The sequence below is a fragment of the Rhinopithecus roxellana genome, chromosome 17 (assembly GCF_007565055.1).
Source record: "Rhinopithecus roxellana isolate Shanxi Qingling chromosome 17, ASM756505v1, whole genome shotgun sequence".
Classification (NCBI taxonomy): Eukaryota; Metazoa; Chordata; class Mammalia; order Primates; family Cercopithecidae; genus Rhinopithecus; species Rhinopithecus roxellana.
Window position 1 is genome coordinate 89586396 of NC_044565.1, and position 143490 is coordinate 89729885.

The 143490-nt window shown below is 47.4% G+C and overlaps 2 protein-coding genes and 2 pseudogenes across 2 annotated transcripts in view; 2 read left to right on the forward strand and 2 right to left on the reverse strand.

The window, feature by feature from the left end:
• The first annotated feature begins 31870 nt into the window (after positions 1–31870).
• Positions 31871–116859, forward strand: GREB1 (growth regulating estrogen receptor binding 1). Its single transcript, XM_030921299.1, is given in 34 exon segments — positions 31871–32027; positions 37716–37835; positions 41793–41969; positions 51353–51535; positions 53277–53411; positions 55632–55760; positions 59912–60025; positions 60514–60657; positions 63489–63674; positions 67474–67824; positions 69711–69839; positions 70887–71015; positions 72590–72787; positions 73496–73676; positions 75431–75626; positions 77026–77162; positions 86166–86505; positions 87993–88108; positions 90280–90479; positions 91812–91901; positions 93440–93939; positions 93941–94024; positions 94026–94073; positions 96033–96135; positions 101700–101858; positions 103509–103651; positions 106478–106639; positions 108429–108633; positions 109422–109596; positions 110630–110848; positions 111776–111911; positions 113904–114104; positions 114830–114968; positions 116696–116859. Coding segments are annotated over 34 exon segments (5850 nt in total).
• On the forward strand, positions 36463–36606 carry LOC115894482 (annotated as a pseudogene).
• LOC115894478 lies at positions 36929–37035 on the reverse strand (annotated as a pseudogene).
• A 16518-nt stretch (positions 116860–133377) lies between the features above and the next one.
• NTSR2 (neurotensin receptor 2) overlaps positions 133378–143490 on the reverse strand; it is an 11976-nt gene continuing 1863 nt past the window's right edge. Inside the window, 4 exon segments of the mRNA XM_010379652.2 lie at positions 133378–133747; positions 133749–133923; positions 135248–135338; positions 137243–137516. Coding sequence (XP_010377954.2) covers positions 133673–133747; positions 133749–133923; positions 135248–135338; positions 137243–137516 — 615 coding nt within the window. The 3' untranslated portion in view covers positions 133378–133672.

A 143490-nucleotide genomic window follows, 5' to 3' on the forward strand; every position in this document is an offset into this window, starting at 1 on the left:
AAAGGCAGAAGGAGCTTTGATCTTGAAGTCATTGCAGACTTGCTGTTCCATGGGAAGAACAGACCTCTACTGGGTTAAGCCATTGTGGTTGGCTGTGTTAGGTACAGCCACATATGATTATTGATATGTAAGGTGCTTCCCTGAACTCATACTGACTTGAGCCAATCAATTTAAACATGTTTCATGGAGCCTTTAAAATGGCATCCGGGCTGGGCACGGTGGCTCACGCCTATAATCTCAGCACTTCGGGAGGCCAAGGGAGGTGGATCACTTGAGGTCAGGAGTTCAAGACCAGCCTGGCCAACATAGTGAAACCCCATCTCTACTAAAAATATAAAAATTAGCCGGGTGTGTGCCTGTAGTCCCAGCTACTTGGGAGGCTGAGGCAGGAGGATCGCTTGAACCTAGGAAGTGGAGGTTGCTGTGACCTGAAATTGTACCACTGCACTCCAGCCTGGGTGACAGAGGAAGACTCCGTCTCAAAATAAATAAATAAATAAATAAATAAATAAATAAATAAATAAATAAATAAAAGGCATTCAGGTCATATTCTCTTTCCTCTTTCCTTTTGTCTGTTTCCTTTTGGAATGACCTACTCTGTGGATTGACTTGAGCCTCAGTTGGCCAAGACATGGGAGGCTATTCTCACACAGAAACTCTGCCACTCTTGGTGATAGGGAAGCACCAACCCAACTGCAGGGTGGAAGACACCACTCTCTAGGCCAGGACTGCCCTACCAGAGACAGACCAGCCTGGCAGGATGGAGCATGAGGTGGGGGCTCCAGCAGTCAGAACTTCATATGCCTAGTTCTGAACGACACACCTAGATTCTCCTGGCCCTGGCTCCATCCTGCTGCGAACTCACCTCCTGCCTGGACTCTCAGCATCATTGCTTTCCCCATGCCCTGCGGTGCCCTGATGGATCGATCCTTTGTTGTAAAGCTTCGGGCTGCGCGGAGTCAAGTGCCTTCTGAGTTTAACTTTGCCCAGAGACTAGCTCTGCTGTCATCTGTGGGTGGTGCTTCAAAGGCATATTTCAGCTTGGCATAGAAGCATCAGACATTTGGGAGGGTTGTACTGAAGGCTTTCTTTTCTCAATGCCAACTTAGCTTGTTCTAGGGCAAGAAAAATCCATAGAGGGCTTAAGTTCACACAGGTTAATTATGGATAGAGCCCTAGTTCTATGAATGGTCTTAAACATTGTCCTTCACGCTTCTGCACTCATCTTTGCCACATTTCTTTCTTTTTTACATGATACGGCACTTCATGAGACTCTGTGGCTCTAAGCTTTCTTCCTTTATATCACTAGTCCTCTTAGAGGAGAATAAGAGAGGAGCAGAATGTAGTAGAAAGATTATGAGCTTTGGATTTCAGTAAAGCTGTGTTAAAATCTCAGCTTAACTACTTACTAGCTATGTGATCTTGGTTACTTAATATCTATAAGCCTCAGTTTTCTCATTAGTAAAACAAGAATTTTAGTGAAGATTAAATAACATGTATTCAGTATTAATTGAGGTCTTATTCTCTATAGCTACTCATGCCTTCTTCCCTTGTCTTGTCTTGTTCTCTGGGAGCAAAAACTTTAAATCCTTTTTTTTTTTTTGGAGACAGAGTCTCACCCTGTCGCCCAGGCTGGAATGCAGTGGTGCCATCTCAGCTCACTGCAACCTCTGCCTCCCAAGTTCAAGTGATTCTCCTGCCTCAGCCTCTCAAGTAGCTGGGATTATAGGTGCTGGCCACCACGAATGGCCAATTTTTGTATTTTTTTAGTAGAGATGAAGTTTCCCCATGTTGGCCAGGCTGGTTTCAACCTCCTGACCTCAAATGATCCACCCACCTCAGCCTCCCAAAGTGCTGGGATTGCAGGCATGAACCAACGCTCCTGGCTTCAATCCTTTTAACTGAATCTTTTGGTAATTATCTTGATATTTCTAAATAATGTATTTTTCTACTTCTTGATTTTTGAATTTTAGGTAATATTCTTAAACTTCCTAATATGGAAGATAAGGATGTTACTCTTTTTCACACATGCCTCATCCTCCCCACGCAGACATCCACATCCTGCCCTCCACCCCTCCACTACAGTTATTTATGATTTTGATAGCCCAATTCAATGTATACATCACTATAGTCATGTAAACACTTTGACAGCAGAGCCATGTAGTGTACTGCTATTAGTTTTTTATCCTGAATAGTTTTTTGCTTTCCCTGAAATTAGTCATAGCTTATTTTTTGAATGTACCTGTTGCTATAATGTGCTCAAAAAAATGGGGAAGTGATAAGTGCTACTAGTCATATTATTAGAAAGAAAGGGGCATGTCACTTCTTCAAGGGAAAGGACATTTTCTCACGGCATTAAATTCTCAAAGTAACTTTGATTGTGGGACCTCATATAAATGATACAGTAGACTTAATTTGTTAGAAAATGCCAAAGCCAATTCCATATGGCTGTTTTCTGTAAAGGTTTCAAAAAATAACCAAGGTAATAACATTTCAGTGCAACTTTGGAAAGATAACTTCACGAGGGACCAAGCTGCTCAGCCTAAAAATGCTTTGCAGAAAAGCCTGGTCCCAGAGTGGGACCTGGGCATCTGGTGGATCAGCTGGACAACTTGTCCCCTGGACAGTCTTTCCTGAAGGCCAGCCTCTCCAAATAGCAAGCCTGCACTCATTCATTCAGCCAGGAGCTATTCAGTGAGGCAGCCAGGCACTGCCTAGGCTCCAGAGTTTCTATAGTAAAACAGATGTGGTCTTAGCTCTCGTGTAGTTCAGGGTCCTATGGGAAGACAGACACTGAAGCATGAAGAGCTGGTATGATGGGTGCTCCAAAGGAAAAGTGCAGGAGGCCTGGGAGGGCGCCACACTTGACCCTAATCCCAAAAGCATTCTGACAAAGTTGGCCACATTTGTTGTTTTGCTGATGCAGATCCTCAAACTGCTTTAAGACCTATCAATACCCCTAAGTCCCTTAATTTCCTTTCCCTTTAAATATTTTGAAGGCTTATCTTCTTTCTGCACTGACAGTCAAATAACTGCAGAATAAACACACAGGATCTCAGAATCAGCCTTTCTCAGGTTGTAAAATCAAATTCCACCAAACCCAAAACATCCTGAGGAAAACAGTACACCAGGGATTATGTCAGACCTTCCTGGTCCCAGCTGTTCACGCCAGGAAAGGGCCCTGAATTCATAGACTTGTGACTGTGTCTGAGGGACAGATCACAAAAATCTCGGGGTCACTGGGGAAACAGAAGGATGATGACTTTTCTATCACTTTACTCCAAATCCACATTTATGTGAAAGCTCATCTGTGGCAGAAAGATCTTTCGAATCTCTCCATACAAGGCAAGAATTTATACAGTGCAGATACCCTACTTGAAAGTCGCAGAATTATTTACTCTGATCAAATGTTCTTCTATTCTTTGTCTTTAAAATGATATAACAGTTTCTTATTATAAGTCAGAGGGTTAGACTAGGTGAGAGTTTTGAGTCCCCTTTGAGTTATAAAATCTATGGTTATAGAATTTTTTCTTTTTTTTTTTTGAGATTGATCTTGCTATGTTGCCCAGGCTGGAGTGCAGTAGCTATTCACAATCACAATTATAGTTATCTGCAGCCTTGAACTCCCAGGCTTAAGCAATCCTCCTGTCTCAGCCTCCCAAGTAGAATATTTTATAAAGTCCTTTACCTAGTTATGCTTTGTCTGTAAGCATTGCCTGGTACCAAGTCTGAATTTCCTGGGCAAACTCCTTAATACCAATACTCTTGTGAAATAATGTATGTTTGTCAAATGTTACCTTTTTTTTTTTTTTTTTTTTTTGCTACCTATAGCTATTTATTCTAAAAGAATAATGAGACAGTATTTTTTAGAAGTCATTCATTAATTAAGTTGAATAAAGAATGAGCCCTTGGCAATTTTTTCAACTGGCTTTGGGAGTTCTCTATATTACTAAAATGTGACTTTGCTTACTTGAAGTGCAGATTTGCATTGTAGCAGTTACTATCTTCAAAAAATAGAAGAGTTTATTTTCTCCTGGTTTATATATATTTTTTGCCCACACTGACTTTGAAAGTTCCTATTCACCAGGATTCAGAGAATCTGCCTCATTTGAAAATAATGGGAAGAATAATCTAGAGAATAGTTAAGGTAGTGAAATTGACAAATCTGTATTAAACCTGTAAAGATGGAAGAGTACCCCCACCCCCATGAGAGAAAAGAACCTGTAAAACAGTGAAAAGACACACTGGAACATACTGTAGGGCAGGGACAAAAACTAATTAAGAGCAAGATATGACTATCCACAGAAGTTTCTTTTGGTTTGGTAAGATAAACTGAGGTGCTGGCTTAGGAACTGGAAAGAAACGAGAAACAGATAGTTAATACCCATATGATGAGATGCTCAACTTCACTAGTAACAAGGGAAGTGCAAATTAAAACCACAATGAGATACCCTTTTACACCCACCAGACTGCCAAAAATTCCCAAGTGTGACAGTGACAAGCATGGATGAGGCTGTGGAACAGCCAGAACACTTACTTACCTGATAATGGGGGTGTCAGTGGGTACCACCCCCTTGCTCTAGGGGAGCGATTTATGTAGCCCACAATGTGAGCCCCCTGGAGTTCCCTGGCAGTTTTGTGACTGTGTGTGTAACAGGAGACAAATGGTAATGTTGATTGATACAAGTTATATGTGTACCCTCCTGACACACAAACGCTAGAAATAACTCAAATAGACATAACGTGTAGATTGGAAAGAGAAAGTGGTATATTTATATCATAAAATACTATACAGCTTTGAATGTGAATGACTCACAGGCAACACTGTAGACGAACTTCAGGAATGTACGAGGCAGAAAAGCAAGTCTGAGAAAATTCATACAGCATGAGCCCATTCATACACAGTTGAGAAATGTAAAAACTAAACAAAACAAAACTACATGTAAAATGAAACAATGTGTTTCTTAGTTTAAAAGTTAAATGAAAATTAAGTTAAATTGGCTTGTCAGAAATGCTAAATTTCTGGGCTATAGCCTAGATGTATTGAAATAGAATCTGCATTTTAGTAAGACCCCTAGGTGATTTTTTTTTTTTCTGAGACAGAGTCTCACTGTGTTGTCTAGGCTGGATGGAGGGCAGGGGCACCATCTTGGCTCACCACAGTCTCGACCTACAGGGCTCAAACTATCCTCCCACCTCAGCCTCCCTAGTAGCTGGGACCACAGGTACGAGCCATCACACCCGGCTAAGTTTTGTACTTTTTGTAGAGATGGGGTTTCACCATGTTACCCAGGCTGGTCTCCAACTCCTGGCCTCAAGTGATCCACCTGCTTTGGCCTCCCAAAGTGTTGGGATTACAGGTGTGAGCCACTGCCCTCGGCCCTAGGTGATTCTTATGCACACTAGAGTTGATCTTTGCCAAACAGGAAAAAGAAAAAAAAAGTAAAATCTGTGTTCAAATTTAGGTTAAAAGTTAAGTTACTGGGAGGCTGAGGCAAGGGAATCGCTGGAACCCGGGAGGCAGAGGTTGCAGTGAGCCAAGATTGCGCCACTGCTCTCCAGCCTGAGGGCAGAGCAAGACTCTGTCTCAAAAAAAAAAAAAAAAAAAATTCAGTTACAATTAAATCAATCATGTTGTTAAACTCATGAAGAGCAAGGGAAATAAACATAAAATTCAGGATGTGAGTTATGGGGGGCAGGGATGGAGGACGAGAAGGGGGCCTCCAAGACGATGGTGAGGTGCTTGTTCAGAACCTGCCCGTGGTGCATGGTTTTCATTATACCGTGAGTCTGTGCAACATACATACCAATATTCTTTTGTATCTACTTAAGTTTAATACACACAGTTTTTAAAAAGGGGTTAGAGTGAGGGTTGGGCCAATGTGGGAAGGCTGCCTGGGGGAAATAGGATCTGAGGCTGGCCAGGAAAGGTGGGGAAGTTTGGTGTTTATGGAGCGGAAGCCACCCTGGCTCCCTCTGGCCAGAGAAGCCCTTTGTACAAGGCCGCCCATCCCAGTCCATAACCCCATTAGCCCCCCCACAAAACTAGCCTAGCGCCAGGGAGAAAGAGTTCCCTAGGTAGGCGGGCCTGTTCGGAGGGTGTGGGCAGGTGCCCTGACTGCTTCCTGAGTGGCCTCAGGCCCTGTACTGGAGGTCAGCTCAGTCAGTGTCACCCAGGCCTGGGGATATTTGGTTCTATTTAGCTCCTAGGAGGTTCCCAGTTTACTGTGGGAGTGTAGCTGCCTGAAGCATACAAGCAGATGTTGAGCTAGAGCCTAGGCTGGCAAAGAGCTGGTTTAGTTCAGACCACTATTGGTATAGAGGTTAAGTGACTTGCCTGCTGGAGATTGGCAGAGCCAGGTTGGTGAGACTCCAGCATTCGGTTCCTTTCATCTGCTCCACGGTGTGCAGCCTACAGAGACACTCAAGCTTGTAGTCTTGGAATTTTATGATTATACTTTATCCCCGAAAAGCTGTTTATAAAACATGCATGTGATCATTTGTAAAAAATTTGGAAAATACAGATGATTAGAAACAAGAAAAATATTTGCCTATAATTCTTGTTTTTATTTTATTTTTAAATTTTTAATTTAATTAATTAACTTTTTTTTTTTTTTTGAGATACAGTTTTGCTGTGTCGTCCAGGCTGGATTGCAGTGGCACCATCTTGGCTCACTGCAACCTTGGCCTCTCGGGTTCAAGCGATTCTCCTGCCTCAACCTCCCAAGTAGCTGAGATTATAGGCACCTGCTACGATGACCAGCTAATTTTTGTATTTTTAGTAGAGACAGGGTTTCACCCTGTTGGTCAGGCTGGTCTTGATCTCCTGACCTGAAGTGATCCACCCGCCTCAGCCTCTCAAAGTGCTGGGATTACTGTGCGAACCACCACACCTGTCCTAATTCTTGTTTTAAAATACCCACGGTTAACATTTTAGTGTATTTCCTCCCAGTCTTTTTTCTATGCATTTAAGAAAATTATAATTAGATTAGGTGTTAAGGATGTGAATGATACCACTTTCTCTCTTTATGTATACTTTTCTCTGCTTTCTACTATTATTTCATACTGTCTGTCATTTGAATATGCCATGTTAAATACGTTGAAATTATCTTTGCTAAGCAGTCAACATTAGCAAGAATAAAGTGGGAAATGTTCATTTATTCCCGAAGAGTTTAGCAAAGATCATATATTCGGGTCATTAATTCTCTCTTTTTACTGCTCGAAAATCAACCTGCGTATAGGAGCACTTCATCTGTAAACACTCTCATGGTGCTTATTTCTGGTGGGTGCCGGGAAACAGATGGGAGAGACAACTTCCTAGGAGCTCTGGTCTTGGAGCGAGGGAGGTTCATGAAAATTATACCTGTGTTCAATTGTGGCCAATAAAATAAAGAAAATCAAGTGTGAATGGTTTCCTTGATCAGGGCTTGCTTCTGAAGGGCAGAGCTGATAACGTCCTCACTTTGAGCAAAAGCCACAAAGTAGTTATCTCTCCTTACGCCTTTAGTTTTTGTTTAAAGGTTCATTACGAACTTTAGCAGTGAAAAAAAAGTGTGGCAACTGGGTCATTCTGACCTAGAAGCAACCAAAATACTTCTGATTGCCGCAACAGACAATGATGAATCATACCTAAACAAGCTTGGTGCCTTTTCAGTTGTGAGTCGTAATCAGACTCATTGTTTTGTAGCCAGTGAAACATTTGCAGCAGCATGTTTGGGTCTGTGGGAGGAGGGAGGCTTGCAGATCTTCCCAGCGATGTGTGTGCTTGTCCACACTAGCGCAGTGGAAAGAGTGTTCATGTTCTCCAGGTTTAAGCCCCATTAGGGATATGGCTTGTTCATTGTCATCGTGATGATACCGGTCAAAGGTATCCTTTGTTGAGCACCTGCCATATGTTAGACGGTGTCAAAGGTGCTTTACGGTCCTGGTGTCATGGAAAGCCTTCCAGCAACCTTATGATAGAGGTGTTATTATCTTCATTTTGCCAAGAAAACTGAGGTTATGGGAAGTTAAGTCATTCACGTAGCCAGTAGATACCAGGCACCCGTAAATGTTTGTTGAGTGAATGGATAAATGGAAGGAATGAATGGCAACTCCAAACTAATGGGAGAGAAACGCAAGATGATCAACATGAGACAAAAAACTTGGTGCCACAAGTTAAGGGGTTTTGCAGATCCCAATGATTCATTTCTGCAATTTTTCAGCTTCACATTCAAATAGAGACGGGGATTGGGATGGGATTTCAATGTAGGCAAACGACACAAGACAGATGGAGGAATATATTTATGATCAGCAAAGAGATCACTCATCTTGAAAAAAAAAAGATAAATGGGAAAACACTGAAGTGCCAGCCACTGTACTAAATACTCTACTACATTATCTCATTTAATCTCACAAAGCCAGCTTTGAAGTCAGCACTGTTATCTCTGTTTATGGCTGAGGAAACTGGAGCTCAGGGAGTGAGGGAGGCTGCCCAAGGTCACACAGCTCCGGAGGGTGAGGGGGCGGGGACTGGACCCAGGCACACCCAGCTCCACAGTGTCCCTGAGACGCTGTCAACAGAAGCCGGGAACAACAATTTCATTATTTATGCTTGAATTTAATTTTGTATTTGATGGAGGAAAAAAATGGATGATACACAGATGTCTTTTCTACCAACAAAACCAACAACTGGTCCTATCCCAGGAAGAGATTCTAGCTTAGTGCAGGGAGAAAACCAAGCAAGTGATGAACGTTTTGGGGCAGCCAGAAATAATGAACTAGGGGTGACTGGTGTGAAATTCAGTTGTGTGGACCATATTTTCTAAACCAGAATCTGCACACCATGCTCTCCCGCCATGTTCTCCCCTAGGAGAACTCCTGAAAATTTGTAGCTTGCAGGCAGAAATGTAAACACATAATCAATTCTATTATAACATGATACATGTGTTCCTAAAAATTATTGCACCATGCAAGATTGGGCAATAAAAACCACAGGATTTGTGACGAATACAGGCTTAGGGGAACAGCTTTCAAAAACTTCATCAATGACACATTTTTTAAAAAGATAAAAACCTAATAAAAAGGGCAGCACCGTTTTACACATGCTAAATGGTTAAGAGATACATAAATACTGCAGTAGAGATGGGATTTTACCTCGAAGTCCAAAGGTAAATGAAATGAAGTTTTTTCAGTGGAAGGGTTGAAGCTCCTGAGGGCCTGCCAAATGGAGGAAGGACAGAGACCTGGAGTCCTATGGAAAGTTCTGACACCGTGTGCGGAAGGACATGGCTTTTAACGTGTGTGGTGACTGGAGGTAGCTGGTAGGTGCTTGAGGCTGGTGTGTGTGTGCTTTTTGTATATTCTCAAGCAGCTCGGTTCAGTTGGGCACCATTTTTCTGAACTTATTTTTGTTGTTTCTTGCAGAGGAAGTCACCAGGCACACACAAAACTCGTAAGGTATCCACATTGTTCTGTAATGTATCAATCTGTCTGTACAAATTTGCGGTTTCAAAGCAAGCGTTACAGCTGAACTGACTGTATATGGGAGCATCACTGCAACTCTTGCTGACCCTGTGTGCTGAAGTGGGGAGCATGCAGCTTTCATACCCCCAGCCTTTCTGCAAAGCTCTTCAGTTTACCCAGGGGTCCCTCAACAGTAAAGCCAGATCAGGAGGCTCACCCGTGAGGGTTCCTCTTGTGTGATTTTTGAGTCGCTCCGCGATTGGGTTGGTTGGGAAATAGAGTGTGGCCTTCAATCTTCCTGAGGATAGTAATTAGCCGGGGGTGTGTGTTTCTTCTTCACACATCCCTGGGTTTTCTCTGATCGCTTTGGTGTCTTCTGTTTCTTCTCCTGGATGTTTCCTTCCTTAAGTGCCATGTGACCCTTGGATTTTCATGTGTGTTTAAGAATAAGGCGGAGAAGGTTGACTGCGAATGTTGTGTCCACAGGTGGCGCTGGTGCCTGGCAGGTGTTGCTTTTGGGGTGCTCAGGACAGAATCAGCTGGCATTCTGGAGGCCTCTGAATGCCAGACGGTGTGTTAGTGGCTCTAGTTCTTTTTTTTTTTTTTTTTTTTGAGACGGAGTCTCGCTCTGTCGCCCAGGCTGGAGTGCAGTGGCCGCATCTCAGCTCACTGCAAGCCCCGCCTCCCGGGTTTACACCATTCTCCTGCCTCAGCCTCCTGAGTAGCTGGGACTACAGGCGCCCGCCACCTCGCCCGGCTAGTTTTTTGTATTTTTTAGTGGAGACGGCATTTCACCATGTTAGCCAGGATGGTCTCGATCTCCTGACCTCGTGATCCGCCCGTCTCGGCCTCCCAAAGTGCTGGGATTACAGGCTTGAGCCATCGCGCCCTTGTTGGCTGATTCAATTTCTATCAGAAGAGCTTTCGGTACTTTTTGCCTGGGGTGAACACCTGGCTCCTGGGAGATCTGCATCTGGCCCTGGGGTGGGAGGTGGAGGGGCTACCTGCTCTGTAGACAGGATTTCACAGAAGACTGCTGGTCCCAGTGCTGCTGCACACTCCTCCCAGCAGTTGTCTGGCGTATCTGAGTCTATGGATTTCCTCAGGGCCAGTTGGTTCCCCTGACCCTTCTCCTGTGTCAGCTCCACGTTCCCTCTCTAGTCTGACTTTTGGAAGTTTATGAAACCTGAACCTCTCGTTAGCTAACGGCCTCCTTTCAATTTTTTTTTTTTTTTTTTTTTTTGTCACTGTGGCTTAAAATACCTCACCCCACTTATTTATTTATTTATTTATTTATTTTTAATTCAGTATCTTTTAAAGGTCATCTCAGGAAGGGTCAGGTACCATGTTGAATTAGAAGTTAATTCTCATAATCTAAATTTCTGTTTCCATTAAACAGTATTTTTACAAGGAAAGGACTTTTCCTCTATTCTTAGAGTTTCCAGTGCCTAGCACACAGGATGACACTTAAACAATAATAATCAATAATAGAGAAATAAGGTATTTGTTGATTGAAATACGTTGAGTTCTTTGGTTACTTCTAGGTCTGATAGTCTAGGATTCGGTGATTCAATGGGAGAGGCTGAGGAAAGTCTCTAACCAGATGGGAAGGCTTGGGGTCCTTGCGCTTTCACGAGTATAGGAAAAGGTTGCATTCGCCCCACGTACATGATTTGTTTTATCTTCCCCACTTCCTGACTGTGCCCACTAAATCTCTGGTCTGTCTACATTTTGCCTGGCTACGGATGTCAGGAAGTGTTCATCTTCTTTCTTCTTGCTGCCCTGAATTCTTTTTTTCTTTTTTCCCTGTAAAATGCAAACACTACGTTGTAAACAGACTCTTATCAGATACCTTCTGTTTCCTGGGCACTGTGATTGGCCAAGGGCATACATCTCCGTGTTCTCTGCTCTCCTGGGGATCCCAGGCAGCAGGGGCGAGAGGGAAGCACACAGATACCCATGGTCCTGGGAGACTACCAAAGCCTGGAGCCTACACAGGAGTGGTGGGGACACAAAGAGAATGCCCAGCTCAGTTTCGGGAGGCCAGGACCACCACACAATAGAAGAGATGCTTGAACTGGGTCTTGAGGGATGAGTAGGAGTTCATGGCATGAATGAGGAGTAAGGACTTTCCAGGCAGGAGGAACACAGCATGTGCAAAGAGTCGGAGGGGTGACAGGATATGGCAGGATGCAGAGGTGCTGCTGGTGCCCCAGGCAGTCAGCAGACGGGCAGTGCCAGCAGCACCAACCCCGCATGATTTGTCCCAGTAAAGCTTTGTGTTCTCTAGTGATCTGGAAACCTCTCAGGGAAACAGTTAGTAATTGCCAAGCCATGTTTATTTATTAATGGTGGTTATATGGTTTCTAGAGCATTTTGTTGGATAGATGGAGATTTTTTCTGCTTTTTGAAAGTAATCACTTCTAACCTTTGTGGCCAAAAAGAGAAAAATGCCAAAAAAAAAAAAAAAAAAAAAAAAAAAAGCCTAACTGTGGCTATGATTGTCATGTTTAATGTGGAGAGGATTTGGCCGGGGTGGAAGAGCATTCTGTATAGAATAGAACAAAGAGATTTATGGCAAGAAGATATATTGGCATTAAGCAAAGAATTGGAGATTTAAACTGAGAAGAGAGCCGCACAGCAGATGGAGTTAACACTGGAGGTGAGCTCTGTCCTCTTTAGATACCTCATTGCCGTGTTCACATCAAAGGCCTATTTTTGACAGTAATGGGAAAGCGTAGTTGGTTCAAAGTCATTGCAGTTCAGACCTAATGAAAGCAAACTTTGCTAATTTTCTCCTCATAATAGTAAGTTACATCAAGTTTAAAAGTTAGCAGTTTACAGCACAGTTGAAAGAAACATGTTTTAAAAAACCTTGAATTCTTTCACTTAGAGGCAAGCACCATAGATATTTTCTTTTCTTTGATTTTTCTTTGAGAAGGAGTTTCACTCTTGTCGCCCAGGCTGGAGTGCAATGGTGGGATTGTGGCTCACTGCAATCTCCTCCTCCTGGGTTCAAGAGATTCTCCTGTCTCAGCTTCCCAAGTAACTGAGATTACAGCACCTGCCACCACGCCTGGCTAAGTTTTGCATTTTTTAGTAGACATGGGGTTTCACCATGTTGGCCAGGCTGGGACTGAACTCCCGACCACAGGTGATTTGCCTGCCTTGGCTTCCCAAAGTCCTGGGATAAAAGTCGTGAGCCACCGCGCCCGGCCGACATTTTCTTTCAGTCCCTTTTACACATTTAATTTATTTATTCACAGGTTGCAAGCTTAGTATTGGTAAGAATTGTTACCATTATCCTGGCATGTTTAATATTATATATGTGCCAGGTACCATTCTAAGCACCCTATACATAGTAATTAATAAATCCACACAACTCTAAGAAGCAAGTACTTTTCTCCCATTTTTCTGGTTAGGGAAACTGAGGCACATAAAGGTTAAGTAACTTGCTTAAGGTCTAATGTCCAATAAGTGAAGATTCAAACCCAAACGTGGGTCCAGAGCCCATCATCTTAAAAGCTCTACTGCTTAAACTCTTTCTCCCCTTCTCTAAAAAGATAATAAATAATATACACTATTTTAACATATTGTGTGTATTTTAATATATATGATATCATATATAAGAATTTAAGGCCGGGCGCGGTGGCTCAAGCCTGTAATCCCAGCACTTTGGGAGGCCGAGACGGGCGGATCACGAGGTCAGGAGATCGAGACCATCCTGGCTAACACGGTGAAACCCCGTCTCTACTAAAAAATACAAAAAAATTAGCCGGGCATGGTGGCGGGCGCCTGTAGTCCCAGCTGCTCGGGAGGCTGAGGCAGGAGAATGGCGTGAACCCGGGAGGTGGAGCTTGCAGTGAGCCGAGATCCGGCCACTGCACTCCAGCCTGGGCGACAGAGCAAGACTCTGTCTCAAAAAAAAAAAAAAAAAAGAATTTAAAATTATCCATAGGATCTACCTATCTTTCTATACAGTAAATGTATCTTGCTGAATGTTATATCCTAAGTACGTCTGCATCATTGACAAACTCTTCATGCACATAGCTTTTATGCATTATTGCAGGCTGTGTTAAGCATGCATTTCTTGTTGGGTATTTTGTTAGTTTCCAGTTTCCCACTGTCACACATGGTGCCCCGAGCAGCAGAAGGCATGGGGCACTGTACGTACAGACCATGTACAGTGTGCCTCTCCGACGAGTAAAGCCCTGGCACTGGGGATACTTCAGAGCTGCAGATACTCGCTCAGGCAGAACCTCCAGTGGGTGCTGCCCCTGCCTGGTGATGAAGGTGCGGGGATGGGTGGGGTCTCCACCGCCCTTTTCCGGGAGGCATTGCCCAGCCTGGGAACGAACAAGCCCACCACAGAAGTTCTACCCGTTAGTGCCTGGTGCTTTTGGGGAGTGAGCCCAGGAACAGCTGGGAAATCTCCTCGCTGACTGGGGCCCTAAGAGGAGTAATCTGCCTCTTTAGCCTTTGTTACAAAAGATAAATGATCTTGAACCCCCTGGGTCACATTCAAGTCACTTTTGCAGGAAGTTAGTGATCCTAGCAAGAAGAGAAAAAGCAAAGTTAAAGGTATTTGCATAATTGGAGTGGGCTCTCATGATTTATTTTCTTTCCTTTTTGAATTAGAATTTGATCAGGAGTCCTGGATTCCTAAGAGTCAATTGCCACAGGGATGTTAAAGAGAGCTCTGGACAGGAGCTGGTATTTCCTTCCTTCCTTCCTTCCTTCCTTCCTTCCTTCCTTCCTTCCTTCCTTCCTTCCTTCCTTCCTTCCTTCCTCCCTCCCTCCCTCCTCCCTCCTTCCCTTTCTCTCTCCCTCTCTCTCACTTTTCCTTCCTTCCTTCCTTCTTCCCTCCCTCCCTTTCTCCCTCCCTCTCTCTCTCACCTTTCCTTCCTTCCTTCCTCCCTCCCTCCCTCCTCCCTCCTTCCCTTTCTCCCTCCCTCTCTCTCACTTTTCCTTCCTTCCTTCCTTCCTTCCTTCCTTCCTTCCTTCCTTCCTTCCTTCCTTCCTTCCTTCCTTCCTTCCTTCCTCCCTCCTCCCTCCCTCCTCCCTCCCTACCTCCCTCCATCCCTCCTTTTCCCCCTTCCTCTCTTTTTTTTTCTTTCCTTCCTCCCTTCCTCCCCTCCCTTCCCCTTCCCTCCCCTCCCCTCCCCTCCCCTTCCCTCCTCTCCTCTCCTCTTCTCAGAGGGTCTCACTTTGTCATCCATGCTGGAGTGCAGTGGTGTGATCACAGCTCACTGCAGCCTCTGCCTTCTGGGCTGAAACGATCCTCCTACCTCAACCTCCTAAGTAGCCAGTACTTCAGGTGTGCACCACCACACCCAGTTAATTTTTATTTTTTGTAGAGATGTGGTCTCATTATGTTGCCCAGGCTGGTTTCCCACTCCTGGGCTCAAGCAGTCCTCCCACCTCGGCCTACCACAGTGCTGGGATTACAGGTATGAACCATTGTGCCCAGCCAATAGCTACTGTTTTCTTGAAGATTTCTATAGTGGTAGAAATGGTTTAAATGAGAGAAGTGTAAGAATGTGCATCCTGGGACTCTCCAGGGAGTTTTTGTTGTTGGGGTATTCCATGGTATTCACAGCAGAGTTATTTGAAGGGACATGTGCTTGCTTATGTGCCTTAGGTCCGTGCTACCTGTAATCCTTCGGAGGCAAGCCAGGCTGCCAGCTGATTGTCTTCCACGGCAAAGCCTGTGTTCTTCTCCTGACCCTTTGTTCTCTGCACAGCGTACTGTGGCTTCACTCCAAGTACACAAACTTCCATGTAGTTTAAAAAGAATCAGTTTAACTGCTGGTGGTTAGACAGATTGGTATGTACCTGTGTGGAGAGCACTGTGACCCAGCAAAAACTTCAGGGCTAAGAAGACACGAAAACGGTGGCATTTGCCATCTGACCCGGCAGGCACTGGGCAGATGAAGCTCCAGTTGGAAGGGCTACTGCTGATTTTTTTTTTTTTTTTTTTGGTTGTTGTTGTAGCTCTGGGAGCAGATACCAGCTCTGAAACCTTTTCCCTGGCTGGCTTGGCTGCCTCTCCCTGCCGAGCAGGGTCCAGGGAGCCGTGGTGTCAGGCAGACCCGAGCCTGGCTCTGCACAGTAGGGCATTACACGCCCCACGCATCCTCCTCCATCCCCAGGCGCAGATCAAAGGCACAGGCCGGGAGGCAGGAGGCCCTGCACACTTTCCACCTCTGCTGGGCTTAGCCTGCTCTTGGCTGGTTGGTCTGTGGAGTGCCTGAAATGACCAGCTTTTTGTAAGGTATGGTTTATTTGACTTTGCAAGCGAGCACCTGCTTTTGGGGGTTGGAGAGGTTTGTGTTGACTTGTTACGAAGACAGCTCTGGCCTGTGTTCAGCAGAATAATGGCAAAGCATGGGCCTCTAATAAGGTGCAGGGGAGCAGTAAACTGAGGCAAGTCCACTGAGTGAATGGGTGTCCTTATTTTTATTGTTTGAAATGATATCCAAAGGGGTTGCAGATAATTAGTTTGTGTTCTTATGAATGAGATTTGAAACACTTCTTGGGCCCTGCCTGGTTGGTTCTAGAGAGAAGGTTTTCAGTGGTTTCTCCTTCCCTGGCTTTATTCTGAAAGTCCTTCTCTTCCATTCAGTTCTTACTGCAGTTGGAGGGGACATAGCTGATAGCTTTGTAGTTCCATTTGAGAGCACTTAAAGATGTTCTTCAAAGAAACACTCTCTGACATTCTGTGCACAGATGTCAGAGCAGCTCGGGGCTGAGCTGTGGCTGTGGGTCAGGCAGTCTGAGTTGGAGAGACAAGCAGATTAGACACCAGTCGCCTCTCAGCCCAGCTTTTCTCCCTTCAATAACACCTGTGGAGTTTACGAGTTCCTCTAGGGAAAATCGGAGAAATCTACATGACAATGATGCCTTGTTTCCTGCTAGGAGGGCCGGCAAAGACTTTATAGGAGACCATCCTGCCGTCTCAATGCGTTTATTGCCGTGTCATATATTGGGGGCTGACTATGACCACATTACTGGAGCACCCCATTCACCCCATTCCCATCCTTCCTTGGCTGTTGAAAATGAGACAGGTTGAGGGCGCAGTCCTGAGAGTGTTGCTTTTTTCTAGTCTTGTTTTCTCAAACTTTGGACACACCAGAAGTAAGTCACCATGCTTGTGCGTTGGCTGGGGAATTCTTCCAGTTAGAATGTGGTTGTAGGGAAGTTGGAAAAGGAGGGAGCATGGGTCAGTGGTTTCTGGAATTTGGGGTGTTCTGGTGAGATTTGGGTGGGGTCATGTCCCTGTGGCTGGCCAGGGTAGTGGCCCTGAAGGGCCAGGTTGGCAGGGCTTCTCGGAGAGGGCCATCTCCCAGAAGGAGATGGAACCCCAGGTTGGAGGGTACGTGGTGTATTTTGGATGTGATTCAGAATGGAGGCAGCGAGGCAGAAAGGGAAGGGAAAGGGAGGCCGGGCAGGAAGCCAGGGTTGGGGTTTCGCTCTTGTAGACTTGACTCTAGACCATGACCCTTCCTTCTCTGCCATGGATCCTTCTGGAGGAGAGGGTATCACACCGCTTGAGGCTTTGTGCACAGGCGGGCTCTGTGGGCATCTGTGAATGAGTGGATGGCAAGCGAGGGGAGGCCATGGGGATCGGAACACTTGGCATCCTGACCTTGCAGCTCTCTCTTCAGACCCCCATGCCTACTCTTCTCCATGACAGTGACACCACCACTGCCTCCGACTCTTTCCAAAGCCTGAGGTCAGCTAGACTCCTCGTGCTGCTCATCCTGCACAGATGCAGTCTTTAGTTCTCTTTGAGTCTTGGTCTATTGCAGTATCCTCCTAGATGCCTTCCTCAGGAAGCTGTAGGAATCTCTCAAACACAGCCTCATCAGCCCTGCTTAACTCCTTTGGTGACTTGACATGGTTAATTTCAAACACCTTAGCAGGGCTTAGGCTGAACGGGCCCCTCGTTGCCCTCCTACCCCCTGTCCCTGCATACTCCTCATGCTGGAAGGACCTGTGTTGCCCAGGCACACAATAGGTGTCTCACCCTTGGGTCGAGCCGATGCCTTGTATACCTTCGCCCCTTCTTTTCAGACAGCAAACCTGTACTCAACTTTGACGACTGAGCCTTCCATGAGGCCCGCCAAGACTGACCTTATAGAATTTTCCATTCCCTTCTCTGTTTCCCTCCAGGCCTTCTTGCTGCATCTCTTCTATTTTGCATTACACTGCTGACCTGCAGTTCCTGTGTTTCTGTGAGGTTCTTCGGGGCAGGAACTGTGTCTAGTTCAGTTTCACCCTTCGCTCTAAGTGGTAATGAAATATTTCTGCTAAGGATCCAATTTAGATTATGTAAGCATTTACCTTTGTTTAAGGCAAAATCATGATTCTGGAAGAGGAAAGTTCTTTGCTTCTCACAGGGCAGGCATAGAACAGGCCAAAAGCTGTCCATGTGTGGCTTGGGACAGACCTGGCTATCTGTACTTGAGCCCTGAGACCCTGAAGGCCTGCAGCTGCAGCTGCTCTTGGAGCCTGGGGTGGCCTGGGTGGTGGTGGAGCAGGATCTGCAGCGTGGGATCATCGGCAGAGTCAATGCCATTCAGATCCACTCTCCTGTAAGAAACTGTTCTGGGCTCTGAGGGGAACAAGGGGAAGAGGGGTATTGGGTGAGCTTCCTTGCTGCATTTAGCAACTCAGTCCCTGGGGGAGGTGTAGACACTGATACACTCCCTGTGGCCTCAGGGAGAACAAACCCAGAGCCCAGTGAAGGTGCAGTATGAGCAAAGTGCTGGGGGAGGGCAGAAGAGAGAGCAGTTGATTTTGGCTTAAGTGTAAACTGAAGAGAGAACAGACACGGGGCGGCCAGGGGCGGCCGAGCAGCAGTGTGTTCATGAAGAAGGAATCAAAGCGCACATCTTGTACTTTGATGCCCATAGGAAGGGCTCTCCTCTGGCCCCTCCGGCTTTGTTTGGAGCAGAAAACAACAAAGTAAGTTCAGGTAACACCTGGGGCAGTGGGAATTAGTTAATTAGTTTTCTGGAATTCTAACAGCGGTGGCATCCCGGGGGCCTAAATTAAAGCCTCAGGTGTGTTTATTTGGTACACCTGGGGCTTTAAATGCTAATCCAAATGCTTTCAGACAGGACCTCAGTCTGTTTCTTTCTCTCTGTAACCTTAAGCATGTGGTCTTCCTTTTCCTCTTCTACTCTCCTTTTTAGGGGGTGTTTTCTGGGGACCTGCAGTGTCCCGGGCACCATGGGAAGTAAAGAGGTGACTGGAATAGTCTCTGCTGCCAAAGCCCTTCAAGTTTAGTTGGGAAGCTAGCAGAAGGGGGGATAAGCGACTAAATGATATAATACCTACTCAGAGAGGCACGTTTCAATAGGTGTACTCCTAAGGAAGCCAGAAGTTTAATTCCATTGGAGAAACTGTTCTGTGAGAGTGAATAAAATTAAGATTAAGACTTAAAATTAAGTCTCTGGTTAACATCTAGAAATTAGAATTATGGGCAGTTAATTCCAATTTTAGAGAGGAAACTGGAACTTATTAACATCTAGTTTATGCCAACTCCCCTACATGTTAATTTAGTCCTCACTACAGCCGTGTAAGGTGGTTCTTAGTATCTCCATTTTATAAAAGAGGAAATGGAGGTTCAGAGAGGTTAGGTAACTTGCCCACGGTCACACAGCTTGAAAGCAGCATAACCATGAATCAGGCCCCTGGGGGTCTTATTGAAAAGTGCATGCTTTTACCACTATAGCAGACAGATTATGAACACTTTGCAAAGCCCAAGTTTGAGAATAATTTTTGATGTTGGTGAAGTCCAATGATAATGAGAAGTTGATTATCTCCTAACTTGAAGGGACCTGTAAGGCCCTCTCTGTGATTCCTGCTGGTTTTGATCTAACTGGATGTTGCGACTGGGAACCCAAGAGCACTGTGTTCTCAGCACCTCGTGGGCCTCGGTGGCCATATATGTGCGCACGGGGGTTGAACCCCGATGTGTGCTGCTGGGTGGTGTGAAGAAATGGGTACTGATGCCTGTCTGTGAATGGACTGGGCAGTGGGGAGGAGTTGGGTCTGAGGAGTGGGCAGTACAGGGAAGCTGTGGCTTTATTTTTCTTAGCAAAATGACAAGTGTGCAGCACCCAGGAGCACCTAGAGCCAAGTGTTACCTAAGGAAGTGAGTCCCAGCCCATTTTGGGACTCAGCGCTGTTGTTGACAGATGGAGGCTTCATTTAGACAGAGGTGCCTCATTGCATGATTGGTAAAAGGTGGAGTGAAGGGACCTCAGAGAGGAGTAGGGAAATCATTCGGACCCTGATTTTGGTTGGATGCTTAACCCTTCTAGTCTGAGAGCTATGTATGTATGTATTTATTTATTTTCATTTATTTATTTTGAGACGGAGTCTTGCTCAAGTTGCCCAGGCTGGAGTGCGGTGGCGTGGTCTCCGCTCACTGCAAGCTCTGCCTCCCGGGTTCACGCCATTCTCCTGCCTCAGTCTCCCGAGTAGCTGGGACTACAGGTGCCCACCACCATGCCCGGCTAATGTTTGGTATTTTTAGTAGAGTCGGGGTTTCACCGTGTTAGCCAGGATGGTCTTGATCTCTTGACCTCGTGATCTTCCCGTCTCGGCCTCCCAAAGTGCTGGGATTACAGGCGTGAGCCACTGCGCCCCGCGAAGCCTTTTAAAAGAAATCCATTTTTTGCCTGTGGGCAAACCTTTGGATGTTCTATTCTAAGGAGGGAAGAGGAGGGGAGGGGTCACTCTAAGGAGGGGCCAGGGCAAGAATGTTTTCCTCGGAATGGGCTGGAGTCAGAAGGCTCCTGCTCTCATCCCCAGGGAAGGGCCCACAGTGCTGAGGGTGCAGGTGGAGGAGCTAACACTGGCCGCCCATCTGTCCCGCGCCTGTCTGCCTGCTCACCTCCACGCAGGGGACGGGTCTGCAGGCCACATTCTTAGAATGCTCTCGGTTTTCTGTTTGTTTGTTTGTTCGTTTTTTAATTCAGACAAAGTCTCACTCTGTCGCCCAGGCTGGAGTGCAGTGGCGCATTCTCAGCTCTCTGCAACCTCCACCTCCCGGGGTCAAGCGACTCTTGCGCCTCAGCCTCCCGAGTAGTGAGGATTACAGGCGCCTGCTACCACGCCCGGCTAACTTGTATTTTTAGTAGAGACAGGGTTTCACCATGTTGGCTGGGCTGGTTTCGAACTTCTGACCTCAGGTAATCCACTCGCCTCCTCCTCCCAAAGTGCTGGGATTATAGGTGGGAGCCACCGCACCCGGCCCGCTCTCGGGTTTCTTTGTCTGGCTAGAAATGTTTCTTTTTAGATGAGGCTACAAAATGTGTCCCAGGCTGGAGGGCAATGGCACGATCTCGGCTCACTGCAAACTTCGCCTCCCAGGTTCAAGCGATTCTCCTGCCTCAGCCTCAGAGTAGCTGGGATTACAGGCTCCCACCACCTCGCCTGGCTAATTTTTGTACTTTTAGCAGAGATGGGGTTGCATCATGTTGGCCAGGCTGGTCTCGAATCTCCTGACTAAGGTGATCCACCTGCCTCAGCCTCCCAAAGTGCTGGGATTACAGGCATGAGCCACCACACCTGGCCAATCAGCAACTTTCTATGGCAGCTCCCCTTTTGGCAAAGCACCATGATGAGAGGACCCAAGGCAATCCTTTTCCTAACCCAAAGTTTTGAGCATGGCTGGACAAGTGAACACCATTTTTAAAAAGCAACTTTAAAAAATGCATCCTTTTCTCAAAGAAAAGGGATTAATCTTTCCAATGAATCTTTGCTTTCAGTAAAGCACACTAAGGGCCATCATTGGACATTCTAAAATTGTTCCAAATGTGTGACCTTGGACAAGTCACCTGGCCTCAATTTCCTAATGTGTAAAATGAGAACCACGTTACCTGAGTTTTAGGACTGTGATGAAGTAAAGTTACAAATGGAAAGCAAGAAAAATCTCTGCACAAAGTAGTCCTGACAGCAGCTATTGATTATTACTTAAAATGTTTGGGGTTTGTGTTGCTAAAGAAAATAACAAAGATGGCCAGGCGCAGTGGTTCACACCTATAATCCCAGCACTTTTGGAGGCTGAGGCGGGCGGATCACCTGAGGTCGGGAGTTCAAGACCAGTCTGACCAACATGGAGAAACCCCGTCTCTACTGAAAATACAAAATTAGCCGGGCATGGTGGCGCATGCCTGTAATCCCAGCTACTCGGGAGGCTGAGGCAGGAGAATCGCTTGAACCCGGGAGGTGGAGGTTGCGGTGAGCCAATATCGCGCCACTGCACTCCAGCCTGGGTGACAGAGCGAGATCCCATCTCAAAAAAAAAAAAAAAAAGGAACAAAAATGTGAAGACAAAGAATGCTTTTACATCCCATGCCCCCTCCCTTCATCTGCAAAACCAAGGCAATAATACTTTTGTCATTGAGCTGTTGGAAGAAAATTTCCTGGCACATAGTATATAGGAAAGAAATACTGGTTTTCTTATTCTTCCATTCATACTCTCTCTTTCAGTAAATAAATACACACATATATATGTATACAACATATGTCCTTACTGATTTATAAGAACATGGACATGTTTTTATATGCTTATATGTGGTTTATGTATGCATGAACCACAGTATATATTATTTGCATTATAAAATATATACACACATAGTTGAAGTGAATAAATTAGCTATAAACTGAAGTTTTGATATTTTTTATGTGCTCACTTGGGATACATGTTGTAACATACAAGCTCTGTAATAGGGACCTTACAAGCTTTCTCATGTGGTTCTGGGAGAATAGGTAGAACCCGCTCTCGAAATAATTGCAGGACTTTCTTGGCTCCCAGCATGATGAAAACCCTGCCGTGCTCAGGAGCGCGTCTCACTTTTTGTGTGAATGCAGGCTTAGTCTCTTTAGGCCGAGTCTCTAGTGCTGTCCTTTAGAACTTTAGAGGAATGCCTTAGCTTTCTGTAAAATCAGGAAATGTCTTGTCACTACTAGAAAGGCACCAGAAAGTAATGATAATACAGATTTATAACTCTGAAAATGAGGATGTCTGAGAATTTTACATTCTGCTAGTTTAAACTTTTTTTTTTTTTTTTTTTTTTTTTTTTTTTTTTTTTGAGATGGCGTCTTACCCTGTTGCCCAGACTGGAATGCAATTTTGCAATCTCAGCTCACTGCAATCTCCGCCTCCTGGGCTCAAGTGGTTCTCCTGCCTCACTCTCCCGAGTAGCTGGGATTACAGGTGTGCCACTACGCTCAGCTATGTTTTGTATTTTTAGTACAGATGGGGTTTCACCATGTTGGCCAGGGCGATGTCGAACTCCTGACCTCAAGTGATCTGCCTGCCCCGGCCTCCCAAAGGGCTGGGATTACAGGTGTGAGCCACTGTGCTCAGCTGTGCCAGTTTAAATTTCTTAACACTACTTCTCCTGGAAGAGATTCTTTGGAGATGGGCTTTTAATTCCAGACCAGGCACTAGCTGTGTGTCTTCAGACAGGTCCAACCTTTCCAAACCTTACTTTCTTAGTTTCTTCATATGGGATAAAAGTAGGGAGAGAAGTATCTAGAAGACAGGGTTGTTGGCAGGATGAAATTAGACAATTCTTTACAGGTGTCCTTCCTTTGCTATCGGGCTGCAGTCTACCATGAGCTTCAGCTGCTCTTCTACTGAGCTTCCATAATAATATCTGTCATTCTATTCTTGCCGGCCTTTCATTTATTTTTAAAATGTAACCATCCTTTTTTCAAAAAATATAAATATGCACACAGTCTAAAAAGTTAAATTATAAACTTTCAAATGAAAATGAAAAACCTATTTCTACCCCAATTCCTTCTTCCTAGAGACAACCATTTTTAAATTGACAAAATTTAAAACCATTTTTAAGTTCTTCCCTTTTTTTCTTCTCTGGAATTACCTCTTTATTCCCAAGTAACAGCTGGTGTTGCCATTTATTGTTTGTGTCTAGGCCATCTTTTCATTCTTACTGTGGAATATGAGAATTTAGCTTTCTTATACCTCTTTCCTTCTACTCCAAGAACACACTGTTAGCCGGTGCAGTGGCTCACTCCTGTAATCCAAGTGCTTTGGGAGGCCGAGGCAGTAGAATTGCTTGAGCCCAGAAGTTTGACACCAGCCTGGGCAACCTAGCAAGACCTCCGTCCTTACCAAAATAAGTTATCTGGGCATGGTGGCATGTTCCTATAGTCCTAGCTACTCAGGAGGCTGAAGCGGGAGGATTGCTTGAGCCCAGGAGTTGAGGCTACAGTGAGCTCTGACTGCACCACTGCACTACAGCTGGGCAACAGAGCAAGACCCTGTCTCAAAAAAACCCCCAAAAAAACCCACCACACATTCTCACATGCACATAGCCAGATGTGTGCACACATGTGCATATACCCAAACATATGTGCACACACATGCACAGCTAGACACGTGCACACATGTGCATATACCCAAACATATGTGCACACACATGCACAGCCAGACACATGTACACATACCCAAACACATATGCACACACATGCACACACCCACATACATACACATACACATGCCTTTCCCTTTTCTCATTCTTCCAAAATAGTTACATCAAAATTTTGTTTGAATCAGCACTCACCATAGACTTACAGTGTGCGTAACTAAAATTTCAGTCATTGTACATCTTATTCTTCCTGTACCTGTCAATAATATATCCGCATATTCTGATAGAACTTGTAAACTCCTTTCAATATCATTGAACACATCAGATAATTAAATCTGTTACCCTGTTTTCTTCTTGGAAACCTCCTTCCTGGAGCCTTCTGTCCCTGCTCCAGTGTGGATCGTCTAGCTGTTCTCATCACCACCTTGTGAGTTCCCTCTCCTTCTCCCCTCTGTTGGATCCCCCATCCTGGCCCCCTGGCTTCACAATTGTTAATTTACACCACTCCCCAGTAGTTTCTTGAGAAAGGGAACTTGGGAGATAAATTGTTTTGAGATTTTGCATTTCAGAAAATGGTTCACTCTACTCTCACTTTGATTGTTATTTTGGTTGAGTATTCTAGGTAGGAAATAATTCTCCCTCAAAATTTTCCGGGCATTATTTCATTATTTCCTAGTGTCCAGTATTGCTTTGGAGAAATCCAAAGTCTTCCTGATTATTTTAAGCCCTTGAATGTGACCTGTTGTTTCTTTACCTCTTTATCTCCAGGGTTCTAAAATTTCATGGATGTGCCTCCATGTGTATCCTTTTCATTTGTTGTGCTGGGCTCTTGATGGGTCCTTTAAATCTGGAAATCTATGGTTTTCAGCTCTGAAAAATATTCTTCGGGAATATCATTTTCTCCTTTTTCTTTTTTTATTCTTCTAGAACTCCTTCTGGGCTTCATGGATTGATCTTCCAGTTGTCTTTTTTCCCCCCACGAACCCCTGAAGAGTTTATTTTCTAATAGAATAAAGATATTAAAAGGAAACATTGAAATGTTTTCTCTTTGTGGGTATTCGCTGTCTGATTAGTCCTTTCCTAGGTAACATCTCAGTTGTCCTACTTTAAGACGAAAAAAAGAGAATTGTTAAATGTATAAATAGGAGCCACACTAATGAAATGTTTCAGAGTAGCCTTCAGCGTGGCCAAGAGTAGCTATTTTTCTCTCATTTTGGAAAGAATATGGTAGGAAAATGACATTGAAAACTACTGAAAAAACTTCGGCTTCGTACCACAGTTGTCCTGTTATGTAATAAAATCATTTCCATTTTCTTCTCTTTTCCATTCTTTGTATCTTGATCTTCAACTTTGCCTTGTAGCCCTTCTACTAAAGTTTAAATTTCTGTTATTGTTTAAACAGTTTTTAAGAATTCCTTCTCGTTTTCTCCACGTTTACGGTTCTTGTTTTGTGGATACATTATCCCTCTGAAGATATTAACTGTGGCAGATGTGTTTCCTTTATGGTTTTTGTTTGCTCTCTTTTGTCTCTTTGTTTCTTTTAGTGTCTACATTTTATGTGTAAGGATTTTCTCAAAAGCCTTGTGATGCTGATGATCTTTGGATGTCTGCTTATTTTTAAGTCAGCATAGAAAGTTGCTGATTGGCTAGGTGTGGTGGCTCACGCCTATAATCCCAGCACTTTGGGAGGCTGAGGCAGGTGGATCACCTTAGTCAGGAGATTGGAGACCAGCCTGGCCAACATGATGCAACCCCGTCTCTGCTAAAAGTACAAAAATTAGCCGGGTGAAATATTAGGCGGGCGCCCGTAATCCCAGCTACTCTGAGGCTGAGGCAGGAGAATCGCTTGAACCTGGGAGGCAAAGTTTGCAGTGAGCCGAGATTGTGCTATTGCCCTCCAGCCTGGGAAACAAGAGCGAAACTGTCTCAAAAATAAATAAATAAATAAATAAATAAATAAATAAATAAATAAATAAAATAATAAAAGAAAACTGCTGGTTGACTGCTGGACCTCACAGAAGGTGATTAGATATGGATCTATTATACTGAGTACCCCCAATTTTCAATATCTGTCCGTCCTTAAGCATGATGTACTTCAGGGGAGCCAATGGGAGAAAAGAAATGAGAGAAGGGATATTGCATCATTTGAGTCAATTTCCCTGTTTTCACCCCTGCGTCTCATACCTGTGGCCAGCTATGTCCAAGAGTCCAGATTCTCTTTGGTTTAATTTGTCCTGAGTAAACTCCCAGACTTCTGCAGAGAAGGGGAAGGGGCAGCTCGGGAAGGGAGAGAGAGTCCTCCCATTCTTCAGCCCTACTTTTCACCTTGTTGCCTGGAATTCCTAAGCCTTCTCTGGGTTCTGTACGTTTGAATTGGTTTGCTTCTCAGGATGCCTCACCAAATTCATGACTGGGCTTTAGTTCTGACTCTTTCTAAGTCTAGCCCTACTTCTCCTCTGCTTTGAATATGCTAAGTTTTGTTGGCATATCTTGTCTGCTGTGATTTTCTCTCCTGTCTCTTTGTCTTTGGGGGCTTATACCTGCACATTCCTTCATTGTCTTTTTAGTGAGGTTTTGAAGGGACTAGAGACAATGCATGTTCTCCATCTGTCCCATTTCACCAGAAGCCTCCTCTCCTTTCTTTGTCCCCGCCTTTAATAGTTGCTTATCTTCCTTGAAGCTTCTGCCCTGCACTTATTCTAGTTGAACTTCCACTCAACCTAAAAATTCTCATTCTACCCGAGTCCTCTAAAGGACACAGATTTACCAGTACCATGGGAGAAGAATAGCTCAGGTCAATGTCCCAGCCATCTAGAGCATGTTGAGATAGCTCACCGTTGCCACTTCAAACTGACCTGGGTCAGTTGGCTTCATCTGGTCAAGCCCGTGGGTGCTTCTGGGGTCAGAAGGGCCAGTGGAAGTTAGGTACTGGTGCTGGGATTCGAACTGACATGGAGCTGTGTTTGAGGTTGATTTGGTGAAACACACCCACATCTCATCGCCTCCCATGAAGCCCACCAGGCAACCAGTTGCATCTCCATGTACAGAATTTCCAAGCAACTTTTTGTGCCTCACTCTTAAAGATAAGCAGATATCAAAGGTCCTATTGAAAGAGTGTCCGCCCGGCCTCCTGCCTGCATGTCCTCCCTCCAGTTTTATCCCAATCATTTCTATCTGATTGACAGGCATTATCTTTACTATCATCAGTTTCTAGCTCTGCGGCTCCAGGGAGTGACTGTCACCTATACAATGTCTGATTTTCACCCTTGGGTTTCTTTTTGTTATTCTATCACTATGTCATCTTGTAAACCATTTACTCTTAGGCAAATGAACTTCTTTCTTTTTCTAGAGTATGTCTGTTCCCTTGGAGTTTTCATGCCTTTGCACTCTCCTGTCCTTTCCTCAAATGCTGGTCTTAGTTTTTTTCCAGAAGTATCCTACTCAACCCTCCTGGCCTGCTTCCAGTACCAGCCCCACTGACAACACAAGTTCTCACTGATTTCTCCCCACTTTTAAGTTGTAGTACTTATGGACAATAGTGCTTTTTTTTTGTCACTTGTCATTTATAATCTGAAGTTCTTTTCCTGTGAATGCCCAGATTTAACTAGAAATTAATGATCATGCACTGAATATACTGTGTCTCTCTTACTCTCTGTAACGAACAATCAATTTTTCTAAGTGCCCATTTTACAGATGAGAACACCAAGGCCCGGTGATTAAATCACTTTGTGCGGGGTTGTGCCTGCTCTTTACAGACTAGTACAGCCAGGCTTTTCTGCATTCAGGTGAAGGCTGTGGTTTGGCCCTCATCACTGCCCTGATGGGCACTGCTTCAGATTCTGTAGTTGAAGAGCATCACACACCAGCCTTAAGAGAAACTGGTCCAGGCCTTGGAATGCAGGCGGTGGATGTGATGTGTTAGGGCATGGAAGAAATCCCACAGGCAGTTTGCAGACTTGAATAACTGCAGCAGGGGTCTAGCAAAGAGACCATGGACAGAGAGCGAGCGGTCAGGGCCAGGCCAGGGAAAGAAGGACCATCCCAAGGAAGCCTTTTTTTTTTTTTTTTTTTTTTTTTTTTTTTTTTTTTTTTAAAGCCGGTGAATCCAAGGAACCCCCACAACTGTTTTAATGCCAAGGAAGCCTTTTGTAGGTGTTGTCTCCATGTGGCGTTTGGGAGGATTGAAGCTTTAGTGTTTGACCCTGAACTAGGCTCTTCTCTTTCTGGGTCTTTAGTTCTCCACTGGTCAAATGCAGGATTCCAGTGGGTCAAAGAGCTCCGGATGTGCCTCCACGACAGGCCTGGTCTGGCCCGAATCTTCCTCACCCGGCAGGTGTGGATTTGCAGTCAGGGCCTGTCTGTAAGGTAGGGCCCTGCCATGGTATCTAGAGAGTCCCCACACTGTTTGGTTGTGGCCACAATGGAATAACAAAAAGAACCACAAATTTTAATACTGTTGCAATGCCTCCTCATTCTTCTTTAGTGGTATGTACTTACTGTTCTGATGTCAAATGCATCATTAGATAGGGAGTGGTATTTATTTTTTCTTTCACTATTTATTTACAGATATTAAAACTTTGATGTTTGTTTAGGGCTATAAAATAAAGTTTTAATTTTGTGAGTGTGGAAACTTTACTGGGCGGGCATGGTGTCTCCTGCCTGTGGTCCCAGCACTTTGGGAGCTCTCTTGAGCCCAGGAGTTCGAGACCAGCCTGGGCAACATGGCGAAACCCCGTCTCTACAAAGAATGTGAAAATTAGCTGGGTGTGGTGGCATATTCCTGTAGTGCCAGCCACTTGGGGAGGCTGAGGTGGGAGGATAAGAGGTTGCAGAACCGAGATCATGCCACTGCACTCACTCCAGCCTGCGCAACAGAGTGAGATCCTGTCTCAAAAAACAAACAAAAACTCCACTTTTCTATGCCATGTTGTTTTTGCTTCTCTCTTTCTCCATCTATCTCTTCCCCATTCTATTTCTTTTTTTTTTTTTTTTCAGCAAGTGTTTCTGCAGGCTATGTATCTCTAGATTCAAATGTGTCATTTATAAAATGGGCTTCATCATACCTCTTCCGTGGGCTACCGTGTGTGAAGTAGGGAGCGTGCCCAGTGTCTCGCACGCAGTGGCTGGACAATGGATATTACTTTTCCTTCTTTGTTTTTATTGCCCCATCTACATCAGGCCGACATGTCCCTTCACTGCTGGGGTCTCCTGGGTGCCAGTCAGCTGTGAGGTCAGCTGAACAGGACCTTGGGCAGGGAGGGTCTGGATGCCCCGACGTGTTCTTTCCGTCAGGGGACACGATTCTGCAGGGGCTGCATGTAAAATGAGTCCGACTTAAAACTTCTTCCTGTGTGCCTTAAGCTCTGTAGACAAAGATGCTATGGAAATAGAGGGCATTTGGGATGTTATTAGTTGGCGGCAGCTTTAAACATACCACCCTGAGTTGAGAATAATGCACGTGTCCCCAAATGTGGCTGGCAACCCCTCAGTCACATATTAAAGTCTGCAGCAGATCAAGAAACAAGGCAGACGACAGGACCCTGCAGGCTCTTCCGCTCTCTTGTTAGGTGACTCCGGCTGCTGACCTCTTTCTTTCAGGAGCACTTTCTTTTTGTTGGGGCTAATTCCTGAAGCAATCCTCCCACAGCTCATTTCCCCAGGCTATAAGCAGAGGCTGACCAAGGGGCCCTGTGGTCAGAAGTTATTGCCACAAGCAGGAAGTGGTTAATGCCTTCCATTTACTTTTAGTTGGAAGAGGAAAGGCTGAATCTTCCTTACAATAGGGGCAGGAAATCAACCTGACTATACCAGTTATGATACCTTCCGCAGGGAAAGCAGAGCTCTTTCAGGGCACCAAGGATGACATCTTGAAGCTACTCTGCCACCAACAGAACAAGGACCAGGGGAATTTATTCTACATGGCTTGAGTGAGAGTGAATGGGAGATCTCTGCTGGCTGGTGAAGCCAGTCGCAACACGCGCGTGTGTGCAGTCATTGTAGACGAAGGCAGGAAACTGCCATTCTGTGGTCATTTCAGTGCAGGCATCTGGTGCCATTTTGTACGTCAAATGCTACTTTAAAGATGAACAGGACAGTAGACAAGAGACATACAAGGATATAGAACAGTTGAATAATCTGATTGATTTCCTTTCATCCCTTGCAGAGTTGACGAATGTCTTTTCTCATATCTGAAAAACTCCAGCAGGTATATGGCAACAAGAAACCCTTAACAAGTTTCAAAAGTAGAGTTTCTAAAGACCACAGTCTTGATTATAATCTATTAAAAACTGGAATAAATAATATGAAGCTGAACTCACCCCCCATCACTGTCTTGACTGTTTAAAAATTAAACACACACTCCTGTATAATTAACGGATCAAAGAGGGAATCAGAGGGAAATGATAAACTGTCTAGAAAGAGAAGAAAAGGAGAACACTTCACACTAAACCTTGTACCATAGCAAAGGAGGTGCCCAGAGGATAACATGTAGCCTTAAATGTCTTCGTTGTTAATGAAGATGAAAAATAAAGATGACAATAAAGTAACTGTTTTGAAAAGTTTGAAAAAAGTACAAGTTAAACCAAAAGGAATTAGAACAGAAATATAACAAATAGCTAAATGTAATAAAATAGAAAATAAATGGAAAACATTAAGGACATATACACATTTAAATGCCTGTTCTTGGGAAGGACTGAAAATAGAAATTTAACCATATGTATAATCAGGGAGAAATGTCGGAACAAATATCAGCATTTTCACTCAAGGGAAGCGGCCATTAAAATTATTCTAAAAACATTTGCAAGAGGGTTGAGCAAAATGCTTATGTCAAGGAAAAAAAACCAATAAAAATGTGTATTATAGTATGATTATAATTATGTGAATACAATCTCCCGTCCCTTCCCACCTGCAAGTTCTGCAAAGAATTAAGTCTATAGCAGTACATCAAAATACATGAGTGGGAATGAAGTATTGATTCATGCTAAACAGATGAATCTTGGAGACATTGTGCTAACGTTAGATAGAAGCCAGTCACAAAAGACCTCGTACTGAATGATTCCATTTATACAAAGTGTCCAGAATGAGCAATAGAGACAGAAAATAAATTAATCATTGCCTCCAGCTGCAGAGGTTGGAGGGTTTCAGAGTGATGGGTCTGAGGTTTCCTTTTGGGGTGATGAAAGCGTTCTAAAATTGATCGTATGATAGTTGCAAAACACTGTGAATATATGAAAAACCATTGAGTTGTCTACTTTAAGTGGTAAGGTATGTGAATTATATCTCAAGCTGCTGCAGAAAAAAATCACAGTGATTCTCTGTGATTTTTGGGGGGATAGAAAATAAATCTCTTGGGGGATAGAAATGTCAGTGATTTTCCTCGTTTTCCCACTCCTCTGTGATTTCCACGTTTTCCAGATTTAATTCTGTATTACTTGAATCATGGAAACATTTAGTAGATTAAAAACCATTTTAAAGGAAGAATGAGAATAATCAGCCTTTTACCAGCAAAGACAATGATGGGAGACCTGCTAGCCTATCTTTCGGGAAGGTGGGGGGAGGCCGGCTCCTCTAATCCTCAAATCTGGGAATGGTTGTGGTGGATTGCTCAGTTGCCATCACTTACAAGAGTGTCAGAGGGCCCATTCGTCTCCAGGTCATGGAAAATGAAACGTCATTCGTCTAGGAACTCTCAGGGGCAGGACCACATCTCTGGGAAAAGTGAGAGTCCTGTGAAATCTGGGGATGGCAAAGAGGCACCTCTAGTGAAATATTCTAAGAGGTGTCAGGCTCTGCTGAGTGCTAAAGTAGATAAAGCTGTTACTTATATAACTTCCTGTAATTGCCCAGCAGTAGCTGCAGCTGAGGACAGCCACCCTTTCTTGGTCTCTGCTGAGCGGAGGCTACATGACCCTTCCTCCTTGCAGTTGTTTCACCTTCTGCCTTGCGTGGAGTCAGACTTTTGCACCGAATCTGAGATGCCATTTTAAACAGAAGACTCCATTCTCTTGAAGATGGGAAATTCTTATGCTGGACAGCTGAAGACGACACGCTTTGAAGAGGTCTTGCACAATTCCATCGAGGCATCCCTGCGGTCCAACAACCTGGTGCCCAGGCCCATCTTTTCCCAGCTGTACCTGGAAGCTGAGCAGCAGCTTGCTGCTCTAGAAGGTAGGAGATGCGCATTGCTTTTATTTGTGTATTTCTTTTATTGTGCACAGTTAGTGTTAGCACCAGAACTGGAAACTGTTTTCTTTATGTAGAAGATGTTGAATCTAGCAGAAAATAATTATTAGAAAAAGAAAACTGTGTACAAGTTCTTAGTTTGGCTAAAATGTAAATAAGTGTCAGCCGTAAAGTTGCAAGAAATAAAATTATTCATTGAATCAGTAGGAGAGAGGAAGAGGACAACTTGTTCTCAATCGGTTGTTACTTATGCTCTTATTAGAAGGTTTGACATTTTCACTTGGAAAAGCAAGAAATTTTGACCCTCAGCAATATATTCCTTCTCTTTGTCCTGGGATTCATGGCTATTATCTTTGCAAAGTAATAGTAGGTACGAGAACTCTTAGAAACTTTTAAAAACCAAAAGCAAACCCTTATAAATTTAATATGTGCCAGGAATAAAGAACTAAATTCTCTTCAGGCATGGGGATGACTTTTTAGAGTTTATTTAATTATGCAGAGAACGAAATGATTGTTTTTTTATAGCCATGTGTTTTCGTGTCAGAAGTAACCCCTCAGCGATCCATAGTATGAGATCGCTCTGTTATGGAAGTTCTTTTTGTAAGTTGATGTCTTTGAAATTACCCGCAGACTTCTCTTAGCTATTGAAGCGAAAAGGGGGCTATGCTTTAAAACAAAAATTAATTAACTAGAATTAAAGAAGAAAGCACTCAGTGAGCCAGGTCTTGTGCTGGGGTGGTCTTGCTGTGCGTGAGTGTGTATGTGGAAGGGGATGGTTGGGTTGGAGAGAATTGCACCTAGAGAAAAACGAGGTGTGGAGGTCTTTTCTTCAAGGGGCCCCACACTGAGCTTGTGTGAGATCTGATAGTTCCTTATTCTAGCAGGGAGGCATTTTTGTGTCATTGTTTAAAACATTGTTACTAAATTCACCTTGCAAATGGCCCTTCTAAACCCCTGGAAGAACTGGATCTGGGTCTGAGAGAAACTAGACTGTGGTCAAAACCATGCATTAGGAAAACCAAGAATTCTCTGGCATTCACATCAAAAGCACCGATGTTTTCTGGCATGGGAGACGTGACTGATTTTATGGGGAGCTGAGGAATGGCTGGAGAGTATTTTATGGACTGTTTTTGGCCAGTTGAAAGACTTTGGTGGAATATGAATTACCCAGTCATCCTCTACCTCTATAGTATTGAAGAGCTTTGTGGCTAATGATGTGTTAGTAATAGTGATACTGATGGTAATGTTTATTTGAATGATACCTTAAAATCCACAAGGTGCTTTCACTTCACAAGCCGAAGTAATTGAATTCTGTGATTTGGGAGGATGGAAGGGTGGCTTGCTGGAAGCTTGAGTGACTGAGCAGCACTTGCACACTCAGCTTTGGCCAATCTCTGAGATAAAAAGGGGACAGACAAGGGACTGAGTAGACTCAGGGTTGCCCAGAGTGGGAGAGAGGAGTAGAAAGCCCTTTGAGGATTCCAAATCAGCTTTCCCTCCTGTTGAAAGATCTTGATAGCTGCTTTCTGCCCACCTTTAACTGGGAGGCTGTGTCTGACATTCCGACAGCTCAGGGTGCCCTTATCTGCTGTTGGACATGTGTCACTGTGCAGGGACAGCACTGAGGCTTAAGCCTTCATTCCTCCGGTGCTGTGGTTGAAGGTTCCCTGCCAGCTGTCAGTCGGCTTGTCCAGCTCCACGTTGCTGTGAAAACTGGAACAAGCCCTGCGATTTCCCCATTTGTCCAACAAACAGAAGAGAGAAGTCCTCTGAGAGTTTGGTTTTCTAGTGCGGGAAAACAAGGGGGCTGAGGGGGCTGGTGGGAAGAGACAGATTCCTTTTGGTTTGCTAAATGTTACTCTAAACCAAGCACTCAGCTAGAGCCCCTGCTTCCTGCATAGCCAAACCTGGCGCAGACAGGCTTATCCAGGCCACATCTCGTTGTGTCTGTTTGTCGGGGTTTCTTATCTCATTGCTGGCCTTCCTCAGACAATGACATTAAAGATGGTTTTTATGACCGGGGTGCTGGTATGCTGAACACCCCTTGATCTGTTAACATTTTATGTATTTGTGAGGGGGATTTAGCAGGAGTCTTATTACTTTGCTCTTTGAATTTGGGCTCTTAATCTATCACCTCCTATAGGGGAAAAACCCTTTATACATTCTTGATTTTTTTTTTTAAAGAAGAGAGATCAACAAAACAGACACTGTCCAGCATTTTGGGATAGGTATTTATTCATTAAACAGGACATAGGTAAAATCCTGTAGTCCCACCCACTTAGAATGCCATAGAGTTTGTGCTCATGGAAAGAAAACACAATTGTATGTCAACATTAAAAGCAGTCGCCTTGTACGGAACGGAGGGAAGTGGTGCTCCAGGGCCCCTGAGTTCCTGTGTTTTGTTATTAGGATTCTGAGCTCCCAATCCAGTTGGTTTTGTCTAATGCCATTTTAGAGCTCTCATCCTGCCAGGAAACCTGGGTAAACACGTCTGGTTTAGTCTGCTCCTGGGCAGGAATGTCCCCTCAAGCTTGTTGCTAGTGGATCTTCCCATCACAGCCCCTGGAATATCTGACGTAGACCTTTGACCTTTAATCCTGCTTTCTTACTGACTGGATTTTGAGCTCTTTCTTTGACCTTTTGAGGCTTACGACCCTCTTCTTTCATGCCTTCTGAGAGTCTGAATTCCTGTTCTTAGCAGCTTAGCAGAATCACATGCAGGCATTCCCGGGTGTGCCCTTTACTGCGATGGTGCGGGCCTTGGGGGCTGCTGGTTTTAGTTTTCCTGGGATTGTGTCTCCCTTATTTCACTGATAGCTGGTGTCTGTGCCATCCCCTCTGAGCCTCTGTAGTACTGGCTTAGAGACCAGAGTCGATTTTGCAGACAGAGTCTTCTGTGTCCCCGACATGGAGACCTGTACTGCATTGCTGGAGCCTGGGGTCTGGGCATGACTCTTTATACCTTCTGCTAAAACCATGCCTGCTATTTTTAATGCCAGGAAGAAAGCATCCGAAGCAGGCTCCAGAGTGTACCTCCTTCCCCACCCCACTTCTGGGTAATCCCTTCACAGCCTTCCTACCTCCTCTGTGTCCTCTAAGCCCAGGAAGACTGAGAGATCAGGAGTTAGTGAGTCACTTCCTGCTGTGACCTTCCCAAAGTCATGGTTCCCACCTGCTGGAAACGTTCAACTTCTTCTGCCTCTTGTCCCACAAGCCCATTTGAAATGGTAGCTATTGTGAGGCTATGTTTCCAGTATGCTCTACTGTTTAAATCACATCTGGAGCATCCCGTGCAGCTCTGAGGGCCATGTTTTTCCACATAGACCGTCACAACTCCTGGTGACCTTAAGGTTTGTCTGGATTAACCACCTCATTTTAAAGATGCAGGATCAGAGGCACAGAGAGGTTAAGTAACTTTCCTGCGTCCACATAGGCAGTGGCCCAGGCTAGTACAGAAACCTGAGTTCCCTGATTTCCAGTCCAGTCTCTTTCTACTACACATGATTTCATCATTAACCCAGGTCGCTTAGCCCTCTGGATGGATCGATGGTGTTACAGCCAAGTTAAGTGAGGATTTGAGACATGACAGCAAATAAACCAATACTGGAGGAGAAGACAAAGAAATAAGAAGTGGGCCAGGTGCGGTGGCTCGTGCCTATAATCCCAGCACTTTGAGAGGCCGAGGCGGGTGGATCACCTGAAGTCAGGAGTTCAAGCCCAGCCTGACCAACATGGTGAAACACATCTCTACTAAAAATACAAAAATTCGTTGGGCGTAGTGGTAGGTGCCTGTAATTCCAGCTACTTGGGAGGCTGAGGCAGGAGAATTACTTGAACCCGGGAGGCAGAGATTACAGTGAGCTGAGATTATACCATTCCACTCCAGCATGGGCGACAAGAACAGAACTCCGTCTCAAAAAAAAAAAAAAAAAAGAAAGAAAGAAATAAGAAGCGAAGAGTGCCTGTATCCTAGCCCAGTGTGTTAAGGATGTTCATAATGACCCTGTTCCCTGAAGAACTCTGTATGCTATTTATTAAATGACATTTAAAGATAGAGAAGTTGAGAAAGATGTTTACCCCAAATGTCTAACTTACAAGAAGTTGGTAGGACTAAACTTCAACAGCCTGAGATCCTGCCTTCTCCAGCAGTACTTAGTGAATAAGGTACGATTCTGTGTACCCAGAGCCACTGGGCTGCCCAACACAGTCATACTTAGCTTCCTTGTGGGGTGCCTAGAATACAGGGATGAGTGAGGGCAGAGACCCTGCCTGCTGGAGCTGAGAAGTTCATTTCCCTGTAGTGACAGAGCGCAGGCTTGGGGAGTGGTGGGATTTCCATGGCCACCTCTAGGCTGTCCTGACCTGTTCAATAGTGACCATTCCTTCTGAAATATTATTTCCCTTAAAAAAAGCTTCCTACATCACTTCTCAGCCTTTTGGTTAAGATCAAGTGTAGTATCTGTTCTTATCAGTTTAAAAAAAGCTTCCTACATCCTTACCATACCTGACCCTGTTCTAGAATGGCTATTTGTATGTGTGTGTGTTTGTGTGTCTAGTAATGTTTACCTGTGTTCTTCCCTTGGGGATAATTTTTTTTTTTTTTTTTTGAGATGGAGTTTTTGGTCTTGTTGCCCAGGCTGGAGTGCAGTGGCGTGATCTTGGCTCACTGCAACCTCCGCCTCCCAGGTACAAGTGATTCTCCTGCCTCAGCCTCCTGAGTCTGGGATTACAGGCACGCATCACCACGCCCAACTAATTTTTTGTATTTTCAGTAGAGACAAGGTTTCATCATGTTGGCCAGGCTGGTTTCGAACTCCTGACCTGAGGTGATCCATCTGCCTCGGCCTCCCAAAGTGCCGGGATTACAGGCTTGAGCCAGCGCGCCTGGCCTACAGCATCCAGTATTTCCATGCAAGTACTAACTAGGTCCAACCCTGCTTAGCTTCTGAGATCAGACAAGATCAGGTGCGTTCAGGGTGGTATGGCCATAGACAATGTGCAGTTTGGCAGCTCTCTTTTATTGTGTGAAGCTGTTCATACTACCTATATTTTGTCTCCCAAATGAAGCAGTGCAGGTTAGGGGCGAGAGCATCAGCGTTGGCATCACACATGGCTGGAAATATGCAGGCCAGGCTGCTTAGCACATAGTGGAGTAGCCGTGGGCCAGTTGCTGGATCTCTCTGAGCCTCCGTTTCCTTTTTTGTAAAATGGTCTTCATATGACACTGTAGTACCCTCTACACAAATATCTTTGGAATGCTACATGTCCAGGCATTGTGCTCAGTCCTTGTCAGCCAGTTATTCACATATTAAACGTCTAGTGTATGTGCAGCTGTGGCAGATGGGAGAGAAGTGAACCTGAATTTGGAGTCATGAGGTCCAGGTCTGTGTGCAGTGTGACCTTGGGCGAGTCACCCAACCTGAGCAAGCCTCAGCTTTTCCCTCTAGTAAAGAAGGTTGATAAAACCCGACTGACAGAGTGTTTGTAAGGACAAGTTAATTCCGAGCTAGCCAGGCTTGCTGAGTGCTTAAGGATGGGTGGAACCCATTCTGGATTAGTCCTGTAGGTCCTGGGCTTGTTAAGCCTGAGAATCCAGGCAGAGGAAAGGCCCCGGGGGAAGCTCTGAGGCCAGACAGCAGCTGCCTTGCTCATCACTCTTCTTCCCCCATCTAGGTGGTAGCCGAGTGGACAATGAGGAAGAGGAAGAAGAGGGAGAAGGAGGGCTGGAAACAAACAGCCCCCCAAACCCTTTCCAGCTGCACCCGCCGCCTGAAGGATGCTGCACCACAGATGGTGAGCCTCTGCCAGCCCCTGGCCAGGCAGTGCCTGCTATGCTGCCTGCAGGCAGTGGCCAGGCCGGTAACCGAGCCTGTGACTGTGCTGCAGGGGTCCTCTTTGGTCTTCCTCTTTGCTTTCCCTGAGGTGTGAGCCATGCCTGTGGGCCCCCAGCAGGTGCTGGCCCGGCCTGCCCTCCTGAAGCAGGAGCTCCAGAGACACCATGCTGGGATGCTAAGGCAGGCCTCTGTGCTGCTCTTTGACAGCCTCAACTTTACCAGTGGCTTGGGAGCCAGATATTCATTTTTCTGTGTTGGTTGCTTGGAACCTAGAGTACATTTTCCCTGCTCAGGCCTGTTTGCACAGCATATTGAACTCAGAAGTGATTAGGAGGTATAATCAATCTCTCTCTCTCTCTCTTTCTGTCTGTCTCTCTTTTCTTTTTCTTTTCTTTTCTTTTCTTTTCTTTTCTTTTCTTTTCTTTTCTTTTCTTTCGTCTTTGACAGAATCTTACTCTGTTGCCCAGGCTGGAATGCAGTGGTGCAATCTCAGATCACTGCAACCTCCGCCTCCTGGCTTCAAGCAATTCTCCTGCCTCAGCCTCCCGAGTAGCTGGGATTATAGGCACACGCCACCATGCCTGGCTAATTTTTGTATTTTTAGTAGAGATGGGGTTTCACCATGTTGACCAGGCTGGTCTCAAACTCCTGACCTCAGGTGATCCAACTGCCTCAGCCTCTCAAAGTGCTGGGATTACAGGCGTAAGCCACCGTGCTTGGCTGGAATAATCTTTCATACCCATCAGTATGTCAGTGTTGAACAGGCAGATACACATAATCTCAGGAACCCTGTTCAGTCAGTAATGGTACAATTTCACTGTTGAGGAACAGAGGCCTGGAGATGCTGGGCGGGTGGCAGCCTAGCCCTGTGCTGAGAGCTTGTACTGTGCACTCAGAGAGGCGTGGGGCAGACCCCTGACTCTGACACCCATGCGCCACACAACCTCTTTGCTAGTGGGTTCATCTGTCCTGACACCATGCCAGTCAAGCGTGGAGGCCAGTTAGCGGCGAGAACATCACTTTGAGCATCAGACACAACTGGAACATGCAGGCCAGGCTGCTTAGCAGATAGTTGAATAGCTGTGTTCCAATCACTGCATCTCTCTGAGCCTCCACTTCCTTATTTGTAAAAGGGTTTACATATGACACTGTGGTACCCCATACAAATATTTTTGGAATGCCTACAATGTCCAGGCATTGTGCTCAGTCCTTAGTTATTTAAGATAACTAACTGATTATTATTAAATTAAGCAGTAATTGAAGTAATTATTGAACTCTTTGCTCTGGATATATGGAGATAAATGGGATGAGAGATCCCTGTTTGATGGGAGCTATACAGGGAAGTGGACACACTTTGCACGCAGTTGGGAGCAAGCAGGGGTGCATGGAGCAGAGGAGGGGCTCTAACGCAGGTAGAGAGTTTTGGGAAGGCTTCCTGGAGGAGGTGGCCCTTTGGGTTTTGGAGGATTAGTACGAGTCAGCCAGGAGACTGTGGAGGGCTTGGAGGAAGCTGGGAAGTTCCAGACAGAGGGAACAGCATATGCAAAGGCTTAGTCGGGTGAAATTACAGCTCATTTGGGGGAACTGCTAACAGATTATTTACGTAGGGGCCTGAGGTGTGGCAGAGCCAGGCTTGGAAGAGTGATGAGACTTGGTGTGAAGGCCCCATGTGTTCTGCCTTGGGGTCTGAACTTGACCCTGAGCATGATGACTGGGAGGGGAGGGACTCAGCCCTTGCTGGGCTGCTCTTCCAGGCAAGGGGAAGGCAATATGGTGGCTCCTAGTGAGGTAGGACTTCTAGTGTCTAAGTATTTAAAAGGCCACTGAATTAAATGGTAAGAGGTGAACTCTTCAGCCAGGCATGATGGTGCAAGTAGTCAAGTCCCAGCTACAGGGAAGCTGAGGCAGGAGGATTGCTTGAGCCCAGACTTCGAGGCCAGCCTGGGCAACATAGCAAGATCCTATCTCTTAAAAAAAATTAAGAGGTAAACTCTCCAATGGTCATTATATTTTCACATAATTTCCAAATAAATACAGTAAACACTGTGACTACTCATGGCCTACATCCCTCCAGCTCTTCAGAAGGCATGGACCACACCAGGCTGGGAGGGACCTAGGTCAGAGAGTTAGGGGACTTCTGGGAATTGACGTTGACCTCGGGGAATTGACCTCCCTTCCCCAAGCCAATGCAAGGAACTGCCCTGTATTAGTCCATTTTCACACTGCTGATAAAGACATACCCAAGATTGGGCAATTTTCAAAAGAAAGTGGTTTCTTAGACCTACAGTTCCACGTGGCTGGGGAGGCCTCACAATCATGGTGGAAGGTGAAAGGCACATCACATGGCAGCAGACAAGACAAGAGAGCTTGTGTGGGGAAACTCTTCACTATCACAAGAATAGCATGGGAAAGGCCCACCCCCATGATTCGATTACCTCCCACCAGATCCCTCCCACAGTATGTGGGAATTGTGGGAGTTACAGTTTAAGATGAGATGGGGGTGGGGGCACAGCCAGACTATATCGTGCCCCAGACCTAGGAGTCACCTTGGCCTCCCTTTCTGGTCCACCTCTCTGTAGCTTGCAGCAAATCACCCAAACTCTCTGAGCCTCAGTTTCCCTATCTTCAAAATGGGAACAGCCACACTTTGCTGCAGGTGATGAGATGAGAGCTTTGCAGAGCCTGCCTCACCAGTGCCTGGCATGTGGTGGTCCTGGCCCCACGCCTGCCAGCGTCTCCCCTACAGGTGTTGCTTTCTCCTGCCCCCGCCCAGCGGCACATGGGAAACCATGGAGCAAATGCTCGGTGAGGAAGCCCTGCACGCAGGAGGAAAGTCTTCATGACGTCCTATAGCGCTCTGCTGGGAAGGCCTTGGCTCATTGGGGCTCCCAGAGAGGTCTCAGTCGGGAGCTAAAGCTACAGGGAACACAGGAGATGGAGCTGGGTGTGCCCTTACCTGGGACAAGACCCTGGAAAAGGCTTATCCAAATTAATCTCAGCTGGCTCTCTCTTTTACCTTTTCCCCCAAATATTTGTAGAGATGTATTATTTGAATAGGAAATTTACAAACTCTGAAATGCAAAAGGTTCCGAAGGGCATGGAATGAGAATCTCCATGCTCTCGGCCTGCTCTGTGCCTGTGTCCTGGCCACGAGTCCTCCCCACCGACCCTAGAGGAAACCGACGCTATCAGATTCTCAGCCTTCATTTTGCATGATGGCCTCTTTCTCAGCCCCAAAAATGCAGCATGTAAGAAACATCAGAGGACCCTCAGTTTCTTATGGATTTATCTTGTATGTTTCCATTTGCTGTCATGTGTTTAAAATTTCTTCCTGTTGAGCTTCATTTGCACATTAATGTGCATTACATGGTGGCACCAATAGACAAATAATGTGTGATCCACGTGTCGTGGATACCTATGATTTTATATATATATATGTATATATATATATATATATTTTTTTTTTTTTTTTTGAGATGGAGTCTCACTTTGTCACTTAGGCTGGAGTGCAGGGGCACAATCTTGGCTCACTGCAACCTCCGCCTCCCGGGTTCAAATGATTCTCCTGCCTCAGCCTCACGAGTAGCTGGGATTGCAGGTGCGTGCCATCACGCCTGGCTAATTTTTGTATTTTTAGTAGATGGGGTTTCACCACATTGGCCAGGCTGGTCTTGAACTCCTGACCTCAAGTGATCCTCCTGCCTTGGCTTCCCAAAGTGCTGGGATTACAGGCGTGAGCTACCATGTCCAGCCAACTAAGATTATAGTTTTATCTCTCAGGATTAATTTTGAGGTCAAGCACCCCCAGAGATAAGAGTTTCTCCTGAGCAGACCCAGAGCGTTTCCTCCCTTTGCCCCTGTGACCCCGCTTCCGGGAAGCCCTGGGCAGCGTGTGAGCCCTGTCCACCCCTCCTAGGGTTCTGCCAGGCCGGGAAGGACCTGCGCCTCGTCTCCATTTCCAACGAGCCCATTGACATCCCTGCGGGCTTTCTCCTCGTGGGGGCCAAGTCCCCCAGCCTACCGGACCATCTCCTGGTGTGCGCCGTTGACAAGAGGTTCTTGCCGGATGACAATGGCCACAATGCTCTTCTTGGTAAGTTCTGCTTTGTCCTCCTCTGTGGCTCTTTCTGCACTGGGTAGAGCAAGGTCAAGGGAGATCACAGCGGGGGGTGGTAGCAACAGAGGGACCACCTTTGGGACCCCAGGTGCAGCATGCAGCCCTGTTTGTTTTTTGGTAGAAGAGTTCTTTGTGGAATGGAATGCAAATGAGATGCATTTACAGTATGACTGCATCCCTGCAGAAAGCTCACCATTTAGCATTCATTTTCCATACGTTTATTCTTCAGACCTCCCTAAGTGCCCGCTTGTGTCAGGAATGGGTGACAAACCCTGTCCTAGGCAGTCTCAGAAACAGCCTACAGAGGCAGAGGAGAATGAGGCTGAGTGTATTGCTGCCTCCAGAATGTTTTGTCCTAAAGGACTGCCAGGCATCCTGTATCTGTTTTCCCCTTTGGTTTATCACTCATCTCTCGAGACATGGTCTGTTTGCTTGTTTGCTTATTTGTTTATTTATTTATTTTGAGATGGAATCTCTCTCTGTCGCCCAGGCTGGAGTGCACTGGCACTATCTCAGTTCACTGCGACCCCCACCTCCTGGATTCCAGCGATTCTCATGCCTCAGCCACCCAAATAGCTGGGATTACAGGGGTGCGCCACCACACCTGGCTAATTTTTGTATTTTTAGTAGAGATGTGGTTTCATCATGTTGTCCAGGCTGGTCTCGAATTCCTGGCCTCAAGTGATCTGCCCACCTTGGCCTCCCAAAGTGCTGGGATTACAAGCATGAGCCACCATGCCCAGCCAAGAGATGGTCTTTATTATCCCAGTTTTATAGGTGGGCTTGTATCTGTTAACTTGCCCAAGGTCGCATGAGTAAAGGAGACAGAGCCAGGATTCAAACTCAAGTCTTCCTGGCTCCAGATTCTACCTGGTACCATCCCACAGTCAAGGTCAAGATGGGGTCAAGATGGGGGAGCTGCCACTTTCCCTTCCAGCCCTGGGCACCACTAGCCTTTGATCTTTCCAACAACCGCTGGCCCACTAAGGCTCTGAGTGCAGAGCTGGGGCCAGGCCTTGCCAAGCCTGGCTGCCTTTGCTCATATGATGTAATTGAGTTCTTACTGTGTGCCAGGCCATCACTCAGCAGGCTCCCCCATTGTGGAGTAAAATCTAAGGACACCAAGGTGTGGACCGAGAGCCCAGGGATCTGGGTTCCTGTCCTGCATCTGCCCACAGGTCCCTGTGTGGCCCCCTGGGCTTCTGTGTCCTCATCCATGAAGCGGGGAAGTGACTTCCACATGTGCCCTGGCCCTTTGGCTGTTCTCATCCTGTGACTGTGGCTCCGGCCCCCTCCATCTGGCCTGGCATCTTCTTTGGAGGAAATCTGGGCGGGAGGCAGGATTGGTAATGATCCACTTCAGATGTAGCCTCAGGAACGGTCTTCATGCAGAGCAAGTTTGATTATAAGAATTTATGGGAAAAACTTCTAGATTGAAAACCCCTACAATTTCTTACATATTTCCCATGGGTATAGACATTGAAGCCTCCAGTTTTGCACTTGATACGGCCCCAAAAGCTGGGAGGATAAACTCACTCCATGGGTAATTATTGAGCACACTTCATGTCTGAGGAGCTGTGCAAAGGATGAAGATGGAGAAGGGAGAAGAAATGAGGTGGCTCCTGCCACAAAGGCGCTGGGGACACACACGTGTGTGAACTCCGACACAAGGCAGGTGAATGCTCGCTGGAGGGACGCCACCACTAGACAGTGATGAAGGAGAGAAGACATTTTGGCCAACTCTCTTGAGGCAGGCTCATGGACTCACTGTAACTAGTTCTCTAAAACAGAATCATCCCAGAAAACCCACTCTAGCAAAGAAGCTGATGGAATAATTCAATGACAGACTGAACGCTTACGATAGTCGCTCAGGATGAAAGTGAGTCCGGGAGGCCGTGCCTGGTGACCGCCTTAGCGTTTGATCTGGCAGCGGCCGGGGATTCGTCTGGATTCCACCACTTTGTGAATGTAAAGGAATTGCCAGGGTAGTAAATCAAGGAGGCTCTGCCTCTTGGCCTGCAGAGACGAGGATCTTTCAGTTCCTTCACCACCAGCCCAGTAACAGAGCCAGCTCATCGAGGAGAGGAAGTAGGAGCTTTGTTAATTGCTTGCCAAAAGCCATCTGAAATGGGTGACAAGGCCTGGTTGGTAATAACCATTGCTTTCTTCTTTTAATAAAATAACTTTATGCTCTCAGCTTGCATACTTAACACTGTTTAGGTTTCCTGCAATTAAGTCTGATGGCTACACAGGACAAGGTGGCGCCCTCCAGCCCTGCAGCGGCAGGGCTCAGTGTTTTTAGTGATCTATAAAATACAGGCTGGGGAATACCTTGGAGGAAGCAGCAGTATTAGGAGACTTGTTTTAGTGACTTTTAATCAACTCAGGTATTTTATCTGAAAAAGCTGAAAGATTAAAATCTAGGTGTGTGCTTCAGTTTATTGCCCGGTAATTTATCTAAATGAGTTGACAGCTCAGACATAAAAAAGGAAAACACATCCCGCTAGATTGTTTTTTCTTAGATGGGAGTAAACGAGTCCTTTGTTCATTCAGCAGGCAAAGAATTCAGCATGCATTTACTGAGTATATAACCTGAAACGAAAGCCTGGACCTTCAGTTATGTCTGGGGGTGGGGTGGGGGGATGCAGGCACACCAAGAATCAGCCTAGAAATCCACAACAAATGACTCTGTCAATAAATCTTACAATACATCCTTGTGCGACATGGTCTAGCAGAGAGGGTAAGGTGCTCCGGGAATCGGAGGTGTCCAGTGAGGATGGGAATGGGAGGATGTGGTATCTGAGTTGGGCCCTGAAAAATGAGTAGAATTTTGCCAATTGGAGAATAACAGCAACAGAAACCAAACACTAATAGCAGTTGGCACTTTTTGAGCATTGATCATGTGCCAGAAACTGCATGAAATAAGTTAAAATAGCCAATGTGGTGGGTCTGTTATTATCTAGAGTTATATATAGACATGAAAGCACAGAGAGGCTAACTGACTTGCTCAGGGCCACCCCGCTGTTTGAACCCCAACGGTCTGGCCCTGATGCCCAGGTCCTGGAGGATGAAGGGCATCTCAGCAGAGGGAACTCCCTGTGCATGACAGCATGGCACACTGGAGAAGTGGCTGGAGTGCTCTGTGGCTGGAGCGGAGGCTGGTAGAGAGCGTGGCAGGGTGGGGTGCCCAGCTGGGTTCTGCTTGGAAAAGGAGCTATTTTCAAACTACAGAAGTACAGAGTCTCGTGGTATGAGGTGATCTAGCCTTCTTTAACGGTTACCAGCACATGGCCAATCTTGTTTCATTGATAATGTCCCCCTGTTCTCCCTTTCTGGGATTATTTTGAAACAAATCCCACACATTGTATCATTTCATCTGTAAATATTTCCACATGGCATTATCTCTAAAAGATATTGGGGCCAGGTGGGGTGGCTCACGCCTGTAATCCCAGGACTTTGGGAGGCCGAGGGGGGTGGATCATCTGAGGCCAGGAGTTCGAGACCAGCCTGGCCAACATGGTGAAACCCCGTCTCTACTAAAAATACACAAATTAGTCGGGCGTGATGGCAGGCACCTGTAAACCCAGCTACTCGAGAGGCTGAGACAGGAAAATCACTTGAACCTGGGAGGCAGAGGTTGCACAGATCAAGCCATTGCACTCCAGTCTAGGCAACAAGAGTGAAACTCCATTTAAAAACAAAACAAAACAAAACAAAAAAACAGCTTTTCATTAGAACTCCAATACCATTATCATATCTAAAAGATTTAGCAGTTATTTAATATTAACAAATATTCAGTGTGTTCAAATTGTATCTTACAGTTTTTTTTAAAGCAATTGGTGCATTTATATCAAGATCCAGACAGGGGTCTTCTAAAGCATTTGGTTGCTGTGTCTCAAATTTTTCTTAATGTGTAGGTCCTTCCTCCCTAGTTTTACCCTTATAATTGATATTTTTAAGGATATTTAGAGTGTTAGATGTTAAATTTAGATGACTGTGTTTTAATTTGTGTTTTAAGAAAATCCCTTAGAAGTCAGACACACAACTGATTTTTATGCAAAGGGAGAAACTGAGGCAGAAGAACTAGTTATGAACTTACTGCAGTATTCTAGAGGAGTACGATGGCCTGAGAGTTTTATGTTTCAAACCTCACAACATCATACTGTTTACCACCCCTGAGTGCTTCATCTTCCCCAGGAACACCTGGGACCCCTGCCCCACTTCCTGTCTCACCTGGAATCCTGGTACGGCTCCTTAGGCTTCCTCAACACAAGGAGGCCATTTCTACACTTGAGCTGGGATTTGGCCAAAATACCAAGGCAGGGGCTCTGGGCATGCATATACACACACACACACATACACACACACATACACACACACACACACACACACACACATACACACACACACACACACACACATATATATATATATAACCTTGTTTTACTTTGCCCATGGTCTTTTCCTTTCTCCATCCAGGTGGGGATTTAAAATAATGTTTCCCAGATTCTGTTTTTTCTTTTTTCAATTAATATGGCACAATGAGCCAAAGATGATCTTATTTTTGTCCCAAGTAACTGTTTATTTTCAGGCACGGGGAGGGTAGTCATTAGTTTCTAGGTGTAGTGTGTGCTTGTCTGAGCTCGTGGGCTTTCAAGGCTCATTATTTGGAAGGAACAGAGAGTTGCTGTTCAGGCCCAATTGAAATCCCACTTGCCAGGATGTCTTCCTGGAATTGCCTTCCTAAATTACTCCTGCTGTTTCCTCATTCTTCCCCATAGCACACTGTGCTGGAACAGCCAGTCCCATCTTGGCAGAGAAGTGCTTCCTGCCTTGGGGTTTGCCATCTATAAAGGGGATAAAGATGTACGTGGTACCTGACTGCGGTTTTGAGGATAACTCAGCTCTTTATATGATGATCTTTATAAACTCGAAAATGCTGCCCGAATTTGAGGAACTGCTCTCGTTGCTACCGGTACTTCTGCCTCAATCGTGGGATTATTTAATTGTGTCTGTTCCTTCTTCCTAACAGGGACCATTTCTTTTTTTAACCAAAAACATTACCCAATTATGAACCATGCATTTTTAATGTATGTCTTGCCCAGAGCACCTGGTTTGTTTCCTATCAGATTTTCTTTCTAAACATATTTGTGCGTAAAAGTATCTGTCAGATTTGCATTTTTTCATGGAGGGTTGATGACTAGGGCCTAGGGGCCCTCTGCACAGGGACAGTGGTCTAGAGGAAGGCCTTTCTGAGCATCCACTGTCCTGGGAAGGCACTAGATGGAGGCATCAGGCGTGGGGGACATGTGTGTGACTCCCAGCTCTGGTGCAGTGGCTATCAGCGAGATCTCCTTGGACTGTGGTTCTAGAAGAAAGGTCAGGTACAGGTGAACTTCTAGAGGCATCCCTGAGGTTTTGTGGGAGGACCCCTCTGCAGAGGGAGTGGCCCCAGCAGTAAATCTGGGCCATCTCCAGCCTGCTATGAGCCAAGTGCTCAGAGACCACTGGGTCTGAAGGAAGCCACCTATGGATGCTTCCCAGAAGAATCATGTCACTTTAGTCCTAGAAGGAGGCATAGGGCCCATTTAGTCATAGCCTTCCCTTTGATGGTTGGAACATGGAAATGCAGAGAAATGGAGCTGCTTCTTCCACATCTCACACTGTTGGAGGGGTGGGGGCTGTCTATTTGCCCCACCTAGGGCCGCATGTCAGTGTCATGACCCCTACTGTGCTCGCCTTCCTAATACAGCTTAGTCCAGGGTAGAGAAAGGAGGGCTGCTTGCAGAGTGCCCCTGACATGTTAGACATCTCGTAGGTACTTCACCCCCATAGTGCTCCTACAAGGTGGGTTTTTGGGAGGAGATGCGTTCAGATCCTAACTCCAGCACTTTCTACCCTGTAACCGTGGCTGGGTCACCCTGTACCATGGATGGGTTTCTGTCTCTCCCTCTGCCTTGATGCTTTCATCTGTGAACTGGGACACTGCTGCTGATTGCTTTGTCAGACTTCATGAGGTTTAAATGAGAACATTTATAACGTGCTCGACACAGTGCCTGGCCCATGACAGGTGCACTACGAAGTCGCTATTGTCACCTTGTTGACAGATGAGGAAAGCAAAGCTTGGAGGTGTTAGTTACCTGCCTCACATCACCTAACTGTAGTTAGGATTTGAACGCAGGCCCCTCAGACATCCAGGCTTATACACACTTCCTTGCAGGGGTTGGGGGAGTGGATGTAACTGTCCTCTCAGCAGAAGGGGAGAGGCTTACTCAGCGGCCAGCACACATATCCGCCCAGGACGTGCTTGTTAAACAAATGCTACCTGTAGCTGCTAAACTAGACACACGGGAAAATCACAGGGTGTGGCTGTGCGTGGTGACAAGAATCGTGTTTATGATGGACTGTTTCCCATGGTGAGGACACTGAAGGAAGAATTTCGATTCTGGATCTCCACACCGGCAGGAATTTGAGAGTTCAGGCAGGATCCCATGCTTTCTAAGCCTATCATATATAAAAAAAAAAATTCTAGATTTCCAAGTCCTAAGGTAGATTTCTGAAGAGAACAGGTCATTATTTTCCTCTTTCTCCTGTGGTTTTCTTGGTTGGCCTCTGTGGCTGTCTCTCCAAGACACCTCACAGGAGAGCAGCTGGGTCTCCTGACCGGAAAGTTTTTGCCAAAGCAGAAAAGCAGTTTGCTTGCTGAGTCCCTAAATGTTTCCTGTACTAGCAAGACCCAGGGTGTCCACCCTCATTTCTGAATCACAAAGGGCTCCCTATTGTCTGTGCTTCCCATCCCATCGGAGGAGATGGAGATGCCTCTGCAGCACAGCCATGGTCCCCAGCCTGTGCTTCTTATGGGACAGAGGCATGTAACCTGCTTAGCTGTCTCTGGAGAGGGATGACAGCCTGGCCTTGGCAAGTTGCTCTTAGCGTCTTGCAGTTCTGTTTCCTGTTCATCCATCTTTTAAACAACAGGCTTAGAAGCCCTTCCAGGGAGCTCTGAAGGTTTCTTCGGGCCTTGTTCTTAGGCAGCAGTTGAGCTGGGTTTATCTCAAGCGTCCCTAAGTTGGAGGTCAATGAATAAAGACATGAGGTTATTCCTTCAGAGTGCTTACAGAAACCCTGACAGGCTACTGTTCACAGTTACCCTGTTTCCTCTCTCTTTTCTTCCCTCTTGATATTAAATGGCTGCCTGCCGTGTGTTGGGCATTAGTCAGTACCTGTACACTTGCACACACACAGCTCACATGTGCAGTCATGCTGTGAGCTTAGAGGGATAATGATGGGAAAAAGACACAAATTTCAATCACTGGGATGTTCAGAGGCCCCTGAGCTACAGGAAGAGCCTGGAGTCCGGAGGAAAGTGCCAGCCAGCCTTTGGGTCACAGAAGGCTCTTGGGAGTAGGCACTGGAGCAGGATGTTGAGTGAGGGCTGGATGTGTACAGGTGGGGCCCTGGAGGAGAGGATGAGCCTGTCGATGGAGGGCAGTGGGAGCGGCCTGGGTTGAGAGGCAGGGGAGTCCAGCTGGGAATTAGCATATCAGAGGAAGGACAGGAGTAAAGCTGGAGATGAAGGCCAGGGGGCATCAGGGCAGCCTTGGATGCCAGGCCTGTGGGCAAGAACATCATCCTTAGGCTGGAGTTGAATGCCACACTTTCTGTACCTATGGATTTTTTAAACAACGGGCCTCTCTGGTTCTCTGATTTCACAAAGAAGGACTTGCCCTCCAGGTTGACTGGCTCCTGTGTCACTTGTGGATTGAGATGAATGGCAAGAATGGCCCTGGTTCCCTGTGCGTGTTAGTTCCCTGCCTGTCCCATGGAAAGCGAGCACATGGAGAGGACAGTGTTTCATGTCAGGACCTTACTGTTTGTGCTGGCACAGAGGGAATAGGACTGTGGAAGGTAAATTATCCTGTAACTGTCCTATGATGAGGCCAAGAGATCTGTCCTTATTTCTAATGCCTTTTGATGAAGACTAAATGCGCTCAAAATAGATCAGGGAGCCCAGTCGGCCTCTGTAATGTAGATGTCTCATTTATCTGTGGAGATGTTTTTAACCTTCACTAACTGGAGTTATTTTGAACACTAGCCAGAGACCTTAGGGAGACTTTTAGAGCAGAGTTACACACAGAGCCGGGTGGCCCTCACAGCCCAAGGCACAGTGACCTTTGTAGACTTATCAAATGGAGAATATGACACATGAGTCTTAGCTTCAGAATCTCCCCAGCTGAAGGCCTTTGGACCTATAGAAACCAGACATACCAGTGGGTGAAGCAAGGCCATCTTATGATGGTTTAAATAAGAGCCGTCATCCTGGGCAGAAGCCAAGTCTTCACATTTCTCACCTTAACCAGCACTCCCGATGCACATGGTTTGAATAGGCTTTACAGCGTATGAAGGTCTTTTCAGGCACGTTTCTCTGGATTTTAATAGCTCCCAGGAGGTGTTTTTGTCATTGCCACCGCGTAGGAGGCTTGTTTAGAGCCTCACAGCTGATGGGAGCCTCTGTCACCTCCCAGAAAGTCAGTTGTAGGCCTGGTGCAGAGGCCAGCAGCAGCAAGATAGTCACATTCGAGCAGAGCGTCTCCATCTACTGGCTGCTAAGCCACAGAATTCACTCGCCAGCGTGCCGGCCAGGCATTGCGGAGCTCTCCCGATTTCTTTTCAGAAACTCACGGGATCAAGTTGAGAGCAGGATGGAATTTTGGACTCTTAAGAGGTGTCCCAGTGTAGCCCATCTCACTAGTCACACTGCTTTGAGAGTGTAACTAACCCACCCCCCCGGAAATAAGAGCTGTCGCATCATTTCAGGCGCCCCGATCCTTGTACACGGTGGAATGGGATGACTCTTGTCTTGCAAAGTTTGCTCTCTACATAGATGTTTAAGTAGTCCCCAAGCATGTTAAATCTTCCACATTTGCTTGGGCCCATCTCTATCACTAAGTCTTCTTGGTCCTCTTTTATTTGAGTCGAGGCCGTCTGAACCTCTGGGCTAGTCTAAGAGGGTGGGGTGCTTGCCTTGTGGAGTTCTCTGGCTGGTGGTACAGGAAGTGGATCTTCAGAGTTTGGATGAACTCTGTCTTCTTTGAAAAGGACCGGCCTGGCCAACATGGTGAAAGCCCATCTCTACTAAAAACTGCAAAAAAAAAATTAGCTAGGCATGGTGGCAGGCACCTATAATCCCAGCTATTTGGGAGGCTGAGGCAAGAGAGTCACTTGAATCTGGGAGGCGGAGGTTGCAGTGAACCGAGATTGTGCCATTGCACTCCAGCCTAGAGGACAAGAATGAGACTTCATCTAAAAAAAATAAAAATAAAAATAAAAAGATGTTTATGGTTTACTTTCTTCTCCAGGTTTCTCTGGGAATTGTGTTGGCTGTGGAAAGAAAGGCTTCTGTTACTTCACAGAATTCTCCAATCATATAAATCTGAAACTGACCACTCAACCCAAGAAGCAGAAACACTTGAAGTATTACCTGGTCCGTAATGCACAGGGGACTCTCACCAAAGGACCTTTAATCTGTTGGAAAGGCTCAGGTGGGCAGGTTGGCTGTGGAGGAGGTGGGGAGTGCTGGGCCCCCAAGTGGCCCGTGGTGCCTGTCGCTGTGATGCTGGGGAGAGGCCCCTGCATAGCAGCACACATCACAGGCAAAAGGCCAGGCCTATGAAATGGAAAATGCTCCCTTTTGTTACGGACGTTAAGCTGGTTGACAGTGACAGTCTAATTGGATGGGATGTTTAAAAGTCGACAGAGGGCCAGTCGTGGTGGCTTATGCCTATAATCCCAGCACTTTGAGAGGCTTAGGTGAGCAGATCACTTGAGGTCAGAAGTTCAAGACCAGCCTGGCCAACATGGTGAGACCCCGTCTCTACTGAAAATACAAAAGTTAGCTGGGCATGGTGGTGCCCACCTGTAATCCCAGCTACTCGGGAGGCTGAGGCAGGAGAATCACCTGAACCCGGGAGGTGGAGGTCGAAGTGAGCTGGGATGGTGCCACTGTACTCCAGCCTGGGCAGCAGAACATGACACCATCTCAAAAAAAAAAAAAAAAAGTTGACAGAGGGCCAGAATGTGCGTTACCTCCTATGGCAAGTATTTGGGGCGCTGGTTCTCATCTTCCCAAATTGAGTAGTTCACCCAAGTGGTCCTCAACCATGGGTGACTTTCGTCCCCTAGGGGACGTTTGGCCGTAACTCGAGACAAGTTTGATTGTCATGACTGGATGGTGCCACCAGCATCTGGGGTAGGGACCAGGGTATGGCTGAACATACTGCAACGCACAGGGTGGCCCCCAGCACAAAGAAGCCCACTGCAAATATCACCGGCACCAAGGCTGAGAACCTGACTTAAGACAGCTCGGCTTGAACAATGCCCCACACAAGCCCCTGAATCCTGAGCTATGGCCAGAAAGATCAGCTTCACATTGCTGGTCTCTGAAGAAGTGATTGGGCTGCAGCTTTCAGAAATGTTGGGAGCAGGCTGCCTTCCCACCCTCTTTGTCTCAGCTGTAGCTTTCATGGCCACAGTCAGCTCTGTGGGGCGAGGAGGAGGCTGGATCCTCAGTGGCCTGCCACGGGTAGAGGGCAAGACTGGGGTGTGAGGTGTTCCTCCCTTGTCTGGGCTTGTTCCCATCTTGTCTTCTGGACTCTCCCGGGCAGATCCTGGGAGTAGAGGGAAGAGGCCTTAGGCTGGGCGGCTCTGGGAACACCTCCCTCACACCCCATTCTTCCTTCCTCTCTGCTTTTCTTGCTTTGTTCAGTAAATGCCTCCTGAACCCCTATTACTTGCCAGTCATTTCTCAGGCCCTGAGGATGCAGTGGTTTTGCCCTGTATGGGACCAGTTCACCGTCTTTGATCACCTGCTGGGTCCAAGCACCTCAGAGGTTCTCCACGTCACTGGCTGCTGGGGATGGCCTTTCCCAGAGGAGGAAATAAGGGTGGAAGATGGTATCGTTTCTTTATCTTCAAGTAACACTCTCGTCTATGGTTACAGGTAGCTGTAGGGTGACTTCTTTGTATAATTCGTCCCTCTCTTCTAAATATTCACCATTGCTCCCACTCTTGACAACCAGAGCTGCCCCTTGGCATGGAGCCACAAGTAGAGAGTCACACCCTCGCCCTGGCTTCACACTGAAACAAAGACCAGGATGTGGTGGCAGCTTGTGTGACTGTCTCCATAGCTCACTGTCCTGTAGGACACGTTCCACTCCAGGAACTCATTTCATAACTGTTGGAGAAGAGCGAGTTGGTTTTCACACGTGCGCCTTGCCCCCTTAGAGTTTAGAAGCCGGCAGATCCCCACCAGTACTTGTTCTGGTTCCTCCTTCCCGGCCCTGGAGAGCGCGGCTGCCTTCCCCAGCGAGCCCATTCCCGGGACGAACCCCAGCATCCTGATGGGAGCTCAGCAGGCAGGTGAGGCGGCAGAGACATACCAGGGCTGCTGAATCCACACAGCTGGCATGTCTCTGATGTGTCCGGTTGACTATGTAGTCAAGCATTCTTCAAAATAAATCAAGGGGCTGTTATCTTTTTCTATAACACCTTTACTTTCATCTTGAATTTGATATACTTTTCAGCAAAGAATGCTAGGTGTTTCACTGGGAGGGCTTTTCTTTCTTCCTGTTTGATATGAAGTGGGATCCCCTGGTGGGGACATATGCAGGGTCCATCTGCAGCACCGCCCCCCATACAATCCCCACACAGCATAGAGCTCTCTATGTAAAGGTGCTGAGTCAGGGTTTGAATGAATTGCTAGAAGGGGTGGAGAAGACCAGATTGCTGCCATTCACCCCGTGCGCAGCACTCCCCAGCTGTGTGAATGCCTTGAAGCCCAACAACCATGCTGTGAGCAGGCCTCCGTTCCACATTTTACTGATTGGGAAGGTGAGGCTCATGGAGGCTGGGTGCTTGCCTAGGACCTCGTGGGCAGGAGGAGGTGGAGGCAAGAGGTGACATTAGATGTGAACCCTGATTCACATGCTTGGCATTTCACCATGTTGCACAGACTTCCTAAGCATGGTGATTGTTATCACAGTAGACACCAGCCTTCCCAAGGATGCAGGAAGGTCGCTGCTTGTTTTCATGCCTCCTGCCCAGTGGGTCTGTAGAGGCACATTGGCCCTGGGAGGAGGCCAGTACCCTTGTACCCACCTGGCCCATCCATTGCCTGGGCAGGGGACTGGAACATACTCTCCTCCAGAGCTCCTCGCTGCTTCCCCATGCCCAGGCCCCCAGTGCCTCTACCATCATGGCCTGGAGAGCCTGCTGTTTTTGCTGTCAGGGTGCCTGGGTGTAAGCTCCAGTGCTGCCACCGTTTAGTTGAGTGATTTGGAGCAACTCAAATCCTCTGAACCTCCATTTCCTCATCTGTAAAGTTGGGCAAATCTCTTCTATCTAATTTGTAGGGCAATTGTAAGAAATAAATAAGATGGTAGTATCAGCAAGTACTCAAAGGATGTTACACGCCAGGCACCGTTCCAGGCAGTTTCTTCTGCTAACTCATGTCGTTCTCACAGTGCCTCTGAGTTGCTATAGTGACCATCCCTGTTTTCTGGATGAGAACACTGAGGCATAGGGAGGTTAAGTAAGCATCCAGGGTGACACAGCTGGGAGGTGGTGGAACTGGGCTCAAACACATGTCATCTGGCTTCAGAGCCACCCCCTTAAACCCACAGGAAACATTCAGTGCTACTCCTGACTCAAGCTCTTTCCAGACCATTCTGACTGACATGGACAACTTAAGCAGTTCTGTCAGCCCCAGGAGACCAGAAGCCATGATTGTCCCCAGAATTACCCTTAGACCAGGGGAACCCTGGGCCATGTGAACAGTCTGCACCCAGGTAGCTGCAAACCCAACTGCTCTCCTGGACTTCAGATGTGTTAGCCAATTTTCATACTGCTGTGAAGACATACCCAAGACTGGGTAATTTATATAGAAAGTGGTTTAATGGACTCACATTTCTGCATGGTGAAAGGCAAAGGAGAAGCAAAGGCACATCTTACATGGCGGCAGGCAAGACAGTGTGTGCAGGGGAACTGCCCTTTATAAAACCATCAGATCTCGTGAGACTTCTTCACTATCACGAGAACAATATGAGGGAAACCACCCCCATGATTCAGTTACCTCCCCCCAGGTCCCTCCCATGACACATGGGGATTATGGGAGCTATAATTCAAAGTGGGATTTGGGTGGGGACACAGCCAAACCATATCAACCAGAGGTCTTGAGAGAGAAGGTAGAAGGAAGCAGAACAGTTTCAGGTGTGGTCCTGGAATTCAGGAAGTCCCCTGGTCCTTCTTTCACTCAGGCTGTGTGTCCATTGGGGTGTGAGCAGGAGGGTGCATGTTCCTGGGTGTGCATGTATATAGGCATGTGTGCGTGCGTGTGTGTGTACATGTTTGTGCATGTGTATGCTTGTGTGTAGGCAGAAGTGTGTGTGTGTGTGTGTATGCATGTATCTGCATGTATCTTCTCCGTGTAGCAGAATCACTGTTGGGAATTCTGACCTTCTGATGAGACTTGCTGGGGAAAAGCTAGTTTGTGAAACTGCAAGGAAAGTGTTTTCCTCCTTGCCTGGCTCCCAGAGCATTCTCGTGAACTGACCCTCCTCTTTGCCTTCTATCTGCTTTCAGGACCAGCTTCTGATCACTCCTCACTAAGCGCAACAGTGGGTCCGGCTGTTTTCAACGGCAAAGATTCCCCAAAGTGCCAACAGCTGGCAAAGAATAACCTGTTGGCCTTGCCGCGACCATCGGCTTTAGGTAGCGCTGCCTGTCCTGGCTGTCCTGGGGATCCTGCTCTTCTCTGGGCCAAGGCCAGAGGGGGCATGGGAGCTGCTGGGCTGGGGCCGCTGAGCCTGCTGGAGTCTGGTGTGGCTTCCATGAGAGTCAGGCCAGGACCACGGGTGCCTCCTGAGTCCATGGGTCTGGGTCCAGGCGCTGGTGCTGTATGAGTGACACTTGGGAGTTGTCGTGTGTGCCAAGGAGCAGTGAGACAGCTGTGGTGATGGCGAGTGACCTGTCCTGTGGGCTGCACAGCTGCAGGATGGTAGAATTTTGGAGCAATAGTGGGCAATGTCTTGTTGGGGAAGAACATGGGCTTCCAAATCAGATAAATATGAATTCAAAACCTACTGCTGTCTCTTGTTAGTCAGGGGACCTTGGCCAAGTCTCAATAAATGTTTCTTCACCTGGAGATAAGAATTCTGCTCCAAGGGTTGTTCAGAGGGATGAGGTGCTGTATGAAAGGTCAGAGCACATCTGGCAGCTCACTAATTGGTACCGGCTGTTCTCATCCAAATCAGCGTCATTGCTGAGGCTAGTCTTTTCAGGGAAGGCTTCCTGGAGGAGGTGATAACTGAACTGCAACTTAGAAGTTGGGGAAGCATCATGTAGAGACAGAAAGGGAGAAAGGAAGCAAAGAGGGATGAGGAGGTGAGGATATGGATGAGAGAGGTGAGTGAAGGGGCTGAGCAGACCTCCTGCCAGAGGAGGGTTTGAGGAAGCTGTGAATGGGTGGAGCAACCTGGGGACCTGCTTGAGGACTCCCAGTCCAGTGCTCTCCCCACCATGCTCATCTGGAGCCACTTCATAAGCCATTCTCGTCTTCCTCCATCATGCACTCAGCTAGATTGGATTTGAAGATCTAAGACATCAAACTGGAGGAGCCCTTAGAAACCATCTAGGCCAACACTGTTTTACAGAGGAGGAGACAGAGGTCCAGAGAGGCAGGGGCAGGCCTCTAAGCTCCCACTCCACTGTGCTGGTGGAGGACCTCCCTGGTGAAAATCTTGTGAATTGTCTAACTCTTGACTGAAGGGGCGAATGTAGCTTCTGAACAGAATCCGAGGCCTCCCGTTCCCAACCAGCGCCTCCATCCTGGAGTCTGAAACCCACAGCAACCAAGTCCCAGGCAGTGGCAAGTCCCATCCTCCACAGCAGCCGAGCCCCAGGCAGCCTCCTGCTTTTATCCAGGGACTGCTGCTTCTCTGCCGAGTGCTGCATTTGGGGGCAGCCCTGTGGCTGCAGAGCTGGACATCTGGGGATGAGGATACTGGGGATGCCACGCTGCTACAGCCTCCCTTCTGGGCTGTCTGTGGACCCCCCAACCTCCACCCTGAACAGCAGGGAGATGAGGGCCTCCCTCAGCCCGGGACCCTGTGAAGGTGGCCCTGGGAAGCCTTGTGTGTGGGACTGACTGCATTTTCCTTGCCATGCTCCATGGAGGGGTGTGGGAGATGGAGCTCCTCCAAATTGCCTAGGGGAGCACTCAAGCCTTTCCAGAATCTGGCCCCAGCCCACCTGCTCAACCTCATTCCCTGCTATTTTGGCTGCCCTGGGCAGTTGAGCTCCCCCACCCCCATGGCCCCATCCTCCTGTCTCCATGCTCTGTGCCTGCATCCCGGCTCTGGGCTGCTCTCTCCACTCACCTATTAAATCGCCTGTGTGAGCTTAGTTCAGGGGGCACCTGCTCCATGCAGGAGGGCTCCCTGTGAGTGCACGGGGCTCCCAGCCGTCCCAGGCTTAGTCCCGCAGCCACATGTGGCCATCAGGGCCTCGGCGCTGTGCAGTTCCCAAGGGCAGCACCATGGTAACGTGCATCTTGGAGCCCCTGGTACCAGCCGCTGGGGAGCCCAGCCAGAGGGCATGATGCTGGCTGAGTTGAGTTGTGTTGAGCACAGCTGAAGTGTTGGAGTTCCTGGGCCTTCTCCTCTGCTCTGGGGCGAGAGCTCAAAATTAATTTTTAAGAAACTGCATCTAATACCACAAGGAGTTTACTGAAGCCTTGAGTCCTGTCACTCACTGGTTCCCAATGGAGAAGTGCTGCCCCCTGGGGGGCGGGGGTAGGAAATGTTCTGGTAAAGGATGGATTTGTTGTCCCAGGCACAGGGTCTTACTGGCATTTGATGCTGGGACAGAGTGGGCAGCATGCAGAATGTCCTGCACCAAGCAGGCTACATAATGAATCATCTCCCAAAAATGCCAAATAATACCTCCCCAAGAGACATTTTGAGAAATAATTGATCCACATTGGTACCATGGGAGCAGCTGCTGGTGACATCATTTGGAAAGGGCTCATGGGCTTAGGGTCTACTTAGAGCTATTTATAGGGTTATCTTCCAAAAGTGAGAACACATCTGTGTCTCTTCCATCCTTACTGAGATCCAATTCCAAGCCCTGTCCCCTTTGGTCATTCAGTAGAGCTTTTAGAGCAGCTGGCTGCTTAGCCTCTGTGGGGGGTCTCGCATTGCAACTGGGGACAGATGTTTGCAGAGTCAAAGGCCTCATTCCTGCAAACAGGGAGGAGAAAACAGCAGCTGCGTCAGTGGTTGTTGGGAGGGCCAAAGGAGCCCACGGGTTTGAAAGTTCTTTGTAAATAAAGTACTTTATGCTTTTAACTTTTTATTTACTTTTAGTCAGTCTAATGAGGTGATAATATTTTTTTGATTACCCTTGAGAGACTCTAAAGCAATGATTCTCACTTAAGTGTGCTTAAGAATTACCAGGCTGGCCAGGTGTGGTGGCTCACAGCTATAATCTCAGCACTTTGGGAGGCTGAGCGGACAGATCACCTGAGGTCAGGAGTTCGAGACCAGCCTGACCAACATGGTGAAACCCTGTCTCTACTAAAAGTACAAAAATTGGCCGGGTGTGGTGGTGCACACCTGTAATCCCAGCTACTTGGGAGACTGAGGCAAGAGAATCGCTTGAACTCAGGAAGCAGAGGTTGCAGTGAGCCGAGATTGCACTACTGTACTCCAGCCTGGGCAACAAGAGTGAGACTCCATCTCAAAAAAAAAAAAAAAAAAAAAAAAAAAAAAAAAAAAAATCACCAGGCTGGCTTACAAAGGATGGTGTTTTCTTACTGTCATTTCCAGAGATGTGATTCTGGAGGTCAAGGTGGGGCCCAGGAACACACAGGTTTAGTAGGCACAGGTTTAAAAGGGCCATGTGGGTTCTGTGCAGTGCCTCGGGTCATACCTGGAGAACCATTGCTCTGATTGTTGTTTCTCCACCCGGGCTGTGCATTATAATCAAGAAGAAGCGCTGAGATATTGGGATGCCTGAGTCCTGCTCCCATGCTGGGCTTCTGGTTTAACTGGGATAGGATTACATCCAGGCAGAGTTTTAAAAGTTTTCTGGTTGAGTTTAATGTACAGTTGAGGTTGAGACATGAATCCCTACATGTAGGGGAAATTTTGTGTCTGGTTAGTCAAGAAACTATGGAAACCAGTTCTTGGTATTTTGAAACATTCACGAAGTTAGCTTGAGTCATGAGCATGCTGCTGTCTAGAGTGGGCAGGGATGACTCATTGCAGTGGGTGTCAGCCTCTGTACTTGATTTTTTTTGAGTCTGAAATTAGCTTTCTCGGCTGGGGCAGGGAGGGGAGCACAGGCGGATCAGTACTGCCCCCAAGTGGTGGGGCTGTGGTGGTGGATCAGATGCTGCTGCCCCCGTCTGCAGAAACGTATTTCTCTCTTCCAGCCCTTCAGATTGGAATATGTCCATAACAATAATGATGGTGGTGAAGATGATGATGACGTGGGTAATTCTGGCTACCTTATTGGGCCCAGGCTCCTTGCAATTCATTGCACAAAGCACTCTACATACATTCTCTTTAGTCCTGTTCAAACCACCTTTCAGAGTAGGGTTTAGTGTCCCATTTTAAAGATGAAGGAGCTCGGGCTCAGAGAGAGATCGTTTAGACACACACACAACTTTGGAATGAAACATTTACAAAAACTGACATTTCCTTATGCCTAGATATTGCACTAGCTCCTTAAAACCCCTGTGAAACTGTGATTAGAAAAACAAAACAAAACAAACAGATCATTGTTCTCCAAACCAAGGGAAAGTTTTATTGGAACTCTTTCCTGATGATAGCCTAATCCACACTCTGAATATTGTCTAGGTATCTTGTCAAACTCCGGGCCCCCCAAAAAACGCCACAAAGGGTGGTCTCCAGAATCTCCATCAGCTCCAGATGGTGGCTACCCCCAAGGTGGTGGGAACAGAGCTAAGTATGGTAAGTGATGGCAGCCTTGCCCAGAATTCCAGACTTGGGTACTGGTGGTAGTGCTGCTGCCAGTTGTGTGTGTATGTGTGCATGTGTGAGCGTGCATGTGTGTGAATGTGCGTGTGTACTGCTGAGGGAGTTCTAAGGAGGCAGAGTTTGGTGTAACCAAAGACTTCTTTCTCACATGTTAGAATTGCTTTGCAAGGTCTAGGATCCCTGTATGATAGTGAGTTCTCTGATCCTTGGGAATTTTAAAAGGGGCTGTTTATGACTTGGCAGGGATATCAAAGAGGAGACCGAACCATTGGGGGAAGGATGGATGGAAGGAACTTAAAGGTGCCCTTGACCTTAGGAATCTATGACTCTAAGACTTTGGTGCTCCTGTAATCAGGGACATTGATCAGGAGGTAGCAGCATTGCTGCCTGGCCTGATGTCAGGTGTGTGAGAAGTGGATGCCTTGTCTGATGTTTTTACTAATGTTCTTGGGTGTTCCTAGAGAGCGCAGGCGTGTCCTGCGTGCCCCAGGTTGGCTTGGTGGGACCAGCTTCAGTCACCTTCCCAGTGGTGGCCTCTGGAGAACCCGTGTCTGTTCCTGACAACTTGCTGAAAATATGCAAGGCCAAGCCAGTGATATTTAAAGGCAAGTACAGCAGTGCACCGAGTCGTGGGAATGGAAGAACCTGAAGGAAGGCACGAGAAACAGGCAAAAGCGAAAACTCTTCCCGGTCTGACTCCAAGGGTATCCTCCTGAGACAAACCTAAAGTGCTTTCCAGGGCAAGGAAGGAACAAGGCAGAGCCAGTCACTAGTTCAGCCCCTGATCAGATGCCAAGAATGATGGAGCTTGTCAAGCTTCCCACAGTGGGTCCAGGTGAAATGATTCCCTGCCATGAAGTCTATTTGCCTCTTCCTCGTTCTTTCCTTCATCTGCTCAGCTTCATTGAGCATCTGCCATGATCCCAGGCCCGGTGCTGAGTGCCGAGGATTAGGAAAAAACAAATCACTCCCTGGCTGCAGGAGCCCTGCTCTGGTGGGGGGTCTCCTGTTGTCACCCACGCCACTAGTATTTTTTGAGTATGGAATCTACTTTGGTTGGGCAAAGATAGCCATGGTCACCACTGTAGAAGCATCAAACAAAATTAGATCTGATCCGTTTTGTGCAGTGGGCTAACGTATGCTACGTGGGGGTAGACTTTTGGCTCAACTGAAGAAATCCCTTTGATGAAGCTGGAGATGTTGCAATGGGAAACCCTGGGGGGATTCAGCAGGGCTTGGCTGGTGATCGCAGGCACCAGAATGGCTGGCACATGGCAACACACACACACATACACACGTAGGCACGGCACACACACCACACAGACACACTGTGCACGCAGGCCCCTCTTAAATACGTTACTATTGCATTTGGTATCATGCTTGTAGATAGAGGAGGGAGGATTGTAGGAAAGTGGGAGAAGCACCCTGATAATTAAGAAATAGGAAAGAGCATGTCTTTTTCCTAAAAACAAAAACTGGACAGGGTATTCAGGAAGTAGCATGCAACTCTGAGTTTCGACCTTAGCATGACATAGAACCAATGACCGAGGCAGTTCCACTGGGCCCCCCGTCTACCTCAAATGAAGGCCAACGTTCTTTCAGTCATGTTGCATGCATTTTTTGTATGTGGCCATGATGTGTCTGTGGTAGGTCTCAAGAACACAGTGCTCAGGAAACAGAGCTAGGACAGGGTGCAAGGCTTGGAGGTGTAGGCAGGGCTTCACCTGCCTCTGCTTTGAACCAGGAGCCTCAGAAAAGAAAGCCCAGCCAGTCTACGTCTCACATGAACAATCTCAGAATAGAGACTGTCCTCTTGGTTCTCAGGTGTGCTCTGTTCCCTCCACTGCCTGTCTGTTTCCACTGCACCCCTCACTGTAAAGCCCTTGTCTCTCTGACTCCTGTTCCCCACAGCCACATGTCCAAGCCCTCCTGAGGCCTTACGACTCAGCCCTGTGCCTTCTCCATGAAGTTGTCTTAGATTCCCTTTCCTCTGCCCCCCTTGTCACTTCTCTGTCCCTCTTTTATGACAAATGTCACATGCTTGCTTTTATAGTAACTCTTTACCTTGCCTCTTGCCAACCGCAATATTTGTAAGTGGTGCTACCCAAATGGTAGCCCCTGGTCCAGCAGAACCTGCATCGCCCCGGAGCTTATGAGAGGCGTGAATTCTTGGACCCGTCGTGGAATCAGAATCAGGCCCCAGTTCTGCATCAGAAGCTCTGGGTGGGCCAGGAGGTGTTTGGGAAGCCCTTGAGAAGCAATGTCTTTGAGAACACGACCTGTGCCCCAGGCACCAGCTTTACTCCCCAAGCCTGGCAGGACGTCTGCATATAGCACACAGCCGAAGTCAGAAAATATATTTTTGGTGACTAAATGGAGTACCCGGAGTGCAAGATACCACACACACACACAACCATACACACACACACGTGCTACCTTTCAGAGCTCAGCAGGCCCGAGAGGATTTGATAGCTTCACCTGATTTTACAAATGCAGAGACTGAAGTTTAGGGCAGTTAAGCTTCTTGCTTGATGTCATGTAGCTAAATAATAGTGGAAAGAGATTTGAAGCTGGCCTGGACGATTCCACCTCTGAGGGCTATCTTCAGAATGAATCTTCTAATGGGCTGGGCATGGTGGCTCACGCCTGTAATCCCAGAACTTTGAGAGGCCAAGGTGGGTGGATCACTTTAGGTCAGAAGTTCAAGACCAGCCTGGGTAACATGGTGAAACCTTGTCTCCACTGAAAATACAAAAATTGGCCAGGTATGGTGATGCACACCTATAATCCCAGCTACTTGGCAGGTTGAGGTGGGAGGATCGCTTGAACTCAGGAGGCGGAGGTTGCAGTGAGCTGAGATCTCACCACTGCATTTCAGCCAGGGGACAGCGCAAGAGACTGTCTCAAAAAAAAAAAAAAAAAAAAAAAAGAATGACTCAGTGTTCTGGTCTCTGTGGTGATGTATTATCCCAACTCACCTTGCCAGATAGCCCTGGGAGGGAGGATGCAGGGCAGAATCCTCCCTGCTTGGAGTCAGGGAGGCAAGGCCTGGCAGGCAGCACCCAGTGAAGCTCTGGAAGGTGCTCTGCCCACAAGGTGTCCCGTCGGTGGTGCTGGAGGAGTGACAGGTGGTGGCTGCTTGGCTCTGGGCAAGTCCCTCCCTTCAGCTGCCTCACTTGTAAAAAATAAGAGGATTGGACGAAATGAACCAGTAAGTGGCACAGCCCCATTGGTTAGAAGAGGTGACTCCTCTCATCGTAGGCTCCAGAAGGGTGAGCAGGTGCACTCAATGAGCAAGGCTTCCCAGGACAGGGCACTCGAGGGACCTGGCGCAGTTCACTTGTCTCCTTCAGCTCCCTCACCCCCAGAGAACTCATGTGTGGGGCCATGAGCTGTGCACAAGACCAGGTGCCAAGTCACTGCTGTTCCTCTGCAGGCCACGGGAACTTCCCTTACTTGTGTGGGAACTTGAATGACGTCGTGGTCAGCCCCCTCCTGTACACGTGCTACCAGAATTCCCAGTCTGTCTCGCGGGCATACGAGCAGTACGGCGCCTCTGCCATCCAGCCCATCTCTGAGGAGATGCAGCTCCTGTTGACTGTCTACTACCTGGTCCAGCTGGGTGAGTCACCTCCACCTATTGGCCAGGTGGCAGGGAGGGGCCACAGCCCGAGCACAGACCTGGCCTTGGCCCTTGTGGGGGCTGACTTGGGCTGCTGGAATTGAAATACATGGGGAGAGCTTATGGCTCCACTGGGAGGTTGTCATGAGGTCACTGTGGGCGTACCCACATTGAGGGGCCGAAAGTAGGTTGAAGTTAATGGAGACATTTCCAGAAGTATTTATCTGCCATTCCAGGCACAGGGATACAGCAGGGAATTGGGCAAAGACCCTGCCCTTGAGGTGATTCTAGTCTAGTGGGAGAGAGAAGCAATAAACCAGTGGAAAACAGGCAGGTAAAGGTGGGCACATGCATTAGTGTGTGTCTGTGTGGGGCCAGTTTAGGGCCATGAAGAAAGGCCTCTGTGATTAGAGACCTCGACCCTGAGAAGGAGTCAGCCTTGTCTTGATCTGAGGAAAGAGGACAGGTGGGGCCCTGAGGAGAGAGGGAGGCCAGGTGAGACTGTGAGGTGGGGAGCAGTGAGCGTCCCAGGTCGCTGGAGAGGCCAGTGTAGCTGCAGCAGAGAGAGGGTGTGAGGGAGAGGTGTGGTCACAGGGGGCAAGCTCCGGTCAAGAGTGTGATTCTATGGTAGACACATGGAGAAGCCACCGGAGTATTTTTAGGCAGGGGATGGAGGTGATCTGATTTTCACTTTAAAAACGCCACCTTGGCTGCTGTGTGGAGTCAGATGGTGCAGATGCAGTGGCGGAAACAGAGAAAGAGTCAGTTGTTGCCTATTAAAGGCACAGAGTGGCTTGGGCCACTGAGGGCAGCAGCAGTGAGCTGCAGGGGCTATTCTGAAGGTAAGTCTGTCTGGAAATCCCTTTGAAGGGGGTGGGAGCAGGTGAGGCCGGGGTTTCAGCCTGAGCAGCCAGGTGAATGGTAGCAATGAACTTGAGTTCTGTCTTGGCATGAGTTTGTACAAGATGCCCACGAGACAGCCAAGTCACCTGTGTTCATTTGCATGGGCAGGCCTTGAGCCCCAGGAGAGGTTGAAGCTCTAGGTATACATTTAAGACACATTGGCTTACAGATGATGTATGTTAAAGCCGTGAGACCAGCTGCGGGTGGCTACGGGGAGAGGAAAGTGCCAGGGTTTGAGCCTGGGGACCTCCAGTCTTCAGAGATCCAGAAGAGGTGACTGAGATAGAATGGGTGAGAAGGAAGGAAAGAACAGTGGAGAATCTGGGAAACCCAGCATTTCCCTCTTTCTCATAGTCCCCACCAGTCCGTCAGTAAGCAGGCTTCATTCTGAATCCAGTCTCGCTCACCCTCTTTGTGGCTGTCCCCTCACCGGGGCACTATTCTTGCCCTGTTCCCCATATCCCTGAGAACCGGGAATCTGATTGCATCTCTTCCCTGCTCAGAGCCCTGCTGCGGCTTCCCATCAGTCGCTCACTCCACCCCTTCCTGGGGCCCGGCCTGCCTCCTGGTCCCACCTGCTTGCTCTGTCCCAGCCCGCTGTACCCCTCAGCAATCTTGGTCCCACCAAGGCATCCCACACTTGCTGTTCCTTCCCTGTGACATGCTCTTGCCAAAGACATTTGTGTGGCTTGCTCCCTCATGTCCTTCAGGTTTCAGGTCACCCATCATCTCCTCAGCAAGGCCTTCTTGTTACTGTGTGTAAGACAGCTCCCACCCTCCAGGCCCCTATCGTATGCCCTTTATCTTTAGGGCACCAGGAATTAGGGTCTGTGATTGTTCCCTTTAAGTGTGTCTCCCCCAGTTAGGGTGTAAGCTCCATGAGGCCAGGCATGGTCAGTGAGTCCTTTTCCCGATGCCCCACAGCGTCCGCAGCTCAAGTCGACAGTCCGCCAACCTATATTGAGGGAATAGGCGAATGTTGATAAGAAGCAGTGAAAAAAAGCATTCCCAAGGAGAAGGGCTGATCAACTGTGCCAGCATGGCTGGGAGTTGAGCAGAGGGAAGACTGGACTCTGACCATTCGGTTTGGCCATGGGAAGCGATTGGCAACCTTGATGATGATGTACGCAAAGATTGGGGATAAGTCACATTGGAGTGGATTAGAGAGATTGGAGGTGAGGAGACAGTATGGCGTGTATAGACAGCTCTGGGTAGGGTTTAGTTCTGGAAGAAGATGTGGACTCAAAGGAAAGTTTTTAAAGAGAGAGAGATAACAGCTAATCTAATTAAATTCTAATTTAATAAGCTAATTGAAGTAGTGAATTCTGATTAAATGTATCCAATCAAAGATGGAGATATAAGCTAATTTAATCATTCTGGCACGGCCCACAGAGCAGGTGGCATGAACCCCGTGTGATGCATCAGAAAACCGTATGAGATAGCTCAGGGCCACACAGCTGGTGCTGGGTAGAGCTGGACTGGAACCCACCTTCTAAATGGAAGCCTGGTGCACTATCCTCCAGCTCATCAAGTGTGAAATCTGGACGTATAAACCAGACAATTCATAAAAGAAAAAATACCAGAAGGAAACAAATATTGAAAAGTATTCAATCTCACTCATCGTCAAAGACATGCGAATCACAAATCAAGTCACCTTTTTCTGAATTAATAACCCAAATGATGGTACCCAGTGGTGCTTAGGTGCAGTAAAACCAGTGCTTGTCAAATGCACCGTTTGCGTGGTAAACTCATGCATTCAGGCCGTTTGGAAGCCAGCTGATGGTATGTATTAGCTGGTTCTGTAAATCCACCTTTGAGACTTTAGGCAAAGGAAGTAATGTTCTATACATCAAGATGTGCATTGCAGAGGTATTTATAAAGGTGAATATTTGGAAGAAATAAGAGAATCCACAATAGAGACCTTGCTGAGTAAACTTACGGTGGTGCTTACATATGATGGGACATTATGGACGTGCTAACAGCGCTCGTTACGATGGCTGAAAATGGCACTGAAACTGATGATAAGGTCACGGTTACAGAAAGAATGCAAGACCCAAAGTTTATATGGACAATCATTACAGCTATTTGTAAGGACAATTTTAATATTAATTCCAGCAACGCATGTTTTTATTCCCTGTCCTGGAGTAGGAGAAAGCCTATATTCCCAGGCTGAATGTTCTACACATTTACCACTGTATATGCACATAGGGACAGTGTAACCTGTCTATACCATGGTAGTTCCAGTCCTAACTTTCTGAATTCTTTTTAAAGACCTTCTCTAACAAGCTATGGGAATTTGGCTTCCTCCTTTTTTTTTTTTTTTTTTTTTTTTCAACAGCAGTGTTTTGGGTGATAATTTTGGGTTGATACTTACTCTTTTTACTGGGTTTTGTTGGCTTTTTGAAAAATTGTCTCTCCTTATAGTTGGTGAGTGGCTTGGTAGCAAAGTAAGATTTTTGCTTTTGAAAAGAGGACAGAAAAATTGAACTGCAGCTTGAGAACATATTCCTTTATCCTACTTTGTCATTGAAAATTAAGGAATCACTTTTAACTGTTTTAGGTGTGTATGGCTGAAGAGTGAGCGAGGACTATGTTTCTGGATTGTCAAAGAGAATGCTTAATCTTAAAAATAAAAATAAATGTACAAATCATCTTATAATTAAAAAAAAAAACTTGCATATGGAAAAAAAAGACTAAGAAATACACATAGATACCGTGGCTCTGTTAGGGCAGTGGTGAGATTGTGGCGGATTTTATGCCCTCCCCTCGTGCTCCAACCGTCTGTGATACGATTTCACAGCAATAACTTAAGTGGGTACTTCCACATCACTGCACCTGCGCGTCCCCGGATGTCGCTGGCATTTGTGGCAGGCCCTCCGCCCGCGTTGTGTTGCAGCCTCGGACCAGGTGCCCTTGATGGAGGACCTGGAGCAGATCTTCCTGCGCTCTTGGCGCGAGTCGCACCTGACCGAGATCCGGCAGTACCAGCAGGCGCCGCCGCAGTCCTTCCCACCCGCGCCCAGTGCTGTGGCACCCGTGACCTCCGCGCAGCTGCCCTGGCTGGCCAGCCTGGCCGCCAGCTCCTGCAACGACAGCGTGCACGTCATCGAGTGTGCCTACTCCCTGGCCGAGGGCCTCTCCGAGATGTTCCGGCTGCTGGTCGAGGGCAAGCTCGCCAAGACCAACTACGTGGTCATCATCTGCGCCTGCCGCAGCGCGGCCATCGACTCCTGCATCGCCGTCACTGGTGAGCGCTGGGCCGCGCGGCTGTGGGGAAGCCCCCTGAACTGCGTTCCTGGTCCCCTCCTTTGGTGGTTCTCTCCCTTTCTGTCTAGGGTGGCCCGGGTTTGCAGAAGCAGTTAGCACCTGTGGTTTGTGCTCAGTAGCTGGCTTCAGAAGGCAGCCTTGACTAATGACTTAGTTACAATCTCATCCCTGCTCTGAGTGGCTGGTGAGGTTAGCCCTGGGGTCAGCTTGGGAGTGTGGAAAGACCCTGTTGAAAACCTGGCTCCACTACGTGGGTGGTCACTCACACCAGGAGCTCTGGCCCTGTTTCTTCACCCATCTATTGGAGATAAAAAAACAATGACCTTGTGTTGTCTGTGTTCAGGAGCCAATTAATTTAATTTTTTGAGACAAAGTTTCACTCTGTTGCCCAGGCTGGAGTGCAGTGGCCTGATCTTGGCTCATTGCAATCTCTGTCTCCTGGGTTCAAGAGATTCTCTCACCTCAGCCTCCCAAGTAGCTGGGACCCTGCCCAGCTAATTTGTATTTTTTGTAGAGATAGAGTTTCACCATATTGCCCAGGCTGGTCTTGAACTCCTGAGCTTGAGTGATCCACCTGCCTAGGCCTCCCAAAGTGCTGGGATTACAGGTGTGAGCCACTGTGCCCAGCCAATTGATTTAATTTTAAAAACACCCATTGAGGCCCCACATGTACAGTCACTGTTCTAGGGGCTGGGGGCCCACAGGGAGCAGAGCAGTATCTGCCTGTCCAGAGTGTTCTTTTGGGTGGGGGAGGCAGACACCAAACACGTGAGCTTTCTTGGCCTGCTTAAATCTTCACAAGTGTTGTGCATTTTCAGCCGGAATTTTTTGTACCTTGTAAAATTTACTTTAAGAGTGCAGAATTTAATGCACTTTTTTTTGGAGACAGGGTCTTGCTCTGTCACCTGGGCTGAAGTACAGTGGCGAGATCTTGGCTTATTGCAGTATCGAGCTCCCGGGCTCAAGTGATTCTGTCGCCTCAGCCTCCATCCGGAGTAGCTGGGACTACTACAGGTGTGCACCGCCACACCCGGCTCAGTTTTGTACTTTTGTAAACACTGGGTTTTGCCATGTTGCCCAGGCTGGTCTCAAACTCTTGGGCTCAAGCAATCCATCCACCTCAGCCTCCCAAAGTGCTGGGATTACAGGCGTCAGCCACCATGCCTGGCGTTTAATGTACTTTTTAAGTACAGTGTCTGAGTTGTCTTTTAGCATTTCTTTCTTTCTTTCTTTCTTTTTTTTGAGACGGAGTCTTGCTCTGTTGCCCAGGCTGGAATGCAGTGACACCATCTCGGCTCACTGCAACCTCTGTCTCCTGAGTTCAAGTAATTCTTTTGCCTCAGCCTCCTGAGTAGCTGGGACTACAGACGTGCACCACCATGCCCAGCTAATTTTTGTACTTTTGGTAGAGATGGGCCGGCTAATTTTTGTATTTTTGGTAGAGATGGTTTTTCGCTATGTTTTGTATTTTTGGTTGAGATGGCCAGGCTGGTCTCAAACTCCTGACCTCAGGTGATCCACCCACCTCAGCCTCCCACACTGCTGAGATTACAGGCGTGAGCTACTGCACCCAACCAGCGTTCTTTAATCTTAAACCCATTCTGTGTGTGTGTGTGTGTGTTTTAAAATAAATTATTTACCTTACTGTGAGCAGGACATTCAGTAGTAGACCCTGAGCGTCTGCCATGTGCCAGGCACTGTTATCTTGCGTCGCCTGACAGCAGGCTTGGGAGGTAGATCCTGCTGTTAGCCACAGGTTCCTGATGGGAAATGTCAGTCTAGAAGGGTTAAGGGACTAGTCCAGGGCCACACAGCCAGTAAGCAGGGAAGATACGATTGGTACAGTGAAAGTTGTTTGCTTTCCAGGAAAATACCAAGCCCGGATTCTTTCCGAGAGCCTTCTCACCCCAGCAGAGTACCAGAAGGAAGTCAATTACGAGCTCGTTACGGGGAAGGTAGACTCGCTGGGGGCCTTCTTTAGCACCCTCTGTCCAGGTAGGCTTGTCATGAGACAGGTGCATATGCGTACGTTAATAGGGCAGAAATCAGTGCCAGGGGAGGTCATCTCTGCCCCACCCTGCCGGTGACCGGCTAAGGCTGACCTCCACTGCAGAGTGCCCCTCATTCTGTGCACTTGCATTTCTGTCCCTTTCTTTTCTTTTTTTTTTTTTTTTTTTTTTTTTTTGAGACGGAGTCTCGCTCTGCCGCCCAGGCTGGAGTGCAGTGGCCGGATCTCAGCTCACTGCAAGCTCCGCCTCCCGGGTTCACGCCATTCTCCTGCGTCAGCCTCCCGAGTAGCTGGGACTACAGGCGCCCGCCACCTCGCCCGGCTAGTTTTTTGTATTTTTAGTAGAGACGGGGTTTCACCGTGTTAGCCAGGATGGTCTCGATCTCCTGACCTCGTGATCCGCCCGTCTCGGCCTCCCAAAGTGCTGGGATTACAGGCTTGAGCCACCGCGCCCGGCCCCTTTCTTTTCTTGAGTGATAGCCGCGGGTTCTGACTGGCCATCTCTTCCTGCTTGGGCTGTAGAGTTCTCCTGAGGGGTGGAGGGCACCTTGTGGGATCTGTCTTTGTGCGGTACACAAGGCCCTTGCGCCTGTTTCTCCCCACCTTTCCGGCGTTGGTGGCCTCTCTTCCCTGTCTTCCCTCTTGCTAGAGAGTTCCACATCCCTTGTGCTCTGGGCTGTGAGCATCCTTCTCCCTTGTTTGCCTAGCTACCCACCCCTCAAGACTCATCTCATGTACCCCTAGAAAGCTTCTCAGGCCCTTCGTTTTCCAGATGGGCTTGGGACCTTCCCCTTTGTCCTTTACCATGTAGTTCTTCCTTCTGCCCTAGCACCGGCTGTGTCTGTGTGGGGGGAGCTCACTCTGGCAGTGTGTCTTCATCCTGACTAGGCTAAGACCCCTTGACGGGATGGGCCACGTCCTCTTTACCTTCACGACTCCAGGCCTCCGGACAGTACCTGACACTAACTGCCCTGTAGATGTTTGCTGAATTTCACTGACATGGAAAACCCATTTGTTTATTCTGTCTTGGGCAGAGGGTGACATTGACATTTTGCTGGACAAATTTCACCAGGAAAATCAAGGCCATATTTCTTCCTCACTCACTGCCTCTTCTGTCACTAAAGCAGCATCCCTGGATGTCAGTGGGACACCGGTGTGCACAAGTGAGTGGTGAAAAGGAATCTCCCAGGGTGGGGGAGGTACAAAGTAGTGATGAGGGGCAGGGGCAGTGGGCGCAGGTGTGCACAGTGATGGGGGGCAGTGGGCACAGGTGTGCACAGTGATGGGGGCAGTGGGCACAGGTATGCACAGTGATGGGGCAGTGGGCACAGGTGTGTACAGTGAGAGGGGGCGGGGGGCAGCTGTGCACAGTGAGGGGGTGGGTGCACAGGTGTGTATAGTGGGGGGACGGGCACAGGTGTGCACAGTGAGGGGGTGGGCGCACAGGTGTGTATAGTGGGGGGACGGAGGCACAGGTGTGTACAGTGAGAGAGGGTGGGGGCACAGGTGTGCACAGTGAGAGGGGGCGGGGGCGCAGGTGTGTATAGTGAGGGGGGCAGTGGGCACAGATTTGTACAGTGAGAGGGGGTGGGGGCACAGGTGTGCACAGTGAGGGGGCGGGGGCGCAGGTGTGCACAGTGAGAGGAGGTGGGAGCACAGTTGTGCACAGTGAGGGGGTGGGGCGCAGGTGTGCACAGTGAGGGGGCGGGGGCACAGGTGTGTATAGTGAGGGGGGCAGTGGGAACCAGTGTGTACAGTGAGAAGAGCCGGGGGCACAGGTGTGCACAGTGTGAGAGGGGGCGGGGGCGCAGGTGTGTATAGTGAGGGGGACAGTGGGCACAGGTGTGTACAGTGAGGGGGGTGGGGGCGCAGGTGTGCACTGTGAGAGTGGGCGAGGGCATTGGTGTGCACTGTGAGAGTGGGCGAGGGCACAGGTGTGCACAGTGACACGGAACAGTGGGCATAGCTGTGTGCAGTGAGAGGTGCCAGTGGGCACAGGTGTGCACCGTGAGAGAGGACAGTGGGCACAAGTGTGCTAAGTGGGTGCTGAGGGGACAGAGGGCTCATGGGTGCTCGGTGGACGATGAGAGGGCACTGGCGAGGGCCTGGGTCTGGCCTGGGGGGTAGAATCCAAGGGCTCAGATTGGAGGTAGCAATGTCAGGGGCATATCCACAAGACAGGACATCTTTTTAGAGTCACAGTAGACCTGATGCCTAATTTAAAATTCAGTCTTTAATTATGACAATCGCATTTAATCTTGAATTGCACATCCATCACTGTTTCTGAGATGGTAGATTTCTCGATGCTCATTTCCTGCCTCCGAGTCTGTGGCTGATGTTCTCTATGCATACGGAGTTCCTAAATGACCATCGTTAGTTTCCTTTTCTGGAGAGCTTGCAGTCCTCTTCCAAAGTCCAGTCTCAGTGTCACCTCCCCTGGGACGGGCTCCTTGTCCCCTCTAAGCAGAAGAGGCCACTGCCTCCGCTGTGCTCCCCAAGTGCTTGGTTCTTGTTTTTATTATTAAGTGAAGGATGGCGCATAAAATGATCGCTACCCCTACACCCGCCACTGCTTAGCTGAGAGCAGGGACTTGATAAACGAGAGTTATTCCCCTTTCCCTCATCGCTTTGTGCATGGGGCTGTCTCCCCTGGACCAGTCACTGATTCTCTGGCCAAGGGCCTGGCAGTAGCCATGTGCCCTGGGGCTCACCTGGCATCCTGGGGCTCTGGTTCCAGGTTACCATCTGGAACCACACAGCATCCGGCCCTTCCAGCTGGCAGTGGCGCAGAAGCTCCTCTCCCATGTGTGTTCCATTGCGGATTCCAGCACCCAAAATCTGGACCTGGGATCCTTTGAGAAGGTGGACTTTCTCATTTGCATTCCACCCTCAGAAGTGACCTACCAGCAGACTCTGTTCCACGTGTGGCATTCAGGTATGGGATGTTTCGGGGAGAAGTCACGTGGCCTGTGTGGAGAAGCTTTGATCTGCCGAAATCCACGTTTGGGTGTTGACACTGTTCTTTGCTACAGAGTGGATAGAGCAAGTAATGTTGCCCTTGTTTTATAGATTGTGAAACCTACGTTCAGAGACAGTGACTTGCCCAAGGTTTTACGATCTGCTGAAGGTAGAGCTGAAACTTGAACTTTCACCATGTCCCACTCAGACTAGTGACCTAACCATGTGTTGCTATCTAGCATCACTGATACCCTTGTACTTTCAAGGATATCATATTTAACCACAGAGTACACAGATGTCCCGTGTCTTCACTGAAAAGACTTACTCTTTAGTGGCGTAATGTGTAGCCCTGTGGCGTTCAGACTGAGAGAGGGATTTTGCTGCTGGCAGGACCTTTCGGTTTCCTCTGTCTTACCACGCTTGGGATCAGCTGCTTCATGAAGCCAGTGCCCCTAGGGAGGGCTGCTGTACACACAGCCAAGGCTTGCTTGCCCCCCAGCTCCTGTGCAGGACAGTTACGCAGCTGTAACCTGTGTGGGAGTTTTTCCCCTCCCTTTTCCTACTCTCGCATCTCTGAGTCTAGCTCAGGACCTGCTGTATAGGAGTCGCTCATCAGGTGTCTGTTGAGTGAATGGAAACCAGGGGGCATGTTTGGAGTTACTGATATATTTCCATTGTGTTGCAGGGGTTTTACTGGAGCTTGGTCTGGAGAAAGAGCACATGACAAAGCAGAGGGTGGAACAGTATGTCCTGAAACTAGACGCGGAGGCACAGACAAAATTTAAGGCTTTTCTGCAAAACTCTTTCCAGAACCCGCACACACTTTTTGTCCTCATCCATGACCATGCGCACTGGGATCTTGTGAGGTTAGATTGACTTGATATATGACAGGTTGATGTTTTCCTTCCTTGAAACGATATATGTGGATGTTCCTGGGGGCTGAGGGTACAAATCCTGAAAAGATGGATGATGTTTGGGCTTGGTGTTTGTAAGCAGGTGCCGTGGATGTTTTCCACAATCTTGAACTGGAAGTTATCTCAGGGATTCTCTAGTGCCACCTCTGAAACTTACCGTGGTGGAATCTGATGGCTGGAGAAGGGAAGCGTGTTTCCCAGAGTCACAGGGCAGGGTGGAGTGGGAGGGTGTTAGTGGCAGAGCCAAGGCCCTCGAATCACAGCCTGATGCCTGATGTGTTTCTTTCAGAGTCCACTCAGCCCCAAGGAGCCATGCAGGTGTGGGGTGCAGAGGGTCCTAGCAGGAGTTGCCCAGCCTAGCCCTTCCCTGAAAGAGGCTCTGTGGGCTCCAGTACCGTGGGTCACCACTGATGCCTGCCCTTCTTTTTTTTTTTTTTTTTTTTTGGAGACAGAGTCTTGCTCTGTTGCCCCGGTTGGAGTGCGGTGGCACGATCTCGGCTCACTGCAAGCTCAGCCTCCCAGGTTCACGCCATTCTCCTGCCTCAGTCTCCCAAGTAGCTGGGACTACAGAAGCCCGTCACCACGCCTGGCTAATTTTGTTTTTGTATATTTAATAGAGACGGAGTTTTACTGTGTTAGCCAGGATGGTCTCGGTCTCCTGACCTCATGATCCACCTGACTCGGCCTCCCAAAGTGCTGAGATTATAGGTGTGAGCCACCGCACCCAGCCGATGCCTGCCATTCTTAAGGGGTGATTTTACTCACTATGTTAAAATGAACATAAACACAGATGAATTTCAGATGGGCCAAGCCAAGCGTCTGGCAGGATTTCTGGTGGTTTAGCAGTATTGGTCATCTCCATGAGACTGGCCTAGGAGTTGTACGCTCAGACATTTCCTCTGATGTAGATGAGGAAGGAGGGGGCTCCTGGACCAGGTCATGGAGAAAACCTTTGATTGTCACAGATCCACAGATAGCTAGTTAGGGCTGGTCAGGACCTGAAGGATCACCTCGTAATGGGTTTACAATCCAGAATTCATGTATGGGCTTGGGGGAGATTGGAACATTCCGAAATTATAGAAAGAGCTATATTGTGAATATTCATTTTGGGAGTAGGTTTCTCAAAGTGGCCTCCTGCCATCCAAAGGGTTAAGCACTGATTTTTTTTTTAATCCCCTAGACTTACAGGAGAGAATCCAAAGGCCTTTGTCCCACAGAGAAGTGCAGAGCTGGGCCTGTCTCCTAGACCCCTTGTCCAAAATGCTTCCCAATCCTCTCCTGCTGCCTTTTAAACTGACTATAGAATTTACTCTTTTATATCTTTTCTGGATCGTTTCAAGGTCAGAAGGACTTTGTAAGGAGATAGGTACACAATCAGATGGGTCCAAAGAGGAACAAATGATTCATGGAACATTCTCAGGGACACATCACTGATTGGGATAGAAAGAGTGTGTGTCTTATAAGAAATCCTCTCTGACTACCGTCCGCCGCCAGACACATTTTTCCTAAGTAACGAGTCTCGGGAGAGTCCCTGACAGCTACCTGAACGCCAGCCATTTTTTCTCTATTCCTAGTCATGGGCAGAGCCATAATCTTCAATTGTTGGCAAAGTCGGGGGTTAGTTATACATTTATTCAACTGCTTCACCCTTGCAAAATTAGAAAACAATATAGTAATTCAACTGATTGTGTCTTTTCCTCCCTCAGTAGCACTGTTCATAACCTCTATTCTCAAAGTGACCCGTCGGTGGGATTGGTGGACCGATTGCTCAACTGCAGGGAGGTGAAGGAGGCCCCTAACATTGTGACACTTCACGTGACCTCCTTCCCGTACGCACTGCAGACACAGCACACCCTCATCAGCCCCTACAATGAGATCCACTGGCCCGCCTCCTGCAGTAATGTGAGTGCCACGGGGCTGCTGGGCCCTTGTGTAGCAATGACACTTGGGTTAGCAGAAATTACATTTAGTAAAAGCCTTGACCAATGTGGTCAAGGATAATGGGTTCCAGCTTCTTGGATCTTTGGTTTAACCCAGAGTTAGGTGTAAATCCTTCTTGGTATTTTTGGAAACCTTCCTGCAATATGCCAGTTGGCCTCCTCATCTCGGAAGATGTAATGCAGTTTGTGTGACATTTCCTCTGGTGACTGCAGCTTTCTGAGCACCATTCGGAATGTTTGTTCTATGGCATTGAATGGAGATATTGAAGGTAGAGCCCTTGGGGGTTGGGGACTTTGGGCTCCATACAGAGCGATGCTCAATGTCTCTAGGAGCCTTAGGAAGGTTCCTTTTTTCCTATGCCTGCATCCTTGAGTAGTGAGATGCAGAATCTCCTTCCTCAAACTAAACACATGTCCTTAAAACGTGGTGAGGTTTTAGCTTATCACCTGGCATTTTCTCATCAAAATAGAAGTCTAAAACAATTCTGGTAATTTGAGAATTCTGGGTGGTTTGTAGTTAGTTACACAGGAATAAGTAAAGGTAGAAGATAAGACTTATTTGGAGTGCCTTGCAATCCTCTGAGGAACTTTAAAAAAATACCTGGCTTTTGTCCTGTGGACCGAGAATCCGTGGTGGCAATAGCCATTGTTCGTAAGGCACTTCCCGTGAGCCAGGGAGACCCTGCCCAAAGTGCTTCCTGCTGGGAGCTCATGCAAGAGGCAGGTGCTAGGATGAGTTCTCATCTACAAATGGGGAACATGAGACAGAGAGAGTTGGGCCACTTGCCTCAGGCCAGGCAGCTAGAAAGTCGTGGAGCTGGGATATGACCCAGGCCACTGGCTCCTTGGCTCAGCCCTTAACCACTGTGCTGTTTAGGGGTAGAGTTTTCATGCTTTTGTGTTTCAACAAATTCCCCCAACTTTGGAATTTTATGTCTGTGTGAGTAAAATTGGCTAGATAAATGTTTTCTTCATCTACTGATTTTTAGTAGCAACTGAATGCAAGATAATTGATTTGCTTATTCCTAAAACCAGCTTAAGATTGTAGAAAGAAGCAAATTTAACAAAGACATTTATATGTTAAAATAAGATAAGGCCGGTTTTCTTCTTGGTAAAGACATTGGGACCGAATGAATGGAAAACTCCTGAGCGATGGGGACACACCATTTTTAAAGTATGGCAGGTTCTTTGCTCTGCTTCTGCAGGTGGAAGAAGTTTATAAAATGCCATTCAAGCCGCTGCACAGTAGGCACGATTTAGATGAAGTTGCCAACCCAGGTCATCCGCAGGCCTGGCACGTGAACCTCTGGCCGTCCCCGCAAATGCAATGTTGGAGTGACCGATGCTCTTCTTTGTTTTAGGGAGTGGACTTATATCATGAAAATAAGAAGTACTTCGGGCTGTCGGAGTTTATTGAATCCACCCTTTCAGGGCACAGCCTCCCCTTGCTCAGATATGACAGCTCCTTTGAAGCCATGGTCACTGCATTAGGAAAAAGGTACTTGTTTCTCTTCTCAGTTACTAGAAGTGCTCAGTAGCTTAAAGGGGAAGTTGAGGTGCATTTAGCCAGCCAGGGAATTCCAGGAAGGGAGACCTTTCCTTCCTGGGTGACTCAGTTTCTCCATGAAATGTACCCTGGTTTTTTTCTTCTCCTGTGTTTGAATCCCTTTGGGTCAGTGATATCTTTGTCATGCTGTTGCTCTAGAAAATTTTAGAGAGGACAGTGAGCAGAAATATGCTGGAATGTGGAATGATGTTTTCGAACCAATGGACAGTAGGAAAATGGGAGGAAGAGAACAAAGCTTTAAAAGAAACTGCATTGATGATCACAGTCTGCTTTGGTTTTCTTTCCGATGCGTATCGTTTATTGAATGTTTATTTTGTGTCGTTGACTCTTCCATGGACTTTACTGTCATTATCTGATTTGATCCTCACTGCCTCTCTGAGCCAGTTGCTACTGTTATCCATACTTTGCAAATGAAGATGCTGAGGCTTGGAGAGGCCCCCTAGCTTTCTCAGGCCACGTGTCTAGCAAGTGACAGAACTGGGTGAGAACCCAGAGTCACTCTGACTGCACAGCCAGCCCTGTTAATCCTGTTGCAACAGACCTCATTTTATAGATGAAACTGAGGCTCAGACAGGCTAAGTGATTGCCAGGTACTGCATGGTTTATTTGTGGTAAAGCCAGGCCAAGTTTCATAGACGATCTAATGCAAAGCAAAATGCCACTGAACAAAATACCACTGATTGTCAGCATCAACTGGCTTCTACCCACTTTTCTTATTGAACCTCATTCTTCTCCTTTGCAGACAAGGGATGAAATTAGACACATCCTTCTCAAGCTATGTTCCAAGGTATACTGCTTTGGCTGGATACTAATAGCTGTTAAGCGTAAAGGGGTTCCATGGTCAAACGTGTCTGAGAAACATTTAAGGAAAGGACTTCTTTTCCACTGAGAGTTCCTGGAGCCTTCAGCACATCCATGCATGCTATAATTCTCCAGAAGGCTAGAGATGTGTCCAGTAGCTCATGGGACTAGAATTTCCCAGAACACTCTTGGAGAAACTAAATATCTTAGATACTATTCAGTTCTATGATACTGATAGAAATTAATCAGGTCAGTTCTCCAGCGCATGGGTCGACAGCTGAGCTCTCATCAACTTGCTGCATGTAGTAGCCCTCCAAGATTTCAGAGGCAAGAAAACCGGCCTTTGCCCTTCCTCTGCTTCTCCTCAGGCGGTGAGCACACGTGATGTGTTTAGTATGTTGTAGACACTGGGCTCAGTGCTCTATATTTATTACCTAAAATAATCCTCACAGTGACACAGTGAGATAGGAAATACTGTTATCCTGCCTTTTTCAGATGAAGAAACTGAGACTTAGAGAAGTTAGGCCACTTGTCCAAAGTCACATGGGGGGGTTTATCATGAAACGACCCCAACCCTGCTTCCTTGGCTCCAAACCCACGTAGCCACCAAGCCATACTGACCAAAAGCTCACAGCTAGTAAAGGATAGGCTGTGACCACCATGCCAGTACATCTTGGTTTGCCCTCTGTTCGTTTTAACCTTGGCAAATCATCTAACCTGTCTAAACTTCTGTACCCTCACCTGTAGAACAAACCCACCTTCCTAGTGGCTTCTTAGAATTTCCTGAGATAATGTACGTATGCACATTCAGTAACAGTTGCATGCTGAGAGCTCGGGTTCCAAAATCACCCTTCCTGGGTTTGAATCCCGAATCTGCCATTAACCAGCTGTGAGAGTTTGAGAGTTTCTCCATTTTCTTTGGGGATGATAACACCTACATCATAGAGATACTGTAAGGATTACATGGATTCATAGACGTAAAGCATTGGAAACAGGGCCTGACACACATTACATGCTCCTGTTGGCTGCGAGCACCACCACCTCCACCACTGTCACCATCATCCTCCTGTCTTCTCCCTCCCCCTCTGCTAAACTAGATGCGTTGCGGAGATTCAATCTTATGTCTCACTGGGTGAGAAGAGACTATCAAACCCTGGAATGTTGAAGTATGAAGAATCATAGGAACTTCTAGGAATTATTTGGCCCAATCACCTCATTTTATCATTGTGGGAACTGAAGCCCGGAGTGGGACCATGATTTGCCCGAGCTCATGCAGCCTGTTGGTGGCAACATGGACTGCAGACAGGTTCGACATCTTTCCACCATACCGTACTGCCTTCACTAGGAATCATTTGTTTGGAGAATGCCCTTGAAACTGGTAATTTGAACAGAAGGAGATAAAGGTTAGAACATGGGGTTACTGCCTCTTGCCACCATGTGTGTGGTCAGACTGTTAGTCCTCCATGTGTCATAAACACCAGCATACGGCTGGGAAAACTGCTTATAGGACTGTCAGTTGGACACAAACCGACTATAACTTAAAACCAAAAGATCTAGACCTTTGACAACTCCTGTTTTTGTTCTAATGTATTGTCTATGGAACCTCTTTCCTTCAGTACCCACCACAGAGGCTTAAGGGTGGGCAGAGTTCTCTGCTGAGCCACAGCTAAGGTACATTTCTGTGCCTTACCTGGGGGTGCTGTCTGGAGCTGAGTACCAGAGCCTCTTTCCAATGCTTATCTTTTTTTTTTTTTTTTTTTTTAACATGGCAGCTTTAATGGGGAATAACTGACAGCCAGTAGACCAGTACATCTTTTCTTTTCTTTTTCTTTTTCTTTTCTTTTTTCTTTCTTTTTGGGGACACAGTCTCACTCTGTCACCCAGGCTGGAGTGCAGTGGTGTAGTCTCAGCTCACTGCAACCTCTGCCTCCTGGGTTCAAGCAATTCTCCTGCCTCAGCCTCCCAAGTAGCTGGGATTCCAGGCGCCTGCCACCACACCCGGCTAATTTTTGTATTTTTAGTAGAGATGGATTTTCACCACGTTCGTCAGGCTGGTCTTGAACTCCTGACTTCGTGATCCACCCACCTCAGCCTTACAAAGTGCTGGGATTACAGGCATGAGCCACCACGCCCAGCCATGTATATTTAAAGTATTCAGTTTACATTTTGATCTATGTATAGACTGGTAAAATGGTCACCACAAGGTAATGAGTAAACGTTTGCTCCTGCCCCTTTGTAATTCCTTCCTCCTGTCCTTTTCCCACTGTAGAAATGTAGTTTGCATTTTCTAGAGTTTTATATAAATGGAATTGTACAATATATACTCTGTTTTTGGCCTGGCGTCTTTCACTCTGTATAATTATATTGAAATTCATCCATGTTCTTTTATGTATCAGTAAGTTGTTCCTTTTCACTGCTGGTGTTCTAGAATAGAATACTATTGTATGGCCATACTAGTTTGTTTATTTACCGGTTAAGAGGCATTTAGGTTGTTTTTGAGTTTTGGCTGTTACAGATAAAGGTGCTATGAATATTCATGTACAAAGCTTTGTACAGACATATCCCTTCACTTCCCCTGGGTAAACACCTACTTGTGAAATGGCTGGGTTACTTGATAGGTGTATGTTTAACTTTGTAACAAGCTGCCAAATTGTTTTCCAAAGCATAGCTGTCCCTTGGTATACATGGAGGGTTAATTCCAGAACTGTCCCCCACATACCAAAATCCATGCATACTCAAGTCCCATGGTCAGCCCTCTGGAACCCACACGTAAACAAAAGTCAGCTTTCCATGTCCATGTTTTTAAAACCAAAAAAATACTGTATTTTTGATTTGCATTTGGTTTAAAATCCATATACAAGTGGACCCTTGCAGTTCAAACCCATGTTATTCAAGGGTCAACTGTGGTTCATTTTACATTCCCATCAGAATTTCAGTTGCTTTACATCTTTGTCAGCACTTGGTATGGTCCGTATTTTAAATTTTATTCTTTCTAATAGGTATGAAGTTGTAGCTTGTAATTTTAATTTTAATTTCTCCAGTGACTAATGATGTTGAACATCTTTTCCTATGTTTATCTGCCATTTGTGTATCATCTTTGGTGAAGTGTCTGTTGATAAGTTGACTCCTTTATTATTTTCAAATGACCCAAAGAATATTATTTATAGCTCTATAATCTCTTCTGATATTAATATAATTATTCTAGTTTTCTTTTGACTAGTGTTACCATAGATTATAATTTTTTATCCTTTTACTTTGAGCATGTTTCTCTTTTTGTGTTTAAACTTGGTTTCTTGTAGGCAGCTTATAGTTGAGTCTTTTTTATCAAATGTGACAATCTCTGCCTTTTAATTGATTGCTATTTGATTTTAGTTTCATTATTATTATTATTATTATTATTATTATTTGAGACGGAGTCTCACTCTGTCTTCAGGCTGGAGTGCAGTGGCACGATCTTAGCTCACTGCAACCTCCGCCTCTCAGATTCAAGCGATTCTCCTGCCTCAGCCTCCTGAGTAGCTGGGATTACAGGCACGCACCATCATGCCCAGCTAATTTTTGTATTTTTAGTACAGACAGGGTTTTAAATGTTGGCCAGGATGGTCTCGATCTCCTGATCTCGTGATCCGCCCACCTCGGCCTCCCAAAGTGCTGGAATTACAGATGTGAGACATCATGCCCGGCCTATTATCATTTTTTAAAGAAAGAATCTTTTAGGGCTGTTGCCCAGGCTGAAGTGTGGTGGCATGATCATAGTTCATTGTAACCTCAAACTCCTGGGCTCAAGCCATCCCCCCCATCTCAGCCTTCCAAATAGCTGGGACTACAGGTGCATGCCACCATGCCTGGCCAATTTTTGAAAATTTTTCTTGCTCTATTGCCAAGGTCTTGAACTCCTTGCCTCAAGTGATTTGTCTGCCTTGGCCTCCCAAAGTGCTGGAATATTTTAGTTTCTATTGCTGTGTTTTCAAGTTTATGAGTCTTATTTTCTGTGTTATCTAATCTGCTGCCAATTTCATCCAGTATATGTGTGTGTGTGTGTGTGTGTGTGTGTGTATGTATTTATCTTACAAAAGCACAGTTTTATAACAAGATTCCTAAGAGAAAAAAGACAATTTCAGGTGTCACATGCATTGATGTACATACACATTGATGATACATAGTTATTGTGTTTATTAATCAGGACTCTTTGTTGCAAGTAACAGAAACTCAACTTGAACTCTTTTAAGAAAAAGAGAGGGATGTACTGACTCATAAAATAATAGGAAAGGTTGAACAAATAAACCATAGAACAGCAGAGATACCTAACAACTTAAGTATTCAAACACTGCCAAGACTGTGTTGTTTTCTCTTTGGTATCTGTACGATGGTTGTATTGTATCTCACTGCACAATGTCTTCCTCTGTGCACTGAAAAACATTACCACTGCTTGATGCTGAGCCTCACGGTCTCCAGATTCCAGGGGAGGACTTATTCTTTGTTATAGTTTGAAAAATTCCAAGAGAAGACTGGCTTAGCCTGAGTTGGGTTTCCATACCTGAACAAGTCTATTGTGGCTGGCAGGGCAAGGTCACGTACAAAGATCATAGCTCCCATGAGAATTCAGGGTCTAGTTTATTTTCTATCTACAACATTGAAGATTTCATCTCTAGAATTTAATTTGTGATTTTTACATCTCTACTCAACAAGTTCAGTCTTTGCTGTAGATTTTTAGCCATACAGAATATAGTTACAATAACTGTTTTAATTTTGCTATCAGTAAATTCTGTCATCTGTGTCATTCCTGGGTCAGTTTCTATTAATCAATTTGTTGCCCCCCACTATATTATTGAAGGGGGCCAGCCCCTCCACACCTGTGGGTATTTCTCATCAGGTGGGATGAGAGACTGAGAAAAGAAGTAAGACACAGAGACAAAGTATAGAGAAAGAACAGTAGACCCAGGGAACCGGCACTCAGCATATGGAGGACCTGCACCAGCACCAGTCTCTGAGTTCCCTAAGTATTTATTAATTACTATTTTCACTATCTCAGCAAGAGGAATGTGGTAGGAGAGCAGGTAGATACTGGGGAGAAGGTCAGCAAGAAAACGTGAGCAAAGGAATCTGTGTCACAAATAAGTTCAAGGGAAGGTACTATACCTGGATGTGCACGTAGGCCAGATTTATGCTTCTCTCCACACAAACATCTCCGTGGAGTAAAGAATAACAAAGCGGCATTGCTGCCAACATGCCTCGCCTCCCGCCACAGGGCGGTTTTTCTCCTATCTCAGAAAGGAACAAATGTACAATTGGGTTTTATACCGAGACATTCTGTTCCCGGGGCAGGCAGGAGACAGAGGCCTTCCTCTTATCTCAACTGCAGGAGGCTTTCCTCTTTTACTAGTCCTCCTCAGCACAGACCCTTCATGGGTGTCGGACTGGGGGATGGTCAGGTCTTTCCCATCCCACGAGGCCATATTTCAGACTATCACATGGGGAGAAACCTTGGACGATACCCGGCTTTCCAGGGCAGAGCTCCCTGCGGCTTTCCGCAGTGCATTGTGCCCCTGGTTTATCGAGACTGGAGAATGGCGATGACTTTTCCCAAGCATACTGCTTGTAAGTATTTTGTTAGCAAGGCACATCCTGCGCAGCCCTAGATCCCTTAAACCTTGATTCTATACAACTCATGTTTTTGTGAGCTCAAGGTTGGGGCAAAGTTACAGATTAACAGCATCTCAGGGCAAAGCAATTGTTCAGGATACAGGTCAAAATGGAGTTTCTTACGTCTTCCTTTTCTACAGACACAATAATAGTCTGATCTCTCTTTCTTTTCCCTACAATTATGGATCATATTTGCCTTCTTATTTACATGTCTGATAACTTTTGAGAGAATGCCAGACATTGTCAATTTTACCTTGTTGGGTGCTAGATAAATTTGTATATCTATAAATACTGAGTTTTTTTTTGGGGGGGGGTGGGATACAACTAAGTTACTTGGATACAGTTTAATCTTCCAGGTCCTGGTTTTAAACTTTGTTAGGCAGGACCAGAGCAGTATTTAATGTAGGGCTAACTTTGCCGAAAGTTACTAAGACAAAATTCTTTGAGTAAGTACTCTATAATGTTTCATGACTCCGAGGTGTTCCATATTGGCTGTGGAAACAGGAGGTATTCCCAGCCCTACATGAACTTGAGACATTGTTCCCTTTAATTCTTTGGCAACCAAAGGATTCTTGTTTTGGCCTTGGGTCATTTCCTTACATATGTGCACTGCTCATGTCAGCTGAAGACTTTAGGGAGACCCTCTGCAGATCTCTCCTCTTTGGTACTTTGCCCTGTGATCTCTAGCTGCCTTGGCTTTCCTGGAATTCAATACCTCTCCTCAACTCAGGGAGACCACCGAGCTTTGGCTGGCTTCCCTTTTCCTGAATACATCCCAGAAACTGTAGGCAGAAGCTGGGGGGCTCACCTGATTTGTCTCACATCGTTAGGATCACTGTCTTTCACTGCCTGATGTTTCATGTATTGAAATGCAGTTGTTTCATTTATGTGTTCAGTTTTTCAGCTGTTTCAGATGGGAAGATAAATCTGATCCCGTTGTTCCATCTTGTCAGAAGCAGAAGTCTGTCCTTTGAGCAGAGCCCATTTTCCCTACTGCACTTTCTTTCTTCCTGGGCAGCATTAGTATTTATTTTTATTTATTTATGTTTGTTTATTTATTTATTTATTTATTTATTTATTTTGAGATGGAGTCTCGCTCTGTGGCCCAGGCCAAAGTGCAGTGGTGATCATGATCTTGGCTTGCTGCAACCTCCACCTCCCGAGTTCAAGCAATTCTCCTGCCTCAGCCTCCCAAGTAGCTGAGATTACAGGCATGTGCCACCATGCCCAACTAATTTTTGTATTTTTAGTAGAGGCAGGGTTTTATCATGTTGGCCAGGGTGGCCTCAAACTCCTGACCTCAGGCAGTCCGTTTCCTGGGCATTATTTGACCGGTGCACCAGGGGTAGGTAGAGCAGTCTGTGGGCTGCTGAGTCCCCTTCATGCCAGAGTCTGTGGACCAGTTATGCCTTCCTGAGATGGCACTTGTAATGGGAAGCTTGCCAGGCTGGCTTCCAGCTTATGTGACCTGCATAGTGGATGAGGTGCTGAAGGAAGCGTGAAGAAAAGGAGGAGAATGGTCAGGAAGCAGGAGCAGGGATATCATCGCAATGTCAGAAATGCTATCAGGTGCTGTAGGAAGGCGAGCTGGCCGCCCCGATAGAACTTACAGAGTGGCATGGCCACGGTGTGGTACTCATTTCTGTAGGTCGAGAAACTACCTTACCTTTGCTACAAAAAGCCAGAGTTAGGGGGACTCATTCCAGCTCAATCAACCCAGAAGAACATTGTGCATAAACTGGATACCACTTTATTTATTCCTGTCGAGAAACACCATCATCTACAGGGACCTGGGCTTTTCCATTGGTGCCCTGGGATCTGTTTGACTAATGGGTCAGAGCCACTCTAGGAGAGCAGGTGGTTCACACAGCCACGCCTTGTGTGGGGACACATATAGTAACCACAGTTTCTAAAGCAAAAACTGGTATTCTTGATTTGGCTGGATATGTTCTGATTTGTAATTGGTCTGTCAAATTAAAATATGTTTAGTTATATTTCTAATAATTCACTGTGATCGAAGTGAACACAGAGATGTGCCTTTAGAACTAGGGCCTCTGGTAGCTGCATTTCCATATTGATTGCTGGTGGTTCTCCTGTTTCTAGTAGGAACCTGGGGCAACTTAGCCACCTCCTCAGAGAACTGCATATTATGCTGATAGAGACAAAATAGGCATTTATATCATTTATTCATCAGCTCATTCATCGGACAGATATTTATTGAGCAGCTACTAAGTGCCAAATGCTGAAAAACATAAAACAATAACAACAAACCTATGTTTTTGTTTCCCAGCTGGAAAAAAAAGGACTGTATAATTTGGTTTCTAAAGAAGGCTTCTCATTCAGGTTCCCACAACCACCTTCTAAAGGCAGCACAACTGTGTGTAATGCAGGAATTGCCTGTGCCAGAGTGACGGATGTCTTGGGTGACTTGGCAGCAGTAGGCTGGCGGGCGCAGCCGTCACAGGCATGGTCTCTCTGTGTTCCTTGCAGGTTCCCCCGCCTGCACAGCGCGGTGATCAGGACCTTTGTTCTTGTGCAGCACTATGCGGCCGCCCTGATGGCCGTGAGCGGCCTCCCGCAGATGAAGAACTACACGTCGGTGGAGACGCTGGAGATCACGCAGAACCTCCTCAACTCCCCGAAGCAGTGTCCCTGTGGCCACGGGCTCATGGTCCTGCTGCGGGTGCCCTGTTCGCCCCTGGCAGCCGTGGCCTATGAGCGGCTGGCCCACGTGCGGGCCCGGCTGGCGCTGGAGGAGCACTTCGAGATCATCCTGGGCAGTCCCAGCTCAGGCGTCACCGTGGGGAAGCACTTCGTAAAGCAGCTCAGGGTAGGTTCTGTGCACGGGGAGGGGCAGAGGGCCTGGGGGTACCTGGGAGAGCTGAGAGGCCCACCAGAGGCAGGAAGTGGCACAAACCCCACAGCGTGGCCAGCGTGGCTTGTCTAGACCCAGCCACCCCCCAGCCTCCTCTCTGTGATTCCCCACCCCTGCCTTCTGCCCCAGCAGCACCCCCATACCCCTGTAGCACTGCCTTATGACTTTAGGCCTCTGGGCAGCAGCAGCCTGCTTTCTTTTGTTCTGGGGATCCATTTCCTCTCTTCTTTGTTTAGCTGATGCTTCTTTATTTTCCCCTTTGAGACAGACAGGGTCTTACTCTGTAAGCCAGGCTGGAGTGTGGTGGTGCAATCACAGCTCACTGCAGCCTTGAGCTCCTGGGCTCCAGGGATCCTCCCACCTCAGGCTCCTGAGTAGCTGGAACCACTGATGTGTGCCACCACACTTGGCTAATTTTTAAAATTTTTAGGAGAAACAAGGTCTCATTATGTTGCCCCGGCTAATCTCAAACTCCTGAGTTCAAGTGATCCTCCTGCCTCAGCCTCCCAAAGTGCTGGGTTCCAGGTTGAGCTGCCCTGCTTATTTTCTGCAGCGCTTAGCTTGGCGTCTTTCCTCTTTCAGGAAGCCACCCTCTCCCTCCACCATGCCCAGGGCAGTGCCATGTTCCCTGCCTGTCATCCAGCCCCCCTCCCGGATGGTGGGGAGTGAGGGCCATCCCCACAGAACTCAGCCCCCCAAAGCCTAGCACAGCGCCTGACCCATAGTAGGTTCTCACTCAACCCACAGGTGACAGAAAGTGCAAAAGGGTCAGGGAAAGAACAAATGAGTGGAAAACAGGAATGAAAGGGAGGACACTGTCAGGAGAGAACACAGGCAAGACATGAACAGCTGGCTGGGCGCGGTGGCTCACGCCTGTAATCCCAACACTTTAGGAGGCCGAGGTGGGCAGATCACCTGAGGTCAGGAGTTTGAGATAAGCCTGGCCAACGTGGAGAAACCCTGTCTCTACTAAAAATACAACAATTAGCCAGATGAGGTGGCATGCGCCTGTAGTCCCAGCTACTCGGGAGGCTGAGGCAGGAGAATCACTTGATCCCTGGAGGTGGAGGTTGCAGTGAGCTGACATTGCACCACTGCACTCCAACCTGGGTGACTGAGCGAGACTCTGCCTCAATTTAAAAAAAAAAAAAAAAAAAAAAAGACGTAAGGAGCAGCTGACAACACAGATGTTCTTTCACGCAGCTAGTCAGCTGACAGAGATGTCTTGAACACCCTCTGGCTGACTAGTCTACATGTTCTAGACGACTGAAAATTCCCATCTTTCATGGTGTACTTATTTGCAGTCTAAAGAAATTTCCTTTTGGTTAGAAGATGTAGTTCAAGGAGTTTAAATTGGTGTGGGAGGCCATCAGGGTTCCTCTGAGCTGGGCTGGTTAGGAAGGGAGGTGTCTGTGGCTTTATTTCCTTTTCGTTATCTGCAGATGTGGCAGAAAATCGAGGATGTGGAGTGGAGACCCCAGACTTACTTGGAGCTGGAGGGTCTGCCTTGCATCCTGATCTTCAGTGGGATGGACCCACACGGGGAGTCCTTGCCGAGGTGAGTGGAGGGGTTATGCCCCTGGGGGTCTCTGAGGAGCTGGCTGCCTGGGCCCCCTCAGGGAGCATGTCAGGGGGACTGCCATGCCCTGACGGCAGGCAGCACCACTCGCATTCACAGGCACCGTGGGTGGGACCTTCATCGTGGCTTTCCCAGCAGGGGCCTGAGTGCGTCTGAGGCCGGTGCCCCTTTTCCTGATTCTCAGAAAGGCACTGTTTGGGCTCGTGGTGATGGCTGTGGCCAGGCTCTGCGAGTGGAGGCCCTACAGCTGGAGTCAGGATTGAAAGCCTCCTGAGTTCAGTTTCCCCCCATGGGGCGCTCTGTGTGCGTTGGGGATGGCAGTTCTGCTTGGGACAGTAAGGCATCCTCTCCAGGACTTGTGGCCACAGTTCCTGTTGGTACCTAGGCTGCCGCAATGCCTGGGCCCTCCTGGCTTAGGAGGTGTTCTGGGAGTGGGGGCAACTGACGCTGCTTGGGAAGAGCTGATTCTTTCAGCACAGAGTGGACTGTCTCGAAGGTGTGTCCCTCCGAAGCCATCACAGCCTGGAAAGTCTCAGCCACACATCCACTCGATGTCCCCTGGGGGAAGGTCTCTAGGCCACCACACAGACATGCAGACACTCAGGTCACTGGGCCTCCTGTAAGGCGGTTTCTTGGATTGGTGGTGACAGATTGGGTTTTAGAGACTTCATACCCATGGAGAAGAGCAGACGGCCGGCCACAGATAGTAAAAGCCGACATCAGTGGAGTTCCTGTATGTTCTGGGCACTGTCCTAGATTCTTCTTTTATGTTTTATTTCATTTTACTCTCACCTTAACCCTGGGGGAGAGGTGCTATTTCAGTAGTCCCATTTTACAGATGAGGAAACTGAGGCCTACTGAGATTAAGCCAGTCTGGCTGGCAGTGGGCCTGACTTCTTCCCCCAGGACCACCCCACACTTCAGCAAACAGCCCTCTGCATGCTGCGTACTCATGGGCCAGGGGAAGGGGGGGCTCCAGAACATTTGACCTTGGTTGTTGCTATTTCACATGGATTAATTCTTTTCTTCTTCAACTCCTTAAGGACTGAGACAATGTCTTAATCTGTTTTAAATTTTAGCAAGCATTTGCTGAGTACCAGGTACCTTCTGTAACCTTCTTTACACCAGGCACCTTCTGGTACCTTCTTTGTACCAGGCGTCATGATAGACTTTTCCTATAAAACTTACTCCTTGCTGCGGTAGTGTCACCATCCTGTTTTATGGTTGAGTCAATGAACGATCATTTGCCTGAGGCCACAGTGAGCGGTAGGTTTCAGAGCCCCATTGGAACCCTCACGTACCCGCTCTAAGCCCTTTGCCTTGGTTGTGTTTCTGCTGCGCGAGTCTGAGCATGGGGTTGGCCTTTCCCCTCCTGCTCACAGCATTGCCTGTTGGTGTCCGTCTTGATTGTCATCGTATTTCTAGCATCTAGTACCCTGGCATGTGTTCGCTTGGATTGAATAATTAAATACCCACGGATTACATTTAATCTTTATCACAGTGCACTTAGATGTTTTTTATTTTTATTTTTATTTTTTTGAGATGGAGTCTCACTCTGTTGCCCAGGCTGGAGTGCAGTGGCACGATCTCCATTCCGCTGCAGCCTCCGCCTCCTGGGTTCAAGTGATTCTCCTGCCTCAGCCTCCTGAGTCGCTGGGATTACAGGCACCCGCCTCCACAACCGGCTAATTTTTGTGTTTTTAGTAGAGATGGGGTTTTGCCATGTTGGTTAGGATGGTCTCGAACTCCTGACCTCAAGTGATCGGCCCGCCTTGGCCTCCCAAAGTGCTGGGATTATAGGCGTGAGCCAGCGCGCCCGGCCAGATGGTTATTAATATTTATTCCCGTCTTTCAGATGAAAAAATCAAAGCCTCATAGCAGAGCTCAGGTTCAAGCCCCTTTTTTATCTGGCCCAAAAGTTAATGCAGCACAGGGCTAAATGCATAGTGGGTGTCCCCAAAGATTTACTATTATACTGAATTTGTTGCTGCAAGCTCCCAGTAACACTGTTGGCTTTTCCACTTGTACGAGTCCCTGGGTCCTCACCAGGAAGGTGGGGTGTGGTCCTGATCAGTGCTGCCTGCAGCAGTGGGAACAGCGCCCCACTTGTGGAAGGCGCTAAACAGACACTCTCTTCTGTGTCTTGCTAGGTCTTTGAGGTACTGCGACCTGCGATTGATAAACTCGTCCTGCTTGGTGAGAACAGCCTTGGAGCAGGAGCTGGGCCTGGCTGCCTACTTTGTGAGCAACGAGGTTCCCTTGGAGAAGGGGGCTAGGAACGAGGCCGTGGAAAGTGATGCAGAGAAGCTGAGCAGCACAGACAACGAGGATGAGGAGCTGGGGACAGAAGGTGAGGGGTGGCTGCCCTCAGCCTAGGTGTCCATGTCTGCACGTCCTTCTTGGCTTCTGAGCTTTGAGGCTGCCTGTGCTTATGGAGACTGCCGTCTCCAGTTCAGCAGGGTCCTGGGGCCTGTCTGCTGGACAGCAGCTCTGGATGAGAGGTTTCCAGTGTTGGATGAAATGGCAGAGCTCTCATTGAATTCAGATTTTGCTTGTTTTCTCCCCATCTCTTTTGGTGGTGTGAGAAAATGGGAATCCCTGTAAAGATTCTTCCTAGTTCTAGAATTCTTAAAGAGTAGGAAGAAAAATTAAGATTTCTTAGAGTTCAAGTTGAAAATTTCTTAGAGTTCCTCGTTCCACTCACTGGTGGGATTCTGACCTGGTGTGATTTGCTTGCTTATTTCCTCTGTGCATCAACCCAACAGCATGCTGTCCATTTTTAAGATTTATGAAAACAGGCTCATTTGCAGACTCTTCAAATCTGATGCCATCTTGTTAATGGGACACATAAATGTTAACATCACAAGGCATTGACTGTAGTCAACAATGTGATGAGAAATATGTAGACAATCATACAAAAACTAGAAAGCATTTATGGAGTGTGTAGAGTGGAAGGAGGTGGGTGTGGGCACTAGACTGGGTCTGTGGTCTCCCTCCTCTGTCTTGACTATGGGACCTCTGCTAGCCTCAGCTTGCTGGTCTGTAAAATGCAGATGGAAAGACCTGCCTGCTTGTAGCCATCTTTTTGAAGCACGGCAGGGACTCTGATTTAATTCTTTCACTTGTGGGTATCTGCTGCACATCTCCATGCTCCCTGGCGTCTCAGGACTCCGTTTCTTTAGTTTCACCATCTGCTCCTCTCTACCCACAGCCCCACTGCACTGTGCACTGGCCCGCATTAAACTTGCAGTGGCTGGGCTGTGCTCTGCCCTCCTGGCCTCTGCGCTGCACGGCTGCCCTTCCTGCTGCTTGTTTTCCTTTCTCTGCTTTACCTGGAAAGCCCTGTGGCCCTTCAGGACGAAGGCCAGCTGCACCCTCTTCCAGCAGATGCCCTGCTTTTCCCCCAGGCTCCCCGACCCCTCTCTTTTTGCATCTCCTCCACCAGCTTGCAGCTGTGCCTCATGGGCAGGGGCCTTCGCTGCACCCAGAGTGCCTCCCTGCACCGCAGCCCGTTCCTGTCTCCTCAGTGCCCTATCCATGGTGGGGGCCTGGAAGATGGCAGTGAATGAGTGAATGGCTGGGAGAGGTGATCATGGGAACATACTTTACACACTGCGAAGTGCTGGGCAAATGTCGGGGATGGGTATTTCGGTGCATTCGCAGCCTGTGTGTTTTGAAACAGGCTCCACCTTGGAGAAGAGAAGCCCCATGAAAAGGGAGAGGTCCCACTCCCACGACTCCGCATCCTCGTCCCTCTCCTCCAAGGCGTCCGGTGAGTCTTCCCACGTGGGAAGGACCAGATCAGCGAACTGGTTTTTGAGGTTTCAGAGAATGAAAAGAAACATATATAGGGCTATTTGCTGATCCTTTATTTTCCATCAGAACTGGAAAGATAAGGAAATCTTTGAAGCACTGGACTCTCTAGAGAGTAAATGTTCTGGTGAACTTGGGATCGGAGAACTTGAAGGCTGAGCAAGACTGTAGGGTTCCGCTGCCCCTGTCCTCAGGTGAAGACCATGGACGCTGCCCCTCACTGTGGCTGGGGCCTCAGACTGAGTCCTGGCCATGTTAGGGGCGGGTCCCCGGCTGTTCTCCCTGCTGCTGTTAGTTTGGGAAAACCCTGTACCCTGTGGGGAGAGCAGCTGAGCACAAGGAGAGAAACAGACACGGAGACTTCACTGGGGGAAGAGCAACAAAAGGCAATACAAGCTCATGAGCCCTCCTTGTAGCCAGAGCCACAGGAGGTGGGCGGTGCCAACCACAGGCTTTACACGGTCTCTGCCCTAAGGGGTCCGTCTGTCTCCGAGAGCAGTCAGGACCACGAACATGACAGAGTGTCCCCTATCTTCCCGCCAAAAGCATTATGAGGGCCTCCTTGCTATCTGGATCAGCCCTGAAGGATAAATGAGATGTAGACCTGACCTCAAGGAACGAACTCATCGTTCTCATAAAAGACGTGTTATTTTGCAGTCGTTTTTTGCAACATTTTCACTTCACATATGAGGAAGTACTTTTGTCCCAAGGCAGAGGGCAGGTTTCAGGGTAGGTGAGGTTACCACAGGTTTGAGAGAGCAGCTGACCCCCAACCAGGCCTTGCAGAAGATGTTATAAATGGAGGAAGCCTTAAGGGCTGAGAGCCTCAGGGGAGAGACGCACAGGGCCTGGGTGCAGGGACAGGTGCGCTGGCCGCAGGCCCCCATTGTGGGAGGCAGGGAGGCACCTAGCTGTGGCTGGGGGAACGGCTGAGAGTCGCTGCTGTTTGATCTGGGATGGGGAAAGGTCAGAGGTCAGAGCCCACCAGGAGACTGGCTGGGGGCATCTTCTTTTTCCCTCATCTCCTGCGCCTGTGCTCCCAGACACCCCCGATGGAGTCAGCACTGAGCCTCTTCACCCTCAGCCCAGAGCTCGGAGACCGAAAGAAGCCCTGCCTCATAGGCTGGAGCTCAGTCAGAACAGCCAGCGCCGCAACCACTGGGTCTGTTTGCCTGAAACAGTACAGGAGGCCTGGGGCAGAAACAGGAGCCACCGGCAAGCTCTGGGACAGCTCACTCCTGGGACGAGTCGCCCCTGAGATGGGCCACTCCTGGGACAGCTCACTCCTGGGACGAGTCGCCCCTGAGATGAGCCACTCCTGGGACAGCTCACTCCTGGGACGAGTCGCCCCTGAGATGGGCCACTCCTGGGACAGCTCACTCCTGGGACGAGTCGCCCCTGAGATGGGCCACTCCTGGGATAGCTCACTCCTGGAATGGGTCACTCCTGGGACAGTTACCTTCTAGGATGTCCCTGACCAGGTTCATCTCTCCTCAGGTTCAGCGCTTGGTGGTGAGTCCTCGGCTCAGCCCACAGGGCTTCCCCAGGGAGAGCATGCCAGGTCGCCCCAGCCCTGTGGCCCCACAGAGGAGGGCAGAGCCCCTGGTGAGAAACAGAGGCCCCGGGCAAGTCAGGGGCCACCGTCGGCCATCAGCAGGCACAGTCCTGGGCTGACACCCCAGCCTGACTACAGCCTCAAGACCAGCCAGAGGAGCGTCCAGGTGTCGGTCACCTCGTCGTGCTCCCAGCTGTCCTCCTCCTCGGGCTCGTCCTCCTCATCCGTGGCGCCCGCTGCCGGCACGTGGGTCCTGCAGGCCTCCCAGTGCTCCCTGACCAAGGCCTGTCGCCAGCCACCCGTCGTCTTCTTGCCCAAGCTCGTGTACGACATGGTTGTGTCCACTGACAGCAGCGGTCTGCCCAAGGCTGCCTCCCTCCTGCCCTCCCCCTCAGTCATGTGGGCCAGCTCTTTCCGCCCCCTGCTCAGCAAGACCATGACAGTCCACCGAGCAGTCCCTCTACTACCGGCAGTGGACGGTGCCCCGGCCCAGCCACATGGACTATGGCAACCGGGCCGAGGGCCGCAGTGGACGGCTTCCACCCCCGCAGGCTGCTGCTCAGTGGCCCCCCTCAGGTGGGTGTTGCTCGCTGCCCCAGCACAGCCCCGGACTGTGGAGGGCAGGCATGGGGGTGACCGCACCCATGTCTTCGCTTTTCACACTTCCCATGATGGAATCTTTTCCAACGGCCTGGAGTAGACCAGAGGGAGGAGGGCGGGACTCATCTGCCACTCAGGGCTGGTGGCTTCCGTTCCTTCCTGTGTGATGCTGGGGGTGGACGGGAGACCTCTCTGGGTGTATCAGACTACGGTTCCTCACCCCACGTCATCTCACTCGGCCACTGCGCATGTTCTCTAACAAATAGAAACAAAACTCTGGGTTCTCCACTGGAAGGTTTCGGTGAACCATGGATGGAGAACTGGGGGTTCTGTTTCCCAGTCGCAGCCTGGTGTTTCCTTAATAGCAAAAGTCCATTTCACCTCTCAATGGCAGAATCTCCTGGGTGTGAGGATGTGGGGAGGAGGAGGCTGGGGACTGAGGTCTGCTCTTTAGAACGGAGCTGGGCTTTGGGGTTGGAATGCGGTTCAGTATCCATTTGTGTCTTAAACTTGTACAACGAACAATATTACTTTTTCTGATTTAAAAAGGAGAAAAGAAAATGTTTCTTACCAAGGAGTCTCCCTTCTTCCACACCCTCACACTATTGGGTATTATCAATTTAAAATTGTTGTCTCTTTGATAGGTGAAAAATAATACATTACAGTTTTACTAGTAAGATTGACATATTCTTGTATTTTTACTGGTCATTGGGACTTCTTTTTCAGTGATTTTCTGGTTTTTCTTATTTGTTTCTCCTTTAGGCCATTTGACATTTCTTGTTGATTTGTAGAAGTGCTTTACATATTACAGATTTTTGTCCTTTGCCTATCGTCTGTATTGCAGATGTTTTCTCTGAAGCTTCCCTGTGGTTCAGTGTCATATTTTCCTCTGTAAAGTTAGTTATTTCCATTCATTGGCATTTGCTGAGTTGTAGCATGAACCAGGCGTTGGGCTCGGTGCTTGGAAAGCACGTCCCTGGAATGGCTCTTTTATTTATTATTATTATTGTTATTTATTATTGTTATTTTTCAGACGGAGTCTCGCTCTGTCGCCAGGCTTGAGTGCAGTGGCGCGATCTCGGCTCCCTGCAGCCTCTGCCTCCCGGGTTCAAGCGATTCTCCTGCCTCAGCCTTCTGAGTAGCTGGGACTATAGGCGGATGCCATCACGCCCGGCTAATTTTTGTATTTTTAGTAGAGACGGGGTTTCACCAAGTTGGCCGGGATAGCCTCGATCTCTTGACCTCGTGATCCACCTGCCTCGGCCTCCCAAAGTGCTGGGATTACAGGCATGAGCCACCATGCTTGTAGTGACTCTTTATACAGGGGTACAGGGAGGGTACTGGGCCAGACCATGGGTACTTCTCAATCAGTAATAACCAAAATGAACTAAGATTAATAGGAGGTATGCTACCCTGAAGCTTGGCTGGGGAAGCAGCGAACTCTATGTTACAGGAAGCAGGAGAAGGAAGAAGAAAGTCATTCTTTTCCTGGGTTTAGAAGGAGAAATACAAGAAGCACTTTTTAAAAAATGTCTTATACAATGAATTTTGCTGTCTTGTACAGACATATGGATTAAGACAAGCAATTCACAAGATTCATAAGACATTATGTTTCATAGTATCCTATTTTTTGGAAGCAGCTTTCTTTGGCTTATGATAAAGTTCTATTTCTAACAGCTGAAAAATGCAGCTGGTTAAAATCTAGAGATGCATTTGCAAGGATATTTAAGCAGGAAGGCCTCATGCTCGTGGGAGTCCATTTGTCCACCTGCCGTGCTTGTTCCCTTCAAATATCTTTGCATCCACGGGGCTCTCATTTTAAAGACAGGATCTTCAAGTGAGGCAGATGGCAGGAGCCATGCCAGGTGTTCAGCCGGTGCCTGGCACATGGATAGTGCTTCCTCACTGGAGGTTTTAACTCCCATACCTTTACAGATCGGGAAGACAGGCGCCTACCTGCAGTTTCTCAGTGTCCTGTCCAGGATGCTTGTTCGGCTCACAGAAGTGGATGTCTATGACGAGGAGGAGATCAATATCAGTGAGTTATCTGTTTGGGGATACGTGGGCTTGGAACCACCTGCATCACTTTCTCAAGTGACTTTAATTTTATGTTTCACTTTCTAGATGGAATTCTCAGATTCATGATCAGACTCATCCCAAGGACCTTATAGGGGGTGCTATTTATCTTGTAGTCATTTTTCTCAGTATCAGGCCTTTGCTGTAGGGATACAGTTATGATTAGTAGATACTTTTTTTTTTTTTTTTTTTTTTGAGAAGGAGTCTCACTCTGTCACCCAGGCTGGAGTGCAGTGGCCAGAACTCAGCTCACTGCAAACTCCGCCTCCCGGGTTTACGCCATTCTCCTGCCTCAGCCTCCTGAGTAGCTGGGACTACAGGCGCCCGCCAACTCGCCCGGCTAGTTTTTTGTATTTTTTTAGTAGAGACGGGGTTTCACCGTGTTAGCCAGGATGGTCTCGATCTCCTGACCTCGTGATCCGCCCGCCTCGGCCTCCCAAAGTGCTGGGATTACAGGCTTGAGCCACCGCGCCCGGCCTTGGTTTTTTTTTTTGAGACAGAGTCTTGCTCTGTCGCCCGGGCTGGAGTGCAGTGGCCAGATCTCAGCTCACTGCAAGCTCCGCCTCCTGGGTTTACGCCATTCTCCTGCCTCAGCCTCCAGAGTAGCTGGGACTACAGGTGCCCGCTTGCCCGGCTAGTTTTTTTGTATTTTTTTTTTAGTAGAGACGGGGTTTCACCGTGTTAGCCAAGATGGTCTTGATCTCCTGACCTCGTGATCCGCCTGTCTCGGCCTCCCAAAGTGCTGGGATTACAGGCTTGAGCCACCGCGCCCGGCCAGTAGATGACTGTTTACTGAGTACCTTCTGCATGTGGAGCGATGAACTCGATACTTTGCATAAGTTACCATGTTAATTTCCTAGGCCCAGCGTGAGGTAGATGTTCCATTCTCCTCATAAATCACATGCCTGGGAGCCCAGCTGAGTAGTGGCAGGGCTGGATGGAATTAGATTTGACTGCTGCCTCTGCAAAGCAGACTTACCCCTCAGGGGAGGTTTCCTGCTCAGGCAGCTGAGCAGGGAGGTCAGTGTCTTGGGGCACAGTAGAAATACGTGAAATGTGGGGAAAATCCTGTTCTCGTTTCCAGAAGAGTTTACCCTGATTAAGATCACTTCTTGGCCTGGCGTGGTGGCTCACGCCTATAATCCCAGCACTTTGGGAGGCGGAGGCGGGCAGATCATGAGGTCAGGAGATCGAGACCATCCTGGCTAACATGGTGAAACCCCATCTCTACTAAAAATACAAAAAAAGTAGCCAGGCGTGGTGGTGGGCAGCTGTAGTCCCAGCTACTTGGGAGGCTGAGACAGGAGAATGGCGTGAACCTGGGAGGCGGAGGTTGCACTGAGCCGAGATCGCGCCACTGCACTCCAGCCTGGGCAACAGAGCGAGACTCCATCTCAAAAAAAAAAAAAAAAAAAATGATCAACTTCTTTTTGAGCTCATGTAAAATAACCTCCCCTGTTTCCTCCTCATCCCTCCTCCCAGGGGCTCATAAACTTGGTCTGGTCAATGAGTCTGCTGCGCTGGGAGAGCGAGCTTGTCAGACAGTCCTGTCTGTGTTGCGGAGAGCTTGCCAGCCAGCTGCACCAGTGCTGAGGGGCACTTGGTGGGGTGCTGTCAACTGTGCTTCAGTTTTGATTTGGAGAAAATCTGCAGCCAAGGAAACTCGTTCAGCCCTCGGCCTTGCCTCCCAGGAAAGGAGAGACTCTTCAGCCTGGCTCTGAGCTTTCTAAGGTTTCCCCACGGTTTGGAACCACATTTCAGATGAAGTCTGCAGCCCTGCTGAATTGGTCTCCTTTCTTTCTTGGACATACCAGTGATAAAGACAGAATTTGAACCCAGTTTGTTCAATGATACAGCCCATTCTTTAAATCTTATCTCTTTCGTTGAATAGGGATAATTTCTGTTTTATAGGGTTTTATAGGGATTAAATGTGACACACACAGAGCACCAAGACCTTTTTTTTTTTAAGACAGAGTCTAGCTCTGTTGTCCGGGCTGGAGTGCAGTGGCCCCATCTCGGCTCACTGTAACCTCCACCTCCCAGGTTCAAGTGATTCTCTTGTCTCAGCCTCTGGAGTAGCTGGAGTTATAGGCATGTGCCACCATGCCCGGGTAATTTTTGTATTTTCAGTATAGACAGGGTTTCACCATGTTGACCAGCCTTGTCTCGAACTCCTGACCTCAACTGATCCACCCACCTCAGCCTCCCAAAATTCTGGGATTACAGGTGTCAGCCACCATGCTTGACCAAAACCTATTAAATATTCATAGGCATTTCTCCCCTGCCTTCCTATGGACATGCACTCTGCCCATGTGTGCACTATAGTAGGACATGTATTTAATATAATCAACATGTTTTATAATTTGAGTTGGGCCAACTAGATTTTTCTACCTTTTAGCTGACAGACATTTAGTAGGCACCATAGACTACAATGATCACCATGTGAGATGAGACATGGCAAATGGAAAACTGGTTTGGACTGCAAATGTTGTTGGCATCAGAAGGGAGAAGCCCCGGGGCTGGAGCACTCCAAGAGCCTTTCTACAGGTGGAGTGACAGGAACTGAGCCATATGGGCTGGGGAGCATTTAGATAGAGGCAAGAAAGGAAGCTATGCAGGTTTTGCTGGCTTTGGCCACCAGGGTGGTCACCTGGGGAGACGGTGCTGGGGTGAAGCACAGGGCTGAGGTCCTCTGGGTCAGGACTCTGGCCGGAGTGGAAGTCAGACTTAGGACGGGAGAGCAAAGCCATTCTCACAGCAAACAGCACAAGGCTGTTCCTCTGGATGGAGATAGCTCTGAATCCACGTTCTTGCCTCATTAGAACAATCCTGAAAATGGAATATGTGTCAAGAGCCTTGCAGATACAATGGGGTTTCCCAGCAGCCCATGGACTCAATAACAATTGCACTCCAAGCATCATCCTTTGTGCACATTTAAAATGTAGTCGTGCACCACGTAATGATGTTTTGGTGAATAGACTGCATCTGTGACACTGGTCCCATGAGATTCTAAGGGAACTGAAAAATTCCTATCACCTAGTGATATCGTAGTCATTGGAATGCTGTGGCAAGAGGCATTACTCGTGTTTGTAGCGATTCTGGTGTAAATAAACCTGCACTGCCAGTACTGTCAAAAGTCTAGCACATACGATTACGTACCGTACATAGCACTTGATAATTATAAACAGCTGTTACTGGTTTATGTAGTTACCATACTTTTATGATCGTATACTCCTACTTATTAAAAAGCAGTTAACTGTAGAACAGCCTTGGGCAGGTCCTTCAGGAGAGACTGCAGAAGAAGGCATTGTTCTCATAGGAGATGACAGCTCCCTGAATGTTACTGCCCCTAAAGACCTTCTAGTGGGGCAAGGCTGGGAGTTTGAGACCAACCCGGCGAACATGGTGAAACCCCGTCTCTACTAAAAGTACAAAAATTAGCCGGATATGTTGGCATGCACCTGTAATTTCAGCTACTCTGAAGCCTGAGGCAGGAAAGTCGCTTGAACCTGGGAGGTGGAGATTGCAGTGAGCCGAGATGGTGCCACTGTACTCCAGCCTGGGTGACATAGCGAGACTCTGTCTCAAGAAAAATGACAACAATAAAAAGCAAATAAAAGTAGAAAAATTGAAATATTAAGCTCATAGAATGAGGATATCAAGAAAGAAGACATTTTTGATCAGTTGTACAATGTATTTGTTTTAAGCTAAGTGTTATTACAAAAGAGTCAAAGAGTTAAAAAGGTTATAAAGTAAAAAAGTTATCAAAACCACCATGAAATATCATCTCACACCAGTTAGAACGGCGATCATTAAAAAATCAGGGAACAACAGGTGCTGGAGAGGATGTGGAAAAATAGGAACACTTTTACACTGTTGGTGGGACTGTAAACTAGTTCAACCATTGTAGAAAACAGTGTGGCGATTCCTCAAGGATCTAGAACTAGAAATATCTTTTGACCCAGCCATCTCATTGCTGGGTATATACCCAAAGGAGTATAAATCATGCTGCTATAAAGACACATGCACACGTACGTTTATTGCGGCACTATTCACAATAGCAAAGACTTGGAATCAACCCAAATGTCCATCAGTGACAGACTGGATTAAGAAAATGTGGCACATATACACCATGGAATACTATGCAGCCATAAAAAGGATGAGTTCGTGTCCTTTGTAGGAACATGGATGCAGCTGGAAACCATCATGTTCTCACTCATAGGTAGAAATTGAACAATGAGATCACTTGGACACAGGAAGGGGAACATCACACACTGGGGCCTATTGTGGGGAGGGGTGAGGGGGGAGGGATAGCATTAGGAGATATAATGTAAATGATGAGTTAATGGGTGCAGCACACCAACATGGCACATGTATACATATGTAAGAAACCTGCATGTGTGCACATGTACCCTAGAACTTAAAGTATAATCATAAAAAAAAAAGTTATAGTAAGCTAAGGTTAACTTATTATTGAAGAAAGAAAAATATCGTTTACAAATCGAGTGTATCCTAAGAGGAGAGTGTAAAGTCTCCAGTAATGCACGGCCATGTCCAGGCCTTCACATTTGCTCACTGCTTACTCACTGACTCACCCGGAACAACTGCCAGTCCTGCAAGCCCCGTGCATGATGGGTGCCCGGTATAGCGCACCGTTTTACATTTTTTATACCATATTTCCCCCATGTCTTTCCTATGTTAAATACACAAATTCTTTTTTTTCTTTTTTCTTTTGAGATGGAGTTTTGCTCTTGTCACCCAGGCTGGAGTGCAACGGCGAGATCTGGGCTCACTGCAACCTCTGCCTCCTGGGTTCAAGTGATTCTCCTGCCTCAGCCTCCCGAGTAGCTGGAATTAACAGACACCCACCACAATGCCTGGCTGATTTTTGTATTTTTAGTAAATACGGGGTTTCACCATGTTGGCCAAACTGGTCTCAAACTCCTGACCCTAGGTGACCCACCTGCCTCGACCTCCCAAAGTGCTGGGATTACAGGCATGAGCCACCACGCCTGGCCAAGATACACAAATGCTTCACATTGTGTTACAATTACCTGCAGTATTTAGTGCAATAACGTGCTATATAGCAAGCTTGTCCCACCCACGGGCTGCATGTGGCCCAGGAGAGCTTTGAATGCAGTTCAACACACATTTGTGAACTTTCTGAAAACATTATGAGATTTCTTTTCGCAATTTTTTTTTTTTTTAAACTCAACAGCTATCATTGGTGTTAGTGTATTTTATGTGTGGCCCAAGACAATTCTTCCAATGTGGCCCAGGGAATCCAAAAGATTGGACACCCATGCTCACAGGTTTGTAGCCAAAGACCAGTAGGCTACACCACATATCCTAGTGTGTAGCAGGCTGTGCCATGTAGGTGTGTAAGTGCACTCTAGGATGTTAGCACAGTGACAGAATCGTCTGATGTCGCATTTCTCAGAACACATTCTGTGTTGTTCAGCGACGCATGACTAAATCGTTTTCACTTCCTATTTTGTCACATCTATGTTTCTACCAATCTTGTAGACCTCAGAGAAGAATCTGACTGGCATTGTCTCCAGCTTAGCGACCCCTGGCCAGACCTGGAGCTGTTCAAGAAGTTGCCCTTTGACTACATCATTCATGACCCGAAGTATGAAGATGCCAGCCTGATCTGTTCACACTATCAGAGTATAAAGAGTGAAGGTCAGACTTTGAATCTCTTGTTTCACCTTCCAAAGTGCATGGGCACGGCCTCTTGAAGGGACGAGCTGGATTTTGTTAGGCATAAAATCAGGTGGTGATGAATTAACCTGCCATACCTAGTACAGAACTGAGGTCACCATCTCCCTGTATGAGGAAGGGAGGAATGGAAACCAGTGAGTTGAAGAGTGTTGCTCAGGAAGTGCTAAGTGACGATGACGACACCCTTACTGATTTGTCACCATTGGAATATTCTGAAGACTCGCTAATATAAGATAAAAGATGTGTATGTTTACCTACTAATTTGGAATCGTCAAAACGGGTACACGTGTTCACCTCTCCTCCCCCGATGTCTTGATTTTTCCCTCCCCCTTAGGTATCCCCGACATCCATGGTGTGCTGACGCTGCAGTGTACCGGGGCCAGCGCGATTATAAACTTAGATTAGAAAGGTTTGGTAAATGCCATGAGAAAGGAAATGACTGTATTAGTCTGTTTCACGCTGCTGCTGATAAAGACATACCCAAGACTGGGTAATTTATAAAGAAAAAGAGAGTTAATGGACTCACAGTTCCACGTGGCTGGGGAGGCTTCACAATCATGGTGGAAAGCGAAAGGCATGTCTTACATAGCAGCAGGCAAGAGAGAATGAGAGCCCAGCAAAAGGGGAAACCCCTTATAAAACCATCGCATCTCGTGAGACTTATTCAGTACCATGAGAACAGTATTAGGGAAACTGCTCCCATGATTCAGTTATCTCCCATCAGGTCCCTCCCACAACATGTAAGAATTATGGGAACTACAATTCAAGATAGATTTGGGTGGGGACACAGACAAACCATATCAGTGACCTACCAGACTCCATTTTAAACCAACAACTTTATCGTTTTTGCTATCAAAATAGATCCCTTGCACCAAGGATCCTTCTTGTAGGCCAGTCTCTAATGAAGGCAGAGTGTTAAAATCTTAATCGGCCAGGTCATTTGAAAAACAAGCCGGGGCCAGGTGTGGTGGCTCACGCCTGTAATCTCAGCACTTTGGGAGGCTGAGGTGGACGGATCACCTGAGGTCAGGAGTTCGAGACCAGCCTGGCCAACATGGCAAAACCCCATCTCTACAAAAAATGGCAAAACTTAGCCAGGTGTGGTGGCATGCACCTGTAATCCCAGCTACTCAGGAGGCTGAGGCAGGAGAATCACTTGAACCTGCAAGGCAGAGGTTGCAGTGAGCTGAGATCATGCCACTGTACTCCAGCCTGAGTAACAGAGCAAGACCTTGTCTCCAAAAACCAAACAAAAAAAGAAAAACAAGGGGCAGTTCATCTGCATTCAGTGCTGGCATGTTAAGTTGGCAATCGATTTAAATTGTGTAGTGGATCTTTACATAGGTGCTGATGAAATGTTTTTAGTCTACAGTAAGACATGATATGGACAGTGCCTTAATTAGTTTATTCCACTGACACTTTTGTGGTCCTTCATTGTCTCCTTTGACCAGCTATCACATCAGGGCCCAGGGAGGTGAGAGGCAGTCCTCCCCAACAGGACAGAATCCTGTTATCTGGTCATTTTGAGCATTTTGGTTTCTGTTTGAGCAGGCAGGGGACAATATTTGCTTTGCTCCCTGCTGCTTTTTAATCCTGGGGAATTTGGTGCAGACAGAGGGATGTCCCGGAAGCCGGAGGACCTTTATGTGCGGCGTCAGACGGCACGGATGAGACTGTCCAAGTATGCAGCATACAATACTTACCACCACTGCGAGCAGTGCCACCAGTACATGGGCTTCCACCCCCGCTACCAGGTAGGCCCTAGCAGTTCCCCACCAGGCATTTCACCTTGGCACACATCATCCATTCCCCTGCTCTCTCACGCTTTCATTCCAGAGTAGGAGATAGAGAGTTCTGGAAGCCCTGGCTTCCTGGTCTGTTTGCATCCTCTGTTCCCTTCAATTGTCTGTGGAATTATTGCTGGAACTAGAGTACCATGGTTCTCCTGGGGTTGTGTGTTTATCAGTGGCCAAGTTACCCAGCCGTGGAAGTGGTCATCATCTTTAGGTCCCAGTGATTTCAGAAGTTAGTCCAATGCAGCAGATGCTCACCAGGTGCTTATTCTGTACCAGGCACTGAGGGTGCAGAGCTGAATCAACTCTGTCCCCGTCCTCCACACTCAGTCTAGGAGGGAGATGTGCACATAAGCAAAACGTAATGATGTGAAGCAGGCAAAAAGAGTACTATGGTTGAGGCACAGAAATCCATTGATAAGAGGAGGAATTTGCATTTATTGAGCACCTACTGCATGCTAGGCAATGTGCCTAGGCACTTTTTATATATTAATCTCTCCCAACCTTTTATGCAATAGAAAATATTTATCCTGGACACATAGAAATGGATAAGGCTTCTGACCCAGGCCTCTGGCTGCCTCAGGCTCTGGTGGGTCACCTGAAGCCACACCTGCAAGCCACTTACGGTGCACTGTATGGGAACTATCCTGTCTAGTGTCCTGTTTACTTCACACTAAAATTTCATTGTCCCTGTTTTATAAATGAGGATCCTGTTTGGGTGGGGAGTGGAAGAGAGAAGATTTGGAAGAATTAATAAGAATTTGCCAAGGGGCCAAGAATTAATAAGATGAAGGGAGAGGGACAGCATGTGTGGGAGAGGGGAGGTGGGGTTTCCGGGGGATGGGAAACGATGTGGGTTGGGTGTTTCTGGAACCCAGACTTCGGGGTGGGTATCCTCAGCCACGAAACTCGGAGGGTAGGCAGAGGCCAGACCACAAAACGCCTGGTGGGTGCCATGGAGAGGAACGAGGACTCTTTCAGCAGGAACTCCAAGTGGAGCCCAGTGTGGGTAGAGCTGTGTTTAGACTGGTCTCTTAGTCCCACAGAGGTGTATGGAGTGCCTGGGAGGCTGGTTATTTATAAACAGGGGAGAGGATTTATTTTACATGGAGTATTTCTTTTCATTTCAGACCCAAGCAAGGGAGAGAGGGGCAGAGGGAGAGGACCAGAGTTAGCGGGAGCTAGTCAGATGCCTGGCTGGGGAGCAGAGGCGTGTAGGGCAGCTAATGTCTTGGGCTGCTTTCAGAAAGGCCTGAGGCAAGAACGCTGGCCTCTCTTTCCATCCGTTTTGCAGAGGGAAACAGCCCCTATCTGCCTGGCCTTGAGCTTGGCTGCCGGGGACGCAGCACTTATTGTTTGAGTATGCAATTGTACTGTAGATGAAAGAAAGAACATATGAGCAATTTTTTAAGGGTCAAAATAATCAGTAATCCCATTTGTTCCAGATAAACTCTCTTAACGTTTTGTTTCTTGGAGATGTAGTTTTTCTTTCAAGGCAAACAAAAGCATATGTGAAAACACATCCTTAATTTTGAAATGTAGGGAACTGAAAGAGACTGAAAGGTGTCAGTCCCCAGTCATCCCTGTCAGTGTCGGGAGTGGGTGGTGCCGTCAGGACCTCGGGCTGCATCAACAGACACCAGAGCGCAGAGGAGGAGGAGAGGCAGCCGGCTGGGCTGCGCCTGGCCTGTGTTCTCAGGGATGTGCAGGTCTGGGGGCCACAGTGGAAGACGAGGAGGCCTGAGACGGTGAGGGGGCTTGAAACCAGCTGGCGCTGGTGCAGAGGCCATGTGACCCACTGGCTGCCGTCTCCATGTGGCCTGCACCTGCTCATTCTGTTTTCTTTTCCAAGGCTCCCTTGACCTTTTTTATGAAACTGCCTCAGTGTGTCCTCCTTAACTGCCTCCCCCAGTCAAAATCCCTTTGTCCCTCATCTCTGCTCCCAAAGAAAGGGCTCTGTGGGTCTAGCAGAGCCATGGCAGAGATTAAGGCAGTGTGTGCTCATCCGCCTCCTCCCCTGGGGACCCTGGGATGCATGCAGAGCACATGCTAGGAGGGGATGTCAGTAGGGAGGGCTGTGAGTTGGTGGGGTCCTAAGAGGATGTTTAAGCTGAGGGCAAAGCTGGGCTGGAAGTCACACCCAGAGCAACACGTGCACAGATGTGGGATGTGAGGCTCCTGGGAAATGGAGGCTGGAGGAGGTGACTAAGGGCACAGCCAGACTTGGTGACAGGAGTGAGCCCAAGGTCTCTGAATGTCAGTTTCCACGTCTGTAAAATGGGGATGATGACAGTACTGCTTTGTAGGATTGTTAATGGCAGCACACAGGACAGAACGGTGCCAGGCGAAAAGTGTTATGGGAGTGTCCAAGCATATGCAGCTAGTGCTAATATGCAATTGCATGTAACTGTGATGGAAAAATACACATATTAGAATTACAAATGAGCTCTGTAGCATGAATGCTTTAGTTGGTGACCCAGAACAGGGCTCTGGTTCCAAGCCACGGGGACCAAAAAGCTTGCTGCCTGCATGGCACGGCAGGGTAAGGCCCCATGCGGACTGAGGATGGGAGCAGGCTCTCGCCGTGGCTGTGTGGCCTCGGGCGCGCTTGCCCTGTCAACAGACCTAGGTGTCTACACTTTTCACTGGAGTCACCCTGTGGGTTTCTTGTGCTGTAGGGAAGAAGTGACCGTGAACTGCACATTGTCACAGCAGAGTGGGCCTGGGGTCTTCTGGAAAGCAGGCCGGACTCTGATGGCAAGCTCTGTCCTTTCCCCCACACCCCAGCTGTATGAGTCCACCCTGCACGCCTTTGCCTTCTCTTACTCCATGCTAGGAGAGGAGATCCAGCTGCACTTCATCATCCCCAAGTCCAAGGAGCACCACTTTGTCTTCAGCCAACCTGGAGGCCAGTTGGAGAGCATGCGACTGCCCCTCGTGACAGACAAGGTACTGGCTCAGAGACCTAGTGGCGCAGATCCAAGTGGCTTCAAGTGGGGACAGAGCGGGGGACTAGAGACAGAGCTGCCTGATGAGGGAGTGCAGGCACCGATACAGGACTGAACTTGGAGGAGGCTGGTGTCGCACACAGGCTCTGGAGTCACTCCAATTCAAGCCTCAGCCTTGCTCTACCATTTACTAGTTGTGTATTTGAACATGTCACTTAATATCTGCAAGCCTTGATTTCCTCATTGTAATGTTGAACAGTAGTAACTTGCAAAAGCTTGTGGTGAAAACTATTTGGAATAACTGATGAAAGGCCCTAGCTCCGTGCCTAGAAGATAACAGGAGCTGGGTAGATGTTCATCCGCTCCATCTTTTCTTGAATGCTCTGCCAGGTAACATTTCGTGTAGGCTTAGGTAGATAGAACAGTACAGTGAATCCTCTCTAGCCCATTACCAACTCCAGCAATTGCTAACTCATGGCCAGCCTTGTTTCATCCATCCCTCTCTCCTCTTCTTCCTTCCTGTTTTGTTTGGAAGTAAATCCCAGACCTCAAATCATGTCATCTATCTATAGATATTTATACCTATAGATATAGCTATCTCAGTGTGTCTCTCTAAAAGACACATTTCCTTTTATCTTTTGAAGAGATTGTTCTGAATGTTTCATTGCTCTGACCATTCTTACAGAGATGCTTCTTGTAGAGCTTTTGGTTTGACAGTGCTCACCTGATCACCTCGGAGTCAGCTCAGAGTCAGCCCCACTCAAGGCGGGCCTTGTGGAGAGGCTGCTTTTCCTTCTCCAGAGTGCCAGGCACCTGTGGAGTTGCACCTGGCCTTTCAGACCCAGCAGCCTGTTGTTAAGCAATGAAAATATTTGTAGTGTACCCAACAGGCCTTCATTGTAAGCTACCTCCTAACCCATGCGCTGGGGTTGGGTGTTGCGGTGAAATTCCATGGATGAAATATGAGAGCTGGGGTTTCTCCACCACTCCACTCACCTTCCAGCCTTCCTGGCGGAGCTGGCCGTGAGCACCAGTGCTTCACAGTGTTGTGGCAGGTGCTTTGAGGAATTCAGAGGGAGCAGAGGGCCTACCTCTGCCAGATGAACTTATTGTTAAGGAAGGAGTTGAAGAAAACAGTCATTTACATAAAAGATATAACAACCCGAGTGGATAGCTAAGCTCTATGGGGCGGCGACTGGGGGGTGTTGTGTGTTCATAGTGTATGGAAAATGCAAGGCATGCATGAATAATGAGTACTCTGGGCACAACATTAGATTCTAATATGAGAGGGTAATGAATTTGGTTAATTGCTATATGCCAGTTAGTTTCTGTTGCCTAACACACCATTCCCAAATAAGCATTAGCTTTGGGATCTGTGGGCTAGCAGGTTGAGCTTGCTTCAGCCAGGTGGTTTTCTGGGCTCGGTTGTACTCACTCACTCGTGTTGACAGTGAGCCAGCAGGTTGTCTGCGGGCTGGCTGGTGGCCTCAGCTAGGCTGTTCAGCTCTCCTCCAAGTGATCTCTCATCGTCCAGCAGGCTAGCCCGGGCTTGTGCATGGGAGAGTTCTGAGAGGGAGTGGAACATGTAAGTCATCTTGAGGCTATGCCCAGGACTGGCACAAGTCCATTTTTCCTGACTTTTACTGGGAAAAGCAAGTCACAAGGCTGAAAATTCCAGCAGTATGGAAATGGTCATCATTCTGTGATGGAAAATGCTGCAAAGTCATGTCAAGGGACTAATTGTGGCCACATTTACAAACACTCTACCTCATGATACCTGTACTTTGCAGAGCCATGAATATATAAAAAGTCCAACATTCACTCCAACCACTGGCCGTCACGAACATGGGCTCTTTAATCTGTACCATGCAATGGATGGTGCCAGCCATTTGCACGTGCTGGTCGTCAAGGAATACGAGATGGCGATTTATAAGAAATACTGGCCCAACCACATCATGCTGGTGCTCCCCAGTATCTTCAACAGCGCTGGAGTTGGTGAGTGTCCTTTAACATCATCTACTCAGTCAAACTCCTGGGACCGAACACTTGAGAGAGTATTCTAGAGACGAAAGTTAAACATGTGACATGAAGCCTTTTACTTTTGGACTTTTAAAGCTATTTTCATTTTGTTTGACTTTTTTATGCAGTCTTCCCCCTGGCCCCAGTGTTATCCATTTAATGGATATTTTCTTTCTTTCATTCATTCTTTTTTTTTTTTTTTTTTTTTTTTTTTTTTTTTTTTTTTTTTTTTGAGATGGAATCTCGCTCTGTCGCCCAGGCTGGAGTGCAATGGCATGATCTCGGCTCACTGCAACCTCCGTCTTACGGGTTCAAGCTATTCTCCCATCTCAGCTGCCCGAGTAGCTGGCGTTACAGACACCAACCATGACTCCCAGCTAACTTTTGTATTTTTGTAGAGACGGTGTTTCACCATGTTGGCTAAGCTGGTCTCAAACTCGTGACCTCAGGTGATCTGACTGCCTTGGCCTCCCAAAGTGCTGGGATTATAGACGTGAGCCACTGCGCCTGGCCAAATTGATATTTTCAATGGTTAGAGAAGAAAGCATAAGAAAGCAAATGTGTGTTCCACCTGGAGAGGAGTGTTTTCCTCCCTGTAGTTTTCTCTCCCTAGCCCATGGGCCGTGTTTTGTGACAGGTGATGCATGTCAGGAAGGTCAGAGCTGGCTTGTCTGGGCGGCCTTGGCAGCAGGTTTGCCTGGGGTCTGCCTGCTGTGGGTGTGGGTGCGAGAGAGCCCTGAGTCCACTTGCTTCGCCCACTGTAGGTGCTGCCCATTTCCTCATCAAGGAGCTGTCCTACCATAACCTGGAGCTTGAGCGGAACCGGCAGGAGGAGCTGGGGATCAAGCCGCAGGACATCTGGCCTTTCATCGTGATCTCTGATGACTCCTGCGTGATGTGGAACGTGGTGGATGTCGACTCTGCTGGGGAGAGAAGCAGGTGAGGTGGCCTGACAGCACTGCCACCCTACGAAGGATGACCAACGAGTGTGCACTCTCTGTATGGGGAGTGCGCCCACCCCGGAAGACCGGAGGGCCTCTCATAGTAGAAGGGGTGGGTATGGTTCCCAGAGCCCTGGGTGTGGTAAAAGTGAGCTCACGTGTCAAGCCTGGCTTGCTTTTAATTTTAAAAAATTGTCTTTGGGCCAGGTGTGGTGGGTTATGCCTGTAATCCCAGCACTTTGGGAGGCAGAGGCGGGTGGATCACAAGGTCAGGAGATCGAGACCATCCTGGCTAACACAGTGAAACCCTGTCTCTACTGAAAGTACAAAAAAATTAGCCAGGCATGGTGACGGGCACCTGTAGTCCCAGCTACTTGGGAGGCTGAGGCAGGAGAATGGTGTGAACCCAGGAGGCAGAGCTTGTAGTGAGTGGAGATGGTGCCTCCGCACTCCAGCCTGGGTGACAGAGTGAGACTCTGTCTCAAAAAAAAAAAATTCTTATTGAAGTATAATACAGAAAATCACACTATCCATTTGATATATAGACAAAAAGGAAAGTATAATACATATACAGAACTTTTCCCAAGCTGAGCACATTCATTTAACCAACTCCGATATTAAGAAAGGGACATTGCTGCCCCCCAGAAACTCCCTTCCTGCTGGCCCCAGCCCCACCCCTCCTCGCTAGCCTGACTGCTGACTCCTAGCTTTATTTTTATTTGCTGTGTGACTTTAAGCAAATGGCTAAATCATTTTGGGTTCTAGTTTCCTCATCTGCAATTAATACCTATGCCTTGGGGTTGTTGTGATAATTGACTAAATTATGGTCTGCAAATGTGTTCAGCACATTGAAGAAATGAGTGGCCGTGGGAAGCGCCCAGCAGGGTGCCTGGCCCCTGGGGGCCTGTGCAGGGTACTGGCCTGTCCAGGTGTTCATGGCAGTCTGAGAGCCGGTGCCACACTGCCTGGTCCCAAGGGCCTTGCTGCTGCTCGGTGTCAGCCTAGGGGCTCACTCTCCCTCCTTCCAGCAGGGAGTTCTCCTGGTCGGAAAGGAACGTGTCTTTGAAGCACATCATGCAGCACATTGAGGCGGCCCCCAACATCACGCACTACGCCCTGCTGGGCCTGCGGAAGTGGTCCAGCAAGACCCGGGCCAGCGAGGTGCGAGAGCCCTTCTCCCGCTGCCACGTGCACAACTTCATCATCCTGAACGTGGACCTGACCCAGAACGTGCAGTACAACCAGAACCGGTGAGCGCCTGCACCCAGGGCGGAGGAGGCGGCGGCCCCGGGGGCGCAGAGTCCCGAGTGAGGGCAGCCTGGGGCTGCAGAGGCGTCCTGGCGATGAGCACTGGCCTGGCCTTGCTCTCTGTTGTCCCAGTTTTTTTAGTGTAGAATAATTTTGAGTATTCGCAGATTATTCAGCTTCATTCACCAATTTTCATGATGCTTTTTTGAGTGAGTTACATTGGACTGTGTGGTTTTTTTTCTTGCCTTTTCGATTCATTCTCCCAATACATTGCTTTTTAGGAGCTTTAGCGCGGAAGAAAATGGTAATTTCCGTAGGTTTCTGTACATATCTAGTCACAGAAGTGCTCCCATCTCCAGAGGATTCAACTGCTCAGTGTCCATGGAGTGCCTGTCTGCACCAGGCACTGGGCCACAGCCTGCGTCAGCTGCTCGAAGAGGGTCGGTTTTGGAGCCAGACTGACTGGGCCTCTGGGAACCCGGGTTCTGCTGTGTATCATCTTTGCAGCACAGGCAGGCCACTCACCTCCGAGCCCTATTCTTCTTAGCTGTAAAAAGCGGCTCGTGTTTTTACCCTCGGAGGTTTTTTGTTGCTTTCTTTTTCACTGATGCGTGAGGTCGTGTTGGTAACGTTTCTCACCTGCACTTGGCCCTTGGCCTTTGGTCACCACTGGGCAGACCTTGTGTGGTTTAAGCGTGAGGTACACACTGCCTTTCCCGTGCAGAGATGGCCCTGTCTGTCCTGTGGGTTTTCCTTGTCTGTTTTGCCTTACATTTCCCCTAGAGGAAGGAAGGTCTTGAGGCAAGAATGAAGCCCACTCCACCTTCATAGCCCCCTACGATGGGGACCCACACTCTAGGTGCTGGGGGCAGTGACGGAGGGTGTGAGCCGTGCCCCATCACACCCACCCCTCCTCTGGCCCTGCGTAGGTTCCTGTGTGACGATGTAGACTTCAACCTGCGGGTGCACAGCGCCGGCCTCCTGCTCTGCCGGTTCAACCGCTTCAGCGTGATGAAGAAGCAGATCGTGGTGGGTGGCCACAGGTCCTTCCACATCACGTCCAAGGTGAGCTCCTCGCTGCTGGGCAGGGCTTTATGTCCACCGCCTGGGCCGCCCTGGCACGCACACTGAGGGTAGGAGCAATCGGGGGAGGCTGTGTCTCTTTCAAGCGCGTGGGGCGGGGCCCTACTGGGTGGGGTCAGTAAAGGTTTTTAATTGGCATTGAGCCCTGGGAAATGACAGGCTCCATGGGGTCTCTCTTCTACCTCTGATATTAACCAATATCCCGCAAGCTTCTGCTGGGGGCAAGGCTCCAACCAAGCCTTCCTGTGTGTTCTCACCCACCCCAGCTGGGTGAAGTCTCAGGCCACACTCTTCCTTGGGCCCCTGGGATGGTGCCTGATTGCATAACTATTTGAATGGCTCTGCAGGCTGGCTCCATAGTCACACTGTGTGTCCACTGGGCAGCCTCGGGGTGGGGAGAGACCTGGTGCGATTACGTGTGTTCCAGCTAAGCAGGCCTGGGGAATTAAGATGTAAAATCACAGCAAGTCTTGATAGCTCTGTGTCTTCCAGGAAGCAGTACAGCAGGTGTGTCTCTGCCCGAAGCTCTCCCCAGTCCTATGGGCCAGAGCCCCTTTCTCTGTCACTTCTGTCTGTCTTGATCCTGCCCTAATGCCACCAGCTGCCTTTCCCAGCCTCTTTCCCTCTTCATCTCTCTAAACTGCTGAGTTTACAGACTTAGCTATGCTGAGGTGGGCTGGGTCTGAATTGGGACACCAGCTCCATCTTCACTGACCCCCAGAGGCAGGTACTGCGCCTTTTCCAGCAGTGCGAGGCCTCTCCTCATTTCTCTTGCAAAGTAACAATACCTTTAAATAAAAGGCCCCCACTTCCACCATCACTGAGATCTTAAAATTGTGTGAGGTTTGTTGTTTAATCAGGGAAAACAGACACCTTCACCATGTCTCCATCAAAGGGCCAGACATGCCTTTAAAACAAACTTTCCTTTTATGTCCTTCAGTGTCATTTTTAAACTCTTGGGTATTTTATCTTTATTATTTGAACATATTCTTCATTTTCTATTACATTTGATTGCATATTGGTTATACATAAGAAAGCTAGTCATGTCTTATAATCTTTCGCGTGAGTGAAATCACTGCATTGTTTTCATTTATGCATTAAATACTTACTGAGCAGCCAATCCCCATGCTCAGGAGTACACAGCCCAGCAGCCGGGGCAGATGTCAGACACGTGGCTAGTTAAGGACCATCGGGAGAAGCGCCACAAAGGTGAACGGTGTGTTGTGGGGAGACCTGAGTCTGTGGGAGTCCCCGGGGAAGTGACATTACAGCAGAGACCTGGAGGAAGAGAGTGAGCCACATGCCCAGGCAGGGGCAGGGGCACGGGCAGGGGCAGGGACAGAGGCAGGGACAGAGACAGGGACAGGGACAGGATGCCTTCAGTGGGGGAAGGTGCAGAAAGGTAGGAGTGAGGTCAGTATGGGGGAAGGGGAGGAGGGTGGTGGGGAGGAGCTGGGGAAGTAGGCAGGCCTTCCCAGCTGTGGGAAAGTTCCAGACTTTTCTCTAGGACTCACAGGAGGGAAGCCAGTGAGAGTCTGATGTAAATGTGTTGGTGATGGAGCAAGAGCCTGTGGTTCGGATGCTGGCTGTGGGTGGGAAGAGCCCCGGGGCTGGGTGGGACCGGGACAGGATCTCTGGTGGGGAGCTGGCCACTCCTAGAGGCCTGCATCCCCCAGGCCCGTGGGTTCTCTTGTTTTCTCTAGACCGGAAAGCCGGTTTCCTGCATGGAATGATCAGTGTCTATAATTCTTACTGATTGGGTTGGTTCATTTGGACGTGTCTCTTGCATGTTTCCCTTGAGTAAAACCTAATCTTTCTCAACAGAGAAGTTTATTCTTGAAGTATGTGTTCTCAGTTCATTCCCCTGAGCAACACAAGCTTCCATGCCTGGCCCACCCTGTGCCACCCAGAAGCCATGGGAAGGTCCTTGCCCCTGAGGGCGGTAGTGGTCTGACACCCTCGCTTTCCTTGCAGGTGTCCGATAACTCCGCGGCAGTCGTGCCAGCCCAGTACATCTGTGCCCCGGACAGCAAGCACACCTTCCTCGCAGCGCCCGCCCAGCTCCTGCTGGAGAAGTTCTTGCAGCACCACAGCCACCACTTCTTCCCGCTCTCTCTGAAGAACCATGACCACCCAGTGCTGTCTGTCGACTGTTACCTTAACCTGGGATCTCAGGTGACTTTCAGAGGGGGTGCTGTCGAATCCCTAATTCAGAGAAATCTCTAGAACCGATGGGCTGGAATCTGGGACTCTGAATCCTAAGTCCTCAACTCGTTCGTCTCAGGGTTGACCCCACTTTATAGCTTTTGCCATTCAGCTGAGAGAGCTGAGATGCTTTGCCCGGAAGTAAGAAGCTAGGAAGCCAGCCCAATTCTGATGCCCCCACATTTTTTTTTTTTGAGATGGAGTTTCACTCTTCTCGCCCAGGCTGGAGTGCAATGGCACAATCTCGGTTCACTGCAGTCTCCGCCTCCCGAGTTCAAGTGATTCTCCTGCCTCAGCCTCCCAAGTAGCTGCGATTACAGGCACGTGCCACCATGCCTGGCTAATCTTTGTATTTTTAGTAGAGATGGGGTTTCACCATGTTGGCCAGGCTGGTCTCCAACTTCTGACCTCAGGTGATCCACCCACCTCGGCCTCCCAAAATGCTGGGGTTACAGGTGTGAGCCACTGTGCCCCGCCTAAATATTCTGATTCTCAGATGAACTCATGACTAGATAAATCTGGATAAAACTTCCAGAATTGATTTTTCAGATACAGATTTGGAAAAAACATGAAAATATTGTCTCTGGCCCCCCAAAAATCTTGAGCTGGACCAAGCAGTTGGTATTTACTAGATGCAAACATTACTGAGCATTTCATAGAAAACGGTGCTCTCTCTTAGATTTCTTCTTTTTCAGATTTCTGTTTGCTATGTGAGCTCCAGGCCCCACTCTTTAAACATCAGCTGCTCGGACTTGCTGTTCAGTGGACTGCTGCTGTACCTCTGTGACTCTTTTGTGGGAGCTAGCTTTTTGAAAAAGTTTCATTTTCTGAAAGGTAACTTTTGTACTCTTAACCCTGCACCTTGTCTTCAATGACTGTAGTCACTGGGTACCCTGAGGAGGGGACCTTTGGTCTTAGTCCTTCTTTGCCCATGGGTAAACTGAGAATCAGAGAGGGAAGGGACTGCCTCAGCCACCCAGGAGCGTGCAAGAGAGCTGGGATTTGATCTCCGGGGGCTCTCTTTTCCCTATGCCTGTTTGGGTAGAGGTAAGACACATCCCCCTTTCTTTTAGATGAATTGCAGACATTTTTTTAGCCTTTGTGTTTCTTGTCTTCCTTCCTTCCTTCCTTCCTTCCTTCCTTCCTTCCTTCCTTCCTTCCTTCCTTCCTTCCTTCCTTCCTTCCTTCTCTCTCTCTCTCTCTCTCTCTCTTTCCCTTTCCCTTTCCCTTTCCCTTTCCCTTTCCCTTTCCCTTTCCCTTTCCCTTTCCCTTTCCCTTTCCCTTTCCTTCCTTCCTTCCTTCCTTCCTTCCTTCCTTCCTTCCTTCCTTCCTTCCTTCCTTCCTTCCTTCCTTCCTTCCTTCCTTCCTTCCTTCCTTCAGATGGAGTCTCACTCTGTTGCCTTGGCTGGAGTGCAGTGGTGCAATCTTGACTCACTGCAACTTCTGCCTCCCGGGTTCAAGTGATTCTTGTGCCTCAGCCTCCTGAGTATCTGGGATTACAGGCGCCTGCCACCACGCCCGGCTAATTTTTTATTTTTGGTAGAGACAGGGTTTTGCCATCTTGGCCAGGCTGGTCTTGACCTCCCGACCTCAGGTGATCTGTCCACCTCGGCCTCCCAAAGTGTTGGGATTACCGGCATGAGCCACCGCACCAGCCATCTGTGTTCTTTTCCAACCCAAATCCTTCGCATCAGTGTCCCAGTCGTTGCTGACCCTCTTCCCCCTGGTAGACGAGTCTTCCTCCTCGTCCTGGGAGGTCCCACACCACCTTGGCTTTTACGCCAGCCTTCCTCCTGTCTGCGCCAGCTTGGTTGAGAATGACAAGCACTTGTTCTGCATGACTTGAAAACACGATTTCCAGTCTGCATTTCCAGTCCTGCTCAGATCCCTAGCTGACCTTCGCTTTCCTTGGTGGCCCTTGGCTCTGACCTTCCTCTCTAGCAGGCACTGAGTGAGCACCAGCAGCGTCTAAGGCCTTGGGAAAGATCAAGAGGTTTCTACAGCAGTCTCTGCCTTGGGAAACATTTCATCTAAAGGGAGGACTGGACACGAAGGTGGGGGGGAAGCAGAGAGGGAAAGCGTGGAGGAGACTGGGTTGACGTGTCGCCATGTGCTGGGAATTGAGAGGAAGGAGAATTCCTGTGGTTGTCACATGGGACAGTGGGGGCTGCCCCAGGCCTGGATGGGTGGCAGAAGAGGGGGATGAAGCTGTAAGGTGGGGTAGGTAGGGTGGGGTATGTGAGCTACCGGCTGGAGCTGAGGATGCTTGGTTTGCAATTTGACCAGCCTCTCTCCTTCCTCTCCGCATCTCAGTTCAGTCCCTGCTCAGCTTTCCTTCTGCCTCCGTGTTTTCTCCCCCGCACACCTGCCGCATCCCAGCCACACTCCTGTCTCGCTAAGATTGCACATCATCCTGAAAGAAGCAAGAGGCTGACTTGGATGCCGCTTCTGCCCTTCCCAGCAGTGCCCTGTCTTGCCATTGCAAGTAGAATCTAGGCAGCCGCTTTCATCTGGATAAACTCAAGTTTTTCCTTCCCACACCTCTGCTGTTGTCCACACAGGTGCGACCTTGTGTGTCATCTGTCAGGACCGGAGCTCACTGCGCCAGACGGTTGTCCGCCTGGAGCTCGAGGATGAGTGGCAGTTCCGGCTGCGCGATGAGTTCCAGACCGCCAATGCCAGGGAAGACCGGCCGCTCTTCTTTCTGACCGGACGACACATCTGAGGAAGACAGTGGCGAGTTTTCTGGAAGAGATAAGTGCTCAGAGCCCTCATGCTGTTGAGGCTAAAGGGAGGCCTGGAACTGTGGGGTGTTTGAATGGACCCCAGGGACTGTCTGCAGCGCAGCCCCTCATAGTACACGTGAGCCCCTGAGGCTGTGGTCCTGGGAGCCAGGAAAAGACTCCGCAGTGGGTGGGAATGAAAACTTGAGACTCCCAAGTTCTGGGCCAGCCCATTGCCCAGGGCTGTTTTAAAGCCTGTTTCATGAGGAACAAATATTTGCTTCCTGTCCTGACATTCGTGTGCTTCCATGGACAAACTTGATTTTTTTCTCTTAGTTCTAAAGAATCTTGGGTTATTTTGTAGCAGTGCCAGTATTTCAGTAGATGGGATTTCAGCCAAATAGGTTCCCCTGTAACCTCCTACAAAGCAAAATTCCAAAGGAACATTTTAACTGTAAAGGCTGGAGACAAGAAAAAATAAGTAGATCGTTTTAATAAGAATTATTTAATTGCCTATAAGTTTGCTGTTTCAGAGGCTAGCCCAAAGGCATCAAATTTCATAAAGTTAAACAAATTGATTTACTTCAGAGCAAATATGATCCTATTAAAATAATGTAGGGTAAATACCCTACCTCTTAGAAAGGGCAAAAATGCAAAGAAGCTTCCTTTAAAACTAAAAGGGTTTTTTGGGGGGGGTTTGGGGAGGAGGAAATGAGGCTAACAGAGGTTGACCTAAACTTTGCCTTACAAAGGAGAAAGGACCACATTGCTTACTTGGAACAAACAATGAAAACAACCAAAAAACAATGAAAACAACCAAAGCGATATAGAAAATAGTTTATGAGAACTAGACTTATGACTGTAATTTACTAGAGTTTAGTTTTCAGTTGCTGAAGTAGCTCATTTTCTCTTACTGATGTTTGGTTCCTCAGGGAAGAATCTCACTTGACTAGAGAGGAGGTGGGAACAGAAGAGAGGAGGCAGGGAGATGTATTTCTTAGGGCTCACCCCTTCACAGGCTGACAGAATGGTGGTTTTTTTTTTTTTTTTTTTTGAGACAGAGTCTTGCTCTGTTGCCCAGGCTGGAGTGCAGTGGTGATCTTGGCTCACTGCAAGCTCCGCCTCCCGGATTCACACCATTCTCCTGCCTCAGCCTCCCGAGTAGCTGGGACTACAGGCGCCCGCCACCACGCCTAGCTAATTTTTTGTATTTTTTAGTAGAGATGGGGTTTCACCATGTTAGCCAGGATGGTCTCTATCTCCTTACCTTGTGATCCGCCTGCCTCGGCCTCCCAAAGTGCTGGGATTACAGGCGTGAACCACCGCGCCCGGCCCAGAATGGTTTTTAAAGCCACAGTTGAGAGGCCACCCACTGACCAGGCACCCGGACAGTGATCATCTTGTTCAATCCTTTCTTGTGTGATTGGAATTACTCTTCCCCTTTGAAAGATGAGAAGGTTGAGATGCAAAGAGTCTACCTTTCCAAGGTCTCACTGCTGGAAAGAGCTAGAGCCACCGTTCAAAGTTCTGATCTCTGGACTCTGCAGCCCAGGTCTCCCTTCTCCCACTCTCCTACCCTCAATGCCACACTGGTTTTGAAGTGGCACATAACTTGAAGGAAAAGTTTAAAGACAGTTCAAGGTAATCATCAGAATGCATTCTTTTTTTTTTTTTTTTTTTTTTTTTTGAGGTGGAGTTTCACTCTTGCTGCCCAAGCTGGAATGCAATGGTGCGATCTCAGCTCACTGCAACCTCTGCCTCCTGGGTTCAAGTGATTCTCCAGCCTCAGCCTCCCGAGTAGCTGGAATTATGGGCGCCCACCACCATGCCCAGCCAATTTTTGTTTTGTTTTGTTTTTTTTAGTAGAGACGGGGTTTCGCCGTGTTGGCCAGGCTGGTCTTGAGCTCCTGGCCTCAGGTGATCTGCCCACCTCAGCCTCCCAAAGTGCTGGGATTACAGGCGCCTGGCCTCAGAATGCATTCTTACACATCTATCCAAGACGTTTATAAGCACTCTAATGGATAACAATCCAAGAATAAATGATTGTAAAAGATGATGCCGAAGAGTTGATGTTAATCTTTTTTTCCTAAGAAAAAAAGTCCACGAGTATTAAATATTTAGATCAGTGTTTATAAAATGATCACTTTGTATATCTCATTATTCCTATTTTGGAATAAAAACTGACCTTCTTTAATCATACTTGTCTTTTGTAAATAGCAGCTTTTGTGTCACTCTTCCCACTTTATTAGTTAATTTAAATTGGAAAAAACCCTCAAACTAATATTCTTGTCTGTTCCAGTCTTATAAATAAAACTTATAATGCATGTATTGTTTTGTTGGTGAGTATTCATAGCATTGTTTTGAGAGAAGGTAGTGTGGCTAGTCATCTTTGGGGACTACCTGCTTAAAATGGATAGTTTTGGAAAAGAAATAAGAATAAATGGATAGTTTTGGAAAAGAAATAAGAATAAAGCCATAAAGGTGGAGTATATTAACATGCTGCAGAATTCCTGAGGATAAAAAGGCAGACTGCATTGGACGTGCAGCAGAACAAATATGGAGGAAACCAGCTCAGAATGTGCAGAGAAGCCTGCCACCAAGGGAAGATAGTTTGGGGGAACTCTGAGCTTCATGGTGGCTGCAAAGGGCGGAAGGGACCTGGGACATTTGTCTGGATGATTACCAGGGAAGTGGTTTAGAGCAGTGAGACTATTTGATTCCCTGCAGCGCTTCCCACCACACTTCCCAGACTCCACTGACCTGGGTTAAGCATGCGGCCATGGCTAAGGTCGATGGCCCGCTTGCTCACTGCCCATCAGCTCCCTGGACCCTGCCAGGCAAGTGCCCACTCAGGCCTGCTGCCCCTCATCCCTCTACGCCCCTTGGACCCTCCCACACTCTGGTATTCCCTTGCCACTCGCAAGTCACCTTCCCAATGAGGCCATCCCATATTGGGGAACGACTAACATAGAATACATTTTTCTATTTTTGTCTCCTTCTGTGAAGGTAGGAATCCCGTAAGACACATTCAGTGCTGCATGCCCAGAGCTTGGGATTTGCCCAGCTCACAGTATGTGCTCATTGAGTGCCCGCTCAGTGAATGAATGAATCTCTCATGCCCTCAATGATCTCAACATGGGAGCAGGGGTGGGAGTGGTCAGTGATGGAGAAACTAAGAAAATAGTGAAGTTGAGCTGAAATTTTTGATTTACTGGGTCAGCACTGATTAATATGCTGGTAGAAAAGGAACATTTAAATATGCATGTTAAGCATTTCGGATGACCACTGGGAGAAAAGAAAGGATGTCCAACATCCAAAACATGAAAGGGAAGACAGCAATGACCAAATCAATGAAATCCAACATAAGGAATGAACAGTTGGGGATGGGGAGAACAACAGGAAATCTTGGCAAATAAGAAACAAAATTAGATGGCAGGTGTGTGTGTCCATTTGTGTGTTACTATAAAGGAGTACCTGAGACTGGGTAATTTATAAGAAGTTTATTTGCTCACGGTTCTGCAGGCTGTATAGGAAGCATGGTGCTGGCATCTGCTCCTGGTGAAGGCTTCAGGAAGCTTCCAATCATGGTGGAAGGTGGAGGGGAGCAGATATATCACATTGTGAGAGCAAGAGCAGGAGAGAGATGGGGAGGTGCCACACACTTTTAAGCAACCGGATCTTGCATGAACTCAGAGGGAGAACCCACTTATCCTGAGGACAGCACCAAGCAATCTAAGCACCATGGAATCTGCCCCCCATGACCTAAACACCTCCCACCAGGCCCCACCTCCAACATTGGGGATCACATTTCAACATGAGATTTGGAGGGGATAAACCTCAAAATATATCAATAGTCAAATATAAGTTGATTAAATTTACCTAATAATAGATGGAGGTGCTCAGATTGGGTTGAGAGAGCTAATCCGAATAGAATTTAATATTTTGATCACAAACTTCTGTAGACATGCCCACATGCTATGAAATATATAAAGTGAGAACTGTTAGAAATATGAGAAGAGGGCCAGGCATGGTGGCTCAATGCCTGTAATCCCAACCCTTTGGGAGGCCGAGGTGGGAGGATTGCCTGAGCTCAGGAGTTAGAGACTAGCCTGGGCAGCATGGCAAGACCCCACCTCTATAAAATATATATATATGAGAAGAATGCATAAATTCTGTAGTCATAAATGGAGACCACTCCATCTGTCTCAGAAACAGAGGAAGGAGCCCAATAGAAATGAAATTTGATGGGCATAGTAACATGTTGGATATAAAGTTACCTTCAAAGGAGAGAGAATTCTGTGTTACACAAATCATTCCAGAAAATCAGAAAATGGTCTGGAACTAGAGAGTAGTGATTGTTACACAACGTTGTGAATATGCTAAATGTCAATAATAAATTTTTTGGTATATATTTTACCACCATAAAATAAAACTTCCAGAGAATTGGAAAATATAGACACCTGTACTTCTGCAAGGCCAGAAATAACACAAATCCTAAACCAGTTAAGAATAATAAATACATTAAAAAGAATTATGGTTCTAGTTTCTTTTTTTTCTTTAAGGAAGAGTTTTTTTTTAACTATTTGTACAATTTACTTATTTTTAACTTTTGTGGGTACATAGTAGGTGTACATACTTATGGGGCACATGAGATATTTTGCTACAGGCATAAAATGTATAATAATCACATCAGGGTAAATGTGGTATCCATGACCTCAAGCATAAACAATGGTTTATGTGTTATAAACCATTATACTCTTATTTTTAAATGTTCAATAAATTATTGACTATAGTCATCCTGTTGTGCTATCAAATACTAGATCTTATTCATTCTGATTGTATTTTTGTACCCATTACCCATCCCTACACCCCTTTCCCCAACTACTCTTTCCAGCCTTTGCTAACCATCATTCTACTCTCTATCTCTATGAGTTCAATTGTTTTAATTTTCTTAGCTCCCACAAATAAGTGAGAACATTCAGTTTGTCCTGTGCCTGGCTTATTTCACTTAACATAATGACCTCCAGTTCCAGCCATGTTGTTGCATATGACAGGACCTCATTCTTTTTATTTTTTATTTTTTTGAGACAGAGTCTTGCTCTGTCTCCAGGCTGGAGTGCAGTGGCGCGATCTCGGCTCACTGCAACCTCAGCCTCATGGATTCAAGTCATTCTCCTGCCTCAGCCTCCCGAGTAGCTGGGACTACAGGTGCCCACCACCATGCCTGGCTAATTTTTTTATTTTTAGTAGAGACAGGGTTTCACCATGTTGGCCAGGATGGTCTCGATCTCTTGACCTCATGATCCACCTGCCTTGGCCTCCCATTCTTTTTTTTTTTTTTTCTTTTTTTAATGGCTGAATAGTACTCTATCATGTATATGTATCCCATTTTCTTTATCCATTCGTCTGTTCACAGACACTTAGGTTGCTCCAAATCTTGACTTTTTTGAATAGTGCTGCAATAAACATGGAATACATTGCACAATTTATTTCACAGTTATTTGTTGTTGTTGTTGTTGTTGTTGTTGTTGTTGTTGTTGTTGGCATCACTTAACCTATCTTGATGAGCAATGTGAATTATGCCTGCTAGGATTATGCAGCTTGATGGCCCTGAGACATGTTCCAATAATCATCTGCTAACAAAATAGAGATGTCCCTGTGATATGGTTTGGCTGTGTCCCCACCCAAATCTCATCTTGAATTGTAGCTCCCATAATTCCCGCATGTCGTGGGATGGACCCGGTGGGAGATAATTGAATCATGGGGGTGGTTTTCCCCATACTGTTCTTGTGGTCATGAATAAGTCTCATGAGATCTCATGGTTTTATAAGGGAAAAGCCCTTTCACTTGGTTCTCATTCTCTCTTGTCTGCCACCATGTAAGACGTGCCTTTTGCCTTCTGCCATGACTGTGAGGCCTCCCCAGCCATGTGGAACTGTGTGTCCATTAAACCTCTTTTTCTTTATAAATTACCCAGTCTCTGGTATGTCTTTATCACCAGCATGGAAATGCTAATACACCCCACGTTTGAATATTAATCATCTCCTATTATATATTTTGGGGGCAAAATCAAAGTCCCTCATCAGTTGATGTTCAAAGACATTGAAACACAAAGGAATCAAATGTAAAGCAAAATTGGATGAAAAAATCCAAAGAAATTATATGTATTCTTTAAAGTAAAGTCCCAACCCATCTTCCCTTACTTGTTATTCAGCTTCTTCTTATCCAGGAATATTCTAGATGCCTGGTGGAGTTGGGGTTCCCTCTGCAGCTGCAGCCTGGGAATGCTCACTGGAATGGATTCTTCCAGGTTCTCTGAAGGTTCTGTTAGCACATTAATAATTATTTGATGTTCCTTGGTTTTTGGATCCAGTGATTCAAGGAATCCATGCAATTATTAAAGCACTGGGCTTTCCCTCATAACATTTAGCAAACAAGGAAATTGCCATTCCTTAAAGCATTTTCTCAGGCAAAATTATGTTAAAGTACACTGTTTAATGTTTCCAAAAGTCATAGAAGACCCTCGGTGATATCTGAGTGAAGGAGGAGGATAGGAAAATCCTTTTGGTTTTAGTCATGCCAGGAAGCCGGTCTGTGCCTGAGGGTCTGGAATCCACAACGTCTGCACTTGAATTCAACTGGGTAACTCTCTCATCCATGTGAAGAATGGTGCTGTTTCCACTATCTAGGGAAAATGCCATCTCTGCCTGCTCTTTCCTATCTCAAACAATGAGACTTGGAGGCATTGCTGCCTTCCTGTGAAGCTGAGAAACCTGCTTAGCATGATCATCTCATCACAGCAGTGATATTCAAGGCCCCACCCTCTTGGTTGACCAGCTGTCCCCAGACCCTCTCACCTGTGTGCAGGTGTTTGCAGTCCTGCCATGGGGCAGAACCTGCTTGGAGCTACGGAACCTGCTTCTTGGAGAAGCTTCCCCCTCCCCCTCACATTTGTTTCTGCTGGAGAACCAATCACCTTCCTAAACCCTGGTGAAGGCCAGCACTGCTAATATGTAGTGAAGGCCAGTACTGCTCGTATGTTTCTTGACATACCCTCCTCCCTCATTTTGGAGTGCTCATGGCTTTCAATCCCCTTTCTTTCTGCTGTATTTTTTCTATTTAGAAGGATGTGCCACTCCTGTCTCCCTTTTCCCTGCTAAGTGCTGCCTCTGTCTTGCTTCCTGAGTTGATCTCCCTCGTCTCTAACACTTGTAGGGCTAGGCCGTGAAGAGATAATGGTGAATGGGATTGCCTTTTATGATTTCTTTTATTTTCTGCACAGACATTTGTTTTACTAATGTACTTCTCTAGATTTCATCTTGTTGGACTTCCCACAGTGAGAGATGAAATCTATTAGTTTGGGATCTGCCAATTCTATCTACTCTGCAAATGAAAATGTTCACTTTAACTTAACTTATTTTAGCCCAACACATTTATCACTTACCAGATATATATATCACATTCAACTCCCTGTTCTAAGAGTGTCACAAATATTAACTTATCTCCCTGCATAGAACCATCAGGAGCTATTTTGTCAGACCAACATCTAACCCAGGCTGGGGCTTGATCCACCCACGTGCTGTCTGGCTCTTCTCCAATAGATCTCATCTTGACTAGGCCTTCCCTAGATCCCATATCCTATACGTTTCTCAGGGATGCTCCTTCAGGACCTGGCAATTTCTATATTTCCACATACAGAGAACTTGAAACTCAGCTAATAGCATTTTGAGTATTTACATTGCTATCTCTAGTCTTCCCCTGTCAAACATATCCATACTTTCTGTAACCACTTGGCACTGCAGTCATATTTTAAGGGATTGTTCCCCAATTACTCCTACTCCAAAATGTGTCTGTGGCTTTAAAAGTCGCATTTTCAGAGTTTCCTGGGTCCTCGGTCCCTTTGCAACACACGCCAGGCTGCTGTTCTTGTCAGATGAGCAGTATGTGCTTCCCCTCACCACTTCTGATCTCACACAACTAAGACATCACCCCCTTTTCTAATACCTTCCTTAAGAACAGTTAGATCTAGGCCTATCTCCAGTTCCCTGTTGTGTGTTTCACTGGCCTTCAACATCTCATTTTTCATTTCTTATCAGTCTGGTCTGTCCCCTGAGTTCTCAGCCTTTCTGCTAAGAAAATATCTCCATCTCTCTAACTCATCTTCCCTGCTTTTGTCCTTACTCTTCTATAGTCCAGAGATGATGAGGGCACCCACTTTCTAAACCACTCTAGTTCCTCCTACGCAGACTTGATTTTCTAGAACAGTGTTCCAAGCACAAAAGTGAAAAATAACAAGGCAGTTTTATGTGTACTGACATGGAGATATTGATCAGAGAAGGGAACACAAAGTTTAGTTTACATGTAAAAATACATAGGCATAATTTATACGTGCATTTTTGCATATGTGTAGAAAGAAACTGGAATAATGAACACCAGACTGTTGACAATGGCCACGTTGGGGAAGGGGCAGGGAGTGGGGTGTGTTGAGGGGGCTTCTGCATTTTTCTCTCTGCCCTTCCAGATGCTTTACTTTTTTGTAAGGAAAGAGGACTTACGTGTAAATTGTATACTTTTTCTTAAACAGGAAATTCCTCACTACCCAAATGTCTCTCTCTCTCTCTCTCTCTCTCACACACACACACACAACTTGATAGTGTTCCTTCTCTGTTTCAATGATTGATTGTGTCACTCCTCTGGTTAAAACTTTTCAATAAATCCCTCCTATTTGGTGACATTTTTTACTCTGGAACTCCCACCCTTTCCTGTCAGCTCTGGTGATCTGCTGCTCTGTGGCTTCCATCTACCATCAGGGCTTGTCTCGTCTTCATCTCCTCGTGCTTTTCCACTCCTTTCCAGAAGGGCTTCTCAAGTGTGTCACCAAACCCCAGGTTGAACTCCTACGCTGCCGTTCCCTCTCTGCTGCCTGCAGGGCATGGCCGTGCTCCCTTTTGTCACGACTTGTCCTTTCCTTGATGGCCTTTCGCATGTGATGCCAAGGAGCCATGCTTTCTTGCAGGTGATGAAGGGAAGAAATCATTGTCTGGGATAGTAAATCCATTGCCAGGGTGTGCTCCTGACCTATTGCATGTTTTATCCTGCAGAATTCATCACCCCCAATTTGGTCCCGTGTGTGTGTGTGTGTGTGTGTATGTGCCTTTACTTTTCTTCATGGAATGAAGAAAAATCAAATTCAATTTTTTCAATTGGTAAGGCTTGCCCTTGGCCTTGCTTCCTAACTGTTTTGCAGTTGGTGGATTCTCCTTCTCTGTGCCGTGGACCAGGGCTGGTTAGGATGCAATGCGCCTGAGCCTATCTCTAGACATGATCCAAATCAGGACATTTGGGTTGATGTCAGTGTTATTACCAAGTTCTTTCTAAACTAATGTAGAAGAGAGAACAGATGGGGAGGTATAAAATGGGGGTGCAGGTTTCCAACGACTTAAAAGCCTTCATCTACACTTCTAGCAGTGGGAAGCTAAGCAAATTCCAACTTATTTTAAGCCTAGAGGTTTGCTGTTTTAAGCAATAGAGCATTTTTTTAACCAGTGGTTGAAAATTCTAGCAGTTTGATAGTTACTAGAAGTTATGAGATTTTTGGCTTCCGTTCCTTGCTTTTCCTAAAGTCATAAGCTCTTCCCCCATTGTATCTTTACAGTTGTTCTAATGGAAATGGCTGTGTCAGGGGACTCTTAGCCAGATGTCATTTTGAACAGGAAACCCCATTCATGCGCCTCTAATAGTCCATTCACAACCATTAAACCTCCTATTTCTTCATTTAGGGGGCACTCCAAGACCTGTAAGAATCTTTTCCAGGACACTCCCAGAGTTAAGACTCTCGCTTACCCCAGAGTTAAGAATTTGCTTTATAGTCTCAAGTCTAACCAAATAGAAAGCCCTCAAAATCCGAGTAGTGACCCAAACCAATCAGCAAAAAATTCACCCAAACTTACTACAAGGGTTCACAGTGGGCCGGGGTTGTAGGCCAGGATTTAATGGGTCTTCGTGACTATGTGCTATGCATCACTAACATAGTGCCTACTAGGCCTACCTTTAGAGCTGTTTTCTCTGTTCCTTGCCATCTGGGTTCAGAGATCCTTTTCTGACCTCCCAGTAGTCAGGGTCAGAGATAGTTCCCAAAGAAAAACATCACCTGAATGCTGTCTGCAAATTAAGAGCTGCTACAATAATAGAGGAATCATGCTGCAAGAAGCAACATTTATTACGTAGGAGTTGGAGTTCCCATGGCAGGATGTGGCAGTGGAGAGGGCCTGGCATTTCAAATCAGGACACTTGGGTTGGTGCTTCTATTCCTTGGCCAAATCACCCAGCTCCCCAGAGAGTGTGTTAGCTACAAAATGAGCATAGTGAGTAGCAAACATCTGTGAGCATCCACTCTGTGCCAGGCGTTTTACTAGGTGACTAAATATTCATTATTTCATTTAATCAACACAATACTCTGAGGTAGATATTATTGGGACCATCTTATGGAAGAAAAAACTGGGGCTCTGAGAGGTAAAATGACTTGTCTAAGATGGCACAGCTATTAAGTGATAGAACAAACCTAGATTTGTGCCTGCACGTGTAATAATATTTCCACTAACATCACAGCTGCTTCCTGTCCTGAGCAACTTACTGCCACTGAATGCCATATATTAGAAAGCACTGTTGGCTTGTAAGGCTCTCTGTACAATCAAAGTACAGATCCAATATTTTCTCACTGAGAAACCCAGTTCTTAGGTTACCTGGAGGTAATCCTGGGTGTGGACATTTATGAAACATAACACATTATGTGCCATCCAGAGTCTGGGACAGCCAGTGTTAAGGTTTAGAAATCACTTTTAATTTAAAAAAATTGCATGAAACCTCCTAGATCTGGCTTACAATTCTGCAGACAGCTTTTGTTGAAGGGAAGACTGTGAACCAAGGGTGCATCCAATGTTGACAGCTTTCATTTCTTTTTCAGTCTACTTGTTTGGGCAGATTTCCCAGCCCAGAGGGAATTAGCATTTTATTTCACAAAACAGTTGGAAAGGCCAGTGCAGCTTTGTAAAGGTCTTCACGTCTAGAGAAGAAACAAGAATTCTTCTATGACTGCATTTGTCATTCACCAAATATGCTGTCCCAGTTTTCCTTCTCCTTTCTTTCTAAAACTTTGGCGAGGACTCGTTCTTCTCACTTGAGACCATGGGCTACTCTAATCTAGTTCTTGCTCTATCAAATGGTCTTTCCCAGGGTGGGAGTCCAGCCTGCTGAGGAGGGGGAGTTCGGGTGATGTTACAGGTCGAATCGTGTCCTGAAAAAAGATATGTTGAACTCTTAAGCCCCAGGACCTCAGAATGGGACCTTATTTGGAAATAGGGTCATTACTGATATAATTACTGATGTAACTAGCTAACATGAGGTCATAGTGGAGTAAAGGGGTTGCGTATGGTCATAATCCAGTATGACTGGTATCCTTCTAAGACGGGAGAGAGAGACATGGAGGCAGACAATTATGTGACAATGGTCGAGATTAGAGCAATAAATTTACAAGCCAAAGAACACCAAGGTTTGCTGAGAACCATCGGAAGCTGGAAGAAGCAAAGAAGTTTCCTTCCCTAGAGTCTTTGGTGGGTGTGCCCTGCCAACACTTGGATTTCAGATTTGTATCCTCCGGGATTGTGAGAGAATACATTTCTATTGTTTTAAGACACACAGTTTGTGTTACTTTGTTATGGCAGCCATAAGAAACTAACACAGGTGTGCAGTGCATACTTCATCTTTTAAGGTTTAGCAAAAGCCTCCTAGGATTCTGATACTGACAAAGTCATGGCTCAGAGATGGAAGCCTGATGAAATCAACACTTTTGGAGCCTCTCTCTTGATCTTGGCAAGGCAAAGGAAGCAGGCAAGCAAGCAGCAAGCAAGCAAGCAGGTATGCAGCCAAACCAACTAACCACACAAAGAAATACACAATTTAAAAATTTTAGATATAGAATTATAACAATAATCTGCATTCAGGAGCCCGGAGTGTCCCTTTATAAACACGACAGCTACTGTTTTATGTTTGTTTGTTTGTTTGTTTTTGAGCCAGAAGATGTAAACCAAAAATTTGATAGTGATTATCTGCATGGTGGGACTATGAGTGATCCTCTTCTTTCTTCCTTTTTAAAATGTTGAGATAATTATAGATTCACATGCAGTTTTAAGGAAGAATACAAGACTCTGTGCACCTTACTAGCATTTTGATGTTGATAGGTTTAAGATACAGTACAATTCCATCACTGGAAGAATCCCTCACATCACATGTTTAAAATAACACCCACCTCCCTCCAGGGCCCCTCCCCACATCCCAGACACTTGGCAATCACTAATATCTTTCCCATTTCTATAACTTCGACAGTTACTATTTATTGAGTTGTTTTGGGTGCTAGGTAATACAGTAAGGATTTTTTCATACTCATGATGCCAATTGATTCTTAAAACCCAGCAGATAGTTGGCCAGGCGTGGTGGCTCACGCCGGTAATCCCAGCACTTTGGGAGGCTGAGGCAGGTGGATAACGAGGTCAGGAGATCAAGACCATCCTGGCTAACATGGTGAAACCCCATCTCTACTAAAAATACAAAAAATTAGCCTGGCGTGGCAACGGGTACCTGTAGTCCCAGCTACTCGGGAGACAGAGGCAGGAGAATGGCGTGAACCCAGGAGGCAGAGCTTGCAGTGAGTCGAGATTGCGCCAATGCACTCCAGCCTGGGCGACAGAGTGAGACTGTGTCTCAAAAAAAAATAATAAATAATAATAAAAAAAACCCCAGCAGGTAGTTGTGATGATGCCTACTTTACAGAAGTGGAAACGAGACCCAAGGAAGTGAAGGGATTTAAGTACCCAGCTAATAAGCAACAGAGGCTGGACTCATTCCCAGGCCCAGCTGACCCCAGGCTCCTGGCTCTTTAATCAAGGCTCAGTGTTGCCACCCGGGACAACATCAGGGGAACGAAATTCCTATGTGCCATTTGTTATCTCAAGATCATACAAACAATATTATGTCAACGCATGAAAGAAAACTGGTTTTGCGGTTCTTTTCTCTCCATACGTTTGTGTGTCTGCCATGCCCCAAATTAATGTGCCTGGATGGTGGATGAAGGGGACAGCCACTAGTACTGTTCTGCGGTCACTTGTACGTCTCTAGCAAAGCCCCCACTTTTATTTTTAAGTGCTTCATTCTGACCTTTTCTCTGTATCTGTGTGATCTGTACATAACATCATAATATAATTTGTGTTGTTTTCTTTCCTAGTCATATAATCAGAATATTCTTATGTTGGAAAATAAACTTTATATATTTGTTAAGGGTGACCTAATAATTGGGATTTGATTGACCAAAGGCGTTGTGATTCACCCAGCTCCATAATGTTGTCATCTTTCTTTTTTGAGACAGTATCTCACTCTGTCGCCCAGGCTGGAGTGCAGTGGTGCAATCACAGCTCGCTGCAACCTCAACTTCCCAGGCTCAGGTGATTCTCCCACCTCAGCCCACAGAGTAGCTGGGACTATGGGTGTGCACCACCTTATCTGGCTAATTTTTTTTGTATTTTTTATAGAGGCAGGATCTCGCCACGTTGCGCAGGCTGATCTTAAACTCCTGGCCTCAAGTAATCCACTTGCTTCATCCTCCCAAAGTGCTGAGATTTCAGGCATGAGCCAGGGCGACCAGCCTGTTGACATCTTTTGCCATCCGGCTCCTGGGCAGCAGCATGATGTAGAGGCTGAGCACCGGCTCCAACTCCCAAGCCTGGGCTCCACTCCTCGAGTTACCAAGTAGCAGGAGAAGAACCTTGCTTAGCTTATCTTTGCTTCCATTGCCCCATATGTGAAATGGTGATGGTAAGAACAGTTTTCACTGTAGTGGCTGCTGTGAAGATTAGGCAGTGTAACAGATTTATGTTGTTGAACCAGTGCCTGCTCATAAAGGCCCAAATGAAGAGTGTTGCAATGACTCTGTGTTCACATAGAGAGGCCTTTTCTTCTTTAGCAAATTATCTCAAAGTAAATATCCAGGAGTTGAATTACAGGGTCTAAGTTTCTGAGCACTTTATGGCTTTCAAAATATATTGCCAATTTGCTTTCCAAGAAAGTTATTCAGTTTCTTCTCCCTCTAAGACAGGAGCACACTGATGTCACCCAATATTTGTTCTGGTCATTGACATTTTTTGTTAATATATTGCCCATAAAATGTCACGTGTTATTGTTTGGGCTGACATCTCTCCAGGAACTATTGAGGCTGAGCATGTTTCCTCCTGTGTGTTTCTTGACCTTTGGGGTCCTGGTGTTTTGCCTAATGATTTGCATGAAAATTTTGGATAATATATGAAGTAGCTCATTTATGTTTCTCAATCTATTCTTTACATCTTGTTTCTCTTGCCTCTTACTGTACTTTGGTAACATGTAGCAGAAAAAGTGTGCCTCATTCATATAATCTTTTCTAAGGGACACTACCAGGTTTTACCCAGTTTGGGGTCTAGGATGATGATGACAATAATGACAACTAGCATTTATTGAGCATTTACTATATACCAGGCACTGTGGTAGGAGCTTAACATTATCTTATCTAATTATTATAAACTTATTATTAGGTACTACAGATCCACAATCCTTGATCTGAAGCCCTTGGGGCCAGACGTATTTTTCAATTTGGGTTTGCCATGTTTTAGAAAAGCAACCTGGGATATACGCCATATATCACATAACACCCTTAGCAGGATCTTGGAAGAACACCCCAAATCAAGCGCATTAACATTTCTATGGACACACACACACACACACCACACACATATGCAAAAGAGATAAATGAAGATTACAAATTGCTTCAAATTCAGATCCATTCTTGCTGCCCTGAATTACTGTTTTTAAATGGCTTAAGAGCTTTCTGCCCCCAACAGTTTTGCAGATGAAGACACAGACTCAGGGAGTTGAACCTGCCCAGGGTTCCCCTGGTCCCAGTGAGGAGGCCGCTGAATCAGCTCTCCCGGCCCACGCCCCACACCTCGCCCCAGCCTGCTTCCCACGCCGTCTCATCTGCGTTTGGACTGGGAGCTACTTCTTGCCTTTCCTGCTTCCTGGACCTCTCTGGAGCTTTGACTGGGGTGTAAGGATGCCGCAGTCACCGCTTTGACCCAGGGACTCCGAAGCCGCGGCTTAAAGGGAGGTTGCACCATCACTGGCGGTGGCGCTAGGCCGGGTGGGCCTCACCCTTCCTGGTGCGGATCTGAAGCTCCTTCCTCCTCCATAAACACCGCGAGCCCGTGGCCTGCCCGTCAGAGCCGCCCCCTCTAGGGGTCCCCACGCCAGGGCTGCTGTCGCTCCTCCTTTCCAGGTGCCATGTCCTCGCCCGACGAGGCCCACGTGTGGGTACCCATGGTGGTCCTAGGCCGGGAAGGCTCCGTGAAGGGAGTGTGGTCATCACCTCTGGCCTCTTCTCAGGGGTTCTGGGGCTGAGGAGCTGGAGAACAGTCACCTCCGAGTTGCGTAGAAGCCACTGCCGGCTCCTCTCAGTGGACCAGCCCAGGTGTGTGTGCACGTGACGCGTGTGCATGTGAGTTTACATGTGGTGTGTGTGATGTGCATCTGATGTGTGCTGTAGGTGTAATGAGTGTGTATGTGACATGATGTGTGCACATGTGATGTGTGATGTGTGCACATGCCGTGTGCTTGTGGTATGTCTACATGTAATGAGTCTGTGCATACATGTGTGACGTGTGCCCGTGTGATGTATGTGTGATGAGTGTGTGCAGTGTTCATTGTGGGAGTAGGGGGTGGGGGATGGGTCAGGAGGTGGACAGAGTCCAGGGAAGCATTGATGCAGTCCATCAAAATGAACCTCTCATTGGTGCTGTGTCCTGCACCCACCTCTCTCCTCCTCCCCTCACAGGCGGGTACCCTCCCCTGCCTTTTGCCACTGCGTCCTCTGCACTCAGTGAAAAGCACCATTCCTCCCCTGGCCTCAACCTTACCGCCTCCAGGTGCAAGGCTGGCGGTAGGAAGAGGGCCTGGCCTGTGCGTGTAGTGCAGGGACTGAAGCCTGCTGTCAAACGGGCAGAGCCTGCCCTGACGAAGAGAATTAAGATTCAACTCTTGTCCAGCACTGTGCTGGCCAGAGCATACCTGGGCCGCATGTGCCTTGTGGCAGGGTGTGCATGGCCATTTGTTTCCCCGTAAGCCACATGGGCTGGCTTGACCAGAGGCAGGAGGGGATACCAGCAGTGCACTGGCTTTCCAGAGCCTGCAGAAGCTGCTGTCAGTGTCAATAGTTGCTCCCTGCCTGGAGAGAATGGAGAATCTTACCATAGCTCATGTGAGGTACCAATTTGGTCAGCTTCTGGGGTACTGTTGATTTGTCATTTGAGGAAATTCACAGGACATCTGAGCATAAAACTACAGAAAAGTGTCGTGGGCTTTCAGGACAGCAGGAAAGCAATGATAATAGCCATGCAACAACAGTAGCAACAGAAATAATAGCCATGCAACAACAGTAGCAACAGAAATCGTGCCAGCAAAAATTTATTGAGCATCTACTATGCACCAGGCTGTGTGCTAAGCACTTTAGTCTCAGACAACACTAAGAGATGGGTGCTCTTCTTTATCTCCACTACACAGATGAGGGAGCCTGAGGCTAGGAGGGGTCACGTGGCTTCCCTGCACTTGATGGTTCTCAGCAGAGCTGGGGTTGATGGAAGTCACCCTGGCTGCAAAGCTTAAATGATTAGTGATAAGGTTGCTCGCCTGCTTTGCCAGATGATTAAGCAATTGGTCATTCTGCTTGTTCTGTTCATTTTTGTATTACATTCGGGTCAGGGTTTCTGGGGTATCCCCAAAGCCTGAAGCTGTATCCATTAGGGTGGGACTCTGGGGCTTCAGGGGGTAACTGCTCCATGAGGTGGTGTTCTCCACACAGGCAGCTGAGGGCTTCCAGGAAGAGTTTTCTGAAGGAGGAGGACATGACGTTGTAGAGGAGAGGAGTCACAGCTGAGCTGACGTAGAAAAGTGTGTTGGTCACCATGTAGAAGTAGTGGTAGAAATTGTACAGTGGGCTGCAAGAGAAACCCGGAAGCCTGGTTAGAGGATCGGTCACCTCCTCGCAGTGTCCACTTCCTGCTGGAGAATGCCTCTCCTCCAGAGGGCTGCATGAGGAAGCCTGTTTTCTGCTATCAGGAAGCAGAGTGGTTTTCGTTTGTTTGTTTTTTGTTTTTTGAGACAGTCTTGCTCTGTCTCCCAGGCTGGAGTGCAATGGTACGGTTCACTGCAACCTCCACCTCCTGGGCTCAAGTAATTCTCCTGCCTACAGTCCTGAGTAGCTGGGACTACAGGTGCACACCACCATACCCAGCTAATTTTTGTATTTTTAGTAGAGACGGGGTTTCACCAAGTTGGCCAGGCTGGTCTTGAACTCCTGACCTCAGGTGATCCACCTGCCTCAGCCTCCCAAAGTGCTGGGATTATAGGCGTGGGCCACCACGCCTGGCCAGGAAGTACAATGTAAATTCCACAAATGTTTTCATCACCAGCAGCTGACGCCCTCCACCCAGCCTCTATGATCTGCCATCCCTGGCTGCAGTTCCTGGTCACCTCGTGGTAAGGTGACACTGCTGACTGACAGGGGCCGTCTGTCCAGCCACTGAGGCCCTGGGTGCCCCGAGCTGCTGCGTGTGGTCGAGAGATGTGGCTGCACTAAGAGCCAAAGGTCCTTCTGAGGAGCCGCCCTCCTTGCTGCAGGTTCTCTGCAGTGGGAAGTGCTTGGCACGAGCTCATGTTGCCCGCGCAAGTGTAAAGGGTGCTGATGGCTCCTGAGGAGGAGGCTTCTGTCACATGGCTCTTTCTGTGGAGGCTTCCTGGGACCTCGATTGTTTTGGATGTTTGGCTCCCACTTATGATTGGGGCACAGTGATTTCCGAAAGGCAGATTATGAATTCTCTCATCTTCTCCAACCATGTCATAAAAGGGGGTGCATGTCTTGGTCTCTGCCAAGGAGACCTTTGTTAGCTCATGGGGTCGCAGCTTTGTGTCTTCCTCACACTCTCCTCGGAATAGGAGAGGAAGGAGAGAGAGGGGAAACCTCAGAAGCATGGCCCATTCTCCCCCTTCCCAGACTGCAGGCTTCTCTTTCTCCTGTAGTGAGAATCCCACAGTCTTGGCTAGGCCTCTCATGCACACGGCCTTACCAGGTCAGAGACAACGCTCTGTTCCCCATCCCTGGTGGGGAGATTTCAAGGCACAGACTGCACGGGACCAGGTGGAATGCAGTCCAGAGTTCCAGAGGACCCAGCAATGGAGGGTCCCTCTGCAGAGCAATAGAGACCCCAGGCCCAGGCCAGTGGGCCCCCACCCTGTGTGCTAGGGCCCTTATGCCACACTCACTCAGTCCACGCGTCATCGGGGACGTAGCAGTACATGAGCCTGCGGGCATGGTACGGCAGCCAGCAGATGACATACATGGCCACGATGGCTCCTGCAGAGCATGGGAGAGGGAGAGACAGCGCCAGGAGAAAGCAAACACATTCTCAGTTACACCATTGCCAAGGGAGGATGATGCCCAAGGGGTCAGCAGCATTGCCCTCTAACTTGGTCCTGGAGTCAAGGGTTGGAAGGACACTTTGAGGTTATCTGCTATATCCCAACCTGAATCTCTTCTCAAACCTCATATGATCCTGTCCTCTGGGTGAATGTCCACTCTGGCCATGACCTGGACAAAGCATGCTTCTAGGAGCTCCTCCTGGCCACTAGAATATATTCCCAACCCAGGGCTAGATATCCCTACTTGGTTATCTATCTGCATCTACAACAGAACTTGTGTCTTTCTTGGGCCAGGCATGGTGGCTCATGCCTGTAATCCCAGCACGTTGGGAAGCCGAGGCAGGCGGATCACTTGAGGTCAGGAATTTGAGACCAGCCTGGCTAAAAGGATGAAAATTAGCCAGGCGTGGTGGCAGGTGTCTGTAATGCCAGCTACTTGGGAGGCTGAGGCAGGAGAATTGCTTGAACCTGCAAGGAGGAGGCTGTAGTGAGCTGAGACCACACCACTGCACTCCAGCCTGGGTGACTGAGCAAGACTCCATCTCAAAAAAAAAAAAAAAAAAAAGAACTTGTGTCTTTCTTGTCTTAGAAAGCTTCTTGCTCCTTTAGTCCTTTCTCTGGTTAATTTATAGCACTGCCATTCATCTGGCACTCAAGCCATAAGCCAGAGACTCCTATTTTTCTGTTCCTCTCTGTATCCAGTCTATTAAAAAGTTCCTTCTTAGCATCTCTCCTCTGTGTGTTTTCCCTGCTCTCACTGCTACCTCCCTAAGAGACTCTTACCTCCTCTGCACTGGACTATGACGGGTTTCCCAACCTCCCACCCCTTCCCTCTCCTGCTTCTATTCTGCTCTGACTGGCAAAGCCATAATCTAGCCCAGGGTAGCCCCTGAACCAGCAGTGTCAACATCAATGAGAAGCCTGGTAGAAGTGCAGAATCTTGGGCCCCACGGCTTGTATTTTACGACTCTCCAGATCATTCTTATGCACACTGAGGTTTGAGAGGCACCATTTAGCCCATTCTCCAAAGTGCTGAGTGCAATAGGTCTCAAAAGCAAATCTCCCCTCACTCATGGACATCAACTTTTTCAATGACTGGCCATTGTCCATAAAATGAAGGCTGACACCTTCATGTGCTGACTTTGTGTTACTTATTACATCACATTGCACTTAGCTCTTGTGTTTCTGTCCATACACAAGACTGACATTGATGACAGCAGAGACTCTGTCTTGTACTTGATCCCTCTATACCCTAGCTAGTGCCTGGGTTATGGTGGGTGCTTGGAGAGACCTCTGCTCTCCTGTGCCTTTTGGAGTTTCTCTTACAAGGCCAAATTTTCCCAGAGACTTACAAAACAAGAAAGCAAACGGATCAGTGTTGCAGGAGGGAAAATGGAGTTCGAAGGGAACTGGATTGAGGGACCCAGCCCATCTGAGAGTCCACAATTTGCACCCGCAGTCTTTTACTATAACTGTTCCTTGTGTTCGTCCACACTGCCAGACTTACTGAAAAGTGGTCACGTCTCTGCTTGCCTGTGTGTGCTACTCCCTGGAGCAGATTGGAGGCTTCATGTACAGAATTCCTATTCTTTCCTTTAATTATACCACCGAACCCTACAGGAAGTCTGTTGGTTATACAGTTCCCCTGGGACAACAATAAACGAAGCCTTGAGAGAGGTAGTGACTTGCTGAGGTCACCCGGCCAGGGACTGGTGGAGGCAGCCCTGGAATCTGGCCAGGGATTGGTGGAGGCAGCCCTGGAATCTGGCCAGGGATTGGTGGAGACAGCCCTGGAACCTGGGCCCCTTTCTTCTGGGGTGATGTTGCAGAGGACTTAACTGAGAACCTGGACGTTGCGCTGGAGGCTGCGGATCCCGCGCAAGTCTTTGTGTCTCACCAGGCTGACCTGGCCTCCCTGGATAAAGGTCTTCTTCCATACGATGAAGTTGAGGAGACCCTCCTCACTCAGCAGCTCCAGGCGGCTGGGGGTGGAGCTGCCCGGGGCAGAAGTGGACGGCACTTGGGAGCAGAGGGCCAGCAGGTGGCTCACCATGACCCCATTCAGGAAAGCAGTTAGTGCCAAGGGGAGCACGAAGGACACCAGCACATTCACCTGTGGAGGTAATGCCAAGGACTATGGGGCAGCACCAGGGCCCTGCGGCCCTCGCCATCTGGCCATGCCCCAGGCCCAGAATCTGCGTCAGCAGAAGGGGCGACAGAAGGATTAGAAGATAAGGTTAAGAAAGTTCTCAAAAAGTGAGGAGAGAGAAAAAATCTCGAATTAGTTTAGGATGTTCATAATAGGGGTTCTAGAAAGAAAAAATAAAAAAAGAGAAAACAGAGGGGAGGAAATTTTATTTAAAAATGCATTCAAGAAAGTTTTCCCAAAGTTGAGGAATCTGAGCTTCTAGACTGAAAGGCTGCCTGAGTGCTCAGAAGAATGAATGGAAATAGACTCACGGCAAGTCTTGTTCTTACGACGTTTAGCACCTTGGGTATAAAGAGAAGATCTTGAAAGCTTCCAAACAGATAAAACAGGTCACATAGATAGGATGGAAAACCAGAATGACATTCACTTCTTAAAAGCAATGGTGGAAGCTAGAAAATCATGAGCAGTGTTTTACAATTTGTGAGAAAAATAGCTTCCATCTTAGAATTTTATACCCAGCCACATTGTGATAAACGTGAGGATAAAAGAAAACAATTTTTGACATGCAAATTCTCAAATTTTTTACCCTCTATGGACCCTTCCTCAGGTCTCAGGAGATTAAAAGAACATATGTTCTAGACAAATAAGGTTATAAGCCAATAAAGAGGAGGACCTGTCATTCAAAATGGGGTATCCCACAGAGGGCCCAGGGAGTGATGGAAGGGAGCTCCCAGGGGGCCCCTGCACAGATGGAAGGGAGCCCCCAGGGGGACCCTGCGCAGATGAAAGGGAGCCCCCAGGGGGTCCCTGTGCAGATGAGACTTCCCTGTGTTCCCCCTGTGCACTAGAGAGCAATCAGTGGGACTGGAGCAGGAGGCCAGAGAGCTCCAGGGAGAAGTGAAAAATAAAAGATGAAACTGGTAGGTTATCTGATGGATCGGAACATACTGAAAGAGCATTTACGCTTGTGATAGAGAAGCTAAAAATGAACTACAAATAGGTATGTAAAAAAAAACTATGCAAATGAAAAAAAAGACCATACATTATTAACTGCAAAGAAAACAAAAGTCCTTGGATTAGAAAGAAAATGCAACACATGGGTCATCTGTGAAGAATGTTTACATAGTCACAATTACATAAATACTGAACATAAATTTAACCCAGCACAGTGGTAGAATTATACTGGAAGGAGGATGGGGCCAGTGTGTGTTGGGTGATGGCGGCAGAGGGCAGGAATAGGAATGTAGAAGAGTAAAATGCTCATTTTCTATAGGTGTATAAGACTGTGGATACAATTTAAAACTGAGAAATAAAGCTAGTGTGCTCTTTAGAAATATGGAGGCAAAGAGGGCAAGAGACAAGAACACATGGTATTTGCCTCTCAACTAGAGAAATAGAGAAATGAGTCAGAGTGTGGAGAATGACGGGATTGCTGTTTTCCATCACACACCTTGGGTTATCATTTGATACTATTTGACTTAGAAAACCAAATTTATTTAGATAATATCCTGTGTTTTAAATGTTTACTTTTAAAAGTTCAAAATCAGTGTGTTCTACAGTTTCTCCTCATCAGTTCTAAGGCTCTCTTCCACCTTTCCCTTAGCAAACATTTTAAATACTGAGCTGCTTTTTTTTTTTTTTTTTTTTTTTTTTTTTTTTTTTTTTTTAATGAGACAAGGTCTTGCTCTGTCGCCCAGACTGAAGTGCGGTAGTGCAATCACAACTTACTGCAACCTCTGCCTCCTGGGCTCAAGTGATCCTCCCACCTCAGCCTCCCGAGTAGCTGGGATTACATGAATGTGCCACTACACTACGCCTGGCTAATTTTTGTATTTTTTGTAGAGATGGGGGTCTCACTATGCCGCCCAGGCTGGTCTTGAATTCCTGAGCTCAAGCAATCTGCCCACCTTGGCTTCCCAAAGTGCTGGGATTATAGGTATGAGCCACTGTGCCTGGACTAACTGGATGATATTTAATACCACTTTAAAATCAGTAGGAACTATCTGAATTGGACCCTGTGCCTTTTTATGGAGTTATCATTCATGCCTTTTTATCTTAATGTTTGCTCGCAAATAGCAACACTGAAAGAAAAATAAAACACTACCTATGACCACCAGTTTAGTTTGTTGAGGAACCAAACAGGTTTATATCAGTAATGACATACTTAATTACTATCGGTTTGTAGTTTTAATGGCAGTCAAGACAAAGATCAAAAGTAAAAATATATTTATACATTAGTAATTAATCTTTGGGAGCTTTAAATTCTTTCTGGGAAAACTACAGTTTTTCGTACTTTCAAAAACTGTGAGCTTTTTTCTTGGACAAAAAAAACACTGATTAATATGAACAGTGAATCAACTCACTGATGAAATATTAGAACCAAAATATCCTAATTTGAGTCTGGTTATTTTGTTGTGTTAACATACACTGTATGTTTCAAGTTAAACATTTTTAAATGCACTATTTGTCAAAAGATGCTGTTCGACTGACAGAATTCGTTTCACAGCTTCATTGCTCCAGCCAGGTTGAACCATGTCAAGGAAACTATGTGAGTAGCATATTTAAGACACAAACATTGCTTGGCACTGTTTTTTTTTTTTTTTCCCAAGCTTGTCTCCCTGTTAGGAATAGCCTGGAAGTCACCACTCCAGACTGTGACAAGTGGTGGAACACGGCTCCCAGGCATTGTGGAAATATGGTTCATTGTCACAGCCATGCCAGGGCTCAGCAGAGAACTGCACAGCCAGGTTGGAGCAGCAATGCGCTGGCTCTTCTGCTGCAACTGGGAACCACGTGCCGGCAGCTGGGAGGTAGATTCCTGTACCTGCTGCTCTGTGCTTAGTGCTAACTTGTCATGGGGCTAAAGGTTACTAGTGTGGATGATAAAAAATATTGGTTCTGACAGTTCTGCAAATACACACTTTATAGACCTTGTATCAGCAGCTCTGGAGTAATGTCTTGCCTCAATAAGTAGCTCTGGGACTCAGAACCAGAATATTACAGCTGCTAGGTCCAGATCTGCCCAAGCCTTCAAAGGTGAACAAAAAAAATAGAGTACCACTCATATCAGTGATTTTGACTCATCTTTACTCAGGATCTTTACTCATAGTTAGAGTATTGGCAGGTTCTAGATCCCTATGCAACTCCCAGTGGTCATGCAGGCAGCAAAATGCATCTAGGATGGGAGGTGATGATGACCTCACTATCCCCCAAGGTAACTGAGCTGGCTTCTTGTTTGTTAGTAACTCTGCACCACTAGCTTGTAAGTCAGAGGTCATACAGAAGCCCTCCTTCCCTGTCAGCGTGAGACAGAAAGACTTTCTGAAGAGGGAGGGCCCGTGGGTGCTCAAGCTTGTGAAGGAACCACCTTTCCTCTTGGCTTTGTAGACGCGACCCCGAATGCCTCAGCCTACTTTGCAGTCCTCAGATTCAAACAGGTCCTCAAGTTGTTCCCACTTGCCTCTGAGGCCAAGAAACCAGGTCAAGGCTGCAGGAAGGCACTCAGTCACTTTAGCCCTTGGGATCCTGCTACCCCAGCAGCAAGAGCAGGACCTGAATTGATGTGGCAAAAGGAGGATAATACCCCTTGGTAGAGTGGGGTACCAAGTGGTAGTGGGCCAAAGTGGTGGGAAGACCTGGGAAGATCTCCTGGGCGAAGAGAGCAGAGAGATGAGGCTGCGGGTCTCCAGCTGGCCCTGTCCTTGCTGGTCCTCCCACTGTTGCCCCAGAGGCCACAGGGACAGCTACTGTGGGGTTCCTCAAGCCTACCACACTGTCATGCCCCTTCGCTTACTCATGCTCACATTTTTTAAAAAATATATACGTATATAACTTTGTTTAAAGAGTAAAGATGTTTTCAAAGCAAAAAAGTAAAAATAAAATAAAATAAAAAAACAACAAACAAAAAGTGAACCTAGGCCGGGCGCAGTGGCTCATGGCTATAATCCCAGCACTTTGGGAGGCCGAGGAGGGTGGATCACAAGGTCAGGAGATCGAGACTATCCTGGCCACCATGGTGAGACCCCGTTTCTACTAAAAATACAAAAATTAGCTGGGCATGGTGACACGCGCCTGTAGTCTCAGCTACTCGGGAGGCTGAGGCAGGAGAATCACTTGAACCCAGGAGACTGAGGTTGCAGTGAGCCGAGATTGTGCCGCTGCACTCCAGCCCAGCGACAGAGCAAGACTCCATCTCAAAAACAAAACAAAACAAAACAAAAAGTAAATCTAGAGAAGGCAAATGGAGCTGAGTTATTACGAAGAGGCCAGGGGTGGAGGAAGGAGGGAGCTTGATGATGAGTGAGGGGAGGAGGGAGGGAAGGAGGAGAGCAGAGCAGGTAGGGAGGGAGAGAAGACGGGACAGGTGGGAAGGCCCTGATTCTGCTTCCTGTGAGCCAGGCACTGTACTAGGCTGGGAAGGGAGAGCTGGAGTTAAACCCTCAGGTGGGAAGAAAAGGCAGGAAAGGAAAGAAGGTGAACATTTGTTGAGGACCTGCAATATTCTGGGCAATTCCACATGATCTCATTGAATTATCATAGAGGATGCCAGAAGCCATGTTCTTGCCCTATGGACAGACCTGGGCCCAGAGGCCTCTTTTTGAGTCTGGGAAGAGCAGGAGAGAGAGGGGCTCCTGGGAGCCCGAAGCCCCTGATTCTGACCTGAGATCTCAGCTGCCCCAACATCCTTGCTTCAGTTTTTAATTTTGGCTGAAGCTGCCTCCAGTTCTGCTTCCATCATTTGCAGCATAGAGTTCTGACTACACCCCTCTCCAGCCTCTTTTTCCCCTTCCACAATGGCTAGAGTTTTTCATTTCAGAAACAGATTATGAACCTTTAATTTTTAATTTTTATTTTTTGAGACAGGGTCTTGCTCTGTCACCCCAGCTGGAGTGCAGTGATGCAATCATGACTCAATGCAACCTCAAACTCCTGGGTTCAAGGGATCTTCCCACCTCAGGCTCCTCAACAGCTAGGACGACCAGGCATGCCACCATGCCCAGCTAACTTTTGTACTTTTAGTAGAGACAGGGTTTCACTATGTTACCCAGGCTGGTCTTGAACTCCTGGCCTCCCACCTTAGCTTCCTGCCTTAGCCTGCCAAAGTGCTGAGATTACAGGCTTGAGCTACAGCACCATGCCTTATAAACTTTTAAATGCCAATTTCCATGTGTAAAATAAACAAAGAAACAAATACATCTTCCTCAGGCATTTGGTCCCTTCATCCCTCTCTGCAGGCCAGATCCCACTCTCCATACCCCACATCCACGGGAGACTTGTGTCCTGATTCCAGGTGCCCATTGGAGCCCCCAGACCCACGGGAAAATCACTGCAGACAGTTATTCATAGGAGATTCCATGTGATGGGCAAGCTGTGTCTGGGCTGAGCCTGCCAGAAAGGAACTAGGAGAGGAAGATGTTTAAAGAAATACGAGGTGACAAGTTCAGTGGAGAGAAGGCCCTGTTGCCAGGACAGCCACTCCATAGAGGTATACTTCTGAAGATGACTCAGTGGCCTCCATGGATTCCAGGGGTGGGACTCGGAGACCTCCGTGTATTCTGGGGGCTGGACTGTGGGGCATGCTCAAGATCTGGAAGGATTCTGTCCATGGAGAGTCCGTGTCCCCTCCACAATGTTTAGATTGAATGGGAACAAAGCGGCTCCACTGAACACCCATGAAACCTTAAGATGTTGCCTGCTCCATGGATTTCTCCCAGTTGTGAGTGAAAAGCAGGTTGGTGAGTGAACACCTTCCTTGAGGCCCTTTGGTCCCCTACCCCTGCCCAGGGTATGGATGAGCAGACACAAACAAAGGTGGGGTCTTCAGGAATGAGGAGAGGGTATAGAAAGAGAGGGGGGACTTTAGAGAGGGCCCTTTGACCATGTAGGCAGGCTGGGCTTCCAGCTGCAGGAGGCAGCTTAACATGAGAAGGAGCCTCAC